The following is a 144,179-nucleotide window of genomic DNA, read 5'->3' on the forward strand; positions in this document are numbered from 1 at the left end:
AGCAGGTCTGCATTAATTGAGATGAAGTGGGCAGAGGGTCATGGCTTTATGCAGAATAAGAGTAGGTTCATAACCATAGAATTTAATCCAAACTGTATACATTTGTTGTCTTAAATATTATCATTGAGATTACTGTCGTTTATTTTATTTCCTACAATATGAAATACTGTTAGTAAATTCTCAAACAGAATAACAGATAATTTTCCCTTGATGTATTCAATAGTACATGCCTACAAAATTGTGTCCATTAAAAGTATGCAAAAATATCCTTTGTGTTTATATGTAAAATGAAAGAAGGATCTGTTCTCAAGTAATTATAAGGGAGTTTTCCCATTTGCAACACTGAAATACTTAGAAGTCTTTAGGACATAGTAAAATTATGTTGTATGTGGGACTCTCTCCACATTCTATGATTTCTAGCACTCTGATGTAAGTAAGAGCCCTGAATGCTTGCAGTGCAAAAGGATAGTGGTAACCAAAAAACTGCTCCACAAAGTTCCAATCCTACTCGGCTCTCAGGAGTTAATGTGAATTTTAAAATGCCCTATTTAAGATGAATTTTCCTCGGAAAGAGGTACCCAACACCATCACTATCCAAGATATAATGAAAATATTTCTTAGTGATGGGAAAGTGTTTGAAAAACTTACTCCTTCCTGTTCTCTAGGACCTAATTTTTAGACAATGGTTTATAGCTTTCAAATTTATGTTATACAGTGTGCAGCTAATAACTGGTCAAACCAACTGTGTGTATGTGCAGGTGTTATCTTTGGAGCACAAAAAAGGTACCTTAATAAGTATTTGTTGAACTGGATTTAAATTCATTACAATAACTACATGCATCACCCTTTTTCTGTTTTTTTTTTAATATTTTGCATAATTAGAATTGTTGAGGTTGCCCCCAAGTGCTTTGCACAATACTGTGTATATTATAAGATTAAGTAAAATTTCTTGAGTGAATTAATAAGTGAATGACTGAGTAACTAATTGTTAGGCCAGAGGTTTAGCCAGAGACCTCAGATGATCTGCATTTAGCTTCTATCTTGTCAACTCTAAAATGATGACTTTAATTTTAACCATTCTCATAATTTTAGAAAATGTCGGATTTTGAAACTGAGATTAGAGCCCCTTTTTCTTTCCTAGACCTACTTGTGTCTGCAGTTATACCAAGAGCAAATGCACAGCCATATTTGCATCTTTTGAATGTGGCCTCCTGTGCCACAAGCTACGAGTAAATTGACGCAACTGGATGGCTTAGGTCAGGAAAGAACACTCAGATGCCAGCTTCAAGGCTGTTTAGCCAACATGCCTCATACGCCCTGTCAGTGCAGGAAGCCTCTGCAACAGCAAGGTTGCTGAAGTGCTGTATAATGGAAAGTGTAGACCCTGTTGGATCAAAAGTAAACAGCTATGAAATAGGGAGCTCTTGATAACCACAAGTGTATTAAAGAACAGCATCCCACCGTGCAATGACTTTAGCCAGCTGTGTAAATTTGCCTTGGGCTGAACCAGACTTTTGCTGATTCCTCAGTAGGAAAACTCTGGGTATGCACCTTTCGGAGTCAAGAAAATAAGACAGTGGTGGGAGTGGGGGAGAATCTGAGTACCTGGGTGCTTTGGGGCAAGCAAACTAACTGGATGCAATCATAATGTATACTTTGCTAGATGAAAAGATCATAGAATAAATGTTGGGAATAAATGTCTCACTGATTTGTCTGCCCTTGCTCTCTTGAATAACAGAGCACTAAATCAGCCATCAACACCAGACAGTGTTTCTCTATCCAGAGAAATGTAAAACAGCAGTTATTCATTACCTTATAGCAATGCAGAGAGGCTACCATATCTTTATAGTACCCCCTTTTTTAAAAGAGTCAACAAATATTTATTACCTACACAGTTTGTGTGAGGAGGTGTTATGTTTGTTTAGTACATATCTCTGAAATACTACCACTATCCTTAATTTATGTTCTAATAATAAATTCAAAAACAAATGAAACTTATGTATGTCTGGAAAGAGAGAAAGAGAAGGAGAGAGAACATAGGAAGTATATAATAAGCTAGTATAATAGTCTAGTGTGACACAGAGAAGTGAAGATAGGAAGTTTGAAGCTGTGTTCTTCTTTTACTGGGACAGTCATAGAAGACCTCTCTGAAATGACTTCTGTGTTTATATCTTTTCATTTATAAAATATGTGCTATGGTAAAGGAATTTTCTATCAGTTTGGCAATATCTGTGAACAAAGGTTGCCTACATCACTACCTTCCAGCTGGTGGTAAAGAGGGAGTGAGAACAAAAACTGATTAATAAACATAATAAATAATGTGATAGAACATGACGTGTGCTTAGGGAAAAAATGATGCAGAGAAAGGAAGATTGAAAGAGCTGATGGCAAGTTGTCCTTTGAATAGGTGGTCAGGAAGCTTGTTGAGAAGGCAGTATTTGATCAAATATTTGAAAAGGTGAAGATACCTGCTAAGGATTATTTGGGGTAAGAGTATTCCAGGGTGAAGAAATATCTATTTAAAATTTGGGAGTGGTTTACTTAGGGATTTTCAGAAAAAAAAAACAAAAACAAGAAAGCCAGTTACAACCAGAGCAGAGCTGGGGAGGGGAAGAGAATTAGGAAATGATTTCCGAGGCTTCTGGGTTTAGTTCTAAATAATGAGGCTGTAACTATGAGTCAGCTTTTTATCTCACCAATGGGTGTTTCTCTATTTGAGAGGAAAGAAGCTTTGAGATTAGGAGGTGCACCTGCTCAGAATAAACTCTCTTTCTCTTTCTTGATCTGTAAAAATCTTGACGCCCAAGCCCCATCACATAGCTATACCCATGCGCATTCTTGGCAGAGAGAAATACTAGTCTAAGCCCATGGTTCACCACCCTGCCTGAGACTCAGAATCACCAGCGCAGCTTTTTTAACCACATGCATGTCACAGGCCCACTTGGAGACCCAGATTCAGATCTGGATTATGACATAAGCCTCTCTTTTGGTTGAAAATCTCCCCAAGGTTGCTTTGATAGGCAGTCAGTTATAAAATAAATTGCTCTGAATCTACTCAGTGTGGTCTGAGCCAGTGTTATCTGGAGTTTGTTAGTAACAGAATCTCAGACCTCATTAGAGAACTGTGAATCAACTCTATGTTTTAACAAACTCAAGCGAGGTGTATAGCATGTTAAAGATTGAGATATTCATCTCTACATCATTGCCCTACTTCTCTACTTTTTTACACTTAATCTGTGTAGATATACCCAAGCACTTCAAATCTATTTCTTAGAGGGAAATATAGGTCAAAGAAATAAATAATCTTTCCCCCCACGAGAAATTCTTCCTGGGACTTCCAGGGTAAATCTGTTCTGCTTCCTTACAGTATTTTTATAACCTGGAAACAATTTGTAAAAAAGTGTATGTGGTCAGAAATCCATCATGCTAATTCTATGTTATTTGATATCATAATAATATAATTATTCATTAATTCATTGGTGAAACAGTTTTTATGAAGTTTTTTCTGAAGCATTCTTGAAATTGAAAACTTTTTCCTCTCAGCTTAAAAGGATGAATAGGCTCTTCTGAATGTTTAAAATTTAAAAAATGATCAAATTCATACTAAAAAATTTAGGGGGTGCATTTTCAGGGTCTAGTAAACAAAGTAAGTTTTCTTTTTTTTCTTTTCCCTCTTCATTTTTAATGAGTAGACATGAATATTTACAGTTATGGTCTCAGAATTTCTTCATGTAAGTTTTTAAGAATAAATACTAGCCTATAATTGAAATAAAATATTTTTAATCAAAAAATGGAAAGGAAAGTCTTTAAGATCCCTTCTTCATATATATGTGCATACATATATCTATGTTAAATGCAGTAACATATCTAACAGAAATAATAAACTTCAAAAACATATATAATTATGTCCATATAATTTCCACAGCTACCAAAGTAATAATCTCACAAACTCCAAAACTACCAACAAAGAATAAATAAATATATCAGAGGATATTTTTCTCTTTAGGTTCATGACAAAGAAGATTTATAATTCAGATTCAATCATCACAGCTGAAAGTGAATATATTGCAGAAATAGAGCCTATGATATTAGCTATGGTTGACAATGAATTAAAGCCATTCCCAATGACTCATAGTTTTTCTTTTTTTCTTTTTTCCCTGTACTGGCAGCCAGTCGAAAAAGTGGTTAAGCTATTTAATATATACTTTTGAAGCTAGGGGTGTTGCTTCATCATTAAGAGTCCATGCTCTATGACATGGGAAAAATTCATTTGAAAACAGGCAAGTCTGGAATTCCCTGGTGGTCCAGTACTAAGACTCCCTGCTCCCAATGCAGGGAGCCCAGGTTCAATCCCTGGTCTGGGAACTATATTGCACATCAAGAGCTCACATGCTGCAACTAAAAACTGAAGATCCCACGTGCTCCAACTAAGACCTGGCCCAGCCAAATAAATTGATAAATACATATTTTTTAAAAGAAAAGCAAAAGGACAAAGCTGATTTGCTAAATAAAATTTAATCCAATTCTGTGTGAATATCACTCTTTGGTAGGGTCATCATCATGATGAAAGATCATTTACTGAGCCACAGATAAGCAAAATAAGTCATTCAGGAGAGCAAAGTAAGTAAAATACTTTGCAAGGAAGTTCAAAACACTGTCACAAGTTTTAATGCTGGCTTGTATCTTCTAAAGCTAAACTTGACCTAAAACTTTGTCAGATAAAATATACATAAATAAAAGTGTTGTTCAGTCGCTAAATTGTATCCGACTCTTTGGGACCACAGGAACTGCAGCACGCCAGGCATCAGTCCTTCCCCGTCTCCTGGAGCTTGCTCAAACTCATGCCCATTGAGTCAGTGATGTTATCTAACCACCTCATCATCTTCCAACCCCTTCTCCTCTTGCCCTCAGTCTTTCCCAGCATCAAGGTCTTTTCCAATGAGTTGGCTCTTTTCCTCAGGTGGCCAAAGCATTGGAGCTTCAGCTTCATCATCAGTCCTTCCAATGAATGCTGTGCTGGCTGTGTTGTGCAAAGTTGCTTCAGTCGTGTCCGACTCTTTGCGACTGCATGGACTGTAGCCCGCCAGGCTCCCCTGTCCATAGGATTCTCCAGGCAAGAATACTGCAGTGGGTTGCCATTCCCTTCTCCAGGGGTTCTTCCCCACCCAGGAATCGAACCCAGGTCTCCTGCGTTGGCTGGCAGGTTCTTGACCACTAGCGCCACCTGGGAAGTCCCTTCCAAACAATATTCAGGGTTAATTTCCTTTAGGATTGACTGGCTTAATCTCTGGCTGTCAAGAGTCTTTTCCAACACCACAGTTCAAAAGCATCAATTCTTTGATAGCCTTCCTTATGGTCCAATTCTCACATCAGTACATGACTCCTGAAAGAACTAGAGCTTTGACTATACGGCCATTTGTTGGCAAAGTGATGTCTCTTCTTTTTAATATGCTGTCTAGGTTTGTCATGACTTTTCTTCCTAGGAGCAAGTATCTTTTAATATCATGGCTATAGTCATGGTCCACGGTGATAAAAGTGTTATTGTAAAACAATTAGCTGCATTATAAAAACAAAAGCAGGTAATAAGTAAGGGTTGGCTAAAAATTTACCAGTATTTTATTTAAGTGCTCTTACTAGTCAAAGATTTAGATAAATTACACTGGGTTTTTTTTTCTATAAACTATTAAATCTAATTTGCTTTAAGCCTTTTATTGTCTCAGAGATCAACCATACTGACTACTAAGTGCAGCTGGGCATCCTTGCCAGTGTCCTGAGGTAAACAGAATGATCTCAGGCAAGAAGAAAACCTCTCTGCTATTATTACATCCCGCACTTCATTATGTCGTATTCATTCTTACTGGTCTTTCCTATGTGATTGTTTGAGTAATAAAGGAACAAAGTAAATGCTATAGAGATTTTAGGGCTGTTTAAAAAAAGTTTATTAAAAAACTTTTCCAGATGACTTTACGGTATTATGGGTGATTTTATTTACTTTTTTTTTTTTAGTATTTTCCAAGTTTCTGTAAGTATATATGAATTACTTTCAAAATTTAAAAAGAAAGATATTTCAAAAATACACCAAATGGGTATTGTAAGTGGAATGACTATTTTAATGATCAAGAATGCCCACGTGCTAAGTCATTTCAGTCGTGTCTGACTCTGCAACTCTATGGACCATAGCCCACCAGGCTCCTCTGTCCATGAGATTCTCCAGGGAAGAATACTGGAGTGGGTTGCCATGTTCTCCTCCAGGGGATCTTCCCGACCCAGGGATTGAACCTGTGTCTCTTACTGACACCTCTGGCATTGGCAGATGGGGTCTTTACCACTAGTGATACATGGGAAGCCCCAGTGATCAAGAATAATAGTATCAAAAAAAAAAAATGATAGTAGGTTTACTCAGAGGCATGATAATATATTGTATTGCTAATGTGTGCCTTTTCACTCTTGTTAGTTTCCTTTTATTAAGTCATGACTTTGGGCTCCTTTTCCTCAGGAGCAAACAAAAACTTCTTTGCAGCCCTCCTATCCTACCCTTGCCTCATAAAAAATTTTAGTATTATAGTGAATATTTTAGTTTATAGTGACTGAGGACTTGAGGGAGAAAGGAGGAGGTTAAGAAAATGTCTTTGCAATGAAAGAGAATAAAAGAAAGGCTGTGTGGTGGATTCAAGGAATCCTGATTCTTTACACAGGTGTTTCACAGTAGGCTAAAGCTAAGGGCATTTGGTAAAGTTTGGACTAATTTGTGCATCTGAGTGGAATATGACATATATTCACTAAACTGCTTGCTTCATGTAGTTACACTCGGTGGAAGAATACCTCTCACAGTAAATGGCACATGTCTTTTGTATTCAGATCCCCAAGATATCCATTAAAGATTATGTCAATCACTGAGTCCTTCCCAGACTTACTGAATCAGAATTTCTGAGTAGAAAGCAGTCATTTAAATAAGCTTCCCTGGTCATTTTAATCGCCGTAAAGTTTGAATACTATCATTATAAAGGCATAAATGAATATTTACTAAAGACTTCTATATTTAGAAATTAGCTTGTATCATATCATTACACATATTAATTTTAACCCTGGGACAAATCTCTCATATTTTCCCCAAACAGAAAGTCTCCTTTGGTCCACAGCAAGATGGGCCAATGAGAATCAAGCAGTGAATATGTAACTGAAATACCATGCTCCTCCCTTTCCACATCCCTGACCCATCCAAGCATTGACTGCAATGGACAGGAGGTTGTTAAGTCCTTATTTTACTGTGTTCACTGGCATCCATTTGCCTCTGTCTAATCTAAGGCGAGTGAATATATTTTTTCTTCCAGAAAGACTTTTTGTGGAAGAAGACACCCACAAAGACAGATGCTTGGAAAATGTACAACAATGGATATTCTTTCTCACTGGCCCACAGCCCCCTGGATATGGTTTAGGAATTGGGAGGAGGATCACAGGTGTGACTGAAAATGCTGGTATCTACATGGCTGGCAAATTAGCTTCAAGAAAATAGATAGAGTGTATTTAGTATGAATCTGGACCACAGTCACCCTGAGTTATCATTTGTCATGGTATATGTGCATATAAACATTTTACACAAATTTTCCACTAACAACCACCCATTTCCATTCCATCCTAGTGATGAGTCCTCAGGATACTGAACACTGGAGTACCCAAATCTGAGCCAGACCTGTGAGCTACACCTAAATCCCCATGTCTCAGCCACAGCAGTTCTGTTAAAGCTTCTTCTCCCCTCCCTATCTGCAGTTTGTTTTAAACAGAAAAACAGACCTGTGTTATTTACTCAGATCCTTGTATTGAGTTTCCTTGGTTGCACTAGTGGAGAGATAGAACTGATTCTAGAACTATACTAGATTTTATGGAGGATTTTTTGTGTGTGTTTTTTTAAGTATAGTTGACTTGCCATGTGTAAATTTCGGCTGTACAGCAAAGTGATTCATTTATACATATATAGACATTTTATTTTTATGATCTCTTCTATTTGGTTTATCACAGGATAGGACCACAGTTCCCTGTGCTACATAGTAGGGCCTCGTTTACCCATTCTCCATAAAATAGTTTGCATCTGCTAACTGCAAACTCCCAATCTATCCTTCCCCCACCGGCCTCCCACTTGGCAACTACAGGTATGCTCTCTGCGCCTGTGATAGACTCATTTCTGAGTGAGTTTTCTAAGAGAGGGGTGTGGAAATGCAGCCTAAAGGGCAGCATCCAGAATATGGAAAAAGGAACAGGTTTTAATATAAGGGAGTATGACTAGTTTCTGGGAGTCTGCCCATGTGAAACTGAATTCTTCTGAAAATCTTTTGTTTAAATAGCTTATAATAGCATGAATGTTTTCCTAACACACATCATAAAAAGACATTTTTTTCCTTATTCTCACAGGGTAGATATGTGATTAGGAACATCTAATTGTTAACAATTGACTTTCATATATGCATGAACTTCAACAAAAAAGACAAATTAAACATAATGCAAGCAACATACAATGATTCCTTGCAATTTTAATGTTGTTCTTAGAGAATGGAGAGGGACCACCTGTTCACTGAATCCATCTCAATGAAGTAATATAATTATAATTGCCTTTTATCACAACCCATTGTTTATACCCAAGAAGAAGTAATAAAAATGGCCCAAATCCCTCTCCACTTTGCAAGTGACTCATGGTAAACCAGACCTTCTGGGGAAGTTCAGCTCTGCTCAGAGTTTTAGAAAAGGAGTGTGAAGAGAAGGCCTCCTTTTAGTTAGGACTAAGGGATGAAACCTGTGAGGATATAACCTAAATGTGTTTAATACTCTTTGAGGGTAAAGAATAAGAGGCACAGTGGATTGGTCTCTACCTTCATTTAAACTTTGTTTATTTTCAAAGGACAAAATTAAAATTATATGCTGTCTGAGATTTGCTTTAAAATACTGCATAAAAAAAATAGTTGTGAAGTAGATGAAACAAGATTGGCTAATCCTTTAAAATTATTCAAATTGGGTCAATGAAATACACCAGGATTTATTATCTCCTTCTCTCTTTTGTGTGTATGTTTTAAAATTGTATGATAAAAATTGTGTTTTAGCCCAGAAAATGGCACCCTCTCTAATTTTTCCACATTGAACTAGAATCAGCTACATGCAGTGTGTAGTTCTATATTTTTCTTCTATGCTTGTGGACTTAAATTCCCTATTTGACCTCAATTTCTCAATAAAGCCATATAAACTTACAGCCTTTGACACGTAATACAAAGATGCAGCGCAGTAAAGTTTGACCTTTTGCATGTCAGCTTTTCTTTTGAAAATGTTGTAGCATTATCATGGACAGGAAATGGTCTGATGTTAGGCTGTAATCAGAAGTTTCAGTAAGTGGTGTGCGTGCTTGCTCAGTTGTGTCTGACTCTTTGCGACCCCTTGGACTGTATTCAGCCAGGCTCCTCTGTCCTGGGATTTTTCAGACAGGAATACTTGAGTGGATTGCCATTTCCTTCTCCAGGGGCTCTTCCCAACCCAGGGATCAAACTCACATCTCTTGTATCTCCTGCATTGGCAGGTGGGTTCTTTACCAGCTGAGCCACCAGGGAAGCCTGGAGTCTATTTTAGAAGTGGTAGAGAATAACTGGTAGACACACACACACACACACACACACACACACACACACACACACACACTATGCTTAGGACAGCATGCGTAACTGCTGCAGCACTTGTGTCTATAAGTCATGAAGCCATAGTTGATGTCAGGGCCTGGCTTGTAGCAATTGCTGCTTTTTGTGCTGTACCGACTTCCAAAGGCTGATTTCCGGCTTCCAAAGTGATGTCGCAGATGCGGAGCTGAGAAATGTAGCTCACAGTCAGCTCTCAGGGGCCTGTATGTACCTGCTCCTGCACATTCCTCCGTTCACAGTACCGGAAATTGAAACTGTCCCTTGCTAGTTGGCACTTGGCCATTTTGCATTCCTCATGTCATTCAAACAAAAGGCAAAGAGCATATAGTATCCTGGCTGGGGGGGGAGGGGGAGGGTGGATTCTCATAAACAAGGAGAAACTGTGGTTGTTGCTACATAGCAAGGAAAGAAAAACTGTCAGGAACCTCTAGAATTCTCCTAGAGCTTTTCTGAACACTTCCATCCCAAGCAGTAATAGTAGTAAATAATTGCAGCAAAACAAACATATGAACCAACAAGTCAGCAAACAGATAAGGTAGGTTCACTAATGACTCAGATCCCTCGACAAAGCTTTCGATCACTACCAGGTGAAGAATGTCAGCCAGCTCATGTCATGACAGTGAGGAAAGGATAGATGGAATGTGCAATCAATCAAGATCATTAGCTATTAATTCCTCCAAACCTAAGAGAGTTTCTGACACATTCATGTGCTCCACATATATTTGACAACTGAGTAAAACTTACCTACTGATACCTGGTTGGGCTTCCCTAATGGCTCCGTTGGTGAAGAATCTGCCTGCAATGCAAGAGACCTGAGTTTGATCCCTGGGTTGGGAAGATCCCCTGAAGAAGGAAATGATCAACCCACTCCAGTATTCTCGCCTGGAAAATCTCATGGACAGAGGAGACTGGCAGGCTACAGTCCATTGGATCACAAGAGTTGGACACGACTTAGTGACTAAACCACCACCACCACTGGTACCTGGTTAATTATGCAAATTGTCTTTAAACCAAGTGTTGTTTCTGCTACTAACTAAATTACCAAATATATGACTGACTTTGGGTCTGAAACTCTATTGCTTATTCCCCATAAATGTGTGCCAAAGTATAATGAAATTGACCAAATGAAATCTGCCATCCTAATAAAAATCTTCTGGGTCATCCTGATTAGAGATTCCCAGATTCCTCACTTTGCTTTACATTGTAATGACATAAGAAAAATTCTGGAGAAGTAAAGGCAAAACATGCTCCTTCAGCTGACTTTAGTAGTGGGTACAGAGAAATAACAAACCATTAACTTGGATACTGAGCTCAAAGAAAGGAAAACCTCACACCTGTGATCGATATCATTTGCTGGTTCTCAGTACCTTCCCTGACCTTCAGACTTCTCTCAAAGAATGCGGGGGAAGAAATGAAAACTCATTTTCCCCAGGCCCTCCTTCTCAGCTGAGAAGTAAAGAAGGAGAGGAGGAGTATCTTACTGCAGCTGCAGACAGGTATGTGCGCATGAGCAGGTAAGCAGCAAATGAAGAGTACCACAGGAGGCCACAGGAATTTCTCCTGAGTGTATCCGTTTCATTGCTCTATGCCTTTAAGATCATACTGGAAGCTTCCCAAGGCTTTCCTAAGCCATTCTGAAAAGAAACCACTGGTACTTCAGGCAGCTAAGTTCACTGTGTTGATTTCCCAGTTCCACCTTCATTTTCCCATATCCTGAAAGTGTCTTTCCTAGTGGTCACATCCTCTGCCTTTGCAATGGTTTGGAAAGCCTCTGCTGCTGCTAAGTCACTTCAGTCGTGTCGACTCTGTGCAGCCCACCAGGCTTCCCCATCCCTGGGATTCTCCAGGCAAGAACACTGGAGTGGGTTGCCATTTCCTTCTCCAATGCATGAACGTGAAAAGTGAAAGTGAAGTCGCTCAGTCGTGTCGACTCTTAGCGACCCCATGGACTGCAGACTACCAGGCTCCTCCATCCATGGGATTTTCCAGGCAAAAGTACTGGAGTGGGGTGTCATTGCCTTCTTCGTGGAAAGCCTCTAGTTACCCATGTAAATACCTTTCCTATTATCACACTAATGTAGAATCACCTCTGAATAATACAGTTCTATCCCATGTTTTTTCCCTTACGAATGACGTGATGGAGATGGATGAAGCAGAAAGAAGCAGAAAAAGAGAAGGCAGCAGAGATAAATGTTTGTTGATTTGTCTTTGAAACTAACACAAAGATTCCCTAGGCCCAGGCATCCTTAGAGATGGATTAGATAAACGTTTGTTGGAAAACGCTGAAATACAGTATTGCTTTAGAAGTCACTTTTAAAATTACTTTAAATGTTACAATGTTGTAATTCTATGAGCTATGAGGTAGCAGCCAATGAATGGGAGTTCTGAATTATTATGGAATTGTTACCATATTATCTAAAATGTGATAGGATATTAGCAGTAATCACATTGATACCTGATGGTATCACTTAAAAATGCTTCAAGTTACAAACCTGCATAATGTCCTCATAAAACATTTACTATTGAAACTTTATTCCATAATTATGTCCACCTTTATAATTATTTTCAACTGATATTAAATTTATCAATGAACATATATACAGTGAATATTTCTTATATGCAAAACCTGATGCTAAGCAGTACTTTGGGACACATCAAAGTTATAATTTATGTGCTTCCTGATTTTACAGAGCACCTGAGTCATCCTTAATCCCTTCATTCAATCCATCAGTTTGTAGCTGTATGTTCTGACTCCAAAATATATCTCAAATCTATCTATTCCTTTTCATCTTTCTTATATGCAAGACCTTACGTTACACATGTACTTTGGGACATATCAAAGTGATCATTTACATGCTTGCTGATTTCACAGAGAGCCAGAGTCATCCTTAATCCCTTCATTCAATCCATCAGCCCGTAGCTATATGTTCAAACTCCAAAATACATCTATCTATCTATTCCTTCTCATCTGTATTATAGTCACATTGGCTAAGCAATCGTGATCTTCCAGGAAACTACCTCCTCGCTCCTGCTTCTTCATTTCCTCCCCTCCTGCTCCACACCACAATCCAATCTACACTCAGCACACACAGAGTAGTTTTAAAGCATAAATCAGGTCATGCCAATTACCTGTTGCACAACTTTCAAAGGCCTTCGGACACTGAAGCTTATAAAGTAACTTCCTGCATCCTTCTCAAACCTCAGCTGGCGCAGATCATGCCCCTTTCCTGGCGTGCTCAGCCACCTAGGCCTTCTCTCTCTGCCTGCCTTCTCTGTTTTATTTATTTACTTTTAATATAAGTTTATTTATTTCAATTGGAGGTTAATTACTTTACAATATTGTATCTTTTTGCCACACAACATGAATCCACCACAGGTATATATGTGTTCCCCGTCCTGAACCCCCCTCCCTCCTCCCTCCCCATACCATCCCTCTGGGTCATCTCAGTGCACCAGCCCCAAGCATCCAGTATCATGCATCGAACCTGGACTGGCGATTCGTTTCATATATGATATTATATATATATATGTGTGTGTATATATATATGTAAAACACATATATAATACATATATTATACATCTTTCAATGCCATTCTCCCAAACCATCCCACCCTCACCCTCTCCCAGAGTCCAAAAGACTGTTCTCTGTTTTAGTGCCTCAGCCTTTGTTTGTCTTCTCTCCCTAGCAACCTCTCCCCTCTCCCCTAATTCCTTCTTTTTTTTTAACTTTTGATTTTAAAATAATATCAAATATACATAAAAGTTGTTGAATAGTATTAAGAGCTCCCATTACCCTTTTTCCAAACTAGAATATTTGCTGTCATGACCACAGTAAAACGATGACAGTCAAGAAATTCCCATTGATCAGATATTGATTAAGTATTACTATCTAATCCATAAACCTCAACTGGATTTCACTGATTGGCCTAATAATTTCCTGTAAAGTGCTGAGATCCAACACAGAACTTTATGATGCACTAGTCTTTTTTTAAATCTAAAACAGTCCCTCGATTCTTCTTGTCTTCAATAGGTTTAAAGAGTAGAGGACAGTTACTTCAAAGAGTGTTTTACATTGATTGTGTTCTGCTCAATACACTGTATTAGAAAGTACAACATGGATAATTGCTATATGACTGGTGATACTGACTTTCATCATTTGGTTAAGATGGTACAAGCTTTCTTCACTGCAGAGTTAGCTACTAAATATATTTATTAATGATAACTGAAGTATTTCATAGAAATATACTTCAACACTCCTCCTGTTAATATTATCTTTAGCACTCTTCAGACTTATGTTTCTTAAGAATTTGTGTATCCCTCAATTTTAACAATTTTTTAAGACATTGTAAACTTACAGCAATAAAAAGTATTGCATACTTGTGAGTAGATTATAGAAGATAAAGTGAGTAAATTCATTTTACCAGAATATTTTAAAAATGTTCTATTTATTTTCTTCATAATTCATGTAAAATATAATAATTCATGTATTTCTACACATACTACTACACACACACATAAAAAATGCCTAAACAATGATGGAAATATTGACTAATATATTTTAGCAAGTTTTATTTTAATAAAAGAAAAATATTTTACTAATGTCCAAAATTGTTACTGCAATATCAATATATATTATAATTTTCTTGATAGTTGTTTTAATTTAGGAAAACAAGATTTTTTGTGGTTGTTTATGTGTATTTTGTTTTGAAGAATCAATTATGTTGGGTTTTTTAAAATATTTTTATAAAGGTTTTAATTCTATCAAAATTTTAAAATTTACATGGTAATAGAGATGTAAAAAAGAAAGCCTTAAGCCATAAAAACAAAATTTTAACATAAATATACACCTTCGAAAGCACCAATTATTACTGTCAATTTACTTGTATATAATGTGAATAAAAAGTTTGAAAACTTTCTATTGATATGGAAATGAAATAGCTCCCCCTTATGGAGAATACTTTAATGACACTCAGTGGTTTTATATGTCTCTTTTGAAGTGGAGAGAAATATTAACTATATTTTAAAAACAACAAAACAACACTTAATTTTTTTATTTGTGTTATTTTCCCCTTAATTGTATCAATTCAGAATTTCTACAAATTCCCTTCTCACATAGTATCCTTTGAATTTGTGTCAGAATGATAGTAATATATCTAATGGAAAACGGAAATATAACAACTGACCATTTAATTTTGAGGGTGGGTAAGAATATTCATTTTAATATTAAGCTATTAGTCGTTAATATGTCTGATTAATCTAGATAGAACTGGATAAAATAAGAAAATGTTGAAAATAATAGCTAACTTTATGTAACAATGTATTTGATATGCATTATTCTAGGTACAAAGCATTCTACATATATTAACTCATTGTATTCTCACATCAACCTTATGAGTTAGGTATTGTTCAGTTCAGTTCAGTTCAGTTCAGTCGCTCAGTCATGTCCGACTCTTTGTGACCCCATGGACTGCAGCATGCCAGACCTCCCTGTCCATCACCAGCTCCTGGAGTCTTCTCAAACTCATGTCCATCGAGTTGGTGATGCCATCCAGCCATCTCATCCTCTGTCGTCCCCTTCTCCTCCTGCCCCCAATCCCTCCCAGCATCAGAGTCTTCTCCAATGAGTCAACTCTTCGCATGAGGTGGCCAAAGTATTGGAGTTTCAGCTTTAGCATCAGTCCTTCCAATGAACACCCAGGGCTGATCTCCTGTAGGATGGACTGGTTGGATCTCCTTGCAGTCCAAGGGACTCTCAAGAGTCTTCTCCAACACCACAGTTCAAAAGCATCCCTCATTTACAGATGAGGCAAAGGAGGCATAGAGAAGGATGTGAATTAGTCGCTTGGATACAAAATAGCAGAGCTGACATTTGAAACAGGCAAACTGGTTTCCTGTTTTTAACTACAAAATTCTGTTTCTCTATGATCAGATAAGTTTGTAAAATATTTGATCTATCTGTCTAAAACCCCTGAAAAATCCCAGACACTGTCAGCTCATTATAAATTGGATCATTTTAGCTAACAGGTGGGTAGATTAGTTTGGTCTAGAATAAGCATGTGGATGTTTAGAAATGGCCTTGTTTATTCTTCTCTAATGATATTTTCTCCTTCTCACCTATTCCTACTTCCTTTAAAACAAACAAACAAACAAACAAAAAAAAAAAAAAAACAAGAGAAAAAAGGAAAAATTGCATGTCTGTTCTGTACCAAGCAGTGTGTTTAAAGCCTGGAAAATACATTTCTGAATAAAACAAACATCTAACGTTTGGAAGTATACAAACTAAAGCAGAAAACAGAATCTGAGTATAGTGTGATTATGCAGTTCCAAAGACAGAGTACATAGCAGGGCAAACAATTCCACAAAGGAAAATATCTTCTAAACTGAAAGATGTGTTGATTCTAGCCAAAGATTAAGGGGGAAATGGGAAGGGTGGAGAGCAATCTGGATACAAAGAACAGTATGTGGAAAGAAATGGATTATAAGGAATTCAGAACATTCAAAATGCAAATACAGCATGTGGCTGGGATGTAGAATGTGCTAGGAAAGAGATGAACCAGAGGTGACGCAGAGATTGTTAAGAACAGCCAAGTCTGTCTACCATCAGAAGCAGTTTAAACTTTATCCTAAGGGATCTTTAAGGGACGACTTGGAGTGGAAGTACACTTTTGAGTGCTCCACTTATCTGCTTTACTCTCTAGAAATGAAGGATAATGGGGAAGTCTGTATTTTTTTCTTTACTTTTAACAGCGTAAGATTTATGTCTACGAGTTCCAGTTCAGTTCAGTCGCTCAGTCGTGTCCAACTCTTTGCGACCCCATGAATTGCAGCACGCCAGGCCTCCCTGTCCATCACCAACTCCCAGATTCACTCAAACTCATGTCCATCGGTGATGCCATCCAGCCATCTCATCCTCTGTCGTCCCCTTCTCCTCCTGCCCCCAATCCCTCCCAGCATCAGGGTCTTTTCCAATGAGTCAACTCTTCTCATGAGGTGGCCAAAGTACTGGAGTTTCAGCTTTAGCATCATTCCTTCCAAAGAAATCCCAGGGCTGATCTCCTTCAGAATGGACTGGTTGGATCTCCTTGCAGTCCAAGGGACTCTCAAGAGTCTTCTCCAACACCACAGTTCAAAAGCATCAATTCTTCAGCGCTCAGCTTTCTTCACAGTCCAACTCCCACATCCACACATGACCACTGGACAAATCATAGCCTTGACTAGACCCAGGGAAGACAAAGAAACATGAACACAGCTTCAAGCTCCTCTGTTCTTGGGCTCAAGTGTGTCTCCAAAATGGTATGTTGAAGTCCTAACCCCAGATACCTGTGAATGTGACATCTGCTGGAAATAGGCCACTGCAGGTCAAGTTAAGCTAAGATGAGGTCATACTGGATCAACATGGGCCCCAGTCCAATAACACAATTGTCCTTACAAAAAGCGAAGAGACACAGATGAAGGGAGAACATCATATGATGATAAAACTAGAGATTGGAGTGAAGCATCTTTATGTCAACAACATGGATTGCCCAATACCACTGGGACTAAGAAAAAAGGCATGAAAAAGACACTCCTCTAGAACCTTCAGAGAGAGCATGGCTTCATTTCAGACTCGTAGCTTCAGAACTGTGAGAAAATAGGTTTCTAATGTTTTAAGCCACGCAGTGTGATGCACTGTTATGGCAGTCCTAGAAAACGAATGCAAGATCCTGCCTAGTTCTGCCCTTAGACCTTCATAGCAGGTCACTACAGAACACTACAGAATTCAACAAGTGATAGGCAGTCAGTTGGCTCGCGAGAAAAGGCCATCGTTGTATTTGCTAAGACGTTTTTCCATATTTTCCTCTCTCTGAATTTTCTATATGGATATGTGTTTAAGTAAATGCAATAGTCTGAGTACCCAAGAAGCTTCCTAAGCCTAGTGTCTTCTCTTTAGCTCAGCAAGATAATAGTGCATGAAGAATTACTTCCTAGCCAGGTAATTCTCAAGATTTTATATGGATGCTATGATGGTAGTAAGAGCAAATGAGATATTGCATTTGAATGTGATAAGCTGATGGCAGAATCTGGGCCCTAGAGTGTGTTGTTTCATCATAATATGTATTTCCTAATTTTTTAAATAATCATTTTGAATGAACTTAGATATGGAGTCCAGTTTCCAACTTTCTCTCCAGCTCTTTTGATTTTCACATTTATTTAACTTGAAAGATCAGAGTTTGTCACTATACACTGTTCGCTTTGCTTTGAATATATGTACTGTCATCTGGCTACATTACGCTTACAGAGGTCAAGGCGGGGGCGGGTTGGGGCGAGGTCCACATTGATCTGGTTTCTCTAAGCCAATGGGACGAACTACTGTTACCCTCATATGAAGGAGATTTGAGTCACAGTCAAAGTCCCGGCCTCTCAGGTTTCATTCTTTCCTATGCTTCTTAGTTCCCATTTCTTCCCTGGGTTCCTAATTCTTTGGGCTTTGGGGCTACAGTGTCTAATCTTCAGCCCTGCGTTCATTGGATGGATCTTATATTTGTCTTTGCTAATTTGACTGGAATTTGCATGTGGCATAAATTCAGTAAATATTGTTTAAATAGAACAGAAACATAATGTCTTGGCCATGTCTAAATCCAGAGATTAATTTATCTTGGCATCTCAAGGCTAGTCTTACACTTATGAAAAATAGGAAGTACTTATATGTGGTTTGACTTTTATGAGATCTGGAAAGCCTCAAGTTTGTAAAGAAGCATCCTCAGCTTTTGGGAAATTCCTGAATATAATGGCTACTTTGTATGGACCAGCAATTGTGCTGAGCATTTTATCCCATTATCTTCGCTAATTCTCATAATAGCTCTAACTGGTAGATACTGTTATTAATCCCACTTTGTGTACAGATTGGAAAACTGAGATTCAGATTAATTTGGTAATATTACATGGTAGAGCTCATATGAAGAAAAAATTAAATTGCATCCCAGGACTAAAGTTTTATTGTGTGTGTGTGTGTGTGTGTGTGCGCGCGCGCGCGTGCGCATGTGTGTGTGTGAATTTTGCGTAGTTTTTATAAATTTAGAATTAATTTTTTTACTGAACTGTTACTCAATCTGAAAACAGAAAAAAAAGTGATGCTGCTTTAGTTGAATAAAAAGGAAGTTGGAGTCAGTATAAAAACCTCATCCACTGCCTCCCTGAAGACTAGAGCTCTGTGGATTAAAGCGGGAATACATTTAAGTCTGTACTCTGTATTAAATAGTAGCTGCCACAGAGAGTGAAGCTAAACCCTAAAACTTTTACGAGTCATTTCTTCCTTGACTAGGACTTCCCAGGGCACACACACATGCATTCCTTGACTAATGGATATGAATTAAGGAGAAGAGCAAGGAAAAGAGCAGAACACTGCAGCCAGAAATGGACAAGGAAGGGGGGGAAAGTCGAGAGAAACCTGGTTGACACCAAGCTTAGGAATCCCCAGGTAAACCCTATCTACACCCAGCTTAAAAGGTATTGATAAAGACTAGGGATGCAATAGATAACTCCTCTATACCTAGCCCCCCAGACCTCAGTATTAAGATAATCTCTTAACAGAAATGATCACATTTCACTGTTTCAAAAGTTTACAGTCTAATTTTCAGTAACAGAGTTTCCAAATTATCAAAAGTATACAGTCCTTCATAAAATAGGAGTAATGTGTGAAAGCTAACTTTCCTAAAATTAGCATGGGTTATGCTAAACAATATCCTCTCCCAGTTATTCCTTCTTGCTTTTTAAGATGTGGCTGCTTTTATGGCTACATTCAAGGTGACAGCTCCTAGTATTTCCTTTGTGAGAAACCAACTAGACGACTCTGAAACCTGGACAGCACAAGGGTCCAGGCCAGCCTTGAGAGGGAATCAGTAAGAGCAGATGAGGCTGCCATTACCTGGCTGATCAGTGAAGGCTATCACACCCCGGCAAAGGAACACAAGGTCCCACAGTCCACGCCTCTGTCTAGTACACACTGGTAAGTACTTTTGCCAGAAGCATCTATGTATTTTTTTCTGAACAGACCAGAACAGCTTTGTGTTTCTTCAGTTATATTGCTCAGGTGCTGCTTTTTTTTTTTTCTATTAAAAGATAAAGACACATTCACAGATAAATCACTTGCCTTTCTGATGACTAGGACAATGACGTAAAAAACAGAGATTTATAATTTTCCTCAGATTATTATCAAATAATTATCATCACCATTTTATTCAGAAATAGGATCATTCAATGACAAAAATATCTTTCTATACTCACAGCATTGTTAACGGCCTTGACATTACCCCAAATTATTTGACCATAGTAAAGGAACATGTATGCCTTAATCATATACAGCGGTTAAATTCCTATGAAACAAACAGCTTGTGAAATTTCAGGTACTTTTCCATTTAATCATGACTAAAGCAAAGTAATGTCTGAACTAGTGCTTGCCATCACTATGTGCATTATAAAGTTTAGTTTTGTAGTAAGAATACCAAAAAAGTGATGCTTCCATCAATTACCCCCATTATAGAGATGTTACGTTCACTCATCTGCCTGAAATAGAGAACCAGTTTTAACAGCATAATTTGTTGTGAGTTTGTTTGTTTGTTTGTTTTTGACAAGAAATGTGGCTCTGTGCACTTTTTTTTTTTTTTTTTTTTTTGCTGCTTAGGGGCTTAGTCGCAGTGTGTGGGATTTTCGTTGCATCATGCAGGATCTTTCCTTGTACACAGACTCTATGGTTGTGGCTCCACATTCAGCATTTGTGACATGTGGGCTCAGTTGCTCTGCAGCATGTGGGATCTTAATTCCCTGACCAGGAATCGAACCCACATTCCTTGCACTGCAAAGCAGATTCTTAACCACTGAACCGCCAGGGAAGTCCCCTTAAAGGTCTTATTTGAAAAAGTTGAAAATGTGAAATTGAAAATCTCAAGGTTAGGATATGAACTATGGTATTTTTAAAGAACACAGAAAGATATTCTAAAAGAATACCACAAAAGGGATGCCAAAAAGTGCATATTGCTTTTTCTATTGAAATTCATCTGTAAATGTCAATGGGAAATGTAGCTCAATTTACTTGTTTGGGTTGGAATTTGGTTGAATATAAATATTTTATGAAGAGGTGGCAAAAAAAATGAAAGTGAAAGAAGCTTTAAATGAAAAAATGCTCTCTGTTTAATGGATATGAGCTCTGAGTATGAGTTGAAAAAGTAAAAATAAAATAGGTAATGCATTTTATATCATGATAATAAAATGCATACTATGTAAATAATTAGGTTTATTCCACTGAAGCTAAGTCCTAGAACCGGTTTATCAGTGACCTCACTTGGCTGAAGAAATGAGGGATTGATATTTCTATTTAGAATACCTGGTTGGCTGTTCATTTAGCTGTCTTCACCGACCTTGTATTACTTCATAGAGTAACTAGGAAAAAAAAGTATTGAGATATCAAATCTCATAAAATTGTTTACAAAATGACTGAATGGAAATAATTCTACTCAAATATGCATTTAAAAAGTTTATAGCAAATAAACTTCTGTTTGTTCTGTTTGGCAGAGCGATTGGGCCATCCAGACCTCCTCTTGCTCAGAGAAGATACCTTGTTCATTCAGTCCTACCAGATAATGATATAACTGATCTCAAATGATCCCATACTGATCCTTTCAATATTTACTCAAATTAAAGCAAAGCTTCAAAACAAAAGGGAAAAAGTCATGAGACATACAGTGTTCTACATGAGTGAATATAAGCCAGGTATCTGCATCTATGAATTCTGCTGACCTCATCAGTAATAAGAGAAGGCAATGGCACCCCACTCCAGTACTCTTGCCTGGAAAATCCCATGGATGGAGGAGCCTGGTAGACTGCAGTCCATGGGGTCGCAAAGAGTCGGACACGACTGAGCAACTCCACTTTCACTTTTCACTTTCAAGAATTGGAGAAGGAAATGGCAACCTGCTCCAGTGTTCTTGCCTGGAGAATCCCAGGGACGGTGGAGCCTGGTGGGCTGCTGTCTATGGGGTCGCAGAGAGTTGAACAGGACTGAAGCGACTTAGCAGCAGCAGCAGCAGCTATATAACGTTTTTGTTTTTGTTTTTGTTTTGCTTTTTGTAAACATTTATTTAAAGAACAGTGAAATGATATATTGTTGCAACTCTTTTAATGGCTTTTTCCTGATAAAAGTGTATTCTGAGAAATATAAATGTCTATCTCTTCTAAATAGCCTCTATGCAGCTGACTATCCGGTAAAAAGTTAATAAATTAGAAAAGGAATAGCAGGTGAGATATTATCATTAGCCTGCAAGGTATGGCTTCTTCTATTTACATGAAACCAAATATAGAATTACATAGGCATCATAGGGTTTTTCTTTGTTGTTCATATAGATCAGGTGTTTTGGTGGTGGTGGTGGTGATGGTGATGGTGGTGTGTGTGTCTGTATGTGTGAGTTTTAATGGTGGTGCTGGGAGGACTGTGATCTGTTAAAGTAATGGTAGAATCCAAAAGGCTTTGAACTTAGGACAGGATACTGTCCTGGTTCCTTTTCCATTTTAACCTCTTTCGATGGGCTTTCCTAATGATTGAGATGAGAATTATAGTAGGATAACTAGATCAGTCAGTTTGGGAGTTAGTCTATTGAGGTAAATTAACATATGAAACATTTTACAGCAATCCTAAGTTATGAAGGAAATAATATGCTATACTCAGTAAAGGATATTTTATTGTTGTTATTCAGTCACTATATCATGTCTGACCATTTGCGACCCCATGAACTGCAGCATGCCAGGCTTCCCTGTCGTTTACTATCTCCCGGAGTTTGCTCAAGCTCATGTCCATTGAGTCGGTGATGCCATCCAACCATCTCATCCTCTGTCGCCTCCTCCTCTTGCCCTCAATCTTTCTCAACATCAGGGTCTTTTCAAATGATTCAGTTCTTCACATCAGGTGGCCAAAGTATTGGAGCTTCAGCTTCAGCATCAGTCCTTCCAAGGAATCAGGGCTGGTTTCCTTTAGGTTGGATTGACTGGTTGGATATCCTTGCAGTCTAAGGGACTCTCAAGAGCCTTCTCCAGCACCACAATTTGAAAACATCAATTCTTCAACTCTCAGCTTTCTTTATGGGCCAGTTTTCACATCCATACATGACTATTAGAAAAACCGTAGCTTTCACTATAGGGACCTTTGTTGGCAAAGTGACGTCTCTGCTTTTTAGTATGCTGTCTAGGTTGGTCATAGCTTTTCTTCCAAGGAGCAAGTGTCTTTTAATTTCCTGGGGCAGCCACTGTCCACACTGATTTTGGAGTCCAAGAAAATAAAATTTGTCACTGCTTCCAATTTCTCCCCATCTATTTTCAATGAAGTGATGAGACCAGATGCCATGATCCTCATTTTTTTAATGTTTTTTTTTTTTTTTCACTCTCCTCTTGTACTTTCATCCAGAGGCTCTTTAGGTCCTCTTCACTTTCCACCATTAGGGTGGTATCATCTGCATATCTGAGGCTGTTGATATTTCTCCCAGGAATCTTGATTCCAGCTTGTGACTCGTCCAGTACAGCATTCCACATGCTGTATACTCTGCATATGTTAAATATGCAGGGTGACAGTGTAGAGCCTTTTTGTACTCCTTTCCCAATTTTGAAACAGCCTGCTGCTCCATGTTCAGGTCTAACTTGTTGCCTCCTGTCCTGCATACAGGTTGCTCAAGAGACAGATAATGTAGTCTGGTATTCCCATCTCTTTAAGAATTTTCCACAGTTTGTTGTGCTTCACACAGTCAAAGGCTTTAGGGCAGTCAATGAAGTATATGTTAGTTATAATCTGCTTGTTTTTTCTGTGATCCAACGAATGTTGGCAATGTGATCTCTGGTTCCCATGACTTTGCTAAATCCAGCTTTTACATCCAGAAGTTCTCAGTTCACGTATTGTTGAAGCCTAGCTTGCTAGGTTTTGAGCATTACCTAGGTAGCAGGTGAAACGAATGCAACTGTGAGGTAGCTTGAATATTCATTGGCATTGCCCTTCTTTGGCTTGGAATGAAAACTGACCTTTCATAGTCCTATGGCTGCTGTCTCATTTTCCAAATTTGCTGGCATAGTGAGTACAGCAGTTTAACAGCATCATCTTTGAGGATTTGAAATAACTCAACTGGAATCCCATTACCTACACTAGCTTTATTTATAGTGATGCTTCCTAAGGTCCACTTGGCTTCACACTCCACATGTCTGGCTCTAGGTGAGTGATCACACCATCGTGGTTATCTGGATCATTAAAACCTTTTCTGTACAGTTCTTTGTAATCTCGCTATCTCTTCTTAATATAGTCTGCTTCTGTTAGGTCCTTACTGTTTCTGTCCTTTATTGTGTTCATCTTTGCATTAAATATTTCCTTGCTGCTGCTGCTTCTAAGTTGCGTCAGTCGTGTCCGACTCTGGGCGACCCCAGAGACAGCAACCCACCAGGCTCCGCTGTCCCTGGGATTCTCCAGGCAAGAACACTGGAGTGGGTTGCCATTTCCTTCTCCAATGCATGAAAGTGAAAAGTAAAAGTGAAGTGGCTCAGTTGTGTCTGACTCTTTGTGACCCCATGGACTGAAGCCTACCAGGCTCCTCTGTTCATGGGATTTTCCAGGCAAGAGGACTGGAATGGGTTGCCATTGCCTTCTCCAAAATATTGCCTTGGTATCTCTGATTTTCTTGAAGCGGTCTCTTGTCTTGCCCTACTTCTACTTTATTAACATCTACTTCTGGAACCAGGATTGCCGGGAGAAATATCAATAACCTCAGATATGCATGATACCACCCTTATGGCAGAAAGTGAAGAAGAACTAAAGAGCCTCTTGATGAAAGTGAAAGAGAAAAGTAGAAAAATTGGCTTAAAACTCAACATTCAGAAAACTAAGAACATGGCATCCAGTCCCATCACTTCAAGGCAAATAAATGGGGAAACAATGGAATGGTGAGAGACTTTATTTGGGGGGCTCCAAAATCACTGCACTTGGTGACTGCAGCCATGAAACTAAAAGACACTGGCTCCTTGGAAGAAAACCTATGACCAACCTAGACAGCATATTAAAAAGCAGAGACATTACTTTGCCAACAAAGGTCTATCTAGTCAAAGCTATGGTTTTTCCGGTAGTCATGTATGGATGTGAGAAGTGGACTATAAAGAAAGCTGAGCACTGAAGATTGATGCTTTTGAACTGTGGTGTTGGAGAAGACTCTTGAGAGTCCCTTGGACTGCAAGGAGATCCAACCAGTCTATCCTAAAGGAAATCAGTCTTGAATATTTATTGGACGGACTGATGCTGAAGCTGAAACTCCAATAGTTTGGCCACCTGATGCAAAGAACTGACTCATTTGAAAAGGCCCTGATCCTGGAAAAGATTGAAGGCAGGAGGAGAAAGAGTCAACAGAGGATGAGATGGTTGGATGGCATCACCAACTCAATGGACATGAGTTTGAGCAAGCCTTGAGAGTTGGTGATGGACAGGGAAGCCTGGCATGCTGCAGTTCATGGGATCACAAAGAGTCAGACACAAGTGAGTGACTGAACTGACTATCCTTTCCCATTCTATTGTTTACCTCTATTTCTCTGCATTGATCCCTTAAGAAGGTTTTCTTATGTCTCCTTGCTACTCTCTGGAACTCTGCATTCAGTAGGTATATATTTCCCTTTCTCCTTTGCCTTTCACGTCTCTTTTTTCCTCAGCTATTTGTAAGGCCTCCTTAGACAACCATTTTACTTTTCATATTTCTCTTTGGGGGATGGTTTTGATAACCACATCCTGTGCAATGTTATGATGTTCCTTCCATATTTCTTCAGGCACTCTGTCTACAGGGTTTAATCCCTTGAATACATTGGTCACCTCCATTATGTAATCATAAATGATTTGATCATACCTAAATCATCTCACATGCTAGTAAAGTAATGCTCAAAATTCTCCAAGCCAGGCTTCAGCAATACGTGAACCGTGAACTTCCAATGTTCAAGCTGGTTTTAGAAAAGGCAGAGGAACCAGAGATCAAATTGCCAACATCCACTGGATCATGAAAAAAGCAAGAGAGTTCCAGGAAAACATCTATTTCTGCTTTATTGACTATGCCAAAGCCTTTGACCATATGGATCACAATAAACTGTGGAAAATTCTGAAAGAGATGGGAATACCAGATCACCTAACCTGCCTCTTGAGAAACCTATATGCAGGTCAGGAAGCAACGGTTAAAACTGGACATGGGACAACAGACTGGTTCCAAATAGGAAAAGGAGTACATCAAGGCTGTATATTGTCACCTTGCTTATTTAACTTATATGCAGGGTACATCTTGAAAAACCTTGGGCTGGAAGAAGCACAAACTGGAATCCAGATTGCTGGGAGAAATATCAATAACCTCAGATATGCAGAAGACACCACCCTTATGGCAGAAAGTGAAGAGGAACTAAAAAGCCTCTTGATGAAAGTGAAAGAGGAGAGTGAAACAGTTGGCTTAAAACTCAACATTCAGAAAATGAAGATCATGGCATCTGATCCCATCACTTCATGGCAAATAGATGGGGAAACAGTGGAAACAGTGTTTTTTTAGGGGGGCTCCAAAATTACTGCAGGTGGTGACTGCGGCCATGAAATTTAAAGACGTTTACTCCTTGGAAGGAAAGTTATGACCAACCTAGATAGTATATTGAAAAGCAGAGATATTACTTTGCCAACAAAGGTCTGTCTAGTCAAGGCTATGCTTTTTCCAGTAGTCATGTATGGATGTGAGAGTTAGACTGTGAAGAAAGCTGAGTGCCAAAGAATAAATGCTTTTGAACTGTGGTGTTGGAGAACTGTTGAGAATCCCTTGGACTGCAAGGAGATCCAACCAGTCCATTCTAAAGGAGATCAGTCCTGGGTGTTCATTGGAAGGACTGATGCTGAAGCTGAAACTCCAGTACTTTGGCCACCTCATGAGAAGAGTTGACTCACTGGAAAAGACTCTGATGCTGGGAGGGATTGTGGGCAGGAGAAGGGGACGACAGAAGATGAGATGGCTGGATGGCATCACTGACTCGATGGACATGAGTTTGAGTGAAATCTGGGAGTTGGTGATGGACAGGGAGGCCTGGCATGCTGTGATTCCTGGGGTTGCAAAGAGTTGGACACGACTGAGCGATTGAACTGACTGAAGTGAATTGAAATGGTCTAGTGGTTTTCCTACTTTCTTCAATTTAAGCCTGAATTTTAAGGATTTGAGCCACTATCAGCACCATGTCTTATTTTTGCTGACTGTATACAGCTTCTCCATCTTCAGGTGCAAAAAATTTAATCAATTTGATTTCAATATTGACTATCTGGTGATATCCGTGTGTAGAGTCATCTGTATGTTGTTGGAAGAGGGTGTTTGCTATAACCAGAGCATCAATGGATAGCTTATATGAAATGTCAACTTCAGTAGTTCTAGTAGTTACCTAGAGTTTTATGTCTTTTCCCTTTTTGACTCAAAAAATCTACAACTAAAAGTTATGGGGAAATGTATGTAATTGCTGTAATTAATAATGATTTTATTCATATTCAGTTGGCATAGACATGTATATCTTTGAGGATTAACCAGAAAATACAGTGACCAGAAAAAAAGGCAAAAAGAGAAAGATGTTTTACTTTTCAAGTACTTTTTAATTATGAATTCCAAATTCTATCTACCTGAATTATTGTTCTCCTGAAATATTATAGTCACTGTATCTTCATTTTTATTTTAATTGAAGATAGAATTCATATTCTACTTGATTTTATTTTTCATCTTCTTCATACCTATGGTTCCTAACCAAGAATGAATATTAGAATATGTTTTAAAAAATACTCATATTCTGTATCCAATCCCCAAAGGATTCAAATTCAGTAAGTTAGAACTATGTCTTTTGAAAGGTCGCAAGTGACTCAAAATCAAAATTGTAGTTAAGAAGTATTATGTCTTATCTGAAATATTCTGGAATCACACACGCATTTGAAGATTCAATTTTAAAAAATAACATCTACCTAACAATGCACATAAACACATGTAAAATGCAAATATACTTTCAAATTATACCATAAGATGTCCTTTCACTAAGGTGTTAGGCTTCCTCATTATGACTCTAACACCTAAAAGTAAATATTTTTCTCCATCTCCTTTGACCCACTCTGAACACTCTAGTCCCTTGGACTGCAAGGAGATCCAACCAGTCCATTCTGAAGGAGATCAGCCCTGGGTTTTCTTTGGAAGGACTGATGCTGAAGCTGAAACTCCAGTACTTTGGCCACCTCATGCGAAGAGTTGACTCATTGGAAAAGACCCTGATGCTGGGAGGGATTGGGGGCAGGAGGAGAAGGGGACGACCGAGGATGAGATGGCTGGATGGCATCACCGACTCGATAGACGTGAGTCTGAGTGAACTCCGGGAGTTGGTGATGGACAGGGAGGCTTGCGTGCTACGATTCATGGGGTCGCAGAGAGTCGGACACGACTGAGCGACTGGACTGACTGAACTGAAGACTCTACTGGCCTCTTATCAAACTCCCTGGACTGCTTTATATTTGAATATCCTTTGGTTCTGTCACACGTAGGTGTGAGTTTAAGGCTAGAGTTCATAGAAAGAGTGGAAAGTAATGCAAAAACAATTTGGGGACACTTCATACTACTATTTATTGATTAAATACTACACTGGCTGAGAAAAAAAAGCAGGGAGGGAAGCTCCCAGGTAAAAGTGAGAAAGTTGGGAAAAGATGAATTGTTTACATCTTAATTACGATGGTTTCTCAGCTTAGTACTAAGAATAAGGCAGATTCTTAGTAAGTAGATGATGAAAGAAAAGGTGAAGAAATGAATTAACAGCTGAAGAATTAACTGAATGAAAAAAGCAGAATTCATTTTACTTTTGTTTCCATGGCCTTAGTTTCCTCATCTGTCATATGAAGGCATTAGAAGGCATTCAGATTCTCTTCCATCTGAAAGGATTCCTGCAATTTTTCCTATTACTCTGAGAATAGAAGACACTATTCCCTAGCGCAAGGCATGTACCCAAATTATACATCAGCAGCCCTCTTGGCAAGAGAGGGAGTGTAGAGGGGATGTGTGCTGCTTGGCCGTATACTATCATGTTAAGCTAGAAGTTGGCAGGTAAAGTCAGCATTTGCTATAGCAGTTCTAACATTGGGATAGCTTATGGAAGAAAACACTGTTTTAACACGAAAACAAACAGAATGTATATGACCTCAACTTGAAATAAAGAGGCAGATTTATGTGCCTTCACATGAGACACTGTAGAAAGTAAATTATTTCTTGAAATAAGTAAGATTCATAGGGAAGAACGCAGAATGCTGTCATTATATAAAGAGTTTATGGTAAGCATCTCCATAAAGACACCTAAGAAACTGGTAACGGTGGTCGCCTTCAAGGATGGGAAATGGGTGACAAGGAGAAATTCTGAAGGGGGAATTTAATTTACGCTGAATTATGACAATTTTTGAGTCTGTATAATGTGCATATATTGCCTATCTAGAAAATATTATTGAAGTGAAACAAAATAGTGTATTAGTGAAGATGCAAAAACAAAACAAAACAAAACAAAAAACAAGAAACTCTTTTAAGTTTTAGTCACCAGTGGAATTATATTTTAAATGCAGTGATATAGTCTGTTAGTACATTCCATAGCAGATGAGAATATTTGGCCAAAATAAATCAATGGATACAGTATATATACTACCTCTCCTCTTTTGCTGCTTTATCCATCATTATTTTTAAAATATGACCAATATAGTGATAGGACAGTTAAATAAAATCCTTTTAACTAGATGACACTCAGTGGAGTTCTGCTTCATCCAACCTCATATATACAACAGTTTCATAGAAATCATCATAACTTTTTTACACTTCAGAGACAATACTGATCCAGCAAGCAGTCACCTCTGCATGTGATTTCCTGGGAGCCTGTAAGTATTTTTCCAAGAATTGTGAGACTACGTTGTTAATGTTGCTGTTTAGTTGCTTGGTTTCATCTGACCCTTTGGTGATTTCATGGACTGTAGCCCACCGGACTCCTCTGTCCATGGGATTTCCCAGATATGAATACTGGGGTGCATCCATCCCCATTCCAGGGGATCTTCCTGATCCAGGGACTGAACCTACATCTCCTGAATTGCAGGTGAATTCTTTACCACTGAGCCTCCTGGGAAGCCCGTGAAACTACATTAGAACACCATTTAGCCATAATACTCTCCTTTTCTTTTGTCCCTAAAGTGGTGGTAACTCTGTTAGTCAATCTATTAATCCCTCTTGGAATGTGATGATTAATTATTATGAAAAGCCTGAGCACTGACAGGTGCAAGACAATCCCATTCAGGTAGCACAAGAAAGATCAATGAGGGAAACAAACATCATTTTTGGAACTTTATTTGTTGCTTAAAATGTAATGCCATACAATTTTAACAATCACTTAAAAAAGGATTTGTATTTGCATAAAACAGAAGCAAAACAGAAAGATATGAAATAAAATGCCATCTTGCTTCAAGTTTTCAAATCAGTACTTAGAGTACTAATATACAGCTATATACACTGCAAGTATATTATAGAAATATACTATGAGTAATCTTGAAACCACAATAAATATCAAGTAGGTTTTTAGGCACACGGCATAGAAAAACGCAGAATCAGCATAATCCTTGAGAGTGCTGAGTGACTCATTCTTAGATCACTTTCATACACATGTATTGTACACAAAATATATAGCCATCACACACATGATCCCCAGTCACTTCTGAATTTCACCTTTCATCCCAGCATCCGTGCCTTCTTATTCTTTGATACTATTGCTCTATACAGCTATTACATAAGAAAATACTTTGCAGTTTTCTTCAACTAATAGCCTAAGAAGGTATCAATGCTACCAAAATAAGTGCAGCCTATCTACACGATATGTTCATGGAAGTGTGCTGAGCGGCACCAGCTTACAGAACTGTTCATTTTAATCCTGGGGGTTACCCTGAAGGCAAAGTTAATCCATTTTGAAGTATACCATTTTTGAGTTGCCCATAGCATGATAGCCAGAAATCGTTAGAAACTGAGGTAACACCTGTTTTTATAGAGAGAGGAATCCCTGGAAAAGACAAATGCCAGAAGTGTTTTTAAAACTTCCAACCAATGTGGACCTCAGTCAGTTATTGTACACTTTGTCTGTGACTCTTTCTGCTCAAATGTAAACCGAAGAATCCAAAGGAATGATCAAGCTAAATTTACCTTTACCATTAGGATTAAAGATCACAGCCACGGAACACCTGAGATCACCCTCTGATAAGGGAAGTCTGACGCTTCTCTTAGTAGAGCCAATGTTCATTAATAAAAATGAACCAAATAACCCTCACTGATTTCTGCACCCCCTGCCCCCGACCTCCAGCTACAAGTCAGATTCCGGCATGTCTGGCATGTCGGCCATCAAGTACCCTATCCCATAGCGTCCGTTGGGAGCTGTATCCAGAGTTGGCGATCCACTTTGTTTTCGATAAATATTTTTACCGAAATTTGGAGAGGACATCTCGCTTGATATCTTGCCATGAATGAGGCTTGCATCATCTCCCTCTAAGTTTATGGGCTCCTTCAGGACCCTTCCTCTCTTATAGGTCACAGATGCTAAATTACCAGAACTATCATCTATCAGGTTGCAGCGGCGGATGATGAAGACAACTGGGATGGGCAATACTGCCAGGACCATCAGAGAGATACAGATGACCATCCCCCACGTTGGGTAGCTCAGAAATTTCTCAGATGCCTGTTAAAGTCAAAAGATAATTATTAATCATCTAGCATTCTCTGCAGGGAAATGAAAAAAATTATATTTATCTCAGGTTTATAAGCAAAGAACCTGGGCTAGTCTTGTGACTGATTAATAAATCGCTGTGAAAGTGACAGTAAGCAACTTCCAAGGCAAAGCCTTAAAAGCCTGACGATTTCTGCCTCTGTCTTAGATGCTGCCCTGAGCCCATAATGCCTGGAAGAAGTCAAGAATGAAAGCTCACAGAGAGAGAGCCCAGCTCTCCAAGTTCAGTCAACTGCATGAGTTGACTCAAACAAGACCCAGAGCAGAATCGTCCAGCTTATCCACAGAACCCTAAGAAATAATAAGTCAGCACTGGTTTTAGTCGTTAAGTTTTGGGTCATTGTTACTAAGCAATGGACACCTGTTATTTGTGGCACATCACCTTTCTGCTGCTGCTGCTAAGTCGCTTCAGTCGTGTCCGACTCTGTGCGACCCCATGGACGGCAGCCCGCCAGGCTCCTCCATCCCTGGGATTCTCCGGGCAAGAACACTGGAGTGGGTTGCCATTTCCTTCTCCAATGCATGCATGCATTCTAAGTCACTTCAGTCGTGTCTGACCCTGTGAGACCCCATGGACAGCAGCCCACCAGGCTCCTCTGTCCACAGCATTCTCTAGACAAGAATACTGGAGTGGGTTGCCATTTCCTTTTCCACATTACCTTTCTAGAATCTGAAATTAAATTTTGAACTACAGTTGTCCCCAAGGGTTTTGATAAAGGATAGCAGACTTATTTTTTTAGAATAGTCATGAATTTAGTTGTTGTTATATAGAATTAGTGACCACAGAATAAAGATCAGGGGTAGCTCTAAAAATTAAGCATTCTGATTTTCTAATAGATAATATATATCTTGTGGCTGCATTACAAGATATATAGCAGCTTGAGAACAGAAACTGAATATTCATGGCTAATAGAAGGCAGTTAAAGCAAAAATCTACTTCAATATTTCTTTAAATTACGTTTACATGGTTGATGCATATTTTCATTGGTATAGAGTGTCTCAGATATGATTTCATAAATTTATGCAGGAAAAATTATTTCTGGTAGTTTGATCAGTATGTTCTCTAGTGTCAAAAGCCTAAATAATTATGAGCCCATCTATGGTGATGTGGATAAAATTACTTTAATGAGGTCCAAGTCAATGTTTCTTATGTACTAAAAATATTCACTAAAAATAAAAAAAATACATATTTGGGGTCAAACAAAACATAAATCTTAAAGATTGCTGCATAAAAGCACTACCACCCATTAAACAGCAAACTATACTGAAAAAAGTGAAAGCCAAAAACCTTTAAAATGATATTTTGTGTAATCTTTTATCTGACTTCCTTCCTTTTTTTTTTTACCTTATCTTCCATCCATGCGTTATAGCCAGGAGGACTTAATCCCATATTCACAATGCTAGCGATTAGCAGTGATAACAGCATTAGAGGAGATACATATTTCCACATATAGTAGTAATATCTATTGGGAGCAAAGCCCAGCATATCCTTTAGGTCCTCCATAAACCTAAATAGAAAGAAATAATTTAATTATTCCCCAAGTTAAGGTATCTATATCAAAATATGATAAATTAAATGTCCTTTAAAATGTGCATTGTATCAATGGTTTGACCAGGGTTAAACATGATACCCTATGACAATTTATACTGAATCTAAAAGTAATACTGAAGATGACTTATCAATTAAGAACATTTATAATGTAAAATGGAACCAGTGTACTGTACTTTTTATTTGGAGGAAGTCCCCTTAAGCCAATTATTGGGAAGTCTCCTCCAACTGATGACCTTCCATGCTATGAACACAATATTTGCAATACATTAAAATTTCCTTGTTTCTCTCTCTCTCTCTCTATTATTTAGAGATAATTAACTCACATCATCCAATCCAACTGATCCAAACTCTCATTTCTGTTTTCAGTCTGGTGTCCTTTGATTGAAAGAGGGTCCACACATTATGATTCTTTGATTTTTTATTTTTTTCTGAAGTCCTTTTTTCACCTCTGCTAAGTGCCTCCTAATCTCTGTATCATTTCTGTCATTCTCTTTTTGAATGAGTTGGGCACTCTGTCCCATAGTCTCCCACAGTTTAGATTTTGCTGTTAATAATTGCATCCCCACACTGTTGGCTTTGCAAGCGCATCTCATCCTCCTATTTCCTGTGAATTAGCTCTTAGACTGAGTAATGATTAGACTTATGTGTCTGCTTTTTAAAGTCAAGTTATTGATACATTATTTACCTGAAATAAGACTTGCTTTTTTTTTTTTTCTTTTTCTTTTTTGGCTGCATGACTTGTGGGATCTTAGTTCTCAGAACAGGGATCAAACACAGGGCCCCAGAAGTGACAGCACCAAGTCCCAGCCTCCGAACCACCAAGGACTTCTGCCTACTCACACTTGACAGCTGTATGATGTTAACACTGTCAGGAGCATGTCACCGTTACATACTGGTTTATATCCCTTAATATGTAACTCGAGATAAAATATGTACTGCCCATCCACCAGTCTTGTACTAATGTTTCTGTAGACTTTTTGGTTGTCTAAAGCTAGTTCTCCCGTAGATTCTTCAAAAAGGGATCACAGTGACTATATTCCCTAATTTTCTTGCATGTTTAAAATTATCTGTGATCACTATATTTGAATGTCAGGTCAGCTGAATTTAAAATCTGTAGTTTATAATTTCTTTCTTTGAAAATCATAAATATATCTATGTAAGATTGTTACAAAAATTTTGCTATCAGATTTTTCTATTGTAAATAATTTGTTTCATACTGTTTTTTACCTGCATGCATGCCTTTTTTTTCTTTTTTTTTGGTTTGTCTCCAAGTAACATCCTAGGCTTGTCTTGGTGTCAGCCTTTATGTCTGTTTTTTTCCAACTATATCATTGCCCTTTCAACACTCTAGTTATTTGCTTCAGCATGTTTCTTTAATTATAGTTTTTAGAGTCATTTTCCAGCCACTGCGTTTAGAGGTCCTCATTGTACAAATGCAGAATCATCTTTGCTTAACTGCTGTTTCATTTTCTTATCCTTGGTGATTTATGTTTGATTTTAAAAATTATTCTTCCTTTCTAGCTTCTAATTCTCGAGGAGATATATATTGTACTCATTGTTTTTTTAAAATTTGACTTCATTTATTAATTGATTTTTCTGTTATATGCAATTATTTCCTGAGTTCTATCACCTCTGTTTTCAAATCTCCCTTGTCTCTAATTATTATATTTCTCAATTTTAAAATAACTGCCAAATGCTATTCTTTTGTGGCTTCTATCATTTTTCAACATTATTTCAACTTCATTTTGAAATATGATTAGTTTTCCATCTGTTTTGCTTGTGCGGATTTGTTATCTGAAGGGATATTATCCTGCTCCTCTCTGCTTCTTTTTAATGACTTTTGTTTATGATTTAACCACACTTAAGTGAAATAAGATTTCCTGAATTTTGGAAAAGGAAGGATACATGGGCATTGCTTCTTTTTTTTTTTTTTTTAAATTATTTACTTATTTTTGGTTGCATTTGGGTCTTCAGTGCCGCACGGACTTTTCTCCAGTTGTGGCAAGCGGAGACTACTAGTTGCAGGGTGTGCATGGGCATTGCTTCTTTATTTAAAAAAAAAAAACATATTTACTTATTTTTCGCTGCATTTGGGTCTTCAGTGCCAAACCCCTCCTCTCTATTTTTGCAAAGTAATAAAAAAAGGTGGCCTCATAGTTTCTCAGTTTTTTTTTTTTTCTAACCTCTGCTCTCTTTCTCATATTTACTTGGACTTCCTTTTCCAACACCTCCACTACCTATCTCCTGCTCAGCTCAGGTTTTTCTCCCACAGCTCTGCTCTCAGTGCAGAGCTTTATCTTGGAAGAGAACTTTGGGTTGTTCACTTCAAGATTTTAGAGACCATATTGTTCCAGCACTGATGATCTTGTTGCATTTGGATTCCTCTGCAATCTGCTAAATGAGGCCAAAGATACTACTTCTCCCAGTTTAGCTCACTATCTTCAGGTTAATCAGCCTACCACACATTGCAGGGAGGACCTGGGGGTGAGTAGAGAGCTGTCCGAGGCCCAGCTCTGTATCCGATACCATCACCTACACGGATATGACACCGCACAGGTTCTGTGGCTGCCAGCGGTTTGTCCCAACCTTTCATATTTGAGGGTTCACAGGAATATCTTCTTTCCAGTGTCCATGGGTATTTGGTTTGGCCTTCTAGCCATTCTTTTTCTCCTTCGTTTTAAAAAGGAAACGGGGAAATGCAATCTATGCAGCCATCACTTTCAGCATCATAGGAGCTTCCTTCTCATTTTCTCTCAATCATATTTCTTCCTAAATCTCTTAACCCAGGGATCAAACCCAGGTTTCCTGTAGTGCAGGCAGATTCTTTACCAACTGAGCTACAGGGAAGCCCATACAATGTTTCTTTTTCTGCATTTGAATTTGCTATCTCAAACATTTAGGTTTTGGAAGGCTTCTTTCTCTCAACCCTGTCTCTGGAAATTTAGGTAAACATGGCAGATGACAGAGCAGAACTGAGCTCAGGATACCACTGAAGGTGAACAGGAGGAACATAATATTCCTGCAGACATTTAGAGGCGGGAAAAGTAATTAAATAAGAGCGTTTTAAACAATAGAATTCCAATTGTGCTTCTTGGACAAGATATGAGCTTTAGAGACCAACAGATCTGGTTTCAAATCATACCTCCATAATTTCTAAATGTATATCTTAGTCCTTCTGAACTTCATTTTTGTCATTCTCAAGAAAGATAATACCCATCTTGGAGAGTTATTGTTATAGGCTCATAGACAACATATGCAAAGCATACTATCCTACAAACAGCAGAAATTTATAGATGCAAGTATCATTAGTAGTATTATTCCTCTTGTTGTTACAATGATTATTATTTAGGAACTACTAAAAAGAAATATTTACCACTATGCCTATTATAAATGATGAACAGTCTAAATGGAAAACTAAATTATGATCCTACTGATCCACAGATCAGCCCAGTAACAATACCAAATTCCAACACAGTGTGGGTGAGGAGTTGGGGGTAGCTCAGTAGACTATAGAAATATCTGGTTTTGAAATTAAAGTTAAAAGTCCTGGCTCTACAACTAAGATACTGTGTCCTCCTATACAAGGCGGGCCAATTTCACATCTGTGATAGGAGCAATATTAGTTACCACAGAATACTGTTATGAGGATTAAGACAATGCATACGGCACTCCCCTGATGATTAGGGATGTCGACAACTTTTCGTGTATCTGTTGATCATCTGTATGGATTCTTTGGAAAAATTCAGGTCCTTTGTCCATGGCTTAATTGACTTTTTTTTTTTTTGCTACTGTGTTATAAGTCCTTATACATTGTGGATATTAACCCCTTATTAGATATTTGATTTGCAAATATTTTTCTCATTCAATAGGTTGCCTTTTTATTTTCTTAATCTTTTCTTTGGCTGTGCAGCCATTTTATTTTGATGTAGTAATACTCCACGGAGTCACGAGAGTCAGAGACAGCTTAGCAACTAAACAATATACAGCTATTACTACTATTGCTATTTAGTACATGATCATTAAATGTTAAGTTTTCCTATCTTTCCTCGCCTGGAGCTCTTTAGAGTAATAAAATATTCTCTAAGTTTTGTCACAAAGCTCACTCAGTATAATAATGTTCTTTATGTTGTTGAAGAGGACTCTGGTCCTCATTCAGTGAATTTATTCCTGCATCAGAGAAACCTTTAATAAGCTTGATGGTCTTACTGCCTTAATCCATACGTGCTATCTGGAGACAACAAACTTGAACAATATTGGACAAGGTCTCCAGAAATCTTTTTCTTCTGAGATTACTCTAATGCTTCACTGCATACAAGTTTATATAGTTTTCAGACCAAGCAGGTATATAATTAAAAGATTCAGGCATCTAGTGAATTCAAGTCATGACTCCATAAATATATTATGTATAGTGAATGGTATATATATCTTGAACCAGTGAGATATATGTGTATATATATATCTTCCCAAAATGGTCCTGCTACACAAAACATTGTGTAACATGATAAAAATAAGGCATTTTATTGCATAACAAAATAAAATCCCTCTTGTAAAAAAGTTTGGCAACATAATTAGAAGTACAGACTTTAGAGTTAAGTAAAAATGGGCTTTTGCGGTGGCTCACGTGGTAAAGGATCCGCCTGCAGTGCAGGAGACCTGGGTTCAATCCCCTGGGTTGGGAAGATCCCCTGGAGGAGGGCATGGCAACCCACTCCAGTACTCTTGCCTGGAGAATCCCCATGGACAGAGGAGCCTGGTGGGCTACAGTCCATGGGGTCACAAAGAGTTGGACACAACTGAGTGACTAAATACAGCACAGCACAAAAGCGGCTATAAATCCCAGCTCTGCCTCTGTTCAGGTGTGTGATGACCAAGTCACTTGGTCTCTCACTAAGCCTGCATTTTCTTATGTGTGAAATGGACAGAACAATGGCTCAAAACAACTTAACAAGATTCTTGGAACTCAGTCAATATACACAAGCTCTTGGAAGTTCCAATTTGATAACCAGAATTAAATCAAAGCTCCAGAATCCTAAACCTCATTACCATCTACGCCATTCTATCTCATCACCTAGTAAGGAGATGTACTTTGTTAAAACTGTTGAATGGAGAAGAGTCTGCATAAGATTTGACTTTTGTAGCAAGGAATTTTTCCCTGCAGTCATTTTTCTCCTCTTCTAAGTGAGATACATATTAACAATTAGTCTTTCCAAAGCAGAGATGTAAAATGGAAGCATAAGAGAATATACTTACTTATCTATGCCATAAACAAAGGATACGGCAATATTCTCCAAAATGACGACAATTAGCAGAGGCAGGGTTGCAGAATAGTCATCAAACATTGTAACAAAGTAGTTTCCAGAGCGCTGCACAAATATCAGGCCAATACAAAACGCCAGAAGACAGCAGATAACTGAACAAAAGGAATAATGGGAAAAAAAAAAAAAAAAGACCTTGTCAGAATCAAGTCTTTTAAGCTGCATTATAAATTATTATATGTACTTTGTTTCTACTTTTTATAAGTTGTCAATAATATGAATAGGATACTTTTCCTGATACCATGGAATATATTGGGAATTAGTTACCTGAATATAGCCCTGGATTTAATAGGAATTCACTGTAGGACAGTAACTCAATTCATCTCCTTGAGTCTGTGGAAATGTATGTACCAAATCCAAATAACAAATGAGGCAAAACAGAGAAGATAATAATAGTATAAATCTCCATATCCATGTCTCATTATTAACAGAAAAGTGACCTTTTCAGGCAGCAAATGTTCATAGGTCATTTCTACCTTTAATAATGTTTTCTAGTTTTGGAAGCAATACTGAAATTTCAAATTAATCATGAGATGAATGTGCCTTATAAGACTATGATAACATATATTTTTATATTTTACTGAAATATGATTATTGCTAAAGCATAACTGAAAAAAAAAAAAAGTTTGACCCCTTAGCAGTAACCCATACTCTAGCTTGATATTGCCTGGGCAGATGAGTTGGAAATACAGTTAGGACAGGGTTGGCCAACCAGATTCTCCAATTAATTAAGAACAGTCTAAAAGGAGTTTCTGTAGGAGTGCAGAAAGATGCAGAAACTTCCAACCGGATACCATTACCATAGAAATGTAGAGAGAATTCTAGAGTCCATATACTATTCACATAGTTTTGTTAGACTCTTTATTCTCTCATGCATATTAGTAGAGAAGCCCTCAAAAATAAGAGATGACTAGGCTGTTTTTCTCAACTCCCTAATAGCAGACGTGAGTAAAAATAACAGAAGTGGGGCAGGTGGAGGCAGTTCAGAAGGAGAGAAAACAGGCATCCCTGGGTCCCATCCAATGGAGACTCCCGAGCAATCTCAATACGTATGGGTTAAATTAAGCCATTTCATTCATCTTGTGAGTGCTAGGCTAGTGGTATGACTTACACCATCCGTAAGTAAATATTATATATAAACACATCAGGTAGAAAAGGAAAAGCATTAAGAGCATTCACTTGGAGTCTAACACATATTGAAATATTTAAATGCTTGTCACAGCAAATCATACTCAAAGTCTCAGGATGGAAGTCGCAGAGCTTAGATTTGAACCATGGCCTGTATTACACTTACTCTTGCGTAACTGCATCATAGTATAAGCAGGAAGAAAGTGTACTCTAGGTGCTACAGACACCGAGAGCTTTGCGGACGAGGTGAGAGGAACAGAAAATAAGTAACTTAGATCTAAGTCCTACTGTCGTATCAAAGCAAACAAAACCATTCGACAAACGTGATGGGGGAACATTTCCTCAAAGTAAGTGACCTGAAGTAAAAGTGTGATCCCCAAGTGCAGGTAAAGGGAGTAGAGAGTATATTCCTCTTTACTCTGATCTACTAAACCTTCCACTAGGAGTTGGCAAATACTCCCATGTATGTCCACCACCCCCCCCCCCCCCCGCCACACACACACACACACTGTTGCTGTTCCCTTAATTTTGCAAGCCCTTTTATATCAGGAGTGTTGAGATACAGGGCAAGATGAGGAAAGCAGCCAAGATGACAGTTATTTAGTCTGCATGTCAGAGGATATTGATAGCCTTAAAATAAATAGAAACTGCAGAAGCAGAGCGTGCCTTTCGGGAAAAGGAAGAGACATTTCTCATTTATATCCAACTGAATTAAAGAAATCTAGATGTAAGTATCTGACAAACTGCTGAAATTGTTTAGACTCACACTAAGCAGAGCACTGAGTGATAAGGGTACATATGCATTGGAACGTTATTGACATGTAAATGACTACCGGATCTTTCAGAGCTAACAACACAGCCTGGGGAGGAGCCTGTGCACCACTGGCCAGCATGCAAGATCATCTGTATATTTTTCCCCAATTAATTTTCGCGTCACTTACCAACACTGTTGCTGCACTCTGGTCTGGCAGCTTCCTTGCTGCTTCCTTTCTCTCTGTTTGGGTGTGCTTACTAACTAAAACTATCCTCTGACCCCTGAGAAGACCCTTGCCTTTTCTCAGTCAGTTTCCATGCCTTCTGCTGATAGTGCCCTCATATATTTAGATGATCTTTGCTGCTTCTTAATTCGCAGAACATGTAAAGTCTTTATCATGCGGTCAGTATATTACATGATACAAGTTTTATCTACCCATGTTGATTTTAATTATCAGTCCTATTCTGATAATTAGAGGAGAGGTTCTCCTATATGTCTGCATCTCTGCTGTAATTTCTCTTACATCCTTGGTATCCTTCAAATGCCAGGACGATGCAATACACAGCCAGTACTTTAATAACTGTTTGCAGATTGGACTTATTAACAACCGTCAATATTGATAAATCGTGTTCTTATCTTTCCTTCCTAGATATATTAGCTTCTATCAGGCTACAATTGCTATTTCAAATGGAAACTAAATTTAGGCTTGCCAATGTCAGCTATACACTTTTGAAAAATCCAATGATCTGGACTTTTTTTTATAGAATTATTTGACTTGAATACAAAATTATACATGAACATTCTTTGACTTTGTTCTAGTACCAGCAATTAATAATGACATTACTACGAATAAAGAGCAATTAATAAATGATAACTAATAAGTAATTAATAATAATTAATATGATCTACATTGTTTCATTTGCCTATTACATAAATCCCTAAATAACAAATACTTCTGAAACATATTAATAAGTGGACTTTAAAAATAAACCCTCTTCCTACTTCCATCTCTGATCAGTCACCAAGAGTAAAATGGCCCACTGTCAGTTCAATGAAAAGTCAAATACATAAAAACTCACCGGTGAGGATTTCTTTCCTCACTTTGAAAGTGTCCACAACGGGTGTGATGATCCCTTCAATGGTTCCAAACATGCTGCCAAGCCCTAGGTTTACCAGCATGAGGAAGAACATCACTGACCAGAAGGGAGATGCAGGGAAATGTGTCATTGCTTCTGTAAAGGCAATAAAAGCTAAACCAGTCCCCTGAACAGCCTGTAAGATATACAGAATAGCCACATTAGTCAGAACCACGTGCAGCGCTGGCTATGTATATGAAAAGGCAGGGAAACTCTGAATATGAGGGGCAGTTACTGGAAATAAGCACACTAATATCATCATGTTGTCTCCTAAGAAATGTGCCTCTAAACAAAATTCAGGGTGATGATGTTATCTCATAAAGACCACGGATAGAGCCAAAATTAAAAAATTTAAGAGTAAGTTAGTACATAAATCTTTCCTTATGGAATTTAAGATTGTTGTGTTAATGATGGCTTCATCTGTAACTTCCTGCACACAATTCTTTATGTTTAGTCTCGGGTACATTTAGCTATCTTAAAGAAGTGATTAATGGCCAATTTCTTCATTATATTTTCCTTTTTGGCAAAGTAAAGAGAGGGTGACAATTTATGCAAAGCTATTTATTCACATTCCCCTATATCATGTTTATTCAAGTATACAGCAGTGGCTAGAAAAAGGACTTAATCATGACTTAACAAACGTAACTAGTAAGATGGGAGATATCATTCATGTGTCCAAACAGTTATACAATATGTAAATGGTCATCATAATGTATCTAATTTCATTTTCTATGTGAAAATCACCTTATTTATATTCATATTTTAAATTATTATGGCTTCATCAGTGAAACTACTTTTTAAAGTAAAGCAAACCTTTCTGATTTAAGAAAATATGCTCTCTGAAATAAAGATGAATTTTTGAAACAGCATGCTCTTCCACGGGCATTTTAAAGGTCCTTTTCCTATAAGAAGTCTTCTGGGTAAGGCATATTTTAAGTTAATGAGAACTGTTTTAGTGCTTAAACATAGACTACTAACTTTATTGAGCTCATCTTCAATTTGACAGGCGTTAAGATGAAGCTCAGGAAACTCTTCTTCTTTCACTTTTTGAATGATGTCATAAACTAAGTCATAATCTTCTGCAGTAATAGCTGAAAAGTTGATATGATGGGGAATAATATCTTGACTAATGTTTCCCATTTTCACAAGTTTTATGATCATTTCCGAATTTCTGAAAAGTAAAACAGCATTAATAAACAGTTGTGGGTTTGGGATGGAGATTTTTTTCAAATACAATTATGCCATAAACTGTAAAGGAAATTAACAACCATACTCTGCAATGCATTTCTCATTTATGACATTTGCTTTGAAGCCCAGAACTGCAAACACCACCAGTGTTGCCAGGATAGAAGTAAAAAAATTGATGAAAGACACCAGGACAGCATCAAAGTGGCAGTTGTTGTCTCTCTTGTTGTAGCTTGAAAAGGCGATGACGCCACCGAATCCCAGACCTAAGGCAAAGAACACCTGAGCTGCAGCTTCTCTCCACACCTTCGGCTCCAGCATGATTTCAAGCTGTTTAAAATTAAACAGAACAGAAGTCAGCTGCAAAATATTATTTCTCAATAATCTAAAGGAATTGATCCTGTTGTTTAAATATATCATAATGACACACACCCAAAGATAATTCAAAACAGAGAATTATCTGTTCTTAAGGAGAAAGAACACATTTTTCATTGAGGAATTATACAAGGAAAATGAATAAGAAAGGCCATAGACTTTAGAACCTTTAGATGGAGATGTTACTCACATGGAGAAAAAAATCATATGGGAAATTTTAAATATCTTTAGGACAAAGCAAAGGACTATTTGAGGGAGAAATGAACTATCTTCACTTATTTCTATCTATGTCTTTGTTTTCTTTCCAAAGCAACATAAACCAGTTAGCCATGAAAGTTATAAACTTTATTTAAGTAATGCCCTAAGTTTTGTGTTTTCTGGTGAAGTCTAACAGCCAAACCAGGTAATAATTATAAGCTGGGTAGAGTTAACTATTTGTACTTTGCATATTCACATAGATATTATTGTTTCATTTAATAGTTTCCTGAAAGCTTTTCCTTTGAAAATTGAAGTAATTCAACCATATAATCTCTAAAGACGGTTTCAGATCCAAAGTTTTTAAGTTTGGAATCTGTGCTGAACATATTTTTCAAGTAACTCTGCTTTACTTCTTAAACAATTATCACTGTATGTAACTAAACCTTTTAAATGGAACAATTAATATTAGCCATAGTGGGCAAAGACCTCAATAAACAGTTAAATTTGATTTCAGTAATAGTAGTACTTAAATTGGTATTTTATCTGTTTTCACCTTTGCAATGAAATTGCCTTTATTGGAAACAAAGCCAGATGTGGTTAAGAACATGACTTCCATAGACAGTCATTTAATAATCTAAAAATAGAGCATCCTAGGGTAAGTGGCCTGTTCACTCTGAGTTTATTCTCAACTGAAAGACGAGAGTAACAAAGCATGTAAATACTGCTCATCACATTGCCTACCTCACTGAGTCCTCAATAACTGCTAACATATGGACTATAGTAACAGCTACGCTGATAAGCATTGGAAAAGACCCTGATGCTGGGAAAGACTGAGGACAGGAGGAGAAGGGGGTGACAGAGGACGAAATTGTTGAATGGCATTACTGACTCAACGGTCATGAGCAAATTCCTGGGGATAGTGAAGGACAGGGAAGCCTAGCATGCTGCAGTTCATAAGGTCTCAAAGAGTTGGACGCAATCAGCAAATGAAAACCGAACTCATTCAACTGTCTATCTCTACTTTTCCCACTAGATGGCAGACAATCCCTATTTACTAAAGACATTCTGATTATTGCCAATTCAGAAACTGAGTCTCTGTTCACTGAGAATATTTTGTGTACTTAGGTACTTTCTCCCTTACATAAACAACTTAAATTTAAAGGAAATTGACAACTTTTTATTGTTATTATATTAACTGTCACATCCTACAATGGCCTAATACCAATCTTATCAATAGTCCAAAGTAAGCTGAAGAAGTAATTCACTTATTTTAATAGTTATTTCCAGTTCTGGTTTAAAATGTTAACCAAGTATTGCAATTTTAAACATGGGGACCATGTAAAAGTGTCATATGCAAGTATCTAGATTCTAAAATATCTATTTAAATCAAATATTTAGAGTCATGTCACAAATTACCAACTTAGAGAAACGCAATATTCCAGGAATCCACACCAAAGCTAGTTGTTTTAAACTCAGAAAACGTTTTTTTTCTCTATATTGTATAAAAATAAATATTTGTGGTCACTAAGTATGGCCCATTTGTGGCTCATTTAAATGATAATATAGCTGAAATTCATAAATGTGAACTGATTATTCGCTGAGAAATTCCAACAACCCTACAGGACTTTTGAACAATAGAAGAGAAGCAGATCACAATGTCAACATTTTTGCTACTTGAGAATGAACAGAACCCCACTTGGAACCAGATACTCAAAAAACACAGCCTCTTTTTCACAGTACCACGGCAGCTGCCAGGAGTGCCAGTTTCAGGGAGGCTAAAATCTTATCCCCAAGTCTCTCAGCACGATGCGTGGTACAGTCATCCCTCAGACAACTTCCAATTTCTGAACCAAATTGAGATTGTGTCTTTATAACTCATTGTCTGATTATGATAGTGTTAGCACGCTAATTGAAGTATGATTTCATTTCAGTGAATATCCAAAATCTACATGCACCTCAAATATGTTTCTGACTGTTTCCTATCAAACCAACATGACAAGTCTCAATGAGCCCTACATTGAGGTCAGCTCTAAGCTGAATGACAGAGTTTAAGTTCTGAGCCTTTTAGGAAACCTAATGGAATTTTCCTGAAATGCATATGCATTTATAAAAATTACAGAACTTCCCAAACACACTAATATAAATACTATTCGAGAAAATACAAAACCTCAAAACAGAACAAGAAACCTTGAATTTTTTCTAAGACTGGATTTCGAGTACAACAGCATTCTTAATCTGGGTCCATGGACTTTAGGCATTCTGTCAACCTCCTAAGACACTAAGCAAATTAATATGTTCATTATTTTTTCTGGTAAGGAGATCCTATTATCAGTTTGTTTGTTTGTTTTCCCCCAAAGGAGTCCATGTCACAAAAGGTTAAAAACCACTGAAATAGAAGAGGAAGTGTAAAGATTGATAAACTCTAAACTGTACTGGTGTAAAAATGGGAAGTTAATTTATTGTAAAAGAGGAATTTCTGAAGTTTAAATAGTGAAACTTACTCTGGATAAAGTGGGACATTTAAAATTGGAGAGAGTTGGATATAATTATAGATATCTCAAAGTCTTGGTTTTACTAGGCTGGTTAACATAACAGTTACAGTTTAATAGCTTAGTGCACATTGTTGTACGTAGGTTTGAACAATTATCCCTTAAATTTAACTGTGGGAATATTTTAACAACATAAAACTTTTGTGATCACAAGCTTTAACTGGAAATACAGTACATACCTCAGGGGTAAACATGTGACGGATGCCATCAACTGAACCATTTAAAAGGAGTGCTCTGATTAGGAAGCATATAAGTACCACATACGGGAACAGAGAACTAAAATACATGATCTGCAAAGAAAGACGAAAATAGGTGAGACACACTAACAACTATATTCTTTCTCATACTTAAAGATTATTTGTGTTGTTCTATACTGGACTTTCCTGGTGGCTCAGATGATAAGGAATCTGCCTGCAATGCAGGAGACCTGGATTTGATCCCTGGGTCAGTAAGATTCCCTGGAGAAGGGAATGGCTACCCACTCCAGTATTCTTGCCTGGAAAATTCCATGGACAGGAGTCTGGTGGGCTGCAGTCCATGGAGTTGCAAAGAGTTCAACACAACTGAGTGACTAACACTTTCACTTTATATCTTCATACTGTGAAAATAACCCCTTTATAATATAATAATACTATTAGTACCTTGTTTAGTCATCATAGCAGAATGGCTTATTAGCTTTGATGTGGTGTGATTCATTAAGATCTATTTGGGATATAATGAAAAATGGGAAATCGTCCTTATTTAACCTCCTTTAAGAAAGTCCATAGGTGTGATGCAACTTGGATAGTGTTGATTCCTCACAGTTCACACAGTTCCCAAACAGGCAGTATTTAAGAGAAACAAAAGGACACTAACTCCTCAACAAGTACCTGCTTTATAGTTTCAGATGGCAAAAGTCCTTTAAAAAAAAAAATTAAGCAAAGTTCCGTGGTAATTCTGTAAACCTTCTAGACAGTGGTCCCTGTTAAGGCTCCTACAGAACTTGAATAATGGAGTAAAGGTCTTACTTTCCACCTCAGAAGTCTTCATCATTAAACAAATGTTATCACAGAAAAGCGACTGTCCTAAGCAGACATGTGCCGCCTCCTTGACATCTCCATGTGGTTCCTAAAATCCTGGGTTTCCCCCAAAGCTGCCCCCACCACCCAACAGTCGTTAAAGTCAGACATCCAGAAGTAGCTCTGCACGCCTTCTAATTTCCTGGCTTCCAGACTACCACCCGGCCTGTTGCATTGCCTGCTTACATGCTCTCCAGAAATCTAATACAGCAGGAACAAAATGCAAATGGCTCTGTCGTCCAAAGCCTTACACTAGGCTGCCTACCTGCCTGCCCTCCCACTCCTCCCTGAGCTCCAGCCCTGAAGGAAGCCAAGCTCTCATCTTCATCTTTGCAATTCTTCATAGAACACTCAGAATAAGACTTTTTTCCCCATCCAATAGGTCCCTAAATGCCCGTCCCAATGTCCCATGAACCTTCAATGATATTACTTTGATTTGGTTTGACAGCACTTAATACTGCTGAAATTGTCATCTGTGTTTACTTGTTAATTTTCAGTGTCCTTTACTGAAATATAAGCTCTGTGAAGGCAAGGACTTTTCTCTCTTGCTCACTACCAAATTCCAAACATCTAACAGAGTTGTTAACACATATTTGGTATGTGATATGTATCTGTGGGAGAAGGATTAGAGGGAAGGTGAGAAGAATGGAGGAAAAAACTTAAAAACTGCCATCGCAGAGGGTAACACAGGCAGGTCAGAGATACTGAATCCTATAATAATTGTAGACAGACAACAAAGAAGTCAGCACAATCATTTGCACTTCTATTCTGTATACTTTGTAACTGTATTTCAATATTATTAAAAATATTACAAATAAAATCTCTGCATAATTAGGAACCTCTATTTCTCTAAAAGTAATTATATTATAATTATAAAGAAATATAATTTTCAATCAACTCTGAATGGTCTAAATTTTAAATTGCATCCATTCATCCACATTTCTTGCTTTTTAAAAATCAGAATGCTTTAAGATGGAGTATGTTTCATTCTTTCTGCCTACTTTTAGCATCTTTAAATCTGTGGGTCTATGATATCTATTCAAGTAGCCTTGGTCTCATTTGAATTGCAGCTATTCCTTTTATGGTTTTTCTTTCAAATCTTGAAGCTAACTAGAAGGGTGGATTCACTTGCACAATAGTCTATCTTTTCGTTGTTGTCTTTTTTTTAACAGAACTCAAATTTGGTACCTTTGGCAACCTACTCCAGTATTCTTGCCTGGGAAATTCCATGGACAGAGGAGTCTGGTGGGCTACATGGGGTCAACAAAAGAGTCAGACCTGAATGAGTGACTAAACAACAAACTGACAACAGGACTTCTATTAACCCATTTATTTTAAAAGTGAAAATGAAGGCTGCAAAATAAAATAATCTGGATAGTTTGGTAATGATTTTTTTCCAATAGATATGATATACCTTGGTATGTTTTTAACATAATTTCAAATTAGAAGCTAACAAAGTAAATGATTCTTCCTGGAGCTATATTTGCCCATCCTAAACAACTCTAAATCACCAGAATATGGTTTTTTCCACATCCCATAACCAGCTGATTCCAAACTGACTCCACATTTCACACAAGCCCCTTTGCTTTCATCAATGACGTGTCTCTTCACTATCAGCTTCCTGCTCGTTTTGCCTCTAATTTTCCCTGCTGGCTCTCCTCTCCATCTCGGAAATTGATCACCCACACTACTACCAGAATGATCTTTCTAAAGATCTGATGGTGTTAATGAACTGCTAAAAACCCTCAAATACTTCACACTGTTTGTTAAATAACAGCCGCCATTTACCAGTGTCCATGCTTTAATTCCTGCAGTCAGCTAAACCTTTCAAGCCTCACCTCCCACAAGCTGCACAAACTGTAAGGCACACAGCGTTACTGAGCAGTCTTTGGGCTTTGTACATGCTGTTTTCCGTGCCTCTGGTGTCTTCTCTCTGAACTTTTTGGTGAACTCTTCTTCAGCCATCAAACTCTAGCCCCAAATCTACCCCCTCTGTGAAGCCCTCCCCCAAATCCAGGTTAACGTCAGTGGCTGCCTCTGTGCTATCATGCACTTATTATTGGCAACTCTTTACTGCATGTATTCTGCTGTAATTATCTTGTCTCACCCATTAAGTTATAAGTTCTATGTGAATAAAGGTGGGGTGACCCATTGTCCTTTGCATATTCTTTGATATTCAAATATATTGTACATTAAGAGCCAATTCATAGGAAATTTTCCTTTCTGTACATTCTCTAAAAAAAAGAAAACCCTCACCTTTATTCTATAGTACTTAAAAATGGTGTGCTAATTATATGATCAGACAATTCAAGCTTCATTTATTAATTCAGCAAGTATTTGAGCTCTTAAAGATACTCATCTGGCTTCAGTGATAAGATTCTAGCTTAGTTTCGTCCAAAAACGAACACGAAGCTTTCATGTTGGATATAACATAAAGAAAAGTGACAGTCAAGATTTTAAACATGAAAACATTTAAGCAGTGTTAGGTAGGTCACACCTGAATTTTCTTCTTCTGTGAGCAGGTAAAAGAATAAAATATTTACTTATTAAATACTTACTTATTATTTTATTAAAGAAAAGCTTTACTTATTAAATATTTACTTATTATATTTATTAAAGAATAAAATATTTACTTATTAAATATTTTACTTATTTACTTATTACATATTTATTACTTATTATTTACTTATTAAATATTTACTTATTAATTCTGAGATTTAAAGATGCACCTTACATCAGTATTTTACAGAGGTATCCATTTTGTGTTTTTAAACACAAATTCTTCTCATTTAATGAGTCTCGGAATACTAAAATTACCAGTTGCATAATATTATTAAAAATAGTTTAAACTCTATCTAATTGACTATATGGAAAATGCTACCCCTCAAGCACTTTCTCCTTATTTTTTGCATTGTTACCTGTTAATATTTTATGATTTATTACCTGCCTCTTCCACTAGAATGGACATTCCATGAGGACAGGTATTTTGTCTGCCTTGTTCACCACTGCACTTCCAGACTTAGATCAGTGCCCAGCACATAGTAGGGGCTCAATAAATATGAGTTCAGTGAGTACATGAATGACTCTTAAGTATTTTTCTTAAGAACTGGGAACTAAAACAATGAAATATGTTTGGCTGGTTTTAACACTCCCTGGGCCTTAAAAGTGCTTCCCCTGTGGCTCAGCTAGCTAAGAATCCGCCTGCAATGTGGGAGACCTGGGTTTGATCACTGGGTTGGGAAGATCCCCTGGAGAAGGGAAAGGCTACCCACTCCAGTATTATGGCCTGCTGCTGCTGCTGCTGCTAAGTCGCTTCAGTCATGTCTGACTCTGTGCGACCCCATAGATGGCAGCCCAGGCTCCCCTGTCCCTGGGATTCTCCAGGCAAGAACACTTGAGTGGGTTGCCATTTCCTTCTCCAATGTACGAAAGTGAAGTCGCTCAGTCGTGTCCAACTCTTCGCAACCCCATGGACTTCAGCCTACCAGGCTTCTCCATCCATGGGATTTTCCAGGCAAGAGTACCGGCCTGGAGAATTCCAAAACTGAACAGCCTTTCACAGCAAGGACATTCAATAAAAGAGATAAGTTTACAAATCAAAATGTTACATGAAAATACTTTCATTCTGCTGCTGCTGCTGCTGCTAAGTCACTTCAGTTGTGTCCGACTCTGTGCGACCCCATAGACGGCAGCCCACCAGGTTCCCCTGTTCCTGAGATTCTCCAGGCAAGAACACTGGAGTGGGTTGCCATTGCCTTCTCCAATGCATGAAAATGAAAAGTGAAAGTGAAGTCACTCAGTCGTTTCCGACTCTTAGCTACCCCATGGACTGCAGCCTACCAGGCTCCTCCATCCATGGGATTTTCCAGACAAGAGTACTGGAGTGGGGTGCTACTCAACTATGAAAAAACAGTAAACATATGAAATCATTTAGTTGTTTTTCTTTTTTATGTTAAAATGTTTAAACACACCTTCAGATAGTTATTCTCTCTGAGGATTTCATAGCCCAGTTCTAGCTCTGCTATTTACCAGTTGTTTAATTCTATTTATTCTTCCTAAGCTTAACTTCCCAGTCAAATGGAGAAATGAACATGTAAATCATCTGGTTGATAGATTAAACAAGCTAATGTATGCAGAGTGTTTACTTGGCACAGTAGTAGTCCTGATAGCAAAGCAGTACCAATAGGAAACATTACCTTTAGAGATAAAGAAAGCCTGGAGCTTCTCATTTCTATCCATCTCCCTGGAGGCAGGCATCCCTTTCACAGAGGACCCAACAAAGGACATGCAGCCATACAACCTGCATTGGACCACCTCCGCTAGTGCCGAGTTTCTACCACTGCAGACAACTAATTTCATTGTTAGCAGGCTTGATTCCCGAAATATCTTCCTTTCCTTGAAGAGTCACCACCACCCCACCACTCTCCATAATCCCCAGGATTTGACCATGTGACGACACAGGATAAGTAAGGCTTATTCCTTTTTCTTCAACTACTTGAAGATTGTGATTAAGAAGCTAAGATAACTCTTCTCCATGACAAAGGAGAAAATAAGGATTTTGGTAAAAATCCAGTATTACAGGTGTAATTCAATTGACTTGTGCCTACCTGACCTAAAGGAGAATGAGACTGTCATATTCCTGTCTTAATTCATACAGTTTGAAATTAGCATTCTGTTTGTGTATGTGTGTGTGTTGGCAAAGACGTTTAGCTGCTAAATACTCTTAGTTGTTTTCTTCCCCACATACTAACCTTAAACTTCATTATCCTTAAACCATATTTCTCTATACTGCATTGGTGTGTTTATTCAGAGGCTTTTTTGTTTGGCAGACAAATAGAGCTTTACATATATTCCTAATAAATTTCTTATTTTATTCAGCTCATTGGTTCAGGATGAGAAAATATACATTTAGACTTTCATAACTTTGTTCATATTACTTATAGCTTTCTCTTATCTGTGCCTACTAAATTTTTTCTTCAAAATCTCCTGAAAAGCTAGCCTCTCCCTAAGCCTTCTCATCGAAATAATAAATCACATATAGTCTAGAAATTGTATTAGATTTTCTAGAAAAGTTATTTTACATAAGAAAAACATCCCAAATATGTGATGAGAAAAGTATGAGTATTTTCTTTAAATGATAAGACACATACTCAGACAAAGAAAAAATAAAATGTGGTATTAAGACTTGAGCAGAGGGATGTTTGGACTTCCCTGGCTGGCCACAGTTGGTTCTTATTCTATCAAATGACATTATCTTAGGAAGCCTATAAACGTGGTTAGATTTGGCTTAGGACTCTATCCTTTTATTTAAAACCTGACTATATTAGGTCTGTGACATTATACAAGACATACCAAGTGGAACCAACTAATTGAACTTATTTAATCACAGAATACACTAACATTTATAAAAGACCAAAAAATATTAGGTGTGTTATCTACCATATTCATTTCTGCAAAGGAAAACAGTAAAGAAGTTCCATTAGGAAGTGAAATATAAAATCAGCTGTGATTTACAAGCTGTAAAAACTGTCAAACATTTCTAATTAAATATGAACCAACAGGAAGCAAAGATGAGGTACACACACTTTGCCTAAAAGAGTTCACTATTTAGTGGGGGAAAGCTGTCACAGCGAGAGAGGGTATAGCATTGCAATTCAATAATGTGGGCATTAGCTTTAGACAGAGCTAGTTTTGACTCCAGGTACCAGCATTTACTAAACATTATTCTCTGGGCTAGTTACCTATTTCCACAAACTTGTTTTTTATCTGTAAAGCAGGTCTGAGAGTAGCAATTACTTCTTAGAGGTTTTTATTTTGGGTTTTTTTTTTTTTCAGATTTAATTGGGATAAAGTATATGAAAGCCCTTTTCATAGTGCCTACTACAAAGTAAATATGTAATAAATATTGGTTTCTGTTATTGTTCTTGCTCTGATCATTGTCAGAATCATCTTCATTGTCATTTATTACCACTATTACTGCTGCTGCTGCTTTTACTACTGCTGCTATATTAATACAATTATTCCCACTCTTATTAGTATATGATGGTAAGTGGCAATATATTGACCTGGAAAGATACATGATCAGATCTATACTTGGGAAAGAAAAAACAACAGAGATGGATTGTTCCAGGGCAGAGAGAAAAACCAAAATTAATTCCTGCTGTGATCCAGACAAAAAGAGAGCTTTAAAACAATGGCAATGGGGAGGGGGGAATGTACTATGAAAGCAAAATAGTGAATAACAATTACTTTCCTAATGCATCCTTTTAAAAAATTATCTGATTGACTTCCTAGGGTATCTAGAACTCACTTACTGTCTTTCTCAACCACAGTCTCATAAGATTTTCCATTTGCCACGGCCACATGCCCTTTAGTCTTTTATATTACTCTAAGTTTCTTGTTGAGATTATTATAACTACCTAATGTTCAGATTTTTAAGAAACACTCCCTAATGAACTTTTAAAATCTTGTAAGCAACTATTCCCTAGAGCACCTATAGCAGAGAAAAAAAAAATGATATAACACAAATAACATAAACAAGTTCTTTATTCTACTATATTTCCCAATTTCCGTGGTTGGAACTAATCAGACAACTAAAACATTAGGTTCAGCTGAATACCAGCAAAAAGAAAGGACGGTTAAGTGTTGACAAAAAAGTTCAAAACAGATCTTGATAGAAGAGGGGAAGATTATAAACGACTTTAGATTTCATTATAAAAAAAAACTTACATCTTTATTTGTATCCTTTCCTTGGTCTAAATACATTTTTTTTAAAAAACACCACTTTTTACCAGTCTTTACTTAACTGCCTAGATTGAAGTGTTACTTGCAGCTTGCTCAGACAGATTTATTTATATGGGGTTGAGAGGGGCCGGGGGTGGGAACAGTTCCCAGGAATGGCGATTAGATGTTTAGCAGAAGCAGGAGGGGCTCTGACATACTAACTTTTCCAGAAGACTGAATGCCTTTGATCATAGCCAAGCACACCACAACCCAGGCAGCCAGCAAGCAGATGGTCATCTTCCAGTTTAAGCCACCACTTTCAGAAATGGAGCTGGAAATATTCAGTGCTTCTCTGTACCAATAATAGGTAGTGGCGGAACTTTTTTCACATTCTGGCTCTACAACTGTAGAAAGAAAGGTAACACAATCATTTCAGATAAGAAAGAGTAACGAGGCTATTTTTTTCCCCCAGTTAAGCCTGTAAATCAATTCTTAACATTTCCTAGAAAAGTACTACTATTCTACAGAAGCATTTAAATCCACAATGAAATCCCCTGTGCAAAAATATGGGGAAAAAAAATCAACAAACACGAATCCTCGTTGATGATTATCTTGTTACACACTTCTAAAATAGGAATGTGTGAGCGTCTCATCAGGGGCTTTCCTGATGGTTCAGCAAGTAAAGAATCTGCCTGCAATGCAGGAGACACAGGAGATGGGGTTCCCCTGGGTTAGATCCCCTAGAGGAGGAAATGGCAACCCACCCCAGTATTCATGCCTGGAAGATCCCATGGACAGAGGAGCCTGGAGGGCTATATAGTACAAAGAGTCACAAAGAGTCAAACAAGACCGAGTGTCAAAGCACAAGCTTTTATCAAGGTGACTAAAATATATGAATTTTATAGCCCCTTTTGCCCCCAAAATTAGCACAAGCTTTTATCAAGGTGATTAAAATATATGAGTTTTATAGCCCCTTTTGCCCCCAAAATTATCTGATTGACTTCCTGGGGGCAGAGCCATCAAAAATGCTAGCTGCTTCACATATGTGACCTTAGAAATGGAGCTAGTCTCAAGTGACTTGTGCTGTAAACATAAAATACAAAGGGATTCTTTGCACACTTAGTATGAGGAAAACAATGTAAATTATTACATTACTATTTTACATTAATTTTGTTAGAATATTAATATATTAGATATATTGGGTTAAATAAAATATTTCATCTGTCCCTTTTTACTTCTTGTAAATATGGCTACTAAGGACATTGTAGACTACATATGTATGTTACATTCGATATTTACCAGACAGTGCTACAGAATTATTCTTTATATTCCAGGATATAAAATTATAAGATAAGAAAAACATAGAACAATAGAACCAAAGACATAAGAATTTCTTCAATCTATTTTTTTCTCCTCTTTTTATCTTAATGCAAATGTAAGATATCAATAAAAATGAACAAAATAAAATATTGTCTAAGTTTGTAACTGAAGGCTGATAATTTTTTATCCTAACATCCTGGGGCACAATAAAATAACTTATAAAATAACACAATAAAATAAAGAGCTAAATAAATGATGCCAAACATCTATCTTTCTGAGTATGTCAAGGAAAGTTTGTTATAATAACTTCGAAAGATTTTAGAAAAAAATATCTTGAAAGCTCCTGGCTTTACTAACTTTATGATCTTTAGATACAAAAACTCTACATTGTAGATATCTTACAAGTGTGTGAAGTATTTTTCACCAAAGGACACTGATCCCAAGGCAGAGGCTGCTGAAAAGATTGAGAAAAATAAAACAGACTCCAGCCAATGATGACATTGTAGTAGAGAGCCACAAAAAAGCATACCTGCAAAATAAAATAATGTGATTACATTAAAATTCTCCTGCCCCTGCCTTTGAAACAATGAGATGAAATGCATCAAAACCCACTTAATATTAAAAAAAAACTTTTTAAATTTTAATTGAAACACATTATCTTTTCTAAAATGATGACTCTCACAGGCCTTAAGAAAACGCATTAACAAGATTATACTACATTCACATTACAGCATATTTTGGGTATTAGTGCAAGCTCCAGTAGCGTTTTTTTTAATACATGATTAAAGAGTTGAGTAGAGAATACACACTCCAAGGTAGCATTTAACTTAAGACTATATAATTACAAACCCTGTAAAAAGTTATATGGCAAATACCATACCAGGAAACTTACAACACAACTTGCAAATCCAATCCCTCCCAGTTGAGGACTTATATAATTCCACACACCAATGCTTCCTCGCCGAATTCTCTGACCCACCGAAAGTTCCAGGAAGAAAAGAGGAATACCTATTACCAGGAGTAGTATTAAATATGGCAAAAGATAGGCACCTATAGAGAGAATAAATAAAATAGATTATATTTTCAACAGCCACAGTAGAGAGTACACTAATTCTGATTATCTCACGAAAGATGACATTTTAACTACCGTAAGTATAATTATAAAAAACTTTAAAGAAAATGCAGTTTCATTACTTTAAGCTTTCTGGTATTTGAAACCTGACTTTGACTGCTACCGAGTTTCTGATAAAAAATAATTATGAAAAAAGTAAGGATATCAATGAATAGCTTTAGCTTCATTTTATTGAAAGGGTAAAACAAATTTACTTTTCATAAAAATAATTGATTCCTTAAAATATTTTCTTAAATAGGTTTCAAAGGCTCCTGGCAGTCTTATTCACAAAATGTTAATGAAGTCATTTATTAAATTTTACTCAAACTCATCTAAATCATGCATTTCAAATCTGATAAATCAAAACGAATGAGATGTTATATTAAACTGACTTTTTGTAACAACAGGGAAGAAGAAATGCCTGCTTAGACTGAAAGAGAAGAAAAAAGAAAACATCTACCACAAATGGCATTTTTTCTCCATATGTATGTTATAGGAAAAAGTTCACTTTGGGAAATGAGTAATTTTTGGTTTTCCAAAATTCTGTTAAGGGGTAGGTAACAACAAAATCACTGCAGATGGTGACTGCAGCCATGAAATTAAAAGACACTTGCCCCTTGGAAAGAAAGTCATGACCAACCTAGACAGCATATTAAAAACCAGAGACATTACTTTGCCAACAAAGGTCCGTTTAGTCAAGGCTATGGTTTTTCCAGTGGTCAGGTATGGATATGAGAGTTGGACTGTAAAGAAAGCTGAGTGCCGAAGAATTGATGCTTTTGAACTGTGGTGTTGGAGAAGACTCTTGAGAGTCCCTTGGACTGCAAGGAGATCCAACCAATCCATTCAAAGGGAGATCAGTCTTGGGTGTTCACTGGAAGGAATGATGCTAAAGCTGAAACTCCAATACTTTGGCCACCTCATGGAAGAGCTGACTCATTGGAAAAGACCCTGATGCTGGGAGGGATTGGGGACAGGAGGAGAAGGGGACGACAGAGGATGAGATGGCTGGATGGCATCACCGACCCTATGGACATGAGTTTGGGTGAACTCCAGAAGTTGGTGATGGACAGGAAGGCTGAGATTCATGGGGTCACAAAGAGTTGGACATGACTAAGTGACTGAACTGAACTGACTGAACACTAATTTTTTAAAAAAGATAATTAATTAATAGCTATTATAAAATATATGTGCTATTTTTTCATAGTAAAGTTTTCATACTTAAATATATATACATATTATTTTACAGCTCAATCTCAACTTAAGACATATGCCCAGTGACTTAAAAATGTACTAAATCAATTGACAATGTTAATATTAGACTCTATTATTGATAAAGTCTAATATGAAAACTGTACTCATATCTAGATGAGAATACATAAGCAAATTATTCATTGATAACCTTTAAAATGAACTTGCTACATTCAAATTTCATATCTGGAGTTTTTTCCAACCAGATACTACCAAGTGGGGACTAATGCCCTTTTTAAAGAGGAGGCCATTCATTATATTTCTCTTATTAAAAAGAAAATGTTAATGGTATTGAATAGATTGTGGAAGTTGTTCAAATTGTTTTGGTACCTTTTCTGTTGAAGAAGTAAGTATTAATGATTTTTTTTCAAGTCATTTATCTCAGTGTCTATATACCTCTTAATTACTTTCCATGTATAAGAATTTCCTTTAATATGGTGGTTGGTAGAAAATCTCTACTCTCTTACAGCTGATTTTCACACTTTGAGACATGAGTTGATTCAACAAAGGAGTATGTAATATAAAGCATTGATGCATGCGATTATAAAACAGAATTATCAAAACTCAAACCCTAAGATGACTAAGAGCATTCAGGCACTAATGACCTGAGAATGTTTACTGAAGGACTGAAAATGCACTTTAACACCTGGATGAAATCCTGGGGTGTGAATAGGTTTATGTGTGTGTGAACGAGTAGGAGAAAAAAAAGAGAATGAATGAAGACTGGACTCATTGGAAACATTTTCTCAGTTATGTGCACATGACATGTTATTAGATACCTCTCCATTTCTTCTGACTCAAATTACTCCACAGTCCTGGAAATTAAAATAGTCCTAGTTAAAATACAACTGAGCATTTACTACTTGCGGGGCACACTTCTATCCATGTTATATGTAGTCACTCATTTATTCCTTACAAGAATCCAGTGTGGTAAGCACAATTATTGGAGAAGGCAATGCCACCCCACTCCAGTACTCTTGCCTGGAAAATCCCATAGACGAAGACTGCAGTCCATGGGGTCGCTGAGGGTCGGACACGACTGAGTGACTTCACTTTCACTTTCCACTTTCATTCATTGGAGAAGGAAATGGCAACCCACTCCCAGTGTTCTTGCCTGGAGAATCCCAGGGACGGCAGAGCCTGGTGGGCTGCCGTCTATGGGGTCGCACAGAGTAGGACACGACTGAAGTGACTTAGCAGCGGCAAACACAATTATTACCCTCGTTTTACAGGTATGGAAATGAAGCCAGAAATAGTAAGTTAACTTGTGAAAGATCACCTGTATAGTGAGGGAAAGAGCCAGGCTTCATAGTCAAACTGGCTTCAAAACCTGAGCTGGTCGTTTCTATATTATGAAAGTGAAAGTACTCTTTGCGACCCCATGGACTGTAGCCCACCAGGCTCCTCAGTCCATGGAATTTTCCAGGCAAGAGTACTGGAGTGGGTTGCCATTTTCTTCTCTAGAGGATCTTCCCAACCCAGGGATCAAACCCGGGTCTCCCGCACTGCAGGCAGATGCTTTACTGTCTGAGCCACCAGGTAAGAACCTCTATATTATAACACTTACTAAACTTAATCAGAGCTACCCTGGTCACTCAGATGGTAAAGAATCTGCCTACAATGTGGGAGAGCTCGGTCTGACCTCTGGGTCAGGAAGATCCTCTGGAGAAGCGAATTGCTACCCACTTCAGAATTCTTGCCTGGGAAATTCTTTGGACAGAGGAGCTTGGCAGGCTACAGTCCACTGGGCGGCAAAGAATCAGACATGACTGAGCAACTAACATTCTCCCTTTCACTCTCAACCTTAACCATTGTGCTTTAAGTAATATCTTCAGACAGATCAACTTATATTGGTCGATTATTTTTTATTCTGTTATTCATAAAGTACCTCAAATGATGAATAAGATTTATACAATTGAGACTGTTTTGTCAAATACCTAGATGCTCAAAGCTATACTGCGTGCATAGTACCACCTTTTAAACTCCAACAGCCATCTCAAACTGATGAAGTCCATTGGTGTTTTATAATATCACTCTCTAGCACTTGTAATTAGAAGAGAGGGGACAATTCTTGGATGGGCATCTTGATTTTCTTTACATATAAAAGTAAGGAGCAAGAGCCATTTTTGCTAACTGATTAACTATGAAATCTTTAGAGTTTTCCACCAAGACTAATACTGTATTAAACAGAAAGCAACCTGAGTTTGCAGCCAAGATAGCCTCTTCTCTAAGAGTATGGTCAATAAAGTGCATAAGGCAAAAGGTCTGAAAATCAGAATTCATCTTCTGCCCATCTTGTGAATGGGATAATTTGTTGTGAATTATAAAGCAGGGTCGTACTTAGCTGCTTGCAGCTGATTTGGTAAATAATTAATCTGTGATATTAAAGACTAGCTAAGGAGCTTGCAGGTTCAGTGGAGTGATGGGCAGTGTACCACCAACTCCATGTATTGATTCTTATCTCTCAGGCAGATTTATCACACAGGCTGTGTGTGCTGGGCTAAGTCGCTTCAGTCATGTCCTACTGTTGGCATGGACATGGGCTCCTGTCCATGGGATTCTCCAAGCAAGAATACTGGAGTAGATTGCCATTTCCTTCTCCAGGGATCTTCCCAAGCCAGGGACTGAACCCACATCTCATGTGTCCTGCATTGGCAGGCAGGCTCTTTACCCCTAGCGCCACCTGGGAAGCCCATCACACATGCTACTTTTCCCCAAACCTGTTGGTCTTCCCCTGGTTAAATTAACTAAGCAAGACATTAAACGTATTTTGTCACCTGACACCTTAGCTTTTTATCTTAGTGACTAAAAGAAACCATTTCACATGTGAATGGTTTATTACTTCAACTGATTTGTAGGTTGGTAATTAAATTAAAAATAAAACAAAACCATGTTTTTGTCCTGTCACCAAACCTATCACAAACTGGAATCAAATACCAAAATAGTCATTCCTTCCTTTATGTGCTGAAATGCCACATAACAGAACATTTAGTATTTAAACACACTTGTTTAATAAAGACAGTAAAGAAAGTAAAGCAAATATTAAAGTTATTTTAATTTAATAACCCTAATGTTAGGTAACATTCAGTTTTACTCAAGTGTACTATTGAGCCTGTATCCTATAGGAACTATCTATTCTTTTGTATATGTTTTTATTTTCTTGATTTCAAGACAGTTTTCACTAAATAACGCTTGCAATTACATGCACAAATACAAATAGCTAAATATGCTGATGGAGATAATTTGTTTGAAACCAAAAATGCTAATTTCTTTACAGCATCTTAAGGGTGTTGATATCTACGGATGAAGACTATCTGGTATTATATTAATTATCTGGTTAAGTTCCTTCTACTGGGATCTACAAAGTTCTGGTTGGCAACTGAAGACTATAATCATTGTAAATTATATGTAACTTTTGTTTCATTGAAGAATGAAACAACTTAAAATTCAGAGTTAATACACTGTGGCTAGAACATTCTCTCTCTTGTTCACCAGTATCTTTTGTATCAGAAACTTGAGGATTTTCTCCAAAGTGAATGACTGACAGGAACAAGGAATGGAACACTGGTTAGAAAAGGCAGTAATTTAGAGATGTTAACAGGATCCACAGAAAGAATTTGAGACTATGACCTTAAACAATCCTTGTGTGTTCAAAGCAAGTCTTCGGCTCCTATGGAAACCTAATCTGAAAACAAAGCTTAACTCACTTTCAACAAAGGCGTCTCCCTGGTTTTACAATGGAATTCATAGTTTCTAAAATACTGAGACTGCAGCAATGATTGCTATTTGACATAATCAACTGCAGTTTACTCAGCAATGTATCACACACACACACACACACAGAACAGAAAACAGAGACTTACCGCCCCCGTTCTTCTGACAGAGGTATGGGAACCGCCACACATTCCCTAATCCTACAGAAAATCCCACCTGGGCCAGGATGTATTGCAGCTTGCTGTTCCAAGCTGGTCTTTCATCTTTGACTTCAGATCTTTCTACAACATCTGTGTCTTTCTCTTCTGGGACATCAACAACTAGTTCGCTCTTCTTAAAAGCATCATCAGCTGAGTCTTCATTGGAAAGAAGGTCTTTGACAGACTCAATAACCTCATCGTCTAATTCTCTTTTTACCACCTTGCTATTCTTCGGCATTGGAAATTGTGGGTAGTAGTAGTTTGTTTTGTTTTGTTTTTTTTTTTAACTTTCCTTTCAGCAAACTTCTTTTTAAAAATATGTTAGTTGATACAAATAAAAGATGGAGGAGGATATCAAAGAAATCTTTGATTCAAGGTGATAAAATCTTATGGATCTTGGATCTGTTTGTTCAATATTCTGCAGGTACCTGTAAAATTTTAAGTTGAAAAACAATAATATTTAATGAGGAAAAATATTTAAAATACCAAAGACTCTGACTTCTTAATTTTGTGATGCAAACTCTTTCTGCATAGTATAAAATATATGCTTGTTCTTGACCTTTCAGAGCTTAATATTCACAGAAGTATAAGAACTGTAAAGTACACAAGAGCTTCACACACATTTTATTTCAGCTAACTTAACTTCTTCCTTCTTGCAGAAATCTACTTCAGCCTCAGATATACCCCACTGTATAATGTATATTCAGTTCATTTGTAAGTAGAATTTGAAAAACTTTTCTTAATTCCTTCTTCTCTCTCTGAATAAAGCACATTCTAATTTTATCATTTATAAAATTACAGAAACAACTGCATGCCATCCCTGTAAATTTGTCTTATGTAGAATTTCTTCTGTTAGCATATTCATCTACTCCATCATTTGCTATTAAGGGAAAAGTCATTAAGGGATATATTTCAGGAAGGGAAATTTCTCCTTTCCTCTCTTACACCCTTTGGTAGCGAATAAGTTTGTTTTCTATGTTTGTGAGCCTGTTTCTGTTCTGTATTCATTTGTGTTATTTTTTCAGATTCCACATATAAGTGATATCATTTGGTATTTGTCTTTCTTTGCCTTACTTCACTAAGCATAATATTCTCTAGGTCCATTCATCTTGCTACAAATGGCAACATTTCATTCTTTTTATGGCTGAGTAATATTCCCTTGTGTGTGTGCGTGTGTGTATACACCACATCTTCATAAGCCAACTGCCTGCTGACGGGCTGCCTCCCTGTCTTAGCTATTGTAGACAGTACTGCATTGAACAGTGGAGTTTATGCATCCTTTTGAAGTAGAGTTTTCCATTTTTCCAAATATATACCTACAAGTGGAATTGCCGGATCATATGGTAGTTCTCTTTTTTCGTTTTTTTAAAGGAATGTTGATTCTGTTTTCCATAGTGGCTGTACAAATTCCCACCAACAGTATATAAAGGTTCCCATTTTTCCACACCCTCTCCAGAACTTATTTATAGACTTTTTGATGGTACCCATTCTGACCAGTGTGAAATTATCTGTTTTCAAAAGTAACTAAATATATGAGAGCTTCTCCTCAAAACTAGATCAGGAAGCTTGAAAAATGATATCCAAAAGAATTCTGCCATTTACTGCTAGAAAAAGAATGGAATTATTTAATGGAACTGCTGTTAGGTTTACACTGAAAAAGTCAGAGAAACATTCTGTCATACTTTATCTTATAACCTTAATAAAAAGAGTACTGGGTAACCAATAGAAAAAAAAAAAAGATTTAACTTGATCATCTATTTGTTATTTTAAGATTTGGAGGTGTTTCACTGATTACAAAATTAAAATGTGTACCTCAAGGAAAAAACACTGATTTAGGACTTGGTGAATATTAAGAGAAAGACTGTGAAGAAAATTCTTGAAGAAGAAGCATTCCCAAAATATTCTGAATAACAGAAACATCTCTAGAATAAGTGAAAAGCTTCTAAAGCTAACTATTTTTAAAAGGCCAACAAGGTTTGAATAAGGAAATAGTTTCATGAAGTTAGGGATTATGTCTGTTTAATTTGCATTACTTCCCTCTAAAGTTCAGATCCAAGTCCATTCTAAAGGTGATCGGTCCCTGGTGTTCTTTGGAAGGAATAAAGCTAAAGCTGAAACTCCAGTACTTTGGCCACTTCATGCAAAGAGTTGACTCATTGGAAAAGACTCTGATCCTGGGAGGGATTGGGGGCAGGAGGAAAAGGGGATGACAGAGGATGAGATGGCTGGATGGCATCTCCAACTCGATGGACGTGAGTTTGAGTGAACTCTGGGAGACGGTGATGGCCAGGGAGGCCTGGTGTGCTGCGGTTCATGGGGTCGCAAAGAGTCGGACACGACTGAGCGACTGAACGGAAATGAACTGAAAATTCAGTAAGTATTAGTTCAATAAATGAAAACATACAATCATTGAAAGCTGAAAAAAGCTGTTTCCAAATAATTTTTGCTGGAAGAAGACAACCTGACATAAGAAAGTGCCATCTGTGAGACATAGATTGTCTAACGGTCTACATTTTTTGGACCACCTAATGATAAACCGTTGGCTAATAACTTTACTGATACAAGGATAAGGGCATTTGTTTTAATTTGACAAGTTTGGAGTTCTGTCCTAACCTTTTTACTTAGTTATATAACTTCTCACAGTTATATGACTCAACTTAGTTTCCTCGGTAAACATTTATCTATTATTCCTTTTGCTTTTTTTCCATAAAATAGAAAGGAAAGGAATGTATTGAAGTTTAAAGTACTATCACACTAAAACTCTTCTTGATAAAGAAAAAAAATTTTAAAAGTGTTACTCATGAGTTTCCCCCAAATTAGTTATCTCAGAACTGTATTTCTTCTATATATTTCTGAACTTTTGCAGAAAAAAAAGAAAAATAACATATTTAGACACTGTTGCATGTTTTTTACATGGGCTTCCCTGGTGGCCCAAAGGGTAAAAGCGTCTGCCTGCAATGCAGGAGACCTGGGTTCGATCCCTGAGTCAGGAAGATCCCCTGGAGAAGGAAATGGCCCAACAGATAATCATACCAGCTATACATAGTATATCTTTTGGCAAAGTTTAACTTCAAAATTCCTATACAACAACCCAAAGTTCATATTTTCTATGAAAAAAATCAGTGTCTAATGGAAACAAAATTTAAATGCAATTTTATATTTTAATTTCCTAAAATACACTTAACTACATATACAGATTTATAATTCAAAAATCTTAGGCAAACTTTATAAAATTTAAAACTTAAAAAGGAATATTATATATCTATTTGCAAGCATTTACAGTTCCTTTTCTATTATAAGCAAAAACAAAAGTGATAGTACATTAATAATGTCACACGTGAAATAACTTATACTCTCTTTTCTCACTGTTTCTTACTCACCTCCTCCTCTTAAGGACTGCTACAGGATAATATGGGACAGGGATCACTAGAGGATAATATGGGGTGGGGTTGCAGTTAACATTGAAACTTCCACAATAACAAGTGAGTTTTTTGGGGGGAAAAGTATATCTCTTCTTCAATAGGCCATAATCTATCCTTGGAAAATGACTTAATCTTACCAATCTCACATTCTCAGTGTTTAATCTGTCAATTATATGAACTAAAAGTATGGCAAATTACATTGTATAATAACTACAAGTACTTTGCATTATTACACATTTGGTTTCTTTTTTTTTTTTTTCCTTTCGCCCCAAGTAAATTGGGTTTCTGAGTGGAGTTATAAAAACTTAGTATATGAGACAACAATTCGTAAGTCAAATAAATTTCAAAATTTTAAGACCCAACTTTTTTGAAAGAGAAAACTTTTATGGATGCCAAAAGCTTGCCCGAACAACTTAGTCCATAAAAGTATGGCATAGATGAAGGTTTGAAAATATAATTGACTATCTCCAAAAGTGTATTACTGTTGCTTCAAAACAGGAATGTCAGGAAGGACATGAAGTAGTGAGTGATAAAGTAGTGGTATCCTACAGGTCACATGAGCAGCAGGATAGTCAGAATCAAGTAACTGCACAGTCTCTACCACATTAGCATCACCCACTGCTGTGAGAGTCACCTGGGCAACAAGCTGTCATGACTGCTCTTTGTCTGTACCAAGTAGCTGCATTAGCTGTCATCATTACCTGGTAAGAGCCTCCTATCTACAATGGAGCAACAGATAGTCAAGAGTTGGGTCAAAGTACTGCCTGTGGGTCCAATACAGCCCACTGTCTGATTTCGCAAAGATGAAATAACAGATGCTTAGATAATAATAATTTCAAAAAGTAATGCAGAAGTGTCAACACTGAGAAGTTACTGTGATAAAATCTCCTAGGGATTTCAAGCAGAAGTAGAAAGGAGAAATAAAAAGACTTCTCAGGATATTCAGTCACTTCTATAAAAGTGAAGAGAAAAAAATACTTTCTCTCCAGTTTTCATACTCAAGTATTTTATATTTCAATTGTATATGCCACAGGCAATAGTCTAATCCATGAGAAATCTGATGAGCCCTACAGGGAGGGAGAGGAACAGGCTACATGATTGTGAAGCTTAGCCAACCAGGACAGAGACCCATGTTAAATAATAGTAGTAAAGATTAATTTAAACAAGGAAATAAGGTTCAAACGTCAGAATTATATATGGAGAAAAATGTAAATACAATAAAAATTAAAATCCAAAAATAATCTAACAAAATCAGGAATTTAAATGGGAGAAAGAAAGAAAGAAAGGTTTGGAAACGTCTACATCTTTCATGGCAGAAAGCAAGTTAGGATACTGTCTAAATATGAGGGACTTCACTGGTGGTCCAGGGGTTAAGATTCTGCACTTCCAATGCAGGGGACACCGGTTCCATCCCCGGTCAGGGAACTAAGATCCCATATGCTGTGTGGCATGGCCAGAAAAAAAGAAAATGTAAATATGAAACTCATGGCCCAAAAGTGGCTAATGACCGCACCTCTTCATGGTTCCATATAATCCTTCTTATTTACTTCTGTTAATGGGATCGTGTAGGAATTAATTTTACTGGTATGAAAAAACATGTATTGGTGCCAAAGATTTACATCTAGGATATAGAAATAGACTGAGTTTAAATCCAAACCCTATCACTAATGGTTTTATGACCTTGGATGAAATACTGAGTTAGCTAATAATAAACAGCTTGGATAAATGCCAACACATTGAGAGTACTCAGTATGTTTTCTTTTATTGCCATGATAATAGTCCCTCTTATGTCTGTATTATATTACAAGTTTATTCTATTAAGGCTAATGTGAGTTCAAAGCAAATGCAACATGTTTCGGGTATTTTTATACACCCTTTTTTATAAGGAAAAAAGCAGTTTTCTCTCTCTGCATAGTAAACTACCTCAAAATTTAATAGCTTGACAAACAAAAACTGTATTTGCTCATGATTCTGTGGGTTAGCAATTGACGCTAGGCTTAGATGGTCAGTTGCTTTGCTTCACTTGACTTGGGTCACTTCTGCACTGTAGACACCTCTCAACTCAGGTGGAGGAGGGTGATCTAAGAGGGTCAAAATCACATTCTGCAGGAGGCAGGAAGTAGCCTCTAAGTCCAGCTTCCCTCGTGACTCAGATGGTAAAGAATCCTCCTGCAATGCAGGAGACCTAGGTTTGATCCCTGGGTTGGGAAGATCCCCTGAAAGAGGGCATCGCAACCCACTCCAGCATTCTTGACTGGAGAATCCCATGGACAGAGGAGCCTGGCGGGCTACAGTCCATGGGGTCACAAAGAGTCAGACACGACTGAGCTACTAAACCTATACGTCAGTGCACTTTGGTCCTCCTACACAGGGTCTCGCCAAAGTGTGGAGCTCCAACCTGTTCCCATGACAAGCTCAGAGTCCCAACTCTAGCCAAAAGGGGTAAGCTCAGCACACAAGCACTAGTAAAGCCTGTTTGAGTCATAATTGCTGATGTCTCACTGCCCAAAGCAAGTTACACAGCTAAGTCTGGATGACTTGAGCGTAAGTAAACTCCGGGTTTTGATGAAAGGAGCAATAAAGTGAATTCGCTAAAGTAGGTATGAGTATAGGGAAGACAGAAGTACTGCTATCACTTGGAAAATAATCTGCATTTATCCACTTAGATTTCCCTTCCCTGGATTTTGAATCTTGAGGACAAGAACAAAGAGATCAAAAAGCTGGCATCTCACTTAATTCCAAAGGCATTATGCCCAGGCTGTAGCTACTATAGTAGTCATGGACCCTGCTTCCTGGTCTTCAGAACTGTTCATTCTTGCCCTTTCCTTTCGTATTGCCAAGCACCCCATTGTTTCTTTGAGCCCCTGTGACTCTGGCAATATTTCTTTTTTTCCTTCTTAGCCAGCATCAGTTTCTGCAGCTTACAAACAAAAAAAATCTCATTAGACACTATTATAAATCACCTATTATAAATGTAAACAATATACCTATTAAAACAATACACCCATGATAAATGTAATGGGTGTGTCATTACCATCTATCTATTCTATGTAAAGACTTATACATTAGAACGTTTGAAATGCTACAGTATTTAATTTGGACTTATCTTTACATTTTTCTCATTCTCCTGTTTTTGTATTGTTTAATATCCTCATGTGCAACTTTGCAGAAAAAAAATCTATTTTAAACACTTAAAACAAGATTCAAAACCTTTTAAAATCAACATAGTGAATGTTTAATTTGTGGTTCTCAGCCCTAACCATTTTAAATATGTTTTCACTTTTTTAGGATTGTTTCATTGCCCCTCCACATAAATTCTGAAATCAGCCTGTCAATTTCTACCCCGAAAAACAGTCTGCTGGAATTTTGAATGGGTTTACATTGACTGAGTTTACAGATCCATTTGGGGAACAGTGACATCTTCAAAAACTGAGCTTTCCAATCTATGAACCTAGTATAGCATTCCATTTATTTGTATCTGCTTTAATTTCTATCCAGGGAAAAAAAAAAAAAGATTTTTTAATACAAGGTTTCTATCCTGCTGCTGCTGCTGCTAAGTCATTTCAGTAGTGTCTGACTCTGTAGCCCCCCAGGCTCCTCTGTCCATGGGATTCTCTAGGCAAGAATAATGGAGTGGGTTGCCATGCCCTCCTCCAGGGGATCTTCCCACCCAGGGAGGGAACCCACATTTCCCGCAGCTCCTGCATTGCAGGCAAGTTTTTTGCTGCTGAGTCACTGGGGAAGCCCTTTCTTTCCTGCAACAATGCTAATCAAGTGTTTATTTTTTAAAGTTCATTTAGGATTTTCATAAACATGTCATTGGTAAATAAAGAGAGTTTTTCTCTCATTGCTTATCTTAATTTGTCTTGACTTATTTTCTGGCTAGGACATCTACCACAATTTTGAACAGAAGTGTTAATGACTTCTTCATCTATGCCCTGATGTTAGTGGGGAAGTACTCATATTTTACTGTTAGTTACACTGTTAGTGATGGATTTTTTTTTTTCCATTTGGTCCTTTAACTGTTCAGAAGTTTCTTTTATTCATAGTTCAGTGATTTTTTTTTTAATCATGCATAACTTTTGACTTTTGTTTTTTCCTGCTTTTATTTTTTTTTGTTTTTTCCTGCTTTTATTAAGATAATCACATAACTTCTTAATCTGTTCATGTAAAGTATTATATTAATTGACTTAAAACCTTTCATTATAGGATAAACCAAACTTGGTCTAGATTTATTACCCTTTTTAATATATTATTGAATTAAATTGCTAATGTTTTGGTAAGGATATTTTTCAACTATATTCATGGGAAACTGGATCTGTACAAATTTTTTTCTTACAAAATATATTTTCCTTCTCTGTTTTTCGTGGACCCCTAAAGAAGAGTTTTGAAATAGTTTATATTTTCTGAGAGAATATATGTAAGATTACTTTTACTTCTTCCTAAAATGTTTGCAGCACTCACCAATAAAACCATCTAGGCCTGGAGTTTTCTTTTTTGCAATATTTGAAATCAAAAATTCAATATATTTTATTGATATATACATACTTAGGTTTTCTTTTCTTTTCTTTTGTCACTGTTTTAGTTTCAGTTAGCTGTGTTTTTCAAAGAATCTATATTATCTAAATTGTCAAATTTACTGGCAGCACAGAGTGATTCAAAATATTCCCTAGAATTATTTAACATCTATAGGATTTGAAGTCTTATATCATTTGCATCCCTGTTACAGGTAATAGGTATTTTCTCTGCCTTTGTCTTTATTAGTCTTGCTAAAAATTTCACTGTAGAATTAACTCAAAATAGATATAATTCACTATACAATCAACACAATTCTTGCTCCATCTTTTAAGACTTTTTAACTACTGTTGTTACAAAATCTTTTGAAATTATAGTAGACACTAATTAATATCTCCAGTGAAAATACACAAAATCGTAAAGTAGGAGGAAGGCACTTGCATCTGAGATATGCATTAAACAAAAAGATGACCAAAAAATCACAGAAACAATCAAAAGGAGGAGACTATTTTTACAAGTGAAATACAAACTTGTTAATATATGTTTTACTCCAAAAGGTAGGTTATAACATATCTATCAGAATGGCATAACTAAATACATACATGATGACACCAACAATTGGTGAGGATGTAAAGAAACTAGATCAATCATACATTGCTAATAGAAATGTAAAATAGTATAGCTACTCTAAAAAAATAGCTGCCAGCTTCTTTTAGCACTAATAATAGCATTACCAGGGTGACTACCATTTTGTATTCTTAGGCGTATATCCCAGAGAAATAAAAATGTTCAAGCCAAAACTTATACATAAATGTTCATAAAAATCTTTACTCGTAATGGCCCCAAACGGAAAACTACCCCAGTGTCCTTCAATGGATGAATGGTTAAACAATCCAGAGTATATCCACATCATGAACTATCAGCCATAAAAAGGAAAGAACTATTGATACATGCAAAACCCTGGATGAACTTCCAGCAAATGATGCTTAACGAGAGGCGTGGGGAAAGTAGTATTCTCTCAGTCATGTCCAACTCTTTGTGACCCCATGGACTGTAGCCTGCCAGGCTCCTCTGTCCATGAATTCTCCAGGCAAGAATACCGGAGTGGGTAAAATGGTGGGGGGAGCAAACATGAAAAAGATGCATATTTCATGATTCAATTTATAAAGCATTTGTGAAATTAAATAATGACAGAGATGAACCACAGTGGTTCCCAGGAATTACAGTAGGGAAGGACAGGAGGGTGTGCTATAAAAAGAGTAGCACAAGGGAATTCTGTAAGATGGTACCATTTAGTGTCTTCACTGTGATAAGGGTTACATGAAGATATACATGTGATAAAACTGCAAAGAACTACACATACATACACACGCATATAGAAAAAACAGGCTGTGTAATCCGGAAAAGCTCTGTGAATTATACCAGTGTCAATATGCTGTTTGATATTGTACTCTACGTTTATGTAAGATTATAAAGTGGGGAGGCCAGGAGAAGGATACACAGAACTCCCCTTTGCACCTTCCCATGAGCCTGCAATTATTTCAAAGTTAATTGTAAAGTGATTTCTAGAAACTGAAATCTATTTCTGTTGACCTCCATGAACCAAGCACAGATCGTATATCTTACTTAACTCTTTCAAAAAATCTTTTAAACATTTTAAAAATATGCAAAAGTCTTTTGGACATGTAAACTTTTATTAATATAGTCAGGACACCTCAGATTTAGACACTGTATTCATTTCCTGAGGCTTCTGTTACAAATTCAAATTTTGTGGCTTGAAACAACAGAAATCTAATTCTTCAAAGCTCTTGGAAGCCAGAGATTCAAAATCAGCTTCAATGAGCCAAAATCAAGGTGTTGGCAGGCCTGCACTCCCTCAGGAGGCTCTCGGGGGAGAATCTGCACCTGGCCTCTTCTAACTTCTGGGGCAGCCTTTGTCACTTCACTCACAGCCACGCCACTCCAATGCACAGCTTCGTGCTCGCAGTGTCTCCTCCTCCTCTGTGTGTGTCTAATCTCCTTCTGCTTCTTTCAGATAAGGACACTGGTAATGGCAAGGCATGCAGGGCCCATCTAGACATGTGGGGATAATCTTTCCATCTGAAGATAATTTCTGCAATGACTCTTTTTCCAGTTACGGTAACATTCACGAGCACCAGGAATTAAGAGGTAGACATATTTTTAGGAGTTATTAGCAGCCTACTATAGGCACAAAGCAGTCATTCTTAACTGGAGAAGGAAATGGCAACCCACTCCAGTATTCTTGCCTGGAGAATCCCAGGGACAGAGGAGCCTGGCGGGCTACAGTCCATGGGGTCATAAAAAGTTGGACACGACTGGGCGACTTTCACACAGTCAATCCTAAAGGAAATCAACCCTGAATGTTCACTGGAAGGACTGATGCTGAAGCTGTAGCTCCAATAATTTGACTACCTGATGCAAAGAGTTGACTCACTGGAAGACCCTGATGGGGGGAAAGACTGAAGGCAATAGGAGAAAGGGGCAGGAGAGGATGAGATGGTTAAATAGCATCACTGACTCAATGGACATGAATCTGAGCGAACTCTGGGAAACAGTGAAGCACAGGGGAAACTGGCATGCTGTAAAGAGGGGTGGCAAAGAGTCGGACATGACTTAGCAACTGAAAAACACAAGAGGCGTATTATTGTACTACATTTATTTATATATTTGTATTTTTGTGCTTTATGGAAAAAATGAATTTGAAAGCATTTAACATGTTTTATTGTCATCATCCTAGAATGTCAAGTATGATCTTAGATATTTCCTATAACAGAAAACAAAAACAAGCATTAAGAATTCTTCAAATGCTGTATTATCCCTGTTACTCATTTTGTTAAAAGATGGAGTCTATTTCCTTCTTTTAATTCTGGGCTGGGCTTGAACTTTCTTTGACCGTTAGAATGCAGCAGAGACCCTATGCTAGTTACAAAGCTAAGCCTGAAGAAACCTGGCAGTTTCTGCTTTGACTTCTTGGAAGGCAGACTCAATACTAAAAAGTCCATCTGCCCTGTTAGAAATCCCACATGGAGAGGGAGAGAAAGATTAATTCAATCAGTCACCGATTGTATCAGCCTCCTGAGCTAAACCCACAGGCAGGAGAACAAAGGTTCTGACATTCTAGTCAAAGTTAAATTGCCAGTTAATATCAACTAGAACAGATGAAGCAGCTAGCTGAGCCCAACAAACATAGAGAATAATGAGAAGAGAAAAAACATTGTTTCAAGTCACCAGAATCCCAGGAAGGTAACAGAAGGTGAGAGCTTCCATAAAGTATTGAATCAAACCTACTTAAAAAAATAAAAATAAAAAAGGATAGTTAGCTATGTAGCATATGTTCAGTTCAGTTCAGTTGCTCAGACAAGTGCAACCCTTTATGACCCCATGAATCGCAGCAAACCAGGCCTCCCTGTCCATCACCAACTCCAGGAGTTTACCCAAACTCATGTTCATTGAGTCAGTGATGCCATCCTGCCATCTCATCCTCTGTCGAACACTTCTCCTCCTGCCCCCAATTCCTCCCAGCATCAGGGTCTTTTCCAATGAGCCAACTCTTCACATGAGATGGCCAAAGTATTGGAGTTTCATCTTCAACATCAGTCCTTCCAATGAACACCCAGGACTGATCTTTAGAATGGGCTGGTTGGATCTCTTTGCAGTCCAAAGGACTCTCAAGAGTCTCTCCAACACCACAGTTAAAAAGTATCAATTCTTCGGCGCTCAGCTTTCTTCACAGTCCAACTGCGAAGTCCAACAAAAGTCCAACGGACCTTTGTTGGCAAAGTAATGTCTCTGCTTTTTAATATGCTATCTAGGTTGGTCATAAGTTTCCTTCCAAGGAGCAGGCATCTTTTAATTTCATGGCTGCAGTCACCATCTGCCATGATTTTGGAACCCCAAAAAATAAAGTTTGACACTGTTTCCCCATCTATTTCCCATGAAGTGATGGGACCAGATACCATGATCTTCATTATCTGAATGTTGAGCTTTAAGCCAACTTTTTCACTCTCCACTTCCACTTTCATCAAGAGGCTCTTTAGTTCCTCTTCACTTTCTGCCATAAGGGTGGTGTCATCTGCATATCTGAGGTTATTGATAAATTCCCCGCAATCTTGATTCCAGCTTGTGCTTCATCCAGACCAGCATTTCTCATGACGTACTCTGCACAGAAGTTAAATAAGCAAGCTGACAATATACAGCCTTGATGTACTCCTTTACCTATTTGGAACCAGTCTGTTGTTCCATGTCCAGTTCTAACTGTTGCTTCCTGACCTGCATACAGATTTCTCAAGAGGCAGGTCAGGTGGTCTGGTATTCCCATCACTTTCAGAATTTTCCACAGTTTATTGTGATCCACACAGTCAAAAGCTTTGGCATAGTCAATCAAGCAGAAATAGATGTTTTTCTGGACCTCTCTTGCTTTTTCCATGATCCAGCAGATGTTGGCAATTTGATCTCTAGTTCTTCTGCCTTTTTTAAAACCGATTGAACATCTGAACTCCTTATTGCCAAATTCAGACTTAAACTGAAGAAAGTAGGGAAAACCACTAGACCATTCATGTATGACCTAAATCAAATCCCTTGTGATTATACAGTGGAGAAATAGATTTAAGGGACTAGATCTGATAGATAGAGTGCCTGATGAACTATGGACAGAGGTTCATGACATTGTACAGGAGACAGGGATTAAAATCATCCCCGTGGAAAAGAAATGCAAAAAGACAAAATGGCTGTCTGAGGAGGCCTTACAAATAGCTGTGAAAAGAATAGAAGCGAAAAGCAAAGGAGAAAAGGAAAGATATAAGCATCTGAATGCAGAGTTCCAAAGAATAGCAAGGAGAGATAGGAAAGCCTTCCTTCGATATCAGTGCAAAGAAATAGAGGAAAACAACAGAATGGGAAAGACTAGATATCTCTTCAAAAAAATTAGAGATACCAAGGGAACATTTCATGCAAAGATGGGCTCAATAAAGGACAGAAATTGTAGGGACCTAACAGAAGCAGAAGATACTAAGAAGAGGTGGCAAGAATACATGGAAGAACTGTACAAAAAAGATCTTCATGACCCAGATTGTCACAATGGTGTGATCACTCACCTAGAGCCAGACATCTTGGAATGTGAAGTCAAGTGGGCCATAGGAAGCATCAATAGGAACAAAGCTAGTGGAGGTGATGGAATTCCAGTTGAGCTATTTCAAATCCTGAAAGATGATGCTGTGAAAGTGCTGCACTCAATATGCCAGCAAATTTGGAAAACTCAGCAGTGGCCACAGGACTGGAAAAGGTCAGTTTTCATTCCAATCCCAAAGAAAGACAATGCCAAAGAATGCTCAAACTACCGCGCAATTGCACTCATCTCACATGCTAGTAGAGTAATGCTCAAAATTCTCCAAGCCAGGCTTTAGCAATACATGAATCATGAACTTCCTGATGTAGCATATGTAGCGATTGATAACTGCCAAATGGGGGAGATAAACTGAATAGTCATTGAATTTAACTGAAAGTAAAAATACTTAACTAAATTTAAAATATTTTTCAAGGAACTATTCACAATGGGGTTACACCTGTGTAAAAAGGGTGTGGTTTAGGTTTTTAAACCCATGCAGTGATTTTCTTTTAGCCACCATTTAAATATTAGCCTTGAAAGACACATTTTAATTACCCGAATACAAAAACTAGCTCAAAGTGAATCATGGAGTTAAATGTAAAACATCAAACTATAAAACTTTAAAAAAAAAAAATCATCAGAGAAGATGTTTTAAGTGTAGAGCTAAGTAAAGCGTTCTTAGACATGACACCAAAAGCAGACTCCATCAAAGCAAAGATTTTAGTAAAATGGACTTCAAAATTTTTTAATCTGTTCAGTTGAAGAATCTATTAATTGGATGAAAAAATAAGCTAAAGACTTATTTTGCAAAGCTAAAATATTTGCAAACCATGACCCCAAGGGGGAAAGAAAACAGTATTTAGGATCTATAAGAACTCATAAAACTCATCAATTAAAAATTATTCAGAAAACAGACAAGCGACATGAAGGAACATGTCACTGAACATGATGTATGAAGGGACATTTCACTGAATATGATGTATGGATGGCAAATGAACACATGGAATGCGGTTTGCCATTATCAGTTACCATTAGGAAATGGTAACTAAAACTACAATGCAATGTCACTGCACAGATTGGGATGGGTAAAATACAGTGACAACCAAATTCTGACAAGGATACAGAGCAAATGGATCATTCATACCTGGGGAGTGAGAATGTAACATGGTGCAGCTTTCCAGAAAACAATGTACGCAACTACCATCTATCCCAGCAGCTGCCCTCCTGGGCATTTATCCTGCAGAAAGGTAAAGTTAGGTTCCATAAAATCTATAAACAACTGTCTATAGCAGTCATAACAGCCCTACACTGCAACAACTCAGATGTCATTCAAAGAGTGAATGATTAAAGAAACTCTGGTAAATCCATACCAGAGAATACTACTCAGAAAAATAAAAAAGAAACTACCAATACACACAACATCTTAGATAAATCTACAGACAATTATGCTGAATGGAAGAAGCCAATCCCAAAAGGTTGCATACTATATGATTCTACTTACACAACATTCTTGAAAAGACAGACAACAAACATGAATAATAGATTAGTGATTACCACAATTTAAGGAGAGGTTGGGGACAGGAAAGACGTGGTTGTGCTTATGAAAGGGCCACGCAGGGATCCTTACAGTGATGGAACTATCCTGCATGCTGCTTTATCAATGTCAATATTCTAATTATGATTTGTAGTATAGTTTTGCAAAATGTTACACTTGCATAAAACTGTATAAAAGGCACACAAGGACTCTGTCTTATTTCTTACAAACATATATTATCTTATATAATTATTTCTTAACAACTACATATGAGTCTATAACCATCTCAATTTTTTCTTTAAAAATACCTGTCAACTCCCTAAAATATGAATCACACAGAGTCGGACATGACTGAAGTGACTTAGCAGCATGCTGATATAACTGGTTAATTTTAGTGAATCCATTAAATCCCATGTGCTGCCCTAATACAATTTTATTACTAAGGATACTGAATATAGGAAACTTCTTTAAATTTAGAAATTACAAAAATCAGAGTCAAAATACCCATTGACTTTTATACCTTAACTCATTTGATGGCATCTGATGCCTAGATGCTGTTTTCCCAAAAGATCTTTTATTTGCTACTGGCTTCACTTAAGAATATTTTAAAATCTGTATTTAGAATAAGTAACACAATAAACCATTTTGCTTTTTTACATTTCTTTTTCTTGGGGATGGTCTTGATCACTGCCTCCTGTACAATGTCATGAACCTCCGTCCATACTTCTACAGGCACTCTATCAGATCTAATCCCTTGAATCTATTTGTCACTTCCAATGTATAATCCTATTGACGATGCCAAAGCCTGACTGTGTGGATCACAACAAACTGAAAAATTCGTAAAGAGATGAGAATAACAGACCACATGACCTGCCTTCTGAGAAATCTGTATGCAGGTCAAGAAGCACCAGAACTGGACATGGGACAACAGACTGGTTCAAATTTGGGAAAGGAGTACATCAAGCCTGTATATTGTCACCCTACTTATTTAACTTATATGCAGAATACATTATAAGAAATGCTGGACTGGATGAAGCACAAGCTGGAATCAAGATTGCCAGGAGAAATATCAATAACCTCAGATATGCATATGACACCACCCTTATGGCAGAAAGAGATGAAGAACTAATGAGCCTCTTGATCAAAGTGAAAGAGGAGAGTGAAAAAGTTGGCTTGAAACTCAGCATTCAGAAAACTAAGATCATGGCATCTAGTCCCATCACTTCATGGCAAATAGATGGGGAAACAATGAAAACAGTGAGAGACTTCATTTTTGGTGGCGGGGGGGGTGGGTCGAAAAATCACCACAGATGTTGACCACAGCCATGAAATTAAAAGACGCTTGCTCCTTGGAAGAAAAGTTATGACAACCTAGACAGCATATTAAAAAGCAGAGACATTACCTTGCCAACAAAGGTCCATCTAGTCAAAACCATGGTTTTTCCAGTAGTCACATATGGATGTGAGAGTTGGACTATAAAGAAAGCTGAGTGCAGAAGAATTGATGCTTCTGAACTGTAGTGTTGGAGAAGACTCTTAAGAGTCCCTTGGCCTGCAAGGAGGTTCAGCCAGTCCATCTTAAAGGAAATCAGTCCTGAATATTCGTTGGAAAGACTGATGCTGAAGCTGAAACTCCAATACTTTGACCACCTGATGTGAAGAGCCGACTCATTTGAAAAGACCCTGATGCTGGGAATGATTGAACTCCTTAGGAGAAGGGCAAGACAGAGGATGAGTGGCTGGATGGCATCACCAACTCAATGGACATGAGTTTGAGCAAGCTCCAGGAGTTGGTGATGTACAGGGAAGCCTGGCATCCATGGGGTTGCAAAGAGTTGAACAAGACCGAGAGACTGAACTGAAGTGAACTGACTGAACACAGTAAAATGGTAGGCATAGAATGAAAAATGTCTTCCCACTCTTTTTTCAGAGCACATCTAGCCCCACCCCTATCTTTCTGTGTCACCAAATTCCTTCACAGATATTTGGCATATAATCAAGTTAATATGTACATTCAAGCTACTATGTGTTTACGTTCCATCTACCCATGTTTTTCTTTTTATATCACTATTATTGTATACTATACGTATTATTCTGCATCTTGATTTTTCACTTTAAAGATGTTTTAAAACTTTTGCTCTCAATACAACCGCTTATTGTGTGTATGTTTTTTAAATGATTATATGATAGATCATGGGATGAGAATGTCTTATACAGGTTATTTCTGAAAGTTTGCTTCAAATAGTCAAGCAACTCACTTTATTTATCTGATATTTATGTATCTGTAGAATAAATTCCTAGAAGTGGAACTGCTTGATCAAAAGGTATGTGCTTTTATCATTTTAGTAAAAACTGACAATCTACCCTTTATAAAAGCTGTTTCAATTTGCACTACCAAAAGCAAAGTATCATAGTGCCTGGTTCCCTCTGTCTTCTTCAGTAGAGTGAGTAATCTTTTTGATCTTTGCCAGTCTGATAGGTGAAAAAGCTTCCAAGTTAAACAGTCTATTCAAAGATGGCCATCAATTAATCTTCTGTGAAAAGATATAAGGGCACATTCAGTTCAGTTCAGTCGCTCAGTCGTGTCCGACTCTCTGCGACCCCATGAACCGCAGCACGCCAGGCCTCCCTGTCCATCACCATCTCGTGGAGTTCACTCAGACTCACGTCCATCAAGTCAGTGATGCCATCCAGCCATCTCATCCTCTGTCGAGCACTTCTCCTCCTGCCCCCAATCCCTCCCAGCATCAGTCTTTTCCAATGAGTCAACTCTTCGCATGAGGTGGCCAAAGTACTGGAGTTTCAGCTTTAGCATCATTCCTTCCAAAGAAATCCCAGGGCTGATCTCCTTCAGAATGGACCGGTTGGATCACCCTGCAGTCCAAGGGACTCTCAAGGTCTTCTCCAACACCACAGTTCAAAAGCATCAATTCTTTGGCGCTCAGCCTTCTTCACAGTCCAACTCTCACATCCATACACGACTACCGGAAAAACCATAGCCTTGACTAGACGGACCTTAGTCGGCAAAGTAATGTCTCTGCTTTTGAATATGCTATGTAGGTTGATCATACCACAAGTAAATAAACTGACCTTCAAAACTGAAAACAGTTCTATCCTATATCAAGTAGCATGCTTGTGTGGGTGCTCAGTCGCTAAATTGTGTCCAGTTTTTTGTTACCTTACAGACTTCAGACTGACAAGCTCCTCTATCCAAGGGATTTTCCAGGCAAGAATACTGAAGTGGGTTGCCATGCCCTCCTCCAGGGGATCTTCCCAACCTAGGGATTGAACCTCCATCTCCTGTGTCTCCTGCAATGGCAGGTGGATTCTTTACCACTGAGTCACTTGGAAAGCCCAGTATATCAAGTGGTACTGTGCATTTAAAACTACCATGTACCATACTCTAGGGCTTGCTGTTCAGCAAGAAATATGAAACAAGTATTATTGGTCAAAGTTAATGTAAAAGCAGATAAATTTGTTTATTAAAAATTATTTACTCAATATATCCACAAGAGTAATTAGGACTTAAGTTACAGGCAAAACTGGAAATAAACCTAAGGATTCCTGCTATGTAACCTTGAATGTTTGCACACATGAGACTATGCTCATGGATTTTGTTAATAATGCCATCTGCTCAGAAGCTATTTTAAAATCGACTTTGCATAGGAATATATTAACACAGCCTATCATGTATATGTATGCAGTAATAAAGGCGTTAAAGAACTCTTCAAAAGAAGTTGAGAAGTAAATTAAGAAGTGAAAGTTTGTGGTGCTTTTCATCACCAGAAGTCTCAGGTCTATCATTCTAAGTCAATGATTTTTTAATTACCTGTATAATAACCCTACAGTTCAAAGGAATGCAAATTTATTGTCATCTCAAACAAAAGTCTTATGTTATGACAGGGGAAGCCTATTTTCTAACATGTACCCAGTAAAATTTGAACTGTGATCACTGGGTAAACTAATGCTTTTGAAGTTTAGGTTTTAATAATTATTTTAACTTAATTTAAAATTTCAATAACAACTAAGGCATCTCACCTGATTACTGGTATCTCAAATAGCTATCATCCAATTTAAAAATTCTTTACTCTTTGCTATGGTTTGAATGTGTAAATCCTCCCTCCATCCCATATATGTTGAAATTCTAACCTCAATGTCATGGTATTAAAAGGAGAAGCCTTTAGGGGTTAATAACAGCCTCTAGAAAACTAACTAGCCCCTTCCACCATGTGAGAACACAGTGAGAAAGCATCCTCTATGTACCAGGAAGCAGGCTCCCACCAGACATGGAATCTGGTGCACCTTGATCTTGAACCAGCCTCTAGAACTGTGATAAATAAATTTCTTTTATTTATACGCCATCCAGTTTATGGTAATTTGTTATAGCAACTTGAACTAGACTGACAGTATTTCTGATTTATTTATTGGATGACATAGCACTTATTTCCTAAAAACATAAATACCTTTCTTAATACCATTAAAATACAGTATCGAGTTAGGTATATTGAAATATAAAGTGAAAGTCGCTCAGTCCTGTTAGACTGTTTGCCACCCCATCAACCGTAGCCGCCTGGCTCCTCTTGTCCATGGAATCCTCCAGGCAAGAATACTGGAGTGTGTTTTCACTTCCTTCTCCAAGAGCTCTGCCAAAATCCAGGGATTGAACCTGGGTCTCCTGCATTGCAGGCAGATTCTTTACCATCTGAGTCACCAAAGTAATTCTCAAATCAAGTATATAACGTGCAATCAGAAAAAGAAAACTTGTCAACAAACGATGAGGTTGTCTTCCTTTTAAAACACGTAATTCCTGTCTTTCTGGGGAAAAAAAAAGAGAGAGAGAGAGAGAGAGAACGCACGGCGCTCTTTTCACTTGTTGGCAAAGTCAAAGAATTTAGTAATATATTGATAATATATTTTACGCTAATCAATATATATGGATCATTGATCACGTAAGAAGCAAAAGTCACTCATATTCACACACACACAAAAAACACAATTTTGCTGGTTGAATATTCCAAATTTAACAAGAGAAATCCACACACCCTCGAGTCTATCAACAAGTATTTATTAAACAACTACTACAAGTCCAACCCAGTACCAGGCGTTGAAGACTTAAGCTGGAGTGTGGTTCTTGCAGAATTGAGACTAGGCAATTGGGTTATTCGTCAGAAAATGATATTTCTTAAAGCAAACACATTGTTCCCTGTGTTCCGGGACGACAACCAGGCAATGACAGGTATACGAATGCTTTAAAAACTGTCAGACAAAAAGCCTAAACGTAGCACAGAACGCAACTCCTCCGGTCCTCTCGTGTTGCTGGGCAGTGAACCAAACAAACGGCGCAGCCAGAGCCTGGGTGTACCTTTAAGACCTGGAGGGGAAACAGCCGGTCCGCGGAGAATGGTCGCAGCTTCATTTGCATAAGCACCCAAACACTGCTGACGTCACCGCGCCGAGTGCAGACCCCGCCTCGTCCTACTCCACTGTTTCTCCCCGAGGTGAGAGAATGGAACCGGGAGAGCTCAGCGCCAGAGAGCGCGAGCCCGGGTTCCGCGCTCGCTGTGAACGCGCCACGCACGCCGCTTCTCTGCTCAGCGGAAAAGGATTCCTGCCGCTGGGGCCTCTGAGAGCGGGTGGGTCACACCTGTCCTCAGGACAGGTCGGACGTTTTTGATCCATTTATATTTACAAGGCGCGTTCCGACGGAAAGTCTCAAAACAGTCCTCTTGCCCAGGACACGCACAAACCCGCCGAGTTCGTGAAACGTATAAACGGTCTGGGTTTCCAATCTTTCCCATCCTCTCCTTTAAATCCCAGCACCGACACCCTCACCAACACCCTCTCCAATTCCTGGAGGCGCAGAAACCCACAAACCGTGCTTTTCTTGGGGAGCCGCGCGTGCCTGGTGCGGGAGAAAGGCCCCACTTTGGGACCATTTAACACAGGATACCTCGGGCAAAAGGGAGCGGGGGTCACGTGAAACCACCCCGCCATAGGTAGTCGCCTTCAGCAGTTGCAAAAGCCCCCAAAAGCGAATGAGGAATGAGATTGGCTCCTCTCCCCGCCCCACCGCCCAGCCGCACGAGGATCGGCTTCCAACTCACCTAGAACCTTGGAAGCGCCCTGCTCCGGCCCGACCCTCGCAACTTTCCGACTGGCCCAGTCGGACCCCACCCTGCTGCCAGCCCTAATTTGACTTGGTAACAGCTAGTCTCTCGGGGATGCTGCGGTCACAAGAAGGAAAGAAGGATGGCGGCACGTTTCGACCCATGTGCTTCCCCGTTACGCGCCGCTCCTAGCCCCCACTCTCCACCCTGACTGTGCACAGGTGCAGGACGCAGAGCCCGAAGGGTCGCCCGCCCGCCGAGCCTAGCTTCGCCCTCCTGGGGCTTTGGAGCCGCCCTGTCTCCCCTCACCCCCGGACACATCCTGAATCCTTCCCAGCATCCAGGCATCAATTCCGCTTGCTTCCCGGGTCCCGGGCTCCAGGGTGCCTAGTGGTGAGCCCCACCCTACCTAAACCGTGCCTTCAGTGGTAGGAGCTTGTCCTCACCCTCAGGGTGCTTTGGCCGGGCGCCTCTGGGCTGTTTCCAAGTGCCGACAGTGGCAGCAGTGGCCGGAGAGTCGGGCCAGGTGGCTGTGACCTGCGGGCGCGAGGAGCCGTCTGGAGAGCAGGCGCTGCTGGCCGAGGGCGGGCCCGGAGTCTGGGTGGAGGAGGGTCGCTGCCCTGCGGGCCGGGGCCAGGAGCGACTCGTGAGCGCCTGTGTGTCGGCCAGGGAGAGAGCACGGGATGCAGGCGCGCGGGTGCGTGCGCGCGGGTGTGTATGTGTGTGTGAGTGAGGGTGTGACGGAGGCGCCCACGTGCCCGGCCCGCCCGAGCTGCGGCCGCCGACAGGCTGCGGGGGAGGGGGAGGCTGCGGGCGCCAGGGGACACGAGGCAGGTCGCCCGGCCGGGCGCCGCACCTCCCCGCCCCGCCGCCTCCTGACGCAGAGGCCGCTGCGGCTGCCTAGCCGCGTCCTCGATGCGCTCCCGGCGGGGGCGGGACGGACTCGGGGAAAGCCGGCTGCAAAGCAAAACAAAACAAATCCCGCCCTGCCATCCCTCCCGTCCTTGCCCAACCCACGCAACCGAGAGGATGGGCACGACTTGCCCGCCCCCTTCCCCCCACCACCACCCAGCCTTTGTCTCAGCCGGAATAACAATAGAAATGGTCCTACCTCACACCCTTTGAATGTTCTCCGAACGTCGGCGACCGGACTGGAAGCAGTGAGTGACCCAAAGAACCCTTTTCCCTAGCTTTCTCTCCAAGCCGGTCATTTACATCTTTCGCACAGGAAAACACTCTGGGCATTTGCTTCTCCATCAGAAGGTGGCTTGATAGCGCTCAGGGATTCTGGCCAAATTACGGCTTTTTAAGGGAGCCAGTGTTCACCGTATGTAGGTTCCTTAGCATCCTATTTGTTTCCATGGGGTCTTATGAGATGAAGCCTGAATCGTCTCTCCTAGCAATGAAGACATACTAATGAAGCCACGTGGAGAATTCCTAAAATATACATCACAGCACAAAAGCCTAGCCTACTTTTGAAAATGGCTGACTCTTCCCCTAGGCAGGGCATATACTCTACAGATTAAATGTTATGTCCCTGAAACTTTAAAATTTGAAAGAAATGCAAAATGAACGTTAATTATGCTGCAAAGGTTTAGTGTTTTGGCGAAGGACATTTCCCTCTTCTAGGTGATTGATATTACAATTAAAAAAAAAAAAAGAAAACTTTGTGCACTTTTAGGCCTTCCAACAATCCCTCAGATTTTGACGGTTTATATCCAATTAAGAATGAATTAAATAATAAGGCCATTGCAGACAGGTTTCTCATGCAGTGAAAAATCTCCTGCAAAGAAATCACAAGACCTAAATTTCAAGTCAGAACATTGCTACTAATCCTCAGCTTTTAATGCAGCCAAGACAGCTGTTTCTCAGTCTCTTCCAAACCTACCTTTATTTTTTTTTTTTTAAGAAAAAATGAAATTAGATTTGCTTTTCTGCATGCCCTTTCTCTGACATGGATAAAGAAACACTCTGATAGATGCCTCACAGGAAAAGCTAAAAAGAGTTACAATAAAAATCTTACAAAACATCTTGCAAAATTTGCTTTTACTTCACATGTTGATGACAGGCAAATATTTATGTTGATATATATCATAAAATTGAAATGTAGTACAAATAATACCAATAACAACTGAGAAGAATTTAAGAAAATAAGTAGAGCTATGTTTTCCATAATCAGGATTAGACATATCTATGGGAAACAAAGTTTTCTGTATGATTCCAGGGATAGTTTATGGTAGTAGCAGGAAGACCTTTTTTAGACTACCAGTATTCCCCTCCTCACACATTTACACTGATGTGTGACACCTATCACAAGTGCAAAAAAAATGATTGGTACTAATTTATGTCTTGAAGCCAATGAGAAAGTTGATATTGAGTTTCCCACTAAGCACTCCGGGGCTTTAAAATAGCTTATTTAATCTTCTCAACTAATTAATGAGGTGATTTTCCTAAATTACCAATTAGACACAGGTGATGCCCAAAGAAAAAATATATTGCAAAAAGTCACACAGTTAGTTCAATGGGAGAATAGATATTTAAACCCAGATCTAGCTGGCTTCCCCCCCACCGCCCCCCCACCCCAAACAATAGAATGGGAAAAATGAGAGAATTCTTCAAGAAAATTAGAGATACCAAGGGAACATTTCTTGCAAAGATGGGCTCAATAAATGACAGAAATGGTAGGGACCTAACAGAAGCAGAAGATATTAAGAAGAGGTGGCAAGAATACACAGAAGAACTGTACAAAAAAGATCTTCATGACCCAGGTAATCATGATGTGTGATCACTCACCTAGAGCCAGACATCCTGGAATGTGAAGTCAAGTGGGCCCTAGGAAGCATCACTAAGAATAAAGCCAGAGGTAATGGAATTCCAGTTGAGCTATTTCAAATCCTAAAAGATGATGCTATGAAAGTGCTGCACTCGATATGCCAGCAAATTTGGAAAACTCAGCAGTAGCCACAGGATTGGAAAAGGTTACTGTTCATTCCAATGCCTAAGAAAGGTAATGCCAGAGAATGCTCAGACTACCACACAATTGCACCCATCTCACACACTAGTAAAGTAAGGCTCAAAATTCTCCAAGCCACACTTCAACAGTAGGTGAACCATGAAATTCCAGATGTTCAAGCTGGTTTTAGAAAAGGCAGAAGGACCAGAGATCAAATTGCCAACATCTGCTGGATCATCAAAAAAGCAAGAGAGTTCCAGAAAGACATCTATTTCTGCTTTATTAACTATGCCAAAGCCTTTGACTGTGTGGATCACAATAAACTGCGGAAAATTCTTAGAGATGGGAATACCAGATCACCTACCTGCCTGCTGAGAAATCTGTATGCAGGTCAGGAAGCAACAGTTAGAACTGGACATGGAACAGCAGAATGGTTCCAAATAGGAAAAGGAGTACGTCAAGGCTGAGTATTGTCAACCTGCTTATTTAACTTATATCCAGAGTACATCATGAGAAACACTGGGCTGGATGCAGCACAAGCTGGAATCAAGATTGTGGAGAGAAATATCAATAACCTCAGATATGCAGATGACACCACCATTATGGCAAAAAGTGAAGAGGAACTAAAAAGCCTCTTGATGAAAGTGAAAGAGGAGAGTGAAAAAGTTGGCTTAATGCTCAACATTCAGGAAACTAAGATCATGGCATCCGGTCCCATCACTTCATGGCAAATAGATGGGGAAACAGTGGAAACAGTGGGAAACTATTTTGGGGGGCTCCAAAATCACTGCAGATGGCTATTGCAGCCATGAAATTCAAAGAAGCTTGCTCCTTGGAAGAAAAACTATGACCAACCTAGACAGCATATTAAAAAGCAGAGACATTACTTTGCCAGCAAAGGTCCATCGAGTCAAGGCTATGGTGTCCAGTGGTCATGTATGGATGTGAGAGTTGGACTATAAAGAAATCTGAGCACTGAATAATTGGTGCTTTTGAACTGTGGTGTTGGAGAAGACTCTTGACAATCCCTTGGACTGCAAGGAGATCCAACCAGTCAATCCTTAAGATCAGTCCTGAGTATACATTGGAAGTAGTGATGTTGAAGCTGAATCTCCAATACTTTGGTCACCTCATGTGAAAATCTGACTCATTTGAAAAGACCCTGATGCTGGGAAAGACTGAAGGAGGGAGGAGAAGGGGATGACAGAGGATGAGATGGTTGGATGGCATCACCGACTCAATGGACATGAGTTTAGGTAAACTCTGGGAGTTGGTGATGAACAGGGAGGCCTGGCATTCTGCAGTCCATGGGGGGGGGGGTGGGCAAAGAGTGGGACACAACTGAGCGACTGAACTGAACTGAGGTAGCGCTTTTTTTTTTTTTTCATTCATTTATGTAAGCCTTTAGTGAATGTACAGATTTTAAGAGAAGGAAAAAGTGTAGAATTACCACAGGGTTAGGGACCCTAGAAAGAACAAGTGGAGCAGGGGTGTAAAGATTCCAGAAGGAGATCCTGGGATCTGCAGTCATGGAGGTGAACAGTATCATTAAAAAAATTTTTAACAACAAGAACCTTCAAAAATTTACTGCTCAATTGCTAATATCTTTTCACTAACAGTTACTGAGTGCTTTCTCTTGTCATACAGTAGGAATATGACTACCCCATAGGATCGGTGTGAGAGGAAGAGGCAGCACGCAAACGGGGACGAGCAGAATATAGAAGAAGATTTCAACCTACAGGTAAAGCGAGACTCGTTTTTCTGGCCACACTGTGTGGCTTTAATAATTCTATTTACTTATTTATTTATTGCTGGCTGTCCTGGTGCCTTGTTGCTGCTAGGGCTTTTCTCTAGCTGCAGCGAGCAGGGCCTGATCTCCAGCTGTGGAACCTGGGCTGCTCATGGCCCTGGCTTTTCTTGCTGTGGACCACAGGCTCTAGGGCACGCAGGCTTCTGTGGCTGCAGCACGTGGGCCCAGGAGTTTTGGCTCCCAGGCTCTAGAACACAGACTCAAGAATTGTGCTGCCCAGGCTAACTTGCTCCCAGGCATGTGGGATCTTCCCGGACTGGGAATCAAACTCACACCACTGCATTGGCAGGCGGATTCTTTACCCCCGAACCACCAGGGAAGCCCACCATTCTGTATTCTTATATATTGGTTAGTATTGATTTGATGTTGAGTATGCACCTTTGGAATGTGTGGAATAATTAATATGCCTATTTTTTTTTAACCCTTACAACCAACCTTATGATGTAGATACACTGCAGAAGAAAAACCTGAGACTTAGGTTGTCTAAATTCACATAGTCTGGAGGCATCTGCTAGATACAGTAAATAAATACCTGCCTATACCCAAATCACCTTCTGAATTTGACACCTACTTTTAAGCAGTTAATATGATACTTCTCATTTTAAAAAGTAATAAATGGTCTGAAAGAGAAAATGAGTGAGTATTCTCTTAAGCATGTGTGGAGTATATGTGGGGAGAGGAATCTTGACTTGCCACAACTTTCTACCATAGTATTTTTAAAACCAAATCTCAAAATGACAATATTATGCAAAAACTCCCGAGTTCAGAAAAACAATTCAAAGATTATTTTTAGAAGTTTTAAAAGCTCAATCCTAAAGGAAAATATTGAAATCATTTCACGTCATGGGAGTATATTCATTTTCAAAATTCTGCCTTTTGGCAGGACACAATGCCAGTTACCGTAGGAAAAATTGTTTAATTGATTGTTTAATTAAAATTTTAATAATTTAAAATTCTTTGTAATTCAAAGATCCATGCACCGTAGGGCCATTGAAGAGAAGAATCTTAATAGCAACTCAAACCAATAAGCCTTTTTATGGCTTAACTAAGGATGTAAATGGTGTCCCACAAGACAGTGCAGAGGATACAGTCCTCACAAGATTCATCCATTCATTCCCAAGGATAGTCTGAGAAATTTAAGGTGTTCACTTTATAAGAGGAAACAATAATTCAAAGGAAAATATTGAAATTAATTCACATCATGAGATTATATTAATCCATCTCCTGTTGTTGGGGAGGAAGAAATTTTTCTACCTTTCTAGGTTCTTTAGCATTTTGTGGAAATTCTATTCTTCATTCTAATAAAAAATTTTATTCTTTACCTTCCATACCAAATGTTATTTGATATATAGTCTATAGTCTCAGAATGTTTATAAAATAAAATCTGCACAATCCCAAAATGCCTTTTGAAAATTCTGTTGATCCTAAGTATTCATGACTGATGAGGGACTGAGAGGTAAAAAGCAAGGCAATTAACCAGGTTATCTGATCTCTGTATGAGGAGAGGAGGGGCTAACTGAATTCATAAATGTCAAAGCAATCAAATCAAATTTTTTAAACAGTTGCTTAAACAGTAGACAAGGATCAAATTACTAATATTTCTACATTTTGTAGATAAAGCCATAATGACTCTGACACCTGAAAATACCAACAAACATTGTCATTTTATAAATTTTTTTTCCTATGGAATGTGGAATCTTAGTTCCTCCAGCAAAGTTTTATCCCATATCAGTGGAGGTATGGAGCCTTAACTACTAGACCACCAGGAAAGTCCCTTAAGTTACTTTTTAATCATAAATTTCTTTTACATAATATTATACTTTTAAAATTATATATATATATATATATATATATATATATATATATATATATGCCGGGGTCCAGCCCCAGTGGATCCAGGGTGATTCGAAGGTGGGGACCGAGTCGGCGTCTTTGGAAAAATACATATTTAATCACAGATATAGAGAGATTAGAAATGGATAGTGTAGTAGGAAGATTAGTGGAGAAAAAGAGGCTGAATAACTTGGATTACGTGGAATAGCATCCATGCTCCAGATGGGAATTCAGCCAGAAAAACGGGAGCAAGAAAGAAGCGACATGGGGTAATCAGTCTTTCCGGAAACTGATCCGATTTCTTTATTTTGGGGTTTGCTTCTATACGTTTTGTTACACATAGGGATGAATACAGAGTCACGTGGGAGTCAGCAATCCTGACCTTTATCAAAATCAGGTGCTTCACATAAATGTATAGAAAAAGGTACATCATCTTCTGGCCATGAGTGAGACCTGCTGACATTTAAATGATCCTTTCTTTCTGATAACCAAAAACTTATTTCTTCCAAGGGTGTTTTTTCTTAAACTAGGCACCACCCTCCAAATAAAGTTACATTCCTATAGGGTGAGGGTGTAGTGAGTTACAATCAAGAAAGGAATTTATTTAACCCAAGGTTAACATGATTAGTCTTAAAGGTTAATACTTATTTCTCCTATATGCTTAAAGGTTAATACTTATTTCTTCTATATGTTAGTTATATTCATTATAAGGGTAGGGAACATGGAGATTTAGCAGCAAACATCAGCCCAACAAATGAAAATCCTTTCACCAATGCTCCCCTTAAGATCTATTTAGTCTTAAGATATGATGAAGTTACATTTTTACATAGCAAGGACACAGTGATTTATAACAAAGTACAGTGATCTATTACAAAAGAGAAAATCCATTAACTCAAAAAGTCTAGTATCGCTAACATCAAAAACTACTATATTTCCTTTGCTATATTCCAAATACATTGATTAATATATTCCCAGGTGCCTAAGGATATGGAGGCCTGGTGGCAATCATTGACTCAACAATGAGAAAAGCCCTATGCTAATTAAGACTCTCAAAATACTCCAAAACTCTCTGTGCTGTTTATGGTTGAGAGGTAGTAAACAATCATGTGGGTAGTGGCAGAAGTATGGATAATCCTGTCACACAAGCTAGTCTGTCAGCAGAGAGGTTTGACCTGAGACATCCTTGTCCCACCCAGAGCAGGGAATGAGCAGCAATTACTGACACAACAAATGAAAAACCCTTCACCAATATAATTCCTAACCAACCCACTATACTAATAATTTCTAACTCCCCAAAAGAATTTGCCTTTAGTAAGTCTAAAACATCTCGTGCCTCTCAGATTGGGAGGCTATAAACAATCACATGTGGCCGGACGAACCTATACAGGCAGGCTAGATAACCTTCAGAGCAGTCCGTAAGCTGAAACAATCTTGTCACGCCCAAGAATTTTTCTTGCCTTGGAGCTGCACGTTTATTCCTTCTCCGAGAGAAACGGTTATGGGGGAGAGCCCCCCGTAAAGTCAGAGGTGTAGGTGAGAGCATAAAACAAACTCTGGTTTTGGGGTTAGATGCTCAGGAACAGGGGGTTTCCTGAGGCTTGATCACGCCTTTGCGTATGCCAAGCCTCCTTCCTCATGACCTTTGCCATGGGCGGAGTTCCTCACGCTGGCCCCCAGCATATATATGTGTATATATATATAGACAAAGAATGTCACCTGCCATTTTAGTAAACAAAGAATGTGTGCCTGCTCAGTCAATAAATTGTGACTGCTTCTTTGCAATCCCATGGACTGTAGCCCACCAGGCTCCCCAGAATCCAAGGGATTCTCCAGGCAAGAATATTGGAGTGGGTTGCCATTTTCTTCTCCAGGAGATCTTCCTAAGCCAGGAATCAAACCCACATCTCTTGCTTGGCAGATGGATTCTTTACCACTATGCCACCTAGGAAGCCCCAAAACAGAGAATATCACCTGCTAATCCAATAAACAATATATGTTGTCCACCATCAGTCTTTGCAGCAGGCCTTCAGTGGTGCCCCCAGGGGCAATTCATGGTGGAAGAAAATCAGGAAACATTCTATGCTTGATAGTGGCTCTGTATAGTTGAATATCTAAGGAATAATTCCAAAGACCCCGGACTCTTGTGTCTTCCTATATATTGCTGTTTTTCAGTCGATAGGTCCTGTCTGACTTTCTGTAGCTCCATGGACTGCAGCACACAAGGCTTTCCCGTCCTTCACTATCTCCCAGAGTTTGCTCAAATTAATGTCCATTGAGTTGGTGATGCTGTCTAACCATCTCATCCTCTGTTGTCCCCTTCTCCTCCTGCCTTCAATCTTTCCCAGCATTAAGGTCTTTTCCAATGAGTCAGCTCTTCGCATCTGGTGGCCAAAGTATTGGAGCTTCAGCTTCAGCATCAGTTCTTCCAATAAATATTCAAGGTTGATTTATCCTTTAGGATGGACTGATTTGATCTCCTTGTTGTCCCAAGAGACTCTCAAGAGTCTTCTCCTGCATCACAATTCAAAATCATCAATTCTTTGGCACTCAGAGTTCTTTATGGGCCACGTACATGACTCCCGGAAAGACCATTCCTTTTTCCAGGAAATCTTCTGACTCAGAGAACAAAACCAGGTCTCCTGCATTGCAGGGAGATTCTTTACCCTCTGAACCACCAGGAAGCTCCCTTTCACGTACATGGAAAAGCACTAAAAATCAGTAACTTGAGAAGTATGTCTTTTGTGATTAGCAGTAATCTTTTGATGTTTGACTACAAGATTTTTTTTTCAGCAAAAACTCCTATATATGCTGGCATTTTATCCTTTTGAAACAGTTCTTCACAATATCTGAAAGGCTGTCTCCCAGTCTATAGTGCTCTGTGAAGTTCTTGGAAAAACATAACTGACAATTTTAGGTTGTACATTTTTCTTCAGTTGACATATATGTCAGGTACTGTGCCCAGGCATTAATTTGGGTTGACAGCTATGTAATGATCGAAAAACAAAATATTTTATAGTATTCATTTTGCATGTCATGTCTTTTCTGCTTTTTCTTTGATTCATTTCAAACTCTCACTACAGATTTATTCAGATCTCATCTAATCTAAATTCTATATTATTATGTTAATACAATAACAATACCTGCTCATTGAATACGTGTCAAAATATGAACACGTAAGTGGAAAGAAGTTAAAAAGTTAAAGCTCCTGTGTTTAAGTTTCTTTTCCCTTCTGTCAATTCTATAAGCTAGTAGTAAACATTGTTAACTATCTGATATGTGTTCTTACAAAATTTCCTTTTCTCCTCTCCTGTCTCTTCCTCTCTTTCTCTCTGTCTATACACATGTCTATATATACATATGATATGCAAATATGTAGTTTTGTTTATTTTTATTAGTGTTGTTGTTTTATAAAATTTGACAAATGACTGCATTTCTCATTGAAATGTAGCCAGAAAAACTCAAGAAGACTCGATTGGTGCTGGAATTCTATTAAGTTAAGATGACAGTTAGGGCTTCCCAGGCGGCTCTAGCGGCAAAGAACCCGCCTGCCAGTGCAGGAGACATAAGAGACCTGGGTTCGATCCCTGGGTTGGGAAGATCTCCTGAGGAAGGACATGGCAACACACTCCAGTATTCTTGCCTGGAGAATCCCATGCACAGAGGAGCCTGGTGGGCTACAGCCCGTAGGGTTGCAAAGAGTTGGACATGACTGAAACGACTTAGCAAGATGACAGTGAAGTACTTAGGTCACCTATGCTGAAATCAGTGGTTCTCTTTTATAAAAGTAAATGCTTACAGTTTTCTTTTTAGCAACCCCTTATCCATTTTCTTTATTGTTTTTCCTTTATGAATGTTAGTGGTTAGGGCTCTGTCCTTGGTCCTTAGGTCTTTTTTTCTTTCCATGCTCTCCCTGGATGATTTCAGTTGCCTATATTTTCTTTCATCTTTAGCTTAAATAATGGTGATATTAAAATATTTATTTTCTGTGAGTAATCCTCTATAATTGGTTACTTCTGCCTCAGCCTCTTGTTCTAGGATTCTGTCATTGGTGTCTTCTTCTTGAATAGATGTTAGCTGGTCTTATTAGGGCGAATGAAGTCAGGAATGACTTATGTTACCATCTCATTGTCATCATTTTCCTAAGTCACCTATTTCTTACTGAGTGCACTTTGGTGACTTATTTCTTTTAAGTTGTTCATTTTTTAAAAATTTTTAGTGTGTTGTGATGTTTGTTAGTATTTTTTAATTTTAAATTCTAGATTATACTTGTAGATATATATACTTCTCCTTAGTATTGTTTATTTCAACCTTTGCTTTTTTCTAATCAATTTTTCTAATCATTTGTCTGCAAGTCCTTTCAAAAAGTCAACTTTTGATATTTTTGGCAGTGTATTTTTTGTTGTTGTTGCTTTTTTGTGATTTTTCTTTTCCCACATTATTTACATATTTCTTATGTGTGTCTCTCTCTTGCTTTTGGATTTCAACAACTATGGTTATATTTTAGTTTGTAGATTGCGTCAAGATTATAATTTACTCTGAAAGTACAGCTTTAGTGGCAAGCTACTAACAACTTGCATCTCAAGCAGTATAGCACGTGCAGATTCCCAAATTCACAGAGAATTTCAAGAAGCCACTGCATTGGCTGTGTGAACTGAGTGCGGTGACTTCACCTTACTCTGTATTGTTGGCAAACCATAAGAATCTACCAGTACAAGGAAGATGATTCTTACACATGCAGTGCTCACCCTTTTGTGGAAGTAATAGTGGTATCATAGTGAAAACAGCCAATCCAGCACATAGCATTCCTATCCAAATTGAAGTTTTTATGAGTTTCTTTCTCTATGTGTGATATTTTTGTTAGGTATTATTATTATGGCTATGCTGATTTTACAAAATGAATTGGGAAGATTTTATGTTTTGCTAAATTGTTGACTAGTATGAATATATCTCCTTGAATGTATCTCTTCTTTGAAAGGTTGAAATGAATCAGCTTGTAAAGCCATCTGGGCCCAATTATCTTTTAGAGGTAATTCTTTCACATTATTTCCTAGAGCTTCTAAAAAAAAAAATCTTCCTATGTAGGTTTTCTTCTTCATCTTTATTTACTTTGAGGAAAAAAAAATAGAGACTCTTCTTTATTTTAACTAAATTTTAAACAAGAGTTGTGCATACGAAAACAGTATTTATGGAGTACTTTAAAATCTGTCTTCTGGCTGTTTGTGATAAAGAGTCTGCTGCACAACCAGTCATTCAGTAATGACACAACACGTGTTTATTTCTCACGCATATTACACTTCAGCAATTGCAATTTGCTCCAGTCTACTTGACTCTGTTCAGTTTTGCTCCATATGTCTTTTCATTCTAGGACCTTGCCCGAAGAAGCAAACCTTATATGGAATACACCTGTTCTCTTAGAAAAAGGGAAGACAAGAGGCCAGCGCAATTGCAAATAGAACTTCTGTTTAGATGTGCTGTGTGTCACGTCACTTACTTTTCATTGTCTGAAACAAATCAGGTGTGGCTCTTCTTTCTCTGGAGATGCGGGGGAGGGGAAGTGGTAATCCAGCCTTCCCCATGTGACTCAACACAAATCCAATATATAGTGGTGGAACAGGAACAAGACAACTATGATAAACACTGCCATTCAGCATAGTCAGTAGTCCAGAGAAGTTCTGAAATCTCACTGGGATAGCTTTGTAGTGTTCCTGGGCTTAGTGAGGAAATGTTAGTTAGAGATCATGGTCCTCCTGCTTAAAAGGAATGTCCTTGCCTTTGGTGCTCCATGGCTTCTGAGGGCCCCGCTCTTTAATTAAAGTTTCCTTTTTCAGTATCATCCCCGGTCACATATGAAATGGAAATTTTGGTGCCTGGAAAAGTCTGTCAACTTAATCAGACTGGTGGTACTTCTAGAAGTATAGTTCTCAAAACAGTTTAAAAATTATTTGCTTCTAAGCCACTCTGTATAAATAGTCAAACACACAGTTCTTTTCAAGACATACCTTTCTCTTTAGATTTAATCATAGGTACTTTGAGTTTATCAGATACCTGCTGGATTAAGCCTTTGGGCTCTTCTCCCAGAGATATTTTGTCCAACTTAGAGGATCTGATGGGTGAAAGGCAAATTAATTATATCTCAGTTGGCTCAGCAGGTAAAGAATCCACCTGCAGTGTGGGAGACTCAGGAGATGGTTTCCATCCCTGGGTCGGGAAGATCCCCTGGAGGAGGAAAATGGCAACCCTCTCCAATATTCTTACCTAAAAAATCCCGTGGACAGAGGAGCCTGGCAGGCTACAGTCCAAAGGGTCACAAAGAATCGGACATGACTGAGCAACTCAGCATGCACTAGTTTAAAACAAAAGGTATGGTGATCATTCTCTTACCTTTTTCACTGAAATTGCTCAAAACATTCTTTGTTTTGTTATTCCATTTACCAGTTAGAGAAGGGAAAGTGCCATTGTGCTATATCTCTCAGCCCTGCAAGTTCTGGAATTCCTGAGCTTTTTTTTTTTTTTTTTTTTTTTTTGTCTCTTCTTGAAAATAAGCCAGTTCTCTAACTCAACTCTTCTTTGGCAGACAACTTATAAAATGCAACTAAACCAACAAACTCATACCAATAACATTCTATTTTTAGAAACCCTCCCCCAGAACCCAGGTTCACCATATTATTTCTTTATTAAATGATGGCATGTGACAGTTTTGTCAAATTTTTCACCACTGTAGACTGTCAGTTGCCATTTTCCAATCTCTACTAATGCTCTACTGTTCATCCACCATCTGATCCCAACCAAACCTGTATGTTAGTTTTTTGTTGGTGGTGGTGTTTTGCTTTGTTTTTAATTGACAGATTCTATTGATTTTTTTTTCAATTTCTTAACTTGCTAATTTTGGCTTTAATACTTTCGTTATATTTTCTTGTATTTATTGATCTGTTTTGTTTTTCTATTTCTCAATTTTAAATTAATGCCCAATTAATATTCTTCCCTTTCTTGAATAAGAAAAGGATCTCACTAGTTACAAAGTGATGCTGTCTTCAGCCTCTTAGTGTGGCTCCTCAGTGTTAGAGATTTTTCCCAGTTGCTCTTCTGCTTTCTGAAGTTGCTGTTTTCTGTATGACTTCCAGTCCAGCTGTTTTCACATTTATACTGTTTCACAGTGTTAAAAAAAAAAAAAAAAAAAAGAAAGAGTGATAAGCTCTATCCCTGTTCATTGAGGACGTCACTCCTTGCTCTGCAAATTAGTGTGTGTTTAGGAAGTTCTGAAGGGTATAGCTTTATTATTTTGAAGTGATGCAACATTTTTAAGGAGAAAAAGAGTATCATTTGTATCTTCCTTCATTATACCCAGTTAAAATTCTTGAGTTTTTAAAAAGTGTCTTTCCTTAGTTTTCAACTCATATTCAGAAACTCCTTCTTTGAGATTCCCTTTGATAATTGCAGTCGGATTCAAAAAGGAATAGTTATCTGTGCTCACATTGTTGACCAAAAAGATGCACAATGTGAGAACTGCGAGTGAGGTTTGATATGGGGTAAAATGAGGACTGCAGCCTGGGAGACAGCACCTCAGGTAGCTCTGAGAAACTGCTCCAAAGAGTCAGTTATGGAAGGTCAATGTATAAGATTTTGGTGAACGGAGAGTTCAATGCAATCAAGCACTCCTTTTACAAAGTTTTTTGCCAGTCCTGAGGAGCTGATGTCACCAGGAAGGGATTTAGTGCTTTTCTAGATATGAAGAGACACAAGGATTGGGATCTTTAAGTCAGTTTCTGAAAATACCTAACTATCTAAAGCCCTACTCTACCAGTTTCCCTGGGGCACAGAGTGCCTCACTCTCCACCCCAAATTCCCTCCGGGAGCGTTGGAGGTCAGCAGCTGCGGCAGCAGAGGCAGGTGGCAGACGCCCTTGTTGTTGTTCAGTCGCTGGCAGATGCTCTTGGCAAGTGCCAATTAGCAGTTGACAGGCAAACGCCAATTAGTAGTTGACAGGCACCCACCAATTTATAGTTGACAGGCAAGTGCCAATTTGTAGTTGACAACATCGTCTACCCAGGAATCCTTCCTTGAAGATACTATACATGTATAGTATGTGGCAGGCTTGAGCTATGTGTAATATATTAATGTTTTTTCGAGGCAGAGTCTTCACTGGTGGAGGAAGGTGATACAAATATGCAGTGCTGGAAGTCAAAGAACACCAAAAAATGCGAAGACAGCACCCTAACGTTGCAGTGAAATTGGTAGTATCAGAATTAACCCATCTTTAAATATATAATTTAAATATAGTACATTCATACAATTCTACTGAAAGCGCCTAGAAGCAAAGACACAGGTCTCAGTTTCTAAATATCATTCTGCACTCAAAAGAATCAGTGTTTCTGAAATGGCTAAATCTAAGTCTGAGACAAAGAAAATACAAGATGAGCTTGGAAGTAGGTTCTGTCATAAGTGATCAAAAAGAGATAGGGAGCTAGCAAAAGGAAATAGCTATCTTAAAAGACTTCCAACTTCTTCAATATAAGGAATTTCAAACTTGAAAATTAATAATGACAGTCATGTGGTATCACAGTAAATAGAATAAGAATATATAAGTCCATACTTATAATAAATAAAGCAATAATATGAAAGGAAAAACAGTTCTTTCTTACAGTAAAAGGCCAAATACTGAATGTACATGGAACAGGGACTTGGAAAATTACCATCTGCAAACAGCAGAGTAATAATTAATTAGAGTAGGATGATTTCTAAAACTTAGAAGTAGTTAAATTTTTTCCGGTACTTGTTATAAAAACTTGCAAATAGACAAAAAGTCTGAGGAAACTTCTAGTGAATGTTCATATACTCACCATTTAGATTCAACCATTAACATTTTACTATAGTTGTTTTATCACAGATCAATTTATATTTCTACCATTCTACTTGTCCATAAATCTGTCTTATTTTATTGAAACATTTCAGTATAAATTGTATACATCAGTACATTTTCCCCCTAAGCACTTCAGCATAGATGCAATTCATTGGGATTCAATATACATTTATAGTTCTTTTTTGTTCTTTTGAGGTAAAACTTACATAAAAGAAAATGATCAACAATTAGATATATCATTTGATGAGTTATAACACAACCACTTGCCAAGACATAAAACACTGCAGAAAACATCACTCCAGAAAATTACATCTTCTCAGGTAATATCTACATCACCCCTCCAAGCAACAGTTGTTCTTATTTTTTCCAACATACATCCATTTTTACTCCTCTAAAACTTTATATAAATTAAACCGTATTGTGCATGTCTGCTCAGTCGTGTCCAGTTCTCTGTGACCCCATGGACGGGGCCCTGCAGGCTCCTCTGTCCATGGGATTGCCCAGGCACGAATACTGGAGTGGCTTGCCATTTCCACCTGCGGGGGAATCTTCCAGAGCCAGGGATCAAAGCCCTGTCTCCTGAGTCTCCCGTACTGACATGCAGATTCTTAACCACAGAGCCACCTGGGAAGCCCAAGTCACACCGTAGTACTCTTTTTACTAAGACTTTTTTCACTCAGAATAATACTTTTAAAATTCATCCATGTTATTGGAGTAGTTTATTTCTTTTTATTACTGAATAGTATTCTATTATATGAATTTAAGTGTATAATGGTTATCCATACTCCTATTGATGGACTTGGGCTATTTCTAGTTTTGACTATTATGAATGTGAAGTCACTCAGTCGTGTCCGACTCTTTGTGACCCCGTGGACTGTACCTTCCAGGCTCCTCTGTCCATGGGATTTTCCAGGCAATAGTACTGGAGTGGATTGCCGTTTCCTTCTCCGGGGGATCTTTCCAACCCAGGGATTGGATCCAGGTCTCCCGCATTGTAGACAGACGCTTTACCGTCTGAGCCACCAGGGAAGTCCTGACTATTATGAATACATTTTCTATAATCATTTTTCACACTGATTTTTATTGACATGTCTTTTCATTTCTCTTGGGTAAATTTTTAGGAATAGAATTCCTGTGCCACATAGTAGGCATATGCTTAGTTTTATAGAAAACTGAATAAAAATTTCCAAAGTGATCTGGCATCAAAGTCTGTGTTCTTAACTACTATGCTGAAGAGTTGAAATGGGCCTTGCTGGAAAAATAGGACTTTTCCAAATAGAAAATTGAGGGAAGATATTTCTGATTAAGAGAGCAAACCATGCACCTGTGAAGTGAATTTTACTCATGAGAGGGAATTGATGTATGTGTTTGATAGATTAAGTGATGAAATTGGAAAGGTAATTAAGTCATGTCCTCAAGATCTGTTTGATCACAGTAATAAGGATTTATGAATTAATGCCCTAAAACATGGAAACTCATAGGAGTTTTGTTTTTTTTTTGTGGGGGGAGTAATCATTCATTCATTCATTGATTCATTCTCCACAATAAACCTTTGCTGAATACTAAGCATGCACAAGCACCTCAGTGGTCTTTGCAGTATTTTAAGAAGATGTGCTAAAGGTTTAGATAACACAGTGTCAGGAAAGAGAAGAACATCTTCAAAAAACACTGAAAAGACAATTCCAACGGACTTTTTAGTTAACTGAACTTAGCTTCCTGAAAGAGAGTAAGAGCTTAACAGCAGTCAAAGCCTGAATAATTGGAAAATTTCTGTTGCTTTTAACCACAATAGAGAAGTTAAAAGACAGTCAAGTTAGTGTTACAAAGCTGAAAGCAGAATGATTTGTAAGCCATACCTTTTAGGGAACACAGTACTTCTGTGATATTCATAATACCAAGTATAGCATTCTAAATGTAACAGAATTTAAGTGTTCTTGACTTTTTTATAGGAAAAAAAAAAAACTTACTTAAACTGCTCTGTAATAAGCATAGGACTATTTTAATTCTAAGCTGGTATACCATATTCCAATTATTTTTATAAATTCTGTCAAATAATTTCTTACAATAGCTTTGTTTGTTGTAGGAAATATAGCTAAGAAGTTTATGTTTCCTTTGAGACTAAGGAAAATTAATAATTTTTAACACTGATTTCAGGGCTTTTTAAATGTAATAATGCATAAATATTGGTGCTCTTTTGGATTTAAGCCAAACTAATTTGCAGAACTTAAAGGTAGAGAGAAATATAATAGCATATCTTTCACAGAAAAGCAGGGTACAATCATATTTAATAGTATAAGTTACTTTAATGTTATGCCAATGAAGCATTTAAGGTTGTGTGTAACACATGAGAATTCAGAGTGAGTCAGAAGAGAATCTATAATCTTAGAACCACTCTGCCAGCAATCTTTCTCTTCCATCGTTTTCTTACCACCTTATTCTAATTGTCACATTGTAATCTCTTAGTTTATTTGTACATACTTTTCTTATAATACTTGAGCATTATATTTCCAACCCATCTAGGTAGATTCTCATATTAAATTCTGTTTTTTTTTTCATCATTTAGATTCTCTTTATATTTGATAATGCTAGGGACCACCATTTTGGAGAAGGCAATGGCAACCCACTCCAATGTTCTCGCCTGGAAAATCCCAGGGACGGCGGAGCCTGGTGGGCCGCTGTCTATGGGGTAACACAGAGTCAGACACGACTGAAGCGACTTAGCAGCAGCAGCAGCAGGGACCACTATTTAATGGTCCCTCTCCACCTCTCGGCACAGTTCTGTCAATTCCTGATGAGGAAAAGTGTGATAAAAGTCGCAATTTGAAATTATAGCAAGGCAGGAATAAATGAGAGGTCCTGAGGAGATTGGACTGGAAGATAGTGCCAATTTTAAAATTTAGGGCTAATTAAAAAATAAAGTTAGGAGCACTGAATAAGCCAGTTATTGTCATAATGCTATAAACCTAAATCATTCCCAAGCCCAGTGGCTTGGAACTACAATTACCATCCTCATCACTTATCTAAACTGGCCTGGTTCTATCACTTCTAAGCGTCATTCAGGTCTGCTCTACATGTCTCTTAACCTACCTGGAACCAGTATCTTCTAATGCATGTTCTTTTCATGACAAAAGGGCCGATAGAAACTTGATGTCTTTTAAGGACAGAGTTAGAACTGGCACACTATCACAACTGCCCAGATTCTATCAAAGCAAGACACTTGGCCAAGCCCCATATAATAAACCAAGAACATTTTATTTCCACGTAAGATTGGAAAGTGAAAGTGAAACAAAGAAAATTGGGAAAAGGACTAAATATCATGAACAGTAATCTAATACACCCAAGCACTTAAGCAATCTAAAATACTCTTTGTAACTAGACTTCTCTTTTTTGAGTTCCATACCTACATTATATGTATTTACATACCTAGTTGTTCCCAGGTGTCTCAACTTCTATCTTTGACAATTCCAGTCTTGCCCAATGGCATGTTTTAAGTATCTTTTATTTGCAGGCACAGACTCACCCAGTCTCTGACTCATCAATAATGAAGGCAATTTATTAGTCATTCCATTTATGTTAAGTTTTGCTATGCTGCTGTTACTGCTAAGTCACTTCAGTCGTGTCCAACTCTGTGCGACCCCATAGATGGCAGCCCACAAGGCTCCGTCGTCCCTGGGATTCTCCAGCCAAGAATATTGGAATGGGTTGCCATTTCTTTCTCCAATGCATGAAAGTGAAAAGTGAAAGTGAAGCCGCTCAGTCATGTCCGACCCTCAACGACCCCATGGACTGCAGCCTTCCAGGCTCCTCCGTCCATAGGATTTTCCAGGCAAGAGTACTGGAGTGGGGTGCCATTGCCTTGCCTGGGCTGGGACCTATAGGCTTGCTGAAAGCATTGACTGTTATATCTCCAAAACATGTTTCAGGAGATGGGTAGTTTTTAAACTAGGATTCTGCATCAGTTTTCCTAAGTTTCTAAGTTCTTTTCCAAAAGAGATACCATTAAATTTTATTATAAAGGATGCATTGTGTAGTATGGACATTTTAACAAGATGAATTCAATCTATGAACTTAGAATACCTGTTCATTTATTTATGCCTTCTTCAGTTTGTTTCATCACTGTCTCATAGTTTTAAGTGTATGGATCTTAACTTCCTTGATTGTATTTATTCTTAAGTATTTTATTCTTTTCAATGCTGTTGTAATGGGATTTTTAAAAATTTCTTTTCTGGAAAGTTTATTTATAACATGTATAAATGCAACTAATTTGTATATTAATTCTGTAAACTGCAGTTTTACTAAATTGATTTATTTATTTCTATGTTTTTTTTCCAGTACCTTTACTGGAATCTTTAGGGTTTTCTATATGAGATCATGTCGTCTACAAACAGAGACAGTTGAGCTTCTTCCTTTCATGTCTGGATGTTTGTTATTTCTTTTCTTGCCTGATTGTTTTGCCCTGAACTTCCAATACCTTGTTGAATTGGAGTGGTAAAAGAAGGCATCTTCGCTTTGTTTCTAGTCTTAGAGAAAAAGATTTCTTCTTTTTACCACTGAATATGATGTTAGCACTCATCTCACATGCTAGTAAAGTAATGCTCAAAATTCTCCAAACCAGGCTTCAGCAATATGTGAACCGTGAACTCCCTGATGTTCAAGCTGGCTTTAGAAAAGGCAGAGGAACCAGAGATCAAATTGCCAACATCCGCTGGATCATGGAAAAAGCAAGAGAGTTCCAGAAAAACATCTATTTCTGCTTTATTGACTATGCCAAAGCCTTGGACTGTGGTGGATCACAATAAACTGTGGAAAATTCTGAAAGAGATGGGAATACAGACCACCTGACCTGCCTCTTGAGAAATCTGTATGCAGGTCAGGAAGCAACAGTTAGAACTGGACATGGAACAACAGACTGGTTCCAAATAGGAAAAGGAGTACGTCAAGGCTGTATATTGTCACCCTGCTTATTTAACTTATATGCAGAGTACACCATGAGAAACGCTGGACTGGAAGAAACACAAGCTGGAATCAAGATTGCTGGGAGAAATATCAATAACCTCAGATATGCAGATGACACCACCCTTATGGCAGAAAGTGAAGAGGAACTAAAAGCCTCTTGATGAAAGTGAAAGAGGACAGCAAAAAAGTTGGCTTAAAGCTCAACATTCAGAAAACGAAGATCATGCCATCTGGTCCCATCACTTCATGGGAAATAGATGGGGAAACAGTGGAGACGGTGTCAGACTTTATTTTTTTTGGGGTCCAAAATCACTGCAGATGGTGACTGCAGCCATGAAATTAAAAGACGCTTACTCCTTGGAAGAAAAGTTATGACCAACCTAAATGGCATATTCAAAAGCAGAAACATTACTTTGCCAACTAAGGTCCATCTAGTCAAGGCTCTGGTTTTTCCTGTGGTCATGTATGGATGTGAGAGTTGGACTGTAAAGAAGGCTGAGTGCTGAAGAATTGATGCTTTTGAACTGTGGTGTTGGAGAAGACTCTTGAGAGTCCCTTGGACTTCAAGGAGATCCAACCAGTCCATTCTGAAGGAGATCAACCCTGGGATTTCTTTGGAAGGAATGATGCTAAAGCTGAAGCTCCAGTACTTTGGCCACCTCATGCAAAGAGTTGACTCATTGGAAAAGACTCTGATGCTGGGAGGGATTGGGGGCAGGAGGAGAAGGGGACGGCCGAGGATGAGATGGCTGGATGGCATCACTGACTCGATGGACGTGAGTCTGAGTGAACTCCAGGAGATGGTGATGGACAGGGAGGCCTGGCGATTCATGGGGTTGCAGAGTTGGACACGACTGAGCGACTGAACTGATGATGTTAGTTAGGGCTTCCCTGAAGGCTCAACAGTAAAGAATCTGCCTGCAGTACTGGAGATGCAGGAGATGTGGGTACGATCCCTAATTCAGGAAGATCCCCTGGAGGAAAGCATGGCAACCCAGTCCAGTGTTCTTGCCTGGAGAATCCCCTGGACAGAGGAACCTGGGGGTCTATAGTTCAGAGGGTAGCAAAGAGTCAGACATGACTGAAGTGGCTGAGCACAACACATGATGTTAGCTGTTGGTTTGTCATGTGTGGCCTTTATTATGTTGAGATATATTTCTCATATACCTAGTTTATTGAGAATTTTATCATGAATAGATGTGGAATTTTGTCAAACACTTTTTGAGCATCTATTAAGATAACCTTATGATTTTTATTCTTCATTCTGTTAATGTATTGTATCCCACTTTTTTGATTTGTGTATTTTGAAACATCATTGCTTCTCAGGGATAAATCAGTCTTAATTATGATGTATGGTTTTTTTTTTAATGTATGATAGGATTTATTTTGCTAGTATTTTGTTGAGAATTTTTGCATCTATGTTCATCAGTGTCTCAAGAAAACTGAAAACAAAATGTATATACATTTCTATACAACTGAACAACATAAATGAAATTAAAAGTCAGTGAAAAATAAAGAGGCATTGTTAGTATAATGACAAGGAACCATTCTCATTATCATTTATTTAAGCAATACATATATATTGAGACTCTAACTTGTGCTAGGCACTGTTTTAAATTCTAGACTTCAGAGGACTGAGGAAAAAGCATCTGGACAATAACTTGACTTTGAGTCTGGGAACAGAAGGAAAAACAAATGATAATGTCAGTAATAAAATAATTATGTTTTTATTTTTCAGTTTTAACATATCTACTCTACAGCAAGTCCATATCCAAGTCTACATTGTCAAAGTGCAGGTTTAAATAAAATCTACCAAAAATATCAAATTCTGTTCATCTTTGAATACTAAGAATTTGTTTAATTATTTAAATTTATTAGAATAAAAAGTTCCTATATACTTGGAATATTGGTGTTTTACAGTTTACTAAATGCATGTTTGACATGTTTGTAATATTAAATCATAGGTAAATTTTGCTTTATCTTTCCATTTTTAAATTTAAAATTTATCTCTGATTGCTTTACAAATGACTGAATACGAAGGTACAACCAATTGTATGATACTAATATTTTACAGGTTTCCCTGATAGCTCAGCTGGTAAAGAATCGACCTGCAATGCAGGAGACCCCATTTCGATTCCTGGATCTGCTGGAGAAGGGAAAGGATACCCACTCCAGTATTCTGGCCTAGAGAAGTCCATGGACTGTATAGTCCATATTTTACAGAAAAATGTATGCTGATCATATAAAAAGTAAATATAACAATATACTTTATTCCCTGTTTTAAACCTTATGCCAAAGTTGAATCCATTTTTCTCTTCACCTTAAATGGCATGTTACTATATTCCAGGGCATAAAATTCAGAAAGTAGTACCTTACACACGTGAATACAGCCATAGACCAATAAGGCCGTCAGTGGTAAGAACTGTCCTTTACTTTCAAAAGAACATTCAAGGAACAAGAATAAAGTAACTTCTACTCTGTAAATAACTGGATGCATTTAATAGTTGGTTACTTTGCAAAAGGTTGGCTCAGTCAATTAGAAGGAATAATTAGCTTCAGTATCAAAAGTAGTAAGTTTATTTTGTGGTACTTCTTTGTCTTTCTAAAGAAATGATTAAATATATATTGCATTTAAAGAGGTAATACAAAAATGTGGCAACCTTACTATATTAATGAAAATTTATCATTTTGTAATAATATTAGTTTAAAAAATAAAATGTACCTTTCAATATAGCGTATAATTAAACTCTACACTTCCAGCAGAAACTTTTCTCTGCTTCATAGAAATAGTTCTTAAACATACTTTTTAAATATAATGGGATATGAGCTAAATAAATAAGTTTGATAAAGCTTTTCTCTGTTTAAAAATAATTTACTCAAAAAATTTTAAATTTTAATTTTGTAGTTAAAAATTGATTAGGACTATCACTAATTTGCATAAAAACTGGCTCATTATCATACCAGCTGCTGAAAAATTTGTGAAACAAATTTCATGTTGGCAAGCAGAACTGCAGGCTGTCTTAGATGTAAAAATATCTGTGGGCATGAAAGATGTTCTATGCAATTTAAAGAGAAGTACAGACCCAAATTTCTGAGGATTTCTTTTGTGGATGATTTTCATTCTTAGTGAAGATGAAAAGTTATAAGGAAATGCCTGACAAAAGTGGACATTCTGGGATTAAACTGACCTATTCTCAAATAAAAATATTAAGGGCACAGCATCATAAAAGCTTAATGAGCTGGCTTGCTCTCAGATGTACATTTGCATGCAACAGTTTTCATAATAAACTGAAATCAATGAGTATTTCAGAATTTATTTCTATATCTTCATATTATTAATTTCTGAGATTGTCTAGAATTTTGAGAAATCTCCATGTGGTTCCACTTGAATTATTTTCCACTACATAGTGAAATACTCAAAGATTAAAATACCTTTATCTACAAAACTTATCAGTTTTTAAAATTTTTTATTATTATTTATTGGGTTCGCAAAAAAATTTGTTCAAATTTTTCCATACCAGTGTACAGAAAACTCTGAGCAAACATTTTGGCCAACCCACCTTTTTTTTAAACTTTTGCTTGCAAATTTTGGTAGGCCTAAAACAAACAAATAAGAAAACCTACAAGTATGCTGCTGAAATATTTTTATGATTGTACCTTATTATCAATTTGGTGGAAGATACTAAAGGTAATTTTTTTAAGAAAAAAATTATAAAATTATCCAACAAACTCAGATTTTGGAAGAACATATGCTTCAAAAGTACTTTTAAACTGGACTACTTACGTTACATGAGGTTCTACAAAACATACTAATTATTTTATCCTATGACTTAAATGTCTGCAGTTTATCATGTATAGTTGCTAATTTTGTGATTATTTATTTAGCTAGAAAAACTTGGGTTTCAATGACATTGAAATTTAAATATTAATGTAAAAGTTTATAGTCTGAGCTTTGTGTAGTCAAAAGGTTATCTTAATAAGGCAAGCAAGATTCTTTCTTTTATATCAATTAGATATGTTAAATTACTTTCTCCATAATACCTTACCCCTTTTGATTTCTTGGATAAAAGATTTTTAGATCAAAATAAAATAATAAAAGATCATCTCAGATGCTAGCAAAGTAATGTTCAAAATTCTTCAAGCCTGGCTTCAACAGTATGTGAACCATGAACTTCCAGATGTTCAAGCTGGACTTAGAAAAGGCAGAGGAACCAGAGATCAAATTGCCAACATCTGCTGGATTGTTGAAAAAGCAAGAGAATTCCAGAAAAAAAAAAAAATCTACTTCTGCTTTATTGACTATGCCAAAGCCTTTGACTGTATGCATCAAAGCAAACTGTGGAAAATTCTTAAAGAGATGGGAATACTAGACCATCTGACCTGCTCTTGAGAAATCTGCATGCAGGTCAGGAAGCAACAGTTAGAACTGGACATGGAACAACAGACTGGTTCCAAATAGGAAAAGGAGTACGTCAAGGCTGTATATTGTCACCCTGCTTATTTAACTTCTATGCAGAGTACATCATGAGAAACACTGGGCTGGATGAAGCACCAGCTAGAATCAAGACTGCTAGGTGAAATATCAATAACCTGAGATATGCAGATGATACCACCCTTATGGCAGAAGGTGAAGAAGAACTAAAGAGCCTCTTGATGAAAGTGAAAGAGGAGAGTGAAAAAGTTGGCTTAAAGCTCAACATTCAGAAAACTGAGATCATAGCATCTGGTCCGGTCACTTCATGGCAAACAGATGGGAAAACAGTGGAATCAGTTACAGACTTTATTTTGGGGGTGCTTCAGATCACTGCAGATGGTGACTGCAGCCATGAAATTAAAAGATGCTTCCTCCTTGGAAGAAAAGCTATGACCAACCTAGATAGCATATTAAAAGCAGAGACATTACTTTACCAACAGAGGTCCATCTAGTCAAAGCTATGGTTTTTCCAGTAGTCATGTATGGATGTGAGAGTTGGACTATGAAGAAAACTGAGTGCCGAAGGATTGATGCTTTTGAACTGTGGTGTTGGAGAAGACTCTTTAGAGTCCCTTGGACTGCAAGGAGATCCAACCAGTCCATCCTAACAGAAATCAGTCCTGAATATTCATTGGAAGGACTGATATTGAAGCTGAAACTCCAGTACTTTGACCACCTGATGCAAAGAAGAGACTCATTTGCAAAGACCCTGATGCTCAGAAAGAGTGAAGGCAGGAGGAGACGGGCATGACAGAGGATGAGATGGTTGGATGGCATCACCGACTCGAAGGACATGAGTTTGAGTAAGCTGCATGAGTTGGTGATGGACAGGGAAGCCTAGCATGCTGCTGTCCGGGGGTTCACAAAGAGTTGAACACGACTGAGTGACTGAACTGAACTGAACTGAATAAAAGAGAAAAATCAGGCTTAACACATTTAAATGAATTTTCACTTTATAAATATAAATCATGGTTTGCATTGAATATTTTGTTTTTAGTTTAGGACAATATGTATTCCCCCAGATCAATGTTGAAGTGTATATTACCCTCAACAGAAAGTAAAAACACGGCGCATATTTTTCAGTTTGTTTTCAGATCTAGAAGCTGTATAATTGGTTTATCTCATTATAGCCTAAATTATAGAAGGTTGGACATTATTTTCTACTAAAGATTGATAATTTTTTGAAAAACTGTAAAGACAATCATAACTATATTTATTATACTAATTTTCAAGTCTTTATGAAAAACAAAACTATATCAAAGCATACTGTTCACTGTTCCTAAAAACATCTCATTTAACGTAAATTCACATCTCTTTCATGGGCCACATTTACGCTTAAACTAATATTTCAGTCTTTCATTCTTTTTTTCACACTTCTTTTTCACCAGTAGTATCTTTTTATTGCATATTTGCATCAAGAATATAAAGAATATTAAGTTTGTTTACCACAATAATATTATAATTGATGAAAACATTTAAGTGAATTAACGTTTGTCATCATGCTGTTTTATTAAAATAACCATGAGCATTTATTGTCATAAAACATGTTAGATCTCATAAGTTTTAATCACAGAAGACTTAATGAACATGATAACTAAACAAAATTGGAGCATTTTCAGAAAGCTTCCACAAATTTTCATTTAGAAAACTAATCAAAAAATGTTTACTGAGTACTTTGTACAATTAAGGTAGAGTAATATATGAAATTTGCTCTCTACAATGTGGGAGACCTGGGTTCGATCCCTGGGTTGGGAAGATCTCCTGGAGAAGGAAATGGCAACCCACTCCAGTACTCTTGCCTGGAAAATCCTATGGAAAGAAGAGCCTGGTAGGCTACCGTCCATGGAGTCACAAAGAGTCGGACACGACTGAATGACTTCACTCATTCATACTCAAGCAATTCACCATCCATGTACAAGATAATGCAAATATGTCCGAAAAGAGCAGTAATGTTCTTTTGAGTAATATTTTGAGTAAGTGTTTTAGCATTATGTGACTACTTTGACTGTCATCTCTAGCTGAGTTCTTCTAAGAACAAATTAAACAAACCAAATTAAAACATTGTTAACAGAAACGGACTACTTATATTTTCTCTCCTTTTACCTCCCTGATGTATTAATAAACCACCGTCTATTTCTCACCTGTATTATTCCCATTGCCTCCTAACTTGTTGACCTAATACTAGTCTTGTTACTCTATATTTCATTTCTAATAGTAGTTGAAATAATACTTTGAGGATGGAAGTCAGATCCTGTCACTCCTATGTTTTAAAAAACTGAGATAGCTCCCTGTTTGATTAATGATAGAGTCAAATTCCATATGAAGTGAAGTGAAGTCAGTCAGTCGTGTCCGACTCTTTGCGGCCCCGTGGACTGTATGTAGCCCACCAGGCTCCTCTGTCCAGGGGATTCTCCAGGCAAGAACACTGGAGTGGGCTGCCATTTCCTTCTCCAAAGTCTTCGGTGATCCGCTGTCCACCCCTTGACGCTCTGCACAAGCTTATGTACGGTTCTCCCTTGTCTGTGCCCTTTTTCACTCAGATTCTGCCATGTTGGCTTCCTTCTTGCCTCAAATACCTCAGACATGCTCCACCCTTAAAAGGGACTTTGCAGCGGCTGTTCCCTCTGTCTGGAACACCCTTAACTTCAAATATCTGCAAGTCAGATGGCCTAATCACCACCTCTGCTCCAGTATCCTTGACCATTCTCTTAAATTTCGTCTTACTCTTCAGTTCCGGCACTCTCAAGTCTCTACTCTGCTCTAGTTATTGTTCTTGCATTCTAGTAAACTGTAATTATTTCATTATTTATTATGTTTATCTTTTTTTTTTCTTTTTGTGCCCGTGAACTTAAAGGTCCTTTGCATTGCCCACTGGTATACCTCAAGCATGAAAAGTAGTGCAGGACTCAAAGTTGGCACTTAATAAAAGTGTGTGATGTAAATAAATGACCATGGGAATAAATAGCAAATGCTAGGGTCTTATTTTTCCTAAATGTGCAATTTCTATTAAAATGAAAGCTACGACTGCAGTGACTTAGCAGCAGTAGCAGCAGTTATATTGTATTTAGATTTTTATTTTACATTATCTTATTTCCAATCATGAGCTTTTTCTGGAAAAACTGAAGTACCGTCACCAATGCATGTATAATAAGCAAAAAATATATATATATGCTAGAAAAATTATCAAAAATCTTCTCTTTATTGTTATTGATCAAATACAGTAGTTCAAAGTTGAAATCTAATTATTTGGGGCACTCGCTATTTAAAGGAATATATCCCTTGTCATGCTAAGTTATTAGTCAGATCTTTCAACAAGCAGATCAAAGTCTGAGCTTTGGGCCACTTTCAGAAAGGGGATACCATATATAGGTTTAGGGAGGAAAAAAGATTAAATAGATTCTCCCCTTTAATGAAATCAGACTCTCACACTTGCTTTATTTCCATTCTTCTTTCACTGGCGCTGACACTCTTTTCCCTGCCAGAATATATAGATATGTGCTTAAAGGTATACACAGAATTATGTGAAATTCATCCTTATGTTAACTAAAGCTCTACTTATCTTCTACAGAAAAAAAGAACATATTGGAATGCTAATGTGGTAAATAATTTTATATCTAATCTCATTGGTTTTCATACAAATGTTTCAAAATTCTCAAACATTGGTTCTTTGCCTACCTGTAACTACAAGGTAGTGATATAGAGTAGATGAAAAAGCAGCACTCAGTTTTGACATGGAATAGATATTTGCTAGAACATAGGAGGGTGTTGGATTCAATTACTACATACTGGCAACTGACTTGAACTTGATTTATTCATTCATTCATTCATTTGCTCAACAGTTACTGAACTCCATGCCCCAGACAGTGTATTGTATAACCTGGTTCAAAGGTAAGACCTGGTCTTTGCTTTAAAAATGGAATGCAATTGTCAGCTAGTAAGAGATGGAAAGATTTTTTTTTAAAAAATTGGATGCAATGTATGAATTTCCCTGGACATGCAAACATATGCAAAACTTCCATAGAATAAATAGAATGAAAATTTCTTCCTTCTGAAACTAACTAGCCAGTATTCACTTGTGTTAGTCTCTCAGTTCAACCAACCATCAATAGCATCACCGACTCAATGGACATGAGTTTGGGTAAACTCTGGGAGTTGGTGATGAACGGGGAGGCCTGGCAGGCTGCAGTTCATGGGGTCGCAAAGAGTCGGACACGACTAAGCAACTGAAGTGAACTGAACTGAGTCTCACTCATGCCCCACTCTTTGCGACCCATGAACTGCAGCCCACCAGACTCCTCTGTCCATGGAATTCTCCAGGCAAGAACACTGAAGTGTGTTGCCATTTCCTTCTCCAGGGCATCTTCCTGACCCAGGGATTGAACCTGGGTCTCCTGCAATTCAGGCAGGTTCTTTACCAACTGAGCTACCAGGGAAGCCCCATATTCAATAAAACTTAGCTTAATCAGTTCCCTATTTTGAGCATTCTATGATTTTGATTGTGTAATATCTTTTTTTTTTTTTGCCTTAAAATTACACAAGAATGTGCATTTATATGAAGAAGGAATTAGCAACCGTCTCCAGTATTCTTGCCTGAAAAATGCTATGGACAGACGAGCCTGGCAGGTTATAGTCCATGGGGTCTCAGAGTTGGTTATGACTGAGCGACTTAAGCATGCATGTACATGTGCATTTATAAATTAAATCCCCATGGTGATATCAACATGGCATTTCTGGAATATACAACTAATTATATTTCTCTGTGCTTAAAGCCCTCCAGTACCCTCTCCCCCTGCCACTGACGACAGAGCTTTCATAACTCAAGCCCAGCCTTTAACTCTCGTGTTCTGCCTTCACATTTTGCTTTTCTAAAACCAACCTTCTCAATTTTCCTTGCGCTGCACTACTGTTTGATTCAACAATGTGTAGCTTCTTATATCGTCCTCAAAATCAAACTATGATTTTTTATGCTTTGGAATATTTTTCGCACTGTTTTCCATGCCTAGAATACCATCACAACTTTTCCCTCTGTTAAACTCTACCTGCCCTTTAAAACTTTCTTATATCCACATTCTGTGACGCCTTCCCTGAGGCCTATTCAGTTCAGTTCAGTTCAGTCGCTCAGTCGTGTCCGACTCTTTGTGACCCCATGAATCACAGCACGCCAGGCCTCCCTGTCCATCACCAACTCCCAGAGTTCACTCATGAGGCCTGTTACCCACTGCTAATTGTACCCTCAGAATTGCATTTAAGTTTTTTTCCTCTGTTACTTTTTTGGTGGTGAGCACTCTATGTGTATAAAGAAGTAGAAACAGAATATTGTACATATGAAACATAATGTTTCAAGAAAATGTTTCCTCAATACAAAATAAAATTTTAGAAAGTTTTCTTTTTGCATTTCCTTTGGTATACATGTTAAATGTTTGCTGATTTCATTCTGTCTCTACCTGGCTGGAGCACTTTGAGATAAGAGACATAACATTCATTGGTATTTCTGTTTTATCTCTCACAGTATTGGTGATAGTAGTTGTTCAATAAATATTAATTAATTCAGTTCAGTTCAGTCGCTCAGTCGTGTCCAACTCTTTGCGACCCCATGAATCGCAGCACACCAGGCCTCCCTGTCCATCACCAACTCCCAGAGTTCACTCAGACTCGCGTCCATCATTTAATTAATTAAATGAGTTTAATTTGGCCATTTTAAAAGTAACTGTCTTTTTTTTTGTGTGTGTGCCAAATGGAAATGTTTTTTAAGAATCTACTGTTTGCCTCTCAATAAGAACTAATTGGTCAGATTTTCCTAGCACAAACTAATCCATGATGTTATATTAGATTTATGTTAAAACTACATTAATACATTAAGATTACTCTTCAAAACAGGAAGTACAACTCAAAGAATATGGTCTCCGTATAGCTAACTTATTTTTTAAGCTCACAACCTTGTCATTGAAATATGTTATAGACAGCTGACTCTTTTATTATATTTTCACTTGGAACCACTTTTTAAAACTATCAACATTATCTAACTTTCATTCATACCTCCAGGTCAGGGAACTATGTATCTTTTTTCCCAATAGAGTAATTACTAGGTAACTATATGAAACATGCATTTTTCAATGGTGGAGACTCAATCTGACAAAGAAAATCTGTTATTTTAAAAGGGAAACATTTCTATTTATTAGAAAGTGATATGGATACTTTAAATGCCATTTCAGGTCAGTTTAGTTCAGTTGCTCAGTCGTGTCCAACTCTTAGTGACCCCATGAATCGCAGCACGCCAGGCCTCCCTGTCCATCACCAACTCCCAGAGTTTACTCAGACTCGCGTCCATCAAGTCAGTGATGCCATCCAGACATCTCATCCTCTGTTATCCCTTTCTCCTCCTGCCTCCAATCCCTCCCAGCATCAAAGTCTTTTCCAATGAGTCAACTCTCTTCGCATGAGGTGGCCAAAGTACTGGAGTTTCAGCTTCAGCATCATTCCTTCCAAAGAACACCCAGGGCCGATCTCCTTCAGAATGGACTGGTTGGATCTCCTTGCAGTCCAAGGGACTTTCAAGAGTCTTCTCCAATACCACAGTCAAAAGCATCAATTCTTCAGCGCTTAGCCTTCTTCACAGTCCAACTCTCACATCCATACATGACTACTAGAAAAACCATAGCCTTGACTAGACAGACCTTAGTTGGCAAAGTAATGTCTCTGCTTTTGAATATACTATCTAGGTTGGTCATAACTTTTCTTCCAAGGAGTAAGCGTCTTTTAATCTCATGGCTGCAGTCACCATTTGCAGTGATTTTGGAGCCCCCCAAAATAAAGTCTGACACTGTTTCCACTGTTTCCCCATCTATTTCCCATGAAGTGATGGGATCAGGTGCCATGATCTTCGTTTTCTAAATGTTGAGCTTTAAGCCAACTGTTTCACTCTCCTCTTTCACTTTCATCAAGAGGCTTTTGAGTTCCTCTTCACTTTCTGCCATAAGGGTGGTGTCATCTGCATATCTGAGGTTATTGATATTTCTCCCGGGAATCTTGATTCCAGCTTGTGTTTCTTCCATCAGGTACCCATTATTTCAGATGGAAAGGGAAATGTAAAGAATTCAGTAATATTACGATGAAAGTTCATACTAGCGCTCCCTATCTATTCGCTTATCTCAGTGTATCACATTTCTAACTCACTGAAATAACACATTGGTCCCGGTTTGTGTATCTAACTTTGAGAAATAGTCCCATATTGATTGCTGGATATTATTTGAATTATTTATTAATATTTGAGTAATTTACCTGTCATTGAGAAATATTCTTATTCTCATTAAGTCATCCTGGCAAAAAAATAAAAATAAGAATTAAACTAGAATATTTATTTATATGCCAGAAAGCTTCTCTAGTCATTGCGGTGATTTGTCTGTATGAGAACGGGGAAGATAAATTTTAAGGACGAATTATGTCCTTAAGGTCCATGCATTTTATTTTATTTTATTTTTTGTTTTTGTTTTTGTTTTTTGTTTTTTTTTGGTTTAAATAGATTTTTTTTAATTTTTTTTATTTTTTATTTTATTTTATTTTATTTTTTTAAATTTTAAAATCTTTAATTCTTACATGCATTCCCAAACATGAACCCCCCTCCCACCTCCCTCCCCATAACTTCTTTCTGGGTCATCCCCATGCACCAGCCCCAAGCATGCTGCATCCTGCGTCAGACATAGACTGGCGATTCAATTCACATGATAGTATACATGTTAGAATGGCATTCTCCCAAATCATCCCACCCTCTCCCTCTCCCTCTGAGTCCAAAAGTCCGTTATACACATCTGTGTCTCTTTCCCTGTCTTGCATACAGGGTCGTCATTGCCATCTTCCTAAATTCCATATATATGTGTTAGTATACTGTATTGGTGTTTTTCTTTCTGGCTTACTTCACTCTGTATAATCGGCTCCAGTTTCATCCATCTCATCAGAACTGATTCAAATGAATTCTTTTTAACGGCTGAGTAATACTCCATTGTGTATATGTACCACAGCTTTCTTATCCATTCATCTGCTGATGGACATCTAGGTTGTTTCCATGTCCTGGCTATTATAAACAGTGCTGCGATGAACATTGGGGTACATGTGTCTCTTTCAATTCTGGTTTCCTCGGTGTGTATGCCCAGCAGTGGGATTGCTGGGTCATAAGGTAGTTCTATTTGCAATTTTTTAAGGAATCTCCACACTGTTCTCCATAGTGGCTGTACTAGTTTGCATTCCTACCAACAGTGTAGGAGGGTTCCCTTTTCTCCACACCCTCTCCAGCATTTATTGCTTGCAGATTTTTGGATCGCAGCCATTCTGACTGGTGTGAAGTGGTACCTCATTGTGGTTTTGATTTGCATTTCTCTAATAATGAGTGATGTTGAGCATCTTTTCATGTGTTTGTTAGCCATCCGTATGTCTTCTTTGGAGAAATGTCTATTTAGTTCTTTGGCCCATTTTTTGATTGGGTCGTTTATTTTTCTGGAGTTGAGCTGCATAAGTTGCTTGTATATTTTTGAGATTAAAGATCTAAATGTAAGATCAGAAACTATAAAACTCCTAGAGGAGAACATAGGCAAAACACTCTCAGACATAAATCACAGCAGGATCCTCTATGATCCACCTCCCAGAATTCTGGAAATAAAAGCAAAAATAAACAAATGGGATCTAATTAAAATTAAAAGCTTCTGCACAACAAAGGAAAATATAAGCAAGGTGAAAAGACAGCCTTCTGAATGGGAGAAAATAATAGCAAATGAAGCAACTGACAAACAACTAATCTCAAAAATATACATGCATTTTAAAATTTGGAAAAAGAAATCCTAATGTTCCTAAGTCATAGGCTAATTTTTAAAAATACTAATAAATAAAATTAGGATAGTAGTAACATACAAAATCTATAGTTGAGTACCAGTGTCATCAGCACCAAATCACAAAGATAGAGGAGTCAGCTCTAGAATAAACTTGGAGGTGATTTATTCTACACTACTTTGGAAACTTATATATAAAGTTGGTAGAAATTATAACTTTTGATATACTTTTAACTCACCAAAGGACACATATGGACCTATGATAAAGGAATAGCAAATATTAGGTCATCTTTTACCCTTAAAAGTAATCACCTATGTTCTTGGAATTGAAAGCAATGTTTTGTGATAGTGAACATGTGGTTGGAAATGAAAACAGAGGACTGTGTCAAAAAGCCATTGTCACTAATCAACATAACAGTACTAAGTACCATCTGGATCCTGTGATTCTGTGCTGTGTTAATATCATGACCTCTAAAGCTTCCTTCATTTGCATCTTCAATTCTCATCCTTTATCATTCAATTCCAAGAAGACTTCTTGCATACTCTGTGTTCCTAACCTCATGTTCTAAACCCCAAACTAGGGTGATTTTATGATCCCATCCTAAACACTGTTACTGCCTAAATCTGGACACTGGACAATTCTAAAAACAGATGTTTATAGAAGGTACAACATGGAGATATTATTTATCTGGAAAATACAACAATAAAAGAGTGATATAGTATCCAACCTTGTTATCAGCTTTTAAGTCAGTATTAGAAAATACACATCTTCTTATATACCAACACAGGTCTCCATATCCATTGCTGCAAGTACATCAGAGTCACTCTGGTTGGAATATGCATTGTCCATTAGAAATGTATGCCTGCGTGCTCGTGAACTCAGTCATGTCTGACTTTTTGTGACCCCATGGACTGAAGCTGACCAGTCTCCTCTGTCCATGGAATTTTCCAAGCAAGAATACCAGAGTGGGTAGTCATTCCCTTCTCTAGGGGATCTTACAAACCCAGGAATCAAACCCAAGTCTCTTGTGTCTCCTACGCCTTTTTCACCAGTTGAGCCACTGACTTTGTTAATGATATTTGATGAAAACAAATTAGGTGATTAATAACTACCCAGGGATAAGGGATGTGGAGAAACATTGTTATAAATTTGTTGTCAAGTCTGGTATGAATTAAAAGATAGGTTTATTAACAATACTTCCCTAGTGCCCTTTGCCATGGTTATTTGTAGCAAAGATCTCCAAACATATTTACATGACCTACTGTTAACGCCTTAATCCAGTATTGTACTAAAACAGCCAAATGTGTTCTGATGCTGGAACTATGGAAAGCATTTATAAACATGGTGAAAGTATGATATCCTTCCTGATACAACATCAAAAAATTGACAAATACATTTGTAATTTTAATTTTGAACACCAGGCCACTCTTAAATCATGTATTTAAAATCCATTGCTAAGAATGTTAGGGTTTATAGAATACTTTGTATAATCAAAAACACAAACTGATCAAATGAGCACACCATAAAACCAAATAAAGTAATCTATCCGTACAGTAACTTTCCATGTTTATACCATTTATATTGTATGTTACATTTGAAATGATTGACCACACAAGGAAGTGAAAAATATTACTGCAATATACATAACATAGACTTAAAGTGGAGTGATATTTTGTTTGTCAGATTGTGCTGATACTTTTTTTTAGTTTAGAAATATCTTTAATTTTTTTTAATTAAGGCATAAACCCAACCTAAAAAATCTGATACGCATTTATTTTAAAATACAAGTCATGCTTGCAGGCAAATTAGTATAAATTCAAAAAGTTCAACCAAATTTTAGAAAGGATTAAAGCCATAGTTGACTAAAATTAGTGTAATATTCATATCCTATTCTTTGGCATTTATATGAAACAAAATTAAGATTTCTAAATGGTTTGAAATGTTCAAACATTCTTATGGTATGGTTGGTATAATTCTAAGATATGTCCTTTTCAGCTTAATGTATGCTCGATATTATGAAACATTTATTTATAGTAATAGAAATCCACTCTTTTATTTATTCATCTATTTTGGAATTATGAAGCAATTATTTATAGTGATAGATATCCATTCCTTTATTTATTCATCTATTAAGCTCATATTTATTCATTGCCTTCTTTTGCCTTACACTGAATTGTTTTTAGGAATGTGATATATAGTAAATATCTGGCTCTTTTACTCTAGAAAGTATAAATTTCTTCGAGACAAAGGACCATTTTTTATACTATGTGTTTTTGGTACCACAGAGTTTGAGTGCTAGATCAGGTCAACAACAACAAAAATACTTCATTCCTTTAACTAGCTGATTTTGTTTTTGGGGTTTGATACAGATTCTAAGAGGGGGTACAGAGTACATCTCTCTCTCTCTCTCTTCTCCTCCCCACCCCCTACTCTTTACTCTCTCTTTCTTCATAGATGTTGTAAACTTGGAATTGCTGTCTTTAATAACTGGAAAAGCCTGATTCAGAATGAAGTCTATCTACACAGGGTTAAGTTTAGATAAGATGTGCATAAAGCAGTTACATCCACTGGAAATCAGACAATATAGAGTTTAGTCAAATCTGAACCTGACCTTGAGCAAAAAATGGAATATCAATAGCTATAGATGAACGAGAGTTTTATTTCAGGCCTGTTGTTGTTCAGTTGCTCAGTCATGTCTGACTCTTTGCAACCCCATGGACTGCAGCACACCAGGCTTCACTGTCCGTTAGCTCCTAAAGTTTGCTCAAATTCATGTCCATTGAGTCAGTGATGCCATTCAACCATCTCATCGTCTGTCATCCCCTTCTCCTCCTGCTCTCAATCTTTCCCAGCATTGATGACTTTTCCAGTGAGTTGGCTCTTCACATCAAGTGCTCAGAGTACTGGAGCTTCAGCTTTAGCATCAGTCCTTCCAATGAATATTCAGGACTGATTTCCTTTAGGAATGACTAGTGAGATCTCCTTGCTGTCCAAGGGGCCCTCTAAAGTATTCTCCAACACTAGAGTTCAAAAACATCAATTCTTCGGTGCTCAGCCTTTTTTATGGTCCAACTCACATCTGTACATGACTACTGGAAAAACATAGTTTTGTCTATATAGACCTTTGTTGGCAAAGTAATGTCTCTGCTTTTTAATATGCTGTCTAGGTTGGTCATAGCTTTCCTTACAAGGAGCAAGCGTCTTTTAATTTCATGGCTGCAGTCACCAGCTGCAATGATTTTGGAGACCAAGAAAAAAAAGTCTGTCACTGTTTACATTTTTTCCCCTGTCTATTTGCTATGAAGTGATGGGACCGGATGGCACTTAGTTTTTTAAATGTTGAGTTTTAAGTCAGCTTTTTCCTTCCCTCCTACATTTCTCTCTTCCTTCCCTCCTTCTTTCCTTCCTTCTCTCTCTTCTTTTTCCTTTCCTTTCTCTATTCCCTTCCTTTCTCGCTCCCTTTCTTCCTACATTAAACATTTTGAAAACAAAAACTATAAATGATAATGGATATTGAGAATAAAGATGAAGACTCCCTATTCTTTAAGACCAGAGGGTCAAAATGTGATACATTTACATTTCTTTTATGGAAGTGAAAATTATTTTTACAAAAAACCCAACATTTTTTCCATCCTTCTAATAATTCAGATAATAAAGCAATTCTAGAAATATATATGTTTTAAATAGAACTGCCTTATGACCCAGCAATCCCAGTGCTGGGCATGCACACTGAGGAAACCAGAATTGAAAGAGACGTGTACCCCAATGTTCATTGCAGCACTGTTTATAATAGCCAGGACATGGAAACAACCTAGATGTCCATCAGCAGAGGAATGGATAAGAAAGCTGTGGTATATATACACAATGGAATATTACTCAGCCATTAAAAAGAATACATTTGAATCAGTTTTAATGAGATGGATGAAACTGGAGCCTGTTATACAGAGTGAAGTAAGCCAGAAAGAAAAACACCAATACAGTATACTAACGCATATATATGGAATTTAGAAAGATGGTAATGATGACCCTGTATGCAAGACAGCAAAAGAGACACAGATGTGTAGAGCAGACTTTTGGACTCTGAGGGAGAGGGAGAGGGTGGGATGATTTGGGAGAATGGCGTTGAAACATGTATACTAGCATGTAAGAAATGAATCGCCAGTGTATGTTCAATGCAGGATACAGGATGCTTGGGGCTGGTGCACGGGGATGATCCAGAGAGATGATATGGGGTGGGAGGTGGGAGGGGGTTCATGATTGGGAACTCATGTACACCCATGGCGAATTCATGTCAGTGTATGGCAAAACCAATATAGTAAAGTAAAATAAAGTAAAAATAAAAGTTAAAAAAATACACTTTATAGAAGGTGGTTTTAAATCCTTGAAATATGTCAAGAGAGCATAAATTATAAATTGCCTTAAATTTATTTGAACATATTAACTTAGATAAAAAGTAGAAGAAAAATAAGTTGCTTTTTACAGGAAATATGTAAATTTGTTTGTAACTGTATGATACAATTAATAAATCCTGTCTGATTTCACTGCTATGCTATATGATATGCATCTTGATAATAATGGTTTTAGAACTTTATTTAAAAACTGTGTTGCTGATTATTTTCCATATAGCTCATAATTATCAAACAAAATTTGTGAGTTCAAAATCAAATAGAAAGGCATTCTATTTCCAAAAATTAAATAATATTTTTTTAGGGACAGAGGGATAATGTATAAATAAATTTAAAACTTACACACACACATAAAAACACACAGGAAAAGTGTTCTTACTTGTTAAAAGGACAGTTTCACCTTAATGTGACCAAATTTCAATTTCAACTAATTTTAATGATTCTGAGAAATTAAATTTATTTTTTAAAACAAGACTTCTTCAAAACAGTGTAATATATATTTCTTATATTGCCACCTTTGGAACTGCTTACATCTTATAGCCAGAAATTACTGCTGACAGATAATTTAAAATGTTAGTTTAATAGCATTAAGGCAAAATGGAGACTAGCATTAAGATTTGAGATTCAAAGTTACTTCTGTTCAATGTGCTTTACTTTGTTGTTTTAACAATTTAATGTTGGGCTGTGGCCAAAAGTATTTTTCTACTACTATAAGCTGTACCCTTAAGATAATCATTTCATAGTTTTTGCCTCTATTAAAATTGAAAAATCAAGTTTCTCTATACATTAGTCTAATTAATTAAATTACTTAAATTAAATTAGGGTAGTAAAATGAAAACTTTGCAATTATTCATCTTATTTAATATAGAATTTGCATAATATTATTTTAACAGATATTAATCCCACTTTACATTCTCTGTTTAGACATGAGTAAAGCAGTTTTTTCAGGTTTGAACTGGAAATTTTCTCTGAAGACTTAAGATAAAAATGATATTCATTACAGTAGAAATAAGCATTATTCTATTATTGGAATAGAAGAGGGCAAGTTATAAAAATTACTATCTATTTTTTTTAAGTTGAGTATGATGGATGTTAAACTTTGGCAAAAACATTCTGCTTTATTGAGATGATCATATTGTTTTTATTCTTTAATTTCTTAATGTGGTATATCAAAACATACTGTCTTTAATCAATATTCTACCATTTTTCTTGAAGTCTTGCAACTCTTTGGATAATTTCCAAAGTTCTGAACAGGTGATTTTTAACAATCAATATTTTTCTCACAGCTCTTATAGAGAAGTAGATTCCCATTGTCCTTTACTGCATCATTCCAGAAATACTATGTTCCACCCATTTGAAGGCCTGGTTTCTATTCAGTTTATTGACTTTGCCTCCAATGGAAATTTTATATTAACACAGATGCTATTCCCTTACCCTTAGTGGTTGGAGCCTTTCCTGTGGTCATTACTGGGTCAAGATGAAAGATCTGTATATAGCTGCTGGGGTCAGTTACAAAGAAGATATTAAAGATTATGGCATTAAATGTGCTGGACTATATATTATTTAAGACTGCATTGGCAGAGAAATCATTTGTTGTCTGCTGATATTTTGGGGGAATAAGGAACTGAGATAAAAGGGAAATGTTATTTGTCAGAGAACATACATTAATCAAGAATTCTAAATGACAGGATGCCGAACTCAAATGCTAAAGAGTAAAATAAAACCCCACATGATGTCATCAGAGCTCCATTGCTTCCAGTCTTAAAGAAGATAAGCAGAAAAAAAAAAAAACTGTGAAGGGAGAGAGCCACTCCCTTCAATATCCTTCAATATCCATCATCTACCTACTAGTTAACACAAATGACATAAAGAACTCATATAGCTGTAATAACGTACAGGCTAGGAAGGCAGTTATAATAAGAAACTAATGAAAGCTTTCCCCAGGGTGTGCTTTGCTAAGTTGCTTCAGTTGTGTCGGACTCTGTGCAACCCTATGGACTGCAGCCTGCCAGGATCCTCTGTCCATGGGATTCTCCAGGCAAGAATACTGGAGTGGGTTGCCATGCCCCCTTCCAGGGTGTCTTCTCAACCCAGGGATCGAACCTGCATCATTTACGTCTACCTGCATTGGCACTCGGATTCTTTACCACTAGTGCCACCTGGAAATCAATCCTGATATTTGGACTAAAGTAAATAATAGCTGTATATATTAACAATAATAATGCCAGTTTCTGCAACAGACAGCCCTCCAGTTTTACAGGCTTACCATAAAAAGTATTTCTCATTCACATCGTATCCAGTGTGACTCAGGTGATGCATCTACATGACATGTACACACTGCTATATTTAAAATGGATAACAAAGAAGGGCCTTCTGTAGAGCACAGGGGACTCTGCTCAATATGGGGAAAGAGTTTGGAAAAGAGTGGATACATGTATATTTATAAATGAATCACTTTGCTGCACACTGAAACACACAACATTGTTAATCAACTCTACTCCACTAGGAAATAAAAATTTTTTTAAAGAACTCTGTTCTAATTAATGACTGAAGAACCCAGGTTGTTTCCATCTTACAACTCTACCTTCTTCAAATTATTTCCAGCTCTAAGAGGAGAAAAGAGAATGAAGTGAAGAGATCTACTCATCTTTGGCTGCCTTAAACCAGAGTGACGAATCACTTCACTTCTTCTTCCTGTAAATTTCTGATAAATCACCACCTTTACCCAGTTAGACGTATGAGGTCTCTGAAGTATAAGGGAACACTTGGGTATCTGATGAATGCCAGCAATCTCTCCTAGATGCTTACAACCTAAAAGCCAAAGAAAAACCAACTGTGAAAGGAAGTCTTCTATTGTGTTCCTGATCTAGTTTGATAGTTCCAGCTTCCACAATGTCATTTCTAGCAGTTAAGGGCAGTTTCTGGAAGCTTTCTCCTCTCAGGGACTACTAAAACTTTAAAGATATCTACTTAATTTAGCTTGTTCTTTATATATATATATATAATTTATTATTATATATATTATTTATTATTATTATATATTATTATTTTTATTATATATATATATAATGGCAATGATCAGAAATCCATGTCCAGTTCTACTCTATAAGAAAAGTTTATGGAAAGTAAGTTTGTATGTGCGTACTCACTCGTGTCCTGCAAGCTGTGCGGGGTGGCCATTAAAAAAAAAAAGATGTTTTGTATTGAGTCTAGTTTTAGTACTGATACAAAACTGAATTGTAAGCCTTGAAACTGCAGTGATAGTATCTCTTAAGTTTTTTTTTTTTCTTTCATTCATGGTAAGAATACAACATGAGATCTGCATTTTTATTTATTTATTTATTTATTTATTTTTGCGTTTTTAACAAATACAAGCCCGAAGACAGTATTGTTAGCTATGTATAAAAATGTCACTCATCTTGTATAAATGAAAATTTGAACAATTCCCAGCTTCCCCCTCTCCCCAGCCTCTGGCAACCACCATGTTACATTTTGCTTCTGTGAATGTGACTGTTCTAGATACATACCATAAGTGGAATCATGCCAGATTTAGCCTTCTGTGTCTGGCTTATTTCGCTTAGTTATAATGTCTTCCAGGTTCACGCATACTGTTGCATATGGCAGGATTTTCCTATTTTTTAGGGATCGTTCCTCTTTCTTTTGCCCTAAAGTTTCTTACATCTAACATAATGCCTACCAAGCAAAACTTATTCTGTAAATGCATATTAAATAAATTAACTTTTGCTAGACTAAATATGAACACCACAGTCAGCTCTATTATTTTTTATGAGTGTTCTATTTCTCTTTTACAAATAAGATCATCTGTTTTTGCATCTAGAAAAAAGATCAACATTTTCTAGATTCCACATATATGCATTAATATACAATATGAAATTTGATTTCAGGAAAATTTTAGATTTGCCTTATAGCAAACATGACCTTTTCAATAAGTTACTTATTTTTACCACTTATAGCTCGTTTTATATCTATGACATAGCTAGTTTTTACGGCTGCTGTGATGTTGAATAAGACAGATAAAAATGTTTTAAAATATTAGCACAGTGCTAAAAGTATAGCAGCCTTTCAACAAATGTAAGTAGTAATAATAGTTCTTTAAGATTTCATTAGTAGGTTTTGGTTTTGCCATATAAGGTAGGGGAAGTATTCCTCAGAATGATAAAATATCCATTCCCATAAGGATTATAACATAGTAATCTGCAGTTATCTTCCCGTTTTTAGTTAAGTTTTATGGCTCAGTATCCTGAGTAGTCTGTTGTTAAATTTCATGCTTAAATAAATGGGTAGCATAATAGGAGTACCTGTTGTTGTATTATTTAATTGGAGTGGTACATTTGTATTTCAAGGAAGATGAATAAAAGATCCCCAAGTAAGTTTATCTTTAGATATGAAATGTTTACATGAATACATAATATTGAGTATACTGGGTCATTGCACTGGCTCCTTAAAAGTACATATGCATCAACAGTGCATATCTGATTTTATTTCCATTGGTAATGTTATTTAATGTCACATTTCTACATATTTTTAAATTAAGAAAAAGGGCATCAAAAGTCCTTAATTCCATTTTATACTCCAAAAAATGTCAACAAAAAAATCTGTGTTGTACTAGAAATAAGACATGTTTAACTAATAAATACCACAGGATTTACTTCAAAACTATAGACTAATATTCTGTTATGAATGTACACTTTGAGGATTAGTCTATGGGTACAGGAAACAACATGTTCAAGAGATCTCCTTTTCAGAGCAATAAAATGCCTAGAGCATTATGAGGCTTAATTGAGTAAAACTTCACCATATACACATATTTATAAGCTTACAACTCTTAACAAGTTAAAGCTTCATCAAGAATTCAACATCAAATAAAAATTAATATCTACCAGCAGTGTTTGCGTGAAACCCTAATCCAGATAGGATGATAATACTAATATCTACATTCCTTGTCCATGTCACAGTTGCCCTAAGTGAATTTAAAAATGTGTTTCTGTTTTCTTCTTTCTTCCTAAAGGAAATGTCATAAGTAACTGTCACGACATTCTCAAGACATTGTTTTCCAAAGGATAAGACTTTTAAAATTCTGTTTCCCAGGAAGGAAATTTATCTTAATCTAAAATAGTGAAACAACTTTCTGGGTCATCCCCATGCACCAAGCATGCTGCATCCTGCGTCAGACATAGATGGGGAGGGAGGTGGGAGGGGGGTTCATGTTTGGGAATGCATGTAAGAATTAAAGATTTTAAAATTTAAAAAATAAAAAAAAAAATAAAAATAAAAAAAAATAAATTAAAAAAAAAAAAAAAAGAATAAGTATACTCAGTTCAGTTCAGTCACTCAGTCGTGTCTGACACTTTGCGAACCCACGAACTGCAGAACGCCAGGCCTCCCTATCCATCACCAACTCCCAGAGTTTACCGCAACTCCTGTCCATTGGGACAGTGATGCCATCCAACCATCTCATCCTCTGTCGTCCCTTCTCCTCCTGCCCTCAATCTTTCCCAGCATCAGAGTCTTTTCAAATGAGTGAGCTCTTCGCTTCAGGTAGCCAAAGTATTGGAGTTTCAGCTTTAGCATCAGTCCTTCCAATGAACATCCAGAACTGATCTCCTTTAGAATGGACTGGCTGGATCTCCTTGCAGTTCAAGTGACTCTCAAGAGTCTTCTTCAACACCACAGTTCAAAAGCATCAATTCATTGGCACTCAGCTTTCTTTATAGTCCAACTCTCACATCCATACATGATTACTGGAAAAAACAGAGCCTTGACTAGTTGGACCTTTGTTGACAAAGTAATGTCTCTGCTTTTTAATATGCTATCTCACTTCAGTTCAGTTAAGTTCAGTCACTCAGTCGTGTCCAACTCTTTGCGACCCCATGAATCACAGCACGCCAGGCCTCCCTGTCCATCACCATCTCCCGGAGTTCACTCAGACTAACGTCAATTGATTTCGTGATGCCATCCAGCCATCTCATCCTCAGTCGTCCCCTTCTCCTCCTGCCCCCAATCCCTCCCAGCATCAGAGTCTTTTCCAGTGAGTCAGCTTTTCGCATGAGGTAGCCAAAGTACTGGAGCTTCAGCTGTAGCATCATTCCTTCCAAAGAAATCCCAGGGTTGATCTCCTTCAGAATGGATTGGTTGGATCTCCTTGCAGTCCAAGGGACTCTCAAGAGTCTTCTCCAACACCACAGTTCAAAAGCATCAATTCTTCAGCTCTCAGCCTTCTTCACAGTCCAACTCTCACATCCATACATGACCACAGGAAAAACCATAGCCTTGACTAGATGGACCTCAGTCGGCAAAGTAATGTCTCTGCTTTTGAATATACTATCTAGGTTGGTCATAACTTTCCTTCCAAGGAGTAAGTATCTTTTAATTTCATGGCTGCAATCACCATCTGCAGTGATTTTGGACCCCAAAAAAATAAAGTCTGACACTGTTTCCACTGTTTCCCCATCTATTTCCCATGAAGTGATGGGACCAGATGGCATGATCTTCGTTTTCTGAATGTTGAGCTTTAAGCCCACATTTTCGCTCTCCTCTTTCACTTTCATCAGGAGGCTTTTTAGCTCCTCTTCACTTTCTGCCAAAAGGGTGGTATCATCTGTATATCTGAGGTTATTGATATTTCCCCCGGCAATCTTGATTCCAGCTTGTATTTCTTCCAGCCCAGCGTTTCTCATGATGTACTCTGCATATAAGTTAAATAAGCAGGGTGACAAGATACAGCCTTGACGTACTCCTTTTCCTATTTGGAACCAGTCTGTTGTTCAATGTCCAGTTCTAACTGTTGCTTCCTGACCTGCATACAGATTTCTCAAGAGTCAGGTCAGGTGGTCTGGTATTCCCATCTCTTTCAGAATTTTCCACAGTTTATTGTGATCCACACAGTCCAAGGCTTTGGCATAGTCAATAAAGCAGAAATAGATGTTTTTCTGGAACTCTCTTCCTTTTTTGATGATCCAGCGGATGTTGGCAATTTGATCTCTGGTTCCTCTGCCTTTTCTAAAACCAGCTTGAACATCTGGGAGTTTACGGTTCACGTATTGCTGAAGCCTAGCTTGGAGAATTTTGAGCATTACTTTAGTAGCATGTGTGATGAGTGCAATTGTGCAGTAGTTTGAGCATTCTTTCGCATTGCCTTTCTTTGGAATTGGAATGAAAATTGACCTTTTCCAGTCCTGTGGCCACTGCTGAGTTTTCCAAATTTGCTGGCATATTGAGTGCAGCACTTTCACAGCATCATCTTTCAGGATTTGAAACAGCTCAACCAGAATTCCATCACTTCCACTAGCTTTGTTCATAGTGATGCTTTCTAAGGCCCACTTGACTTCACATTCCAAGATGCCTGGCTCTAGATGAGTGATCACATCATCATGATTATCTGGGTCTTGAAGATCTTTTTTGTACAGTTCTTCCTTGTATTCTTGCCACGTCTTCTTAATATCTCCTGCTTCTGTTAGGTCCATACCATTTTTGTCCTTTATTGAGCCCATCTTTGCATGAAATGTTCCCTTGATATCTCTAATTTTCTTGAAGAGATCTCTAGTCCTTCCCATTCTATTGTTTTCCTCTATTTCTTTGCATTGATCACTGAAGAAGGCTTTCTTATTTCTTCTTGCTATTCTTTGGAACTCTACGTTCAGATGCTTATATCTTTCCTTTTCTCCTTTGCTTTTCGCCTCTCTTCTTTTCACAGCTATATGTAAGGCCTCCCCAGACAGCCATTTTGCTTTTTTGCATTTCTTTTCCATGGGGATGGTCTTGATCCTTGTCTCCTGTACAATGTCACGAACCTCTGTCCATAGTTCATCAGGCACTCTATCAGATCTAGTCCCTTAAATCTATTTCTCACTTCCACTGTATAATCATAAGGGATTTGATTTAGGTCATACCTGAATGGTCTAGTGGTTTTCCCTACTTTCTTCAATTTGAGTCTGAATTTGGCAATAAGGGGTTCATGATCTGAGCCACAGTCAACTCCTGGTCTTGTTTTGGTTGACTGTATAGAGCTTCTCCATCTTTGGCTGCAAAGAATATAATCAGTCTGATTTTGGTGTTGACCATCTGGTGATGTCCATGTGTAGAGTCTTCTCTTGTGTTGTTGGAAGAGGGTGTTTGCTATGACCAGTGCATTTTCTTGGCAAAACTCTATTAGTCTTTGCCCTGCTTCATTCCGCATTCCAAGGCCAAATTTGCCTGTTACTCCAGGTGTTTCTTGACTTCCTACTTTTGCATTCCAGTCCCCTAGAATGAAAAGGACATCTTTTTTGGGTGTTAGTTCTACAGGGTCCTGTAGGTCTTCATAGAACCATACAACTTCAGCTTCTTCAGCATTACTTGTTGGGGCATAGACTTGGATTACAGCGATATTGAATGGTTTGCCTTGGAAAAGAACAGAGATCATTCTGTTGTTTTTGAGACTGCATCCAAGTACTGCATTTTGGACTCTTTTGATGACCATGATACTACTCCATTTCTTCCGAGGGATTCCTGCCCACAGTAGTAGAGATAATGGTCATCTGAGTTAAATTCACCCATTCCAGTCCGTTTTAGTTCACTGATTCCTAGAATGTCGACGTTTACTCTCGCCGTCTCTTGTTTGACCACTTTCAGTTCGCCTTGAATCATGGACCTGACATTCCAGGTTCTTATGCAATATTGCTCTTTACAGCATTGGACCTTGCTTCTATCACCAGTCACATCCACAGCTGGGTCTTGTTTTTGCTTTGGCTCCATCCCTTCTTTCTTTCTGGTTTTATTTCTCCACTGAACTCCAGTAGCATATTGGACATCTACTGACCTGGGGAATTCCTCATTCAGTATCCTATTATTTTGCCTTTTCATACTGTTCATGGGGTTCTCAAGGCAAGAATACTGAAGTGGTTTGCCATTCCCTTCTCCAGTGGACCACATTCTGTCAGACCTCTCCACCATGACCCGCCTGTCTTGGGTTGCCCCGCGGGCATAGCTTGGTTTCATTGAGTTAGACAATGCTGTGGTCCTAGTGTGATTAGATTGACTAGTTTTGTGTGAGTATGGTTTCAGTGTGTCTTCCCTCTGATGCCCTCTTGCAACATCTACCATCTTACTTGGGTTTCTCTTACCTTGGGCGTGGGGTATCTCTTCACGGCTGCTCCAGCAAAGCACAGCCACTGCTCCTTACCTCAGATGAGGGGTATCTCCTTACCGCCGCCGTTCCTGACCTTCAATGTGGGATAGCTCCTCTAGGCCCTCCTGTGTTAAATAAGCAGGGTGACAATATACAGCCTTGATGTACTCCTTTTCCTATTTGGAACCAGTCTATTGTTCCATGTTCAGTTCTAACTGTTGCTTCCTGATCTGCATATATGTTTCTCAAGAGGCAGGTCAGGTGGTCTGGTATCCCCATCTCTTGAATTTTCCACAGTTTATTGTGATCCACACAGTCAAAGACTTTGGCATAGTCAATAAAGCAGAAATAGATGTTTTTCTGGAACTCTCTTGCTTTTTTGATGATCCAGCGGATGTTGGCAATTTGATCTCTGGTTCCTCTGCCTTTTCTAAAATCACCTGGAAGTTCACAATTCACATATTGCTGAAGCCTGGCTTGGAGAATTTTGAGCAGTACTTTGCTAGTGTGTGAGATGAATGCAATTGTGTGGTAGTTTGAGCATTCTTTGACATTGCCTTTCTTTGGAATTGGCATGAAAACTGACCTTTTTCCAGTCCTGTGGCCACTGCTGAGTTTTCCAAATTTGCTGGCATATTGAGTGCAGCACTTTCACAGCATCATCTTTCAGGATTTGAAATAGGTCAACTGGAATTCCATCACCTCCACTAGCTTTGTTCATAGAGATGCTTCCTAAGGCCCACTTGACTTCACATTCCAGGATGTCTGGCTCTAGGTGAGTGATCACACCATCGTGATTATCTGGGTCTTGAAGATCTTTTTGTACTAGCAAAATTAAAAATATTTTTATTTATATTAATTCAGTGATGTTTCAAAATCTCCTTTAACAAAGCATAGCTTATGGCTTACACAAGCATTAAACATCAGCTGTGTACCTACTATGTGAAGTGCATGTTGCTTTCTTATTTATCAAAAATAAGGAGAGGATGGATTAAGGCAGAACCTAGTGTGTTTATTATAGATAATAATTATATAGATTAAGGCTTGAGAGACTAAGATATTTTACTCATTTTTATGATTAATTCCAAAAATGTATAATAACTATTTTAAGATGGTTAATTATGAACTGAACTATGTTTAATAAGTGCATACTGTGTCACCCAGATAAGCCATGAGAAAGGAGATTTTAAATGTATTCAGTTGTTTGTACCAAAGTGTTTTTCCCTCTTGTTTCTGCTTTGATTGTGATTCAGCTTAAGATGACACATGCTGAGAAAATAGAGTTATTGTGACTTTATTTGTCTTACTTGTCAAATGATTTGAAGCTGAATTTTGTTTAGCAGCATTTAAAATTCCAATTGAACTGTGAACAACTGAAGGAATTTTTCAAGAAGGATGGAAAGAAATGAATATAGTCATCCTAGGTCCACAGGATGGAGAAGGGAATGGCACCCCACTCCAGTACTCTTGCCTGGAAAATCCCATGGATGGAGGAACCTGGCGGGCTGCAGTCCATGGGGTCGCAAAGAGTCGGACACGACTGAGCGACTTCACTTTCACTTTTCACTTTCATGCACTGGAGAAGGCAATGGCAACCCACTCCAGTGTTCTTGCCTGGAGAATCCCAGGGCCGGGGGAGCCTGGTGGGCTGCCGTCTATGGGGTCGCACAGAGGCGGACACGACTGAAGCAACTTAGCAGGAGCAGATCCACAGGAGAAAAAGAAATAAAAACAAAAAACAGGCTATGAAAACTGTCCCTATCTTCCTCATATTTTTTTCTTTTTCTTCTTTTCCATTTTAATTTTTTTTTTTTTTTTTTTTGATGTGGACCATTCTGTAAAGTCCCTACTGGATTTGCTACAACATTGCTCTCGGTTTATGTCCTGCTTTGTTTTGGCCGCAAGGCGTGTGGGGTCTTAGGTTCCTGACCAGGGATGGTACCTGCACTAGTAGACAAAATCTTCCACTAGACTGTGAGGAAAGTCCCTCTTCTTTTCCACTTCGAAATCTAGTCAAAAATACCATTCTTGCTTTTCTCCTTTGGTTTTTAGAAAGAATAGATCCCTTAACCTGCCAGTGCCTCATGTTTATCATCTACAAAATAAGGGAGCAGGATTAGAACATGCGATCCACGAAGTTCAGAGTAAGTAAGAACTACAACAGGGAGCGTGTTAAGGAGTCCCCAGACCTACCTCAAAAATTCTCATTCTCTTGGACTGGGTAGACCTTTGAAATTGTGTTTGTTTGTTTGTTTGTTTTTAAACAAGCTCTTCAAGATTTTTGGAGCAAGTTGTCTTCAGACCCCACTGTGAAATCTGAACATAATGAGAATTTCTCTCTAAGCCTCTTCTCTCCTCTCATCAATCCCCCAAACATCGTTTCCTTTAGATTCCATAGAAAGAATGAAAACTGATTTTCTGGCTTACAAAAGTGAAACAGAATTTAGTCATCATTAAAGTACTCCAATTCATCATTCAATTTGTTAACACCAGTGTGGAGGTATTAAAAACTATGGAGAGGCCGTTCTCCAAGTCAGCAGAGCATTGTATGTGAAAGCTACCGGGGCACAGTGATGGTATTGCCACTCAGGGAGCATTCCATTGAACATTACACAACTATAAAGTTAAGTCACTCAGTCGTGTCCGACTCTTTGCGATCCCATGGACTGTAGCCCACCAGGCTCCTCCGTCCATGGGATTCTCCAGGCAAGAATACTGGAGTGGGTTGCCATTTCCTTCTCCAGGGGACTTTCCCGACCCAGGGATTGAACCCAGGTCTCCCGCATTAGAGGCAGACGCGTTAACCTCTGAGCCACCGGGGAACTATACAGGGATGCTATCACACTATCAAAGCAAGCAGTCAATTTTGAAAGTGTGCTGATCTCTAAATAACTTCAAGGTTATGACAAAAATGAAATCAATATGCAGCTTGTCTTTTTCATTTTGAATTTCAGTTTGTGTTGGGACCTCAAGAGGAATCAAAATTACAAAGTTTTAGCCTAAAGGAGATTCTAGATATTATTACACACATTTCTATTCCCTATATGGTGTTATGAGTCCTGTTTACCAGTCATCAGATATTCATGTTTGCATTCTTATTGCACTGACTCACTGTAGACACTCAAAACTGTTCACTAGTGAATGAGTGAATAAATGAATGGAATAGAATGAATTAATCCAATTTATTGATGTCTGTATTTACAGAGAAGCAAGTAAGGTACCTGACATCACCTACTTGTTAAGAAACAGAACTAGGTATAGAATTTATGCATATTTCCTGAGTCCCAGAAGAAGCCTTTAGAAATTTGTGCTATGGTTCTGAAGCACTTCCCGAGTGGTTCTAGGGATGAAGAACACACCTGCCAATGCAGGAGGTGTAAAAGATGTGTGTTCGATACCTGGATCGGGACGATCCCCTGGAGGAGGGCATGGCAACCCTGGAGAATTCTTGCCTGGAGAATCCCAGGGATGGAGGAGCCCAATGTGTTATAGCTCCATAGGGTCACAGAAGAGTCAGACACAGCTGACACACCGTGATTCTGTAGACAGAGAGCTCTTAAGTTTTCACAAAATGGGTTGAAAACTGCCTTTTGCTTCTCCACTCCCACCTTAGACAACATAACTTGAAATACTCAGGGTAGTAAATTATATATAAGAAATCTTGCTTCTCAGAGCCTGCCTGATTGAAAACCCAGAAAATTTTAGATTTTTTCTGATGATAGTAGATCTTTATAGCCCCATCATGTGGCAATGACATAAACTCAGTTTATAAATAATACTCTGAAATTATGTGATTCATAACTTAAGAGTCATTTTTATTTGTAGGATTTGTATCAGAGAGTGAGACTTGATATTTCCTATCACAAGAGCTCAAATTTGTATGATTCAGATCTGCACAGCATGCAGCCACACAGTTTTGGCAGTGTAATTCTGGGACAGAATTTCCAAGCAAGTGGGATAAGGCTGTTTGGGCTCTCATCTGGCCACTGGCTTTCTGTATGGCCTTGTTTGATAACAACATGAGTAACTAGATCTCCAACACATAATGAGGATTTAAGACCTGGATCATGACCTTAGTAATCCCTGGATATTCGAGGTCCTTCCTGTAAGGTCGAACAAGTGGGTGCCGTGAAAAGGAATCAGAAAGTGGCTTTTGTTTTTGCTTCTGGGGGGAGAACTTTCTTGCCTCTAGGTGAAAACATGGGCAATCTGGTGATTTTACATCTTACCTGTAGGTCATTAAAACCACCTTACATAGAAATCACAAAAGAGCATTGATTCAATGTTTAGAACATCCGTTTCTACGTAGTAGTAAAAGCTGTTGATTTCACTCGCAGTTATAGCCAACCTCTCTCAGCTCTCCTTTTAATGTAGCTGTGCTACCTCAAAGTTGAAATAGAGAGTGAGAAGAGCAAGCCAGGTCTTCCTTGGCTGGTATTCTTGGTTCTCAGGTTCATTCTTTATGCGCATACCAGGGATCTAAAACTGACTGTGTCCTGTTTAGCTGTGTGTGTGCATTCTTTAGAGGCTTCCTTATTCAGAGGTAGTTCCCTCAGTCTGAGCAATTGCTTCTCTCTTTTGTCGATTCTTGCTTAATCTTGCAAGCCCGAAGAATATAGTGCTATCTATCACTTAATGCTGAGGTGTTTCTGCTCTTCTAAAATTATGCCACTGGCCAAGACCTAATATTACCTGCATGTTAGCTCTCTTTTACATGTGATCCACACGTGGCCCTCAAGAAACACTGAGACATCCTTTGCTTTTATAAGTACTAAGCGGGAAAATCAATCCTTGCCTGTGAGGCAGCCGCCCAGAGGATCTCCTCCATTTAGACTCACAGCTGAGAGCCTAGAACAAATCTAATACACTTCCTAACCTTAGAGTAGAGAGTAGAGAGAGAAGAGTGAAGTTGCTCAGTCGTGTCCGACTCTTTGCGACCCCGTGAACTGTAGCCTACCAGGCTTCTTCATCCATGGGATTCTCCAGGCAAGAATACTGGAGTGGGTTACCATTTCCTTCTCCAGGGGATCTTCCTGACCCAGGGATCGAATCCGGGTCTCCTGCATTGGAGGCAGACGCTTTAACCTCTGAGCCACCAGTGAAGCCCTGCCTTAGGAGACATATTTCATATTTTCTGAGAGACTCATATTTTAAGCCTCTCCCTGCTCCGACTCTGGAGCTGGTTTCTTCACCTTGAAGTTCCAACTTACTTAACTTTACTAGCTTGGTTTCTTCTATAAAATGTTCTTTCCCATCTGGTATTAACGCTGCCTGCTCTGTAAGTTCATTGTGATGATTAATTAATTTAATAGTATAGCACATTGAAAAGAGTGGCCCAGAAGCTCAGACAAGAAGAATCTTGTTTTAACATCCTGTTAACATTCTCATTATCCCTAGAAATGCCAATCAAAAACTAGAATATCAAAAACATAAGAGAATTTATCTCTACAGAAGGTGTGTGCTTAGTCACTCAGTTGTGTCCAACTCTTTGCAACCCCATGGACTGTAGCCTGCCAGGATCTCTATCCATGGGATTCTCCAGTCAAGGATACTGGAGGAGGGTGAATACTAAGGATATTACAACTTTGACCCAAGATTCAATTAGCAGGACACCTGATCAAAGGTTGAACACTTCCACTGAGTAACTAGTATGTATGTGAAAAAGGTATTGGTTGTGTCCAACTCTTTGTGACCCTATGGACTATAGCCACCAAGCTTCTCTGTCCATGGAATTCTCCAGGCAAGAATACTGGAGTGGGTTGCCATTCCCTTCTCCAGAGGATCTTTCTGACCCAGGATCAAACCTGGCTCTCCCACATTGCAGGCAGATTCCTTGTCCTCTGAGTCACAGGAAAGCCCAGTAACTAGTACTAGCCATAGCAAATCCTTAAGTAACCTGTATGTTTGCTTTTCTCATCTGTATGTAAGAATTTTTCCTATTCTAGGACATGAGATTTCTTTGTCAAGAGCAACTTATTCATTCAACAAATACTTACTTATTAAACATATACCATGTGCTCGATACTCTAGGCACTGAGGATATAGCAGTGAACAAAAACTAAAAAAAAAAAAAAAAAATCTCAGCAGTCATGGAGGTTGCATGCTAGCGGCAAGATCCAAATAAAACATACAAAATATTTGTTATATGTTAGAGTTGTCCCAATACCCTTACAACCACAGGGGAACTTGAGATGAGAGGAGGAGAGTAGACAAGATGGCCCTACCTCCTTGTTGTGACAGAAGGACCCATAACATTGGGTCAGCTAAAAAGTTTGCTGAGATCAGCGAGGGGTGGTCTCACATGGAGCACATGTTCTTCTGGGCTCCCTCTTGAATTCTGATGGAGTCTAGAGGCTAAGGGGGGCAGTCTTACTTAAAATTCTTTATCCCCTTATTCCATTGTTATTTTTAGTGCAAAAAACCTCTAAGACTGTGGTATCCTGCAGATGGGGACATAAAAAAAGAGGGAAAAGAATAATTGGTTTCATAGGATTGTTTGTGTCTTGGAATTTATTTTAACTAGGATGAAACACTTTCTGTGACCTGTAAAAGAATAACTTAGGAATATGGGAGTCATTTTTAATATATTACAACTATCAGAATGTCTAACATTTATTAAAAAAAAAAAAAAAAAAAGGCTGGCAAAATCAAATGCAGGTGAGAATGTAGACCGAACTCAACCCTCATACATTATTGGTGGTACTGGAGAGTGGTACAATCACATTCAAAAAGCTCTGTTAATGTTTATAAAATTAAGTGTATACCTACCCTGTGGCCCTGAATTTACTCAAGAGAAATGAAAACATATGTTCACACACACAGAAAAATATATAAGAATATTTACAGCAACTTATTTGTAATCGCACAGAACCAGAAGCAGCCCAAATGGCCACCAATGGTACAATAAATAAATAAGCTGGGGCTTATCTATGAGTGAAATACTACTCAGCAGTAAAAAAATGCATGAGTAATATGAAGGAATCTCAAACACATACTGCCACGTGAAAGAAATCATACACAAAAGAGTCCATACTTTCTGATCTATATGAATTTATGGAAGAAGAAAAACTAGTCTATGAGCAATGAAAGAAGAATGATTATTTCCGGGATGGTGGGAGCAAGGATTGTCTGAGGAAAATGAGAGAACTTTCTGAGGTTGTGGTCGTCCTCTGTATTTTGAGAGGATCTTGGGATTGCACAAGAGTATGTACTGTGAATGGTACACGAGTTTACTCAACTGTCCATTTAAGGTGTTTGCATTTCATTGTATATAAATTTTACCTCAAAAGGGAAAAAAAAATTACTCTATAAAATTTTACTTAATGCTGCGATGTGCTTACTTGCTCAGTCAAGTCTGACTCTGCAACCCCATGGACTGTAGCCCGCCAGGCTCCTCTGTCCATAAGGATTCTCCAGACAAGAATATTGGAGTGGGTTGTCATGCCTTCCTCCAGGGGATCTTCCCAACCCAGGGATCAAACCCAGGTCTCCTGTATTGCAGGCAGATTCTTTACTATCTGAACCATGCATGCTTAAATATTTGGGAAACATACTGATGTATGCAATTTGTTTGAAAAATCATCAAAAAATAAGATGCTGAAGAGATGGCTAGTGGGATGGTTAGATAATTATGTGATCAAGCAAGAACAGTAAAAAGTTAATCATAGAATCTGGGTGGTGGGTACATGTCTACTTACTATACAATACTTTTATGTAAGTTTGATAATTTTCAAAATAAAGTTTCAGGGAAAGCAGCCTAGTTTGAGATGGAAATATGATCTGTTATTATGGTTTACATACTGTAAATTAAAAAAAAATAGTATCACATATCTTTGTTATGGACCTCTTTCTGAGATAACAGATGATAAAATATGCCTCATACACTCAATTAATGCTTAATAAGCAACTCATTGTTAGTCTTTACTAAAATCAGGCCCAATAGTCTGTTCCCACTCTTATATTCTAATGGAGGAAGGTAAGATATTTATAAGTTTTATGCTAACAAATAATATGTCACTTACATTGGTAACAATAATTTTAAGCAAAATAATTTTCCTTTAAAATTGCAAACACTGATTATGTATTTTTATTTGAAATATTTTCAAAAAAGAATTATAAATTTCTAGAAGACAAGTTCTAGAATAGGTTTTATGGTACCTCCCTTACTGAACCAATAATTAGCAAATTATTTCCAATTAACAGTCTTCGTGTAGAGTCATAAGATACTAGGTTCTGAAATTAATTAATCCAATGTAAAACCCAGTTGACCAAGTAATCATTAAAAAGCATAATTTAGGAATTATTTTTTAAATAAAAAAATTTTTTTTGAAACACAGGCCAACAGCATCACAAGATTTGTCCTTAATACCTACATAATATAAATTATATCTGGCATGTCTCCTCACTAAAGGCACAATGCCCAGAAATAACTCAAGTAAATAGCTTTAAACAAGTTAATTTATAATCTCATCTAGTGAGTGTATATGCAGCTGTTAAAAAACATTAGCTTTCTAGTTACTGACTTTAAATACAAATCCTATTATCTCTATTATAGAGAATGCTAAAAGCCAGTTTTGGGCCAGGAAGACCTTAAGTTCAGTCTTCAGTCTTCTTTCTCTTTATTCTTCTGTGAATTTACCCACTTTATATTTCCTCAAAGCTTGTTTTAATTCTCAGCCATTTGAATACTCATAGTCATTTTTAAATATTTACTGGCCATTGATACTTCTCCTTGTGAATTACTGATTCATGTTGTTAGTCCATTTTCTTTCTTTTCCTCTCTTTTTATATTGAAGTATAGTTAATTTACCATATTATTTAGTCCATTTCTTATTAGACACTTTGCCTTTGGCCTATTCATTTCACAATAGTTTCACAATCTTCAGTGAAACTATGTCTTCAGTGTCTTAAAATTCTAAATACTATGTGCTTTATTAACTATATATATATATATATATATATATATATATATATATATATATATAGCTAGTATGTCATTTGTTCATCCAGCTGGTGAATTGCTCTCCATTTCCTATAGAATCAAGACTTTAACATTCAAGAATTCTAGTTTCTCTGAGTACTCAGCCTGTCCATAAGTATCGCCAATAATGTGCCCAACACCAGGGACGTGTTCACTGTTTCTCTTCCCTAATAGCTCTCCACCTGAACCCTCTCTCTCCTGACTCATCCTCTATAAACCTATTCACAGGAATCTTTCCTTTTCTAGGTTACTCTTCCATTGTGCTCCTGCCAGAAATCTGGGGGCCTTTCCTCGTACTTTCCTCCTCTTCACCTCACATGTGCAGGCCATAACCAAGGACTCTGACCTCTGTTGAAATTCCCTTACTTGTCTCTGCTGACACTGCCACTATCCTGATCATGTCCTCATTCTGTACTGCACAGAGTACGAATATCCTTCTTCACTACCTATAGTTTATTCTTAGGAGTCAAAATGGCATTGAAAAGGCAAATTTGACCACAGTACTTACTCCCCTGGTTAAAGCTCTGTTAGTACATTTTAACTGCACTTAGGCTGGAATCCAAAACGCTGTGGCTTACAGCGTCCTGCAGAATCTGGCCGCTCTTCATAATCACCTCTTGCTCCTCCCTGCACCCTCACCTGGCATCACTAGCCTCCTCAAATGCCCTAATCTTCTTAAGTGAGTGAACTTGCTCAGTCGTGTCCGACTCTGCAATCTCAGGGACTGTAGCCTACCAGGCTCCTCTGGCCATGGAATTTTCCAGACAAGAATACTGGAGTGGTTTGCCATTGCCTTCTCCAAGGATCGTCCTGACCCAGGGATCAAACCCAGGTCTCCCGCATTGCAGGCAGATGCTTTACCATGTGAGCTACCAGTGAAAGTGAAGTGAAAAGTGAAGTCGCTCAGTTGTGTCCGACTCTTTGCAACCCTATGGACTGTAGCCAACCAGGCTTCTCCATCCATGGGCTTTTCCAGGCAAGAGTACCGGAGTGGGCTGCCATGCCCTTCTCCCAGGGAAGCCCCCTAATCTTCTTTGCTGCTGCTGCTGCTAAGTCGCTTCAGTCGTGTCCTACTCTGTGCAACCCCTTAGATAGCAACCTATCAGGCTCCGCCGGCCCTGGGATTCTCCAGGCAAGAACACTGGAGTGGGTTGCCATTTCCTTCCCCAATGCGTGAAAGTGAAAAGTGAAAGTGAAGTCACTGAGTCGTGTCCAACTCTCAGCGACCCCATGGACTGCAGCCTACCAGGCTCCTCCGTCCATGGGATTTTCCAGGCAAGAGTGCTGGAGTGGGGTGCCATCGCCTTCTCCTTTAGACAATGCTTTCCCATGTTCCTCTTTGTTTCATTTACTGATCTCTTCTCTTCTGTACCTACCAACTTACATGTAACTTTCTCATCTTTTCCAAACTAGGTTACTTAATTGCTGAGGCTCACAGCATATGGCACTTTGCAGCACTTATGATAATTTTAATTACTGCCTAATTCTTGCAGTTATTTGTTTAATATTTGTTCCTTTTCACAAGGGCAAGTACCATGTCTGTATGTTCCAGCATTATATGCCAAGCATCAAGCACCATCCTTTGCAAAAACAATAGACTCAATGATGTTTTGTGGCCTGGAAAAAAAAAAATGAAAGTCTGATTGATCTTATGCATACAATACTTATTTGTTGTTCTTCAGACTGTTCCTTTTTGTTTGTTTGTTTGTATTTTGGGATTTTTTATTTTTTATTTTTTTGGCTGAAGCATGTGAGATCTTATTTCCCCAACCAGGAACTGAACCCATACCCTCCTCCCACATTGGGAGCTCAGAGTCTTAACTACTAGACCACAAGGGAAGTCCCTCCAAATTGTTCTTGTGGTTAAATTTTATTTCCCTAAACATATTTTCTCTGTTTCAAGTGAGAAGCCTACTATATACTTTTCTGTAATTCCAATAGCAAAGAACAGTTCTGGAAAATAGCAGACATTAAATATATACAAATTGAGATAAATGTGCAGTTGAATAGTTACAATACTGACCTTTTGAAAAGAAATTGAGGGACAGATGGTCAAAACAAAATTTGGTACTGAGAGAAAACAGAAGAGGGGCATACAACATCATCACTGAAGGTTGATTAATGATCAAATTTTTAAATTGAGAATGTTCTTAGTTCTCAAGTTATTGTATGCTTGTTTTACTCTTCACTGACACGAGGAAATCTATTAATACAGAAAAATTAAATTTTCTTGAATGCAATTCAAATAAGAGATTGAATCCATTTTAAAAATTGCCTTTTTCTTATACATAATAATAAGTATTAGTAGCTTTTTTATTTTTTTTTTTACAGTATTATCCTATCAGATGATTCTTTTAAGGATCAATTCAGTCTGGTAAATCACTCAACTCCATTAAGCAAGTGGGTGATAAGGTCAAAGAAATAATAATATTGTATTGCATGTTTGAAACTTGCTAAGAGAATAAATCTTAAAAGTTCTCTTGAAAAGAAAAAGAACTGATGACTTTATATGGTAATGGATGATAACTAGACTTATGGTGATCATTTCACAGTGTTTATGAATATTCAGTCATTATGCTGTGAAAGTGTTAGTCATTCAGTTTTGTCTGACTCTTGGTGACCCCATGGACTACAGCCTGCCAGGCTCCTCTGTCCATGGAATTCTCCAGGCAAGAATACTGAAGTGGGTTGTCATTCCCTTCTCCAGGGGATCTTCCCAATCCGTGGATGGAACCCAAGTCTCCTGCAGTTTGGGCAGATTCTTTACCATCTGAGCCACCAGGGAAGCATTATGCTGTACATCTAAACAAATATATGTCAGTTGTACCTCAGTTTAAAAAAAAATAAAATTTAAAAACAAAAATTAGTTAAATCTTGATTATTTAGTGGCAGCTAAACCCAGTTAGGACACAGGGAAGATCAAGTACCATCTGACTGCCATAATTAAGAACAGGCAACAGCTGATGAGTGTTGATGGACAATGCTGAACAACCCAGACTGGAGAGTAACATCTCGCTTTGGGAGTCAAGTGGAGATGTGACTAGTGAAAGGAATCCCGAGATATGGAGCTTAAGCTTCATCTAGAGCAGAAATGCCAGGGGCTAGCCTCCTCTCCTCAGACCGTGAGGGGAGCCATCAGCATCAGTTAACCACAGATGCATTATTCAGTGTCTCTGGAAATGTGCTTCTCCCAGGGTCTGCTGTGTCTCAGATTGTAGCTCATCCTTTCCTCTTGCTCTCCACATCTAGACATGAGCAAAAGTTTTTATTTTATATTTTTAATATATGGATACAATGCGAATTCTTTTGAAACAATGTAGTTGTACACCTGCATAGGGGCACTGAGTTTCTTGGCAAGTTTTGAAATGCAAATTTGAGTTTAGGGCCAAAGGGAACCAAATTCGTTCTTTGGGCTTGAAAAGGAATCACACATTTTAGGAGGTAACTTTAGGGATAAGAGGTAGAGCCAAGCAAGGAAGAGAGGAAAGAGAGTGGGGTTTGGTGGAGCAGCTTGGAAGATTGACCTGTTCCAACAATGACTTTTTCTCACAAGTCTCCAGTTAAATGCCCTGCAGCCCATAAAATCTGCAGGCCAAATGGACTGCTTGTGCAAACTATTGAAGGGTCCAAGACTCATGTCTAAAGTAACCTGAGATCAAACAGGGAAGGCAAAAGAGACAGGAACCCTGCTAGAGGCAAGACTCTAAAGAGTGCTTCCCAAAGAATAGAGTGTTCTAAGATCTTTGAATTTCTGAAATTTATACTAAGTTTAGGTGGCTGCACAGGGACCAGGTATCTAAAATTAACATCCCCAACTAAAATCTGTGTCTCATCTCCTCTGAGAGAAAGTTAGAGCATTTACAAAGGGGCTATATAAGAGAAGCAAAATAGAATCATCTAAATTATTTTCAAAGGAAATATTTCTATAAAGCATGTTTATGCTCCATTGAAAAATTATGAAAATTGCAGAAATATGAATTATAATCCTATTTCTTCCAAGTCATTTCATAATCTTATTCAACCTATCTCATTTATAAATGTGATGGATAATATTTGCAGTGTATGACAGGGCTGGATGATCTGCTGAGATGTTATATCTCTCAAAAATATGATTCTCTGAATAACTGAATCGAATATTTAAATATATAATTTGTTCCCATTCTGTGCAATTCAATTAGCTAAAACAAGGACATACTAATTAGCAAAATGGATGTTACTAAATAGTTCAATTTTCCCAATTTTAATTAAGGACTCTTATGGAAAATGATATATGAGTAGGCCAGGTAAAATAAAAGCATGGACTCTGAGTTCTGAATGATATGATTATTTCCCATATATCAATAATTGAAAAATTTATTTTTATTTTATATACTTTTATTTGTTACATTATGAGATAGATTCTTCAACTATGTGTAAAAACAAATGTGAATATTTATCTTTTAGATAAAATTTCAAATTATGCTGTTAGGCAATATTTTCATTTCAAAACTCAAATGTTATTCATTTGTGGCTCTTTCTTTGTTTTTTTTTTTTTTTTCCCCATTTTGCTCTGATCTGATTTTTTTTTTTTAATGGATACTACATCTGGTGAAGTCCTAAAACAATAAACCAGCACCTAACAACAACATATTTATATAAAAATGTATCATTTAAAATTATATTTACATGTAAATGTTCCAAACCCCTGTGTTATTGTTTTATGTTGTTAGCATATGAGGAAACTGAGACTCAGAGCAGTTAAACAAACTGCAATATCATTTTAGAGTTGTAATCAGTGGGAGAGGAGAAATTCAAACCTGGATTTCTGATTTAAATTCATCTTCTTCTGAGTTCACACACACACACACACACAAAATAGAGAAGACAGACCTGATACAGATAGAGATAAATGGTACCCTAGCCAAAATCATTTTGTGTTCCCAGATAATTAGAGGTTTCAGATGATTCTGTTCTTTAGTAATATTAAGAATTCATATTTGCAGTAGTGATGTGAAACCAGGTAATGTCTCTGTGAGTTAGATTAGGTGATGTGATTCATCTTCTCTTTTGAATTAGCTGAATAATTGCTTCTGCTTTGCAATTGTCTTTATCCATAGAGACTTAACTTGAGATTCAACTTTCATTGCATGAAAATCACATTCAAATTTTTCCAAGAAAACCTGTTCAATTTTGTTCACCAAAATGATTGACCCCTGTTCAGAAAGAACAAAATCTAGACAAAGCCAAGCACTGAGAAACTCTGATCCATGAAGGAATAGTTTTTCACTCTTTCAAAAAAAAGGGCTTATAATTGAATAATGTTTATATGATTTTATATATGTATATATATTTGTAATAAATGTCATCTACTTATACACACACACACACATATATATATGGATCTCCAGTAGTAAGTATTTTTAGAAGAATATGGGATCCTCAAATCTGAATCATTTTATTCAAAGTAAAATCAGAAGACAACATACACAATACAATGGACTTAGCAGAGATACGGACATTAGAAATTCAAATGTAATATAAACTTGACAATATAAACTTTTTACACATAAGCTTGTATATTACATATTCTCTATGTTTCTTAATGTCTTTGAAATGAAGTTTAGCCGAGTCACAAATGCAATTAATTGCTGTCACAATAACAGAGAGAAAGTCATTTTAGTTAACTGGATTCCACATAGTATTTAAAGGTCGTGTGATCACATGGAATATAAAATCCTAACACTTGTTAGAGGCAAACTGCCCTTGAATGGTTTAAGCTGTTTCAAACCATCATGCGTCTGTGTGTGTAACATGTGATGTACAATAGCCAGTTTTTGCCATCTGTAGTGTTGCCCTTAGCAACAGAAAAACATGTGACCGTGCTTATGTGACTCTGCTGGCCGGCAACAGTGTGTAGAAGGATTTAAGCAAAATGAAACAGACAGAAATATTGATCCAGGCAACTGGAGTTTTCAAGTGTATTGTAATGATCCTGCAGATTGTTAAGGGAAGAAAAGAAAGAAGCAAAGTAAACAGAGAAAACTAGAATGAGAGTAACAAAGAGGGGTACGCAGTATCACAGAGGAGTATGTTTTCCAGAGATTACTGTGAAATTGAATTTTAAAAGGTACATGTAGAACAGATACGATTATTCTATTCCTCTGTCTCTGTCATTTTATAGTTTATGGCTAAATCCTGTTCTGCCGTGTGATGTGAAAAGGAAAGGGGTAATTC

The 144,179-nt window shown here is 37.8% G+C and overlaps 1 protein-coding gene and 1 long non-coding RNA gene across 6 annotated transcripts; one reads left to right on the forward strand and one right to left on the reverse strand.

Moving 5' to 3' along the window:
- Window positions 1–30,045: 30,045 nt before the first annotated feature.
- SLC6A15 (solute carrier family 6 member 15) lies at window positions 30,046–83,171 on the reverse strand. 5 transcript variants are annotated; one of them, XM_042246573.1, is made up of 14 exons: window positions 82,241–82,438; window positions 73,417–73,444; window positions 63,642–63,663; window positions 61,000–61,478; window positions 55,667–55,824; window positions 55,177–55,303; window positions 53,677–53,858; window positions 45,853–45,963; window positions 42,640–42,881; window positions 42,345–42,537; window positions 41,310–41,502; window positions 38,284–38,443; window positions 32,827–32,989; window positions 30,046–31,433 (listed from the first exon to the last, which is right to left on the reverse strand). In XM_042246573.1, exons 4-14 carry the CDS (start codon window positions 61,286–61,288, stop codon window positions 31,062–31,064), a joined length of 2,190 nt encoding a protein of 729 aa, XP_042102507.1. In that variant the 5' UTR covers window positions 61,289–61,478; window positions 63,642–63,663; window positions 73,417–73,444; window positions 82,241–82,438; the 3' UTR covers window positions 30,046–31,061. The 5 variants fall into 5 exon arrangements, with proteins under 5 accessions (XP_042102507.1, XP_012029430.2, XP_004006280.2 ...); XM_012174040.4 differs by lacking the exons at window positions 63,642–63,663; window positions 73,417–73,444; window positions 82,241–82,438 and adding an exon at window positions 82,865–83,171; XM_004006231.5 differs by lacking the exons at window positions 63,642–63,663; window positions 73,417–73,444 and having other exon boundaries at window positions 82,200–82,438.
- Window positions 82,754–87,837, forward strand: LOC132659609 (uncharacterized). Its single transcript, XR_009600197.1, has 2 exons — window positions 82,754–82,913; window positions 86,354–87,837. It is a non-coding gene; the product is annotated as an uncharacterized LOC132659609 (long non-coding RNA).
- Window positions 87,838–144,179: the final 56,342 nt, after the last annotated feature.

Source organism: Ovis aries, chromosome 3 (genome assembly GCF_016772045.2).
Source record: "Ovis aries strain OAR_USU_Benz2616 breed Rambouillet chromosome 3, ARS-UI_Ramb_v3.0, whole genome shotgun sequence".
Classification (NCBI taxonomy): Eukaryota; Metazoa; Chordata; class Mammalia; order Artiodactyla; family Bovidae; genus Ovis; species Ovis aries.

Bases quoted from the DNA above. Each gene is read 5' to 3' on its own strand.
- SLC6A15 (XM_012174040.4), bottom strand. From the start codon at position 61,288: ATGCCGAAGAATAGCAAGGTGGTAAAAAGAGAATTAGACGATGAGGTT. The intron at 32,990-38,283 runs GTAAGTATATTC...CTTTCTATTTAG, and splicing joins TTTGTTTATGGCATAGATAA to GTTTATGGAGGACCTAAAGG. The intron at 31,434-32,826 runs GTAAAAAAAAAA...TGACTTTAACAG, and splicing joins ACGCATGGATGGAAGATAAG to GCATCTGAGAAATTTCTGAG.